Raw genomic sequence first — 121,896 nt, forward strand, 5'->3', positions numbered from 1 at the left:
GAGCCCGCGTGCCGCAACTACTGAAGCCCACGCGCCTAGAGCCTGTGCTCCACAACGAGAGAAGCCACCGCAATGAGAAACCTGCGCACTGCAACGAAGAGTAGCCCCCGCTCGCCGCAACTAGAGAAAGCCCGTGCGCAGCAACAAAGACCCAACAGAGCCAAAAATAAATACATAAAATAAATAATTTTTTAAAATGTGTTATTAATATATCATGTATGGAATGTATTAATATAGCGTTATAGCTAATTAATATGTAGTAATGTAATAATATATGTATATATAACTATATATTAAGACATTACATGTATAATACACGCACATTACATATACATATATAGGTGCAGTTAGAAAGCGAGTGACTGAGTTCTAAGTGCTAAAGGGTAAAGTAAAGCAAGAAAGGGAATAAGTGCGGGGCGTGGGTTGCAGCCTCAGCTGAGTGGCCAGGGAAAATGACCCTGAAGGCCAGGGTCAAGTCCTGCAGTTCTCTTATGAGAAGAGCATTCCAGGTGGAGAGCACAGCAAGAATGAGTGACCTACAACTTGGTTGGTTGCAGGATCACCCAGAGCAGGTGAGGAGGGCATGCGTAGAGCAGCAGGAGGTGGGGGGCTTGGCTTTGCCCAGTGAGATGGAGCTGCAGGAGGAGATGTGAGCATGGGGGTGACATATTCTGGCTGCTGCAGGAGGAAGGACAGGAGCCGAAGAGCCAGTCAGAGGCACTTTAATGACCAAGAGGAGAGATGCAGTGGGCCTGGAGCAGGGAGGCAGCTATGGAGGCAGAGGCAGGGAGAAGCCCTTGGGAATCGCTGCTGGGAATCACTGCTGGAATGGGAGGGGGATGCAAATCTCGGAAGTGATTTTATTTCTATGTCCTTTCACATTTCTGTGCCTTCTTTTTCTCCATCTTGAAATTGGGCATAACGTCACCTTGCCTGCTTCCCTGGGATGTTTCGTTAGATTCGGTGACTCAGAAAGGAACCAACACTCATGACACTGATGGGAGGATAACTTACCTTCCCGGTTGTGCTGTCATAAATGTAACACCCTCGAACTCGCCAAGCTAGAGTCCATCCTCCGTCAAGATAGGAGTGGTGGAGAAAAGCACACCCCACACACAGAGAGCCAGTCTCCCCAAAAGCCCATCCCCACTGAGATCTTCTTTTATTACTCTCAGAAAAATGGTGCAAAAATTTGATTAGGCAAGATATCAAAGTTCTGGTGTGTGACAGAGAGGGCTCTCACTTGCTGATGACGTGCAGACACGGCAAGTCAGAAGTACTTTTTTATTGCTCTGGGGCCGCTCAGTATCAGAGTTCCAAAGCAGCGGGCTGAGTGAGCTCGTTCCCAGCCACTCAACCTTCCAGAACATCATCTCTGCAAATCTGCAGTGCAAAGCTGATTTCTGAGATCATCCTCTGGGGAGGTTGGGCGGGATGGGCCACTGTCTCCACAACAAGCAGCAATGATAGCAGATGGCAGATGCCCAGCCTTTCCCAGGTTGGGGGTGGGGTGGTCACTGTCCTAGGAACACAGGTGTTCCAAATGTAACATCTGTGAAGGATTCTCCTCTCTGTTCAGTCCCACCACAAGAATCTCATTAACAGATGCTACTGTGTTTAAAACGTTAAAGTCTCTCCTTCGGAATATGCAATGTCTGGATCTTGCTTCTTTAGTACAGAGGCGTTGGGGGCGGGGGTGGAGAGTGTATGAGGGGTGTAGAAGATTGGCCATGAGCTGGGAATTGTTGAATGGCATCATGGGTACACAGCATGCATTAAACTACTCTCTCTACTTTTAATATATTTGAAATTTTCTGTAATAAATTTTTAACCACCTTAGAGCAATTTGGCAATATCTAATAAAATTACATTCCCTTTCACACAGCAATTCCACCTCTTGAAATTCTTCAGATATACTAGCAAAAGTGCCAAATAAAGTGTTATTCCTTGCAGTACCAGTTCTAAGAGCAAGAGGCTGGAAACAAGCTAAGTGTTCATCAAGAGGGGATTGGTTAAATAAATTATAGCACATCAAACAATGGAATAGATCTGTGCAGCCGATAAAAGGAAAAGAACGCTCTATGCCCTAACATGGAACAAACTCTAAAATAAAATATAATGGGCAGAATAATGACCCCAAAAGAGTCTATGTTTTATCCCTGAAACCTGAGAATATGTCTCCTCACATGGCAAAAGGGACTTTACAGGTAGGATTAAGTTAAGGATTTTGCAATCAGGAGATTATTCTGGATTATCCAGGTGAGTCCAGTGCAATCACAATAATTATAATAGGGAGGAAGGAGGGTCAGAGTCAGAGAGGGATTTGAAGATGTTACGCTGCTGGCTTTGAAGATGGAGGGAGGAAGGGGCCATGAGCCAAGGACTACAGGCAGCTCTTAGACGCTAGACAAGGCAAGGTAGCAAACTTGGTTTTAGCCCAGAGAGACCCATTTGGGATTTCTGACCTCCAGATTGTACAAAAATTAATTAGTGCTGTTTTAAATACTAAGTTTGTGGTAATTTGTTATAGCAGCAAATAGGGAACCAATATATCATTTAAATGGAAAAAATAAGATGTAAAATAGTGTTTATAATAAGCTATCATTTATAGGAGATGGGTAGGTATAGGTATAGATATAGTTACAGATATAAGTATACTTTCTGGAAGGAGACAAGAAACTGGTAACACTGATTGCCTGTGGGGAGAACTGGAGGCAGAGGAAAGGGATGGAAGGGTGACGTTTCAATGTGTATCCCTGTCTTAGTCCATTCGGGCTGCTACAAGAATATCATAGACTGGGTGGCTTGCAAACAACAGAAATTTCTTCCTCACAGTTCTGGAGGCTAGAAAGTCCATGATCAAGGTGTCAGCAGATTTGCTGTCTCCTGGTGTCTTCTTGCTGTGTCCTCACATGGCATAAGGGGTGAGGGAGCTCTCTGGGGTCTCTTTCATAACAGCACTAATCCCATTCATGAGGGCTCCACACCCATGACCTAAACACCTCTCAAAGGCCCTACCTCCTAATACCATCACATTGGGGGGTAGGATTTCTTATGAATTATGAATTTGATGGGGTCGCGGTTGGGGGGTGGGGGACACAGACATTCAGTCTGTAGGAGGCTTTTGTACCTTTTGAGTTTTGTACCATTTGAATAGTTTGTCTAGAAAAAACAATAAAATTTCAATTAAAATAAACCTCCCTCCATTACCATGATGTACAGATTTTCAAGGTTCAGATTATTTTAAACGTGTAAACTCAAAAGCACGGAAACAGAGTGATCACTACCCAGTGGCTGGGGCTCCTGGGTATCTGGGAAGCAGAGACAAAAATGGGAGGAAAATCTTACCAGATTTCATTGCCTACATGGCACTCATCAACTCAGAGGGAGTTGGGCAGTGGGCCCTTTCAGGACTGACTTGGGAAGTTTCTCCCAAATAATAAATAAGCCGATACTATAGACCTTCTCCAGTCTCCGCTGGGTTCTTCTCCCTCCCTGAACACACCCCAAAATGGCAAAAGGAACACAGCCAATGCCACCTTTCCTGGAGCCTGGTCTGTCCTTCCATGCTCCACATGGGCCACAGCTAGGCCCTTCACACCCCTTGCTCCACCTAAAAAAATTCTCAATTCCCCTGATTTTATATATCACCTAGGGAACCAGTGGCAGACTGTAATAGCTCCAGGCAAAAATGCTTCCAGACCTAAAATGATTAGCTTTATGGGAGCTATTATGCAAATGTATGGCCATTTCAAAGCTATTCAGCCTTGCAAAGACCTAGAAGAGAATGGGGAGTCGAGAGGAATTCAAAAGTTTTTGATTATCCAAGTTCACTCAAATTCTAATTTGAATATTAAAACTCACTACAATTATTATGTGACACACACACACACACACACACACACACACACACTCGTATCATCAGATTTGCTAAGCCTTACTTCTATCATGCTCAAAATCAGGGTGGTGGAGAACTGACCCAAGAACAAAGGTTGGTCTAGTGTTATCAGTCCCGGGGTTGGGGGGGGTTTCTCTCCCCTCACCTTTGTACCTGGACCACAGCATCAGCCTGATCTCTTGGACAACCGAGAGGAGGCAGCTGCAGGCACGCCCAGGCTCAAAGACTATGAGCCAGGTCCAGACTGAGATTCCTGACAACCCAGAAAGAGACAGGAGAACATTTACTCAGCACTTGCTACCAGCCAGACACACTTCAGAATATATCACTTGTATTAACTCATTTACTCCTCTCAGCAACCCTATGAAATCGGTATTGTTACTACCAACCACTCTGTCAAATGGGGAAACCGAGGCACTGATGATGCATGGCAGAGCTGGGCTTCCATCTAGCGATTCAACCACTCTGCCCCACCATCTCCTGGATCCATGTATGTTTCCCCTCTGAAGCATATAAAACTAGTAGTTTGGGGTTTCTTAAGTATGACATGGGTGGACAAGGATCTGGAAAGGACGGTATAGGACCCTGAAAACAGCCTGAGTTCAACCTTAGCCCTGACAATACTCCTTGTGTCATCATGGTTGAGAGTCTTTTATCAGTGTTGTTGTTCTTATTATTATTAAAATTAAGATATGACTTTTACTGTAATAATCACCCTCGTTTTTTATAAGTAGTTTTCTTTTTCTTAATTTTTATTTTACATTGGAGTATAGTTGACACTGGAGTGTAGTTGATTAACAATGATGTGTTAGTTACAGCAAAGTGATTCAGTTATGCCCATGCAAGTATCCATTCTTTTTCAAATTCTTTTCCCATTTAGGCAATTACAGAATATTGAGCTGAGTTCCCTGTGCTATACAGTAGGTCCTTGTTAGTTATCTATTTTAAATATAGTAGTGAAAATTCACCCTCTTAAAGTGTACACTTCAGTAGTTTTTAGTATATTCAGAAAGTTATGCAACCGTCGCCCCTATCTAATTCCAGAACATTTTCTTAACCTCAAAAGAAACCCCATACCTATTAGCAGTCACTCCCCATGCCCCTCTCCCTGCACGCCCTGAAGCCACTAATCTAGATTCTGAGGGACCAGACTCTCTTCCTCTCCATCTGCACAGAAGGGTTGGTAACAGCACCCGCCTATTGGTCTGTGATGAGAATGAGATGAGATGGTGTGTAGTAACACACTGTGTAGTGAATAGCATACAACATATGCTGAGATCTAAATCCAGGCACTGGGCTGATAAACACCTCTCCTCTCTACCCGCCATCATCAAGGCTGTGTCAAGAAAGACCCCCAGCTCCAAGGCCTAACTCAGAAATGCAGGATATTGGTCAGCACGTTCTCTCCTTTCCCAAATGAATGACCCTCCTGAGAAGACTTTCATGGATGAGTGCAAACCCTGCCTGATGAGTCCTGGACCCCACACCCAGCAAAGGGCTTGGATGCGACAGTCTCAGACTGTCTGATCACACCATTCCCTTTCTTACGAACCTTCAGTGTCTCCCCATTCTCCAAAGATAAAAAATGCATGCCTGACTCTCCACAATCTGGCCTCCACCTACCTCCTCCAATGATCGCTGAATGTTGGAGAGATTCCAGTTACTCTGGAAAAGCTCCTTTGAACTCAGGTTCCTCCTATTGCTCATTTGTGACCTTAAAAAAATCACTTTACCTAAAGAAGATGTGGTACTTATATACAATGAAATATTACTCAGCCATAAAAAGGAATGAAATAATGCCATTTGCAGCAACATGGATGGACCTAGAGATTATCATACTAAGTGAAGTCAGACAGAGAAAGACAAATACCATATGATATCACTTATATGTGGAATCTTAAAAAAATTATACAAAAGAATTTACTTACAAAACAGAAATAGAGTCACAGATGTTATGTAGAAAACAAACTCATGGTTACCGGGGGGAAAAGGGAGGGGAGGGATAAATTGGGAGATTGGGATTGACATATACACACTACTATATATAAAATAGATAACCAATAAGGACCTACTGTATAGCATAGGGAGCTCTACTCAATACTCTCTAATGACCTATATGGGAAAAGAATCTTAAAAAGAGTGGATATATATATATGTATAACTGAATCACTTTGCTGTACAGCAGAAATTAACACAACATTGTAAATCAACTATACTTCAATGAAAACATTTTTTTAAAAATCACTTTACCTCTCTGAGCCAAAGGATCCTCGTCTTTAAGATGAGGGAGCAACAATGGCTCCCTTGCAGAGCTGCTGTGGTTATTAAACAGGGATATAATTGAAGCGAAACTGTATGGCTCCTGACATACACTAGGCCAGAGCTCATGTATTTTTTTTTTGTAAAGGACCAAATAGTAAATATTTTACGTTTTGTGGGCCACACAACCTATCACAATTACTCAAGGCTGCACTTGTAGCACAAAAGCAACCAAATACCATATGTAAAGGAATGGATGTGACTGTGTTCCAATAAAACTATATTTACAAAAGCAAGTTGTCAGCCTGTTTGGACTGTAGTTTGCCAGTCGATAAATCTCTCTCATTCTCCTACAACACTTTATTCCTGAGCCACACCGGACTCCTCACAGCTCCCTGCCCACAACGCTGCACCCCTACTCCATGCCTCCATTCCAGCCAGTCCACAATCCCAGAATGTCCAGCATGAGCATCCTACCTCTCTTGTGGATACTTGCCTGGCTTCCCTGTGCTCTGCAGGCTCTCCTAGCCTGTACCCCCAATCAGCGAGCATCCATACCATGTCATGGTAAGTGGTTTACAATTCTAATTCTCTCTTCCAAACTGGACAAGGAAGCCCTATGGTCCACCTATCCTCAGGGCCCAACACAGCACCCAGCACATTGTAGGTGATTAGTAAATGTTTATGGAAAGAATCAGCAGTAATCTCCACATACAGCAGGACGAGCAATCTCTCAGACATGACGTTGAGTGAAAGAAGCCAGACACAGAAGAGTTACTACTGGATGATTTCAGTTATACAAAGTTTAAGAATAGGCAAAACAGATCAATGACCATAGAAATCAGAATAGATGGTTACCTCAGTGGAGTAGGAGGTGATGATCTGGGCAGGAGCCCAAGAGAAATGTTTCGGTGCTGAAAAGATACTGTATCTGCATCTCCCTGGTGGTTACAAGGGATATCAGTTTGCTAAGCTACCACAACAAAGTACCCCAAAGCGGGCAGCTAAAGACAACAGATATTTGTGGTCTCAGAGTTCTGGAGGCCAGAAGTCTGAGATAAAGATGTCAGCAGGGCCGTGCTCTCTCTCCAGCGGCCCTAGGGGAGAAATCTTTCCATGCCTCCCTTCAAGCTTCTGGTGGTTGCCAGCAATCTTGACTTCTTAGTTCATAGAGGCATCATCTCAATCTGTGCTTTCATCTTCACATAGCCTTCTCCCTTGTGTGTGTGTGTGTGTGTGTGTGTGTGTGTGTGTGTGTGTGTATCTGTGTGTGTGTGTGTGCCCAAATTTCTCTCTTCTTACAGGGACAGCAGTCATATTGGACTAAGGGCCCACCCCAATCCACTATGACCTCACCCTAACTAATTATATCTGCAACAACCCTGCTACCAAATCAGGTCACATGCTGAGGTCCTGTGGGTTAGGATTTCAACATAGCTTTTGTGGGGACACAATTCAACCCACAACAATGGTGCACACATGTGTAAAAAACAATCATCAAATTGCACATTTAAGATGAGTGCACTTTACTGTGTAAATATTATGTCTCGATAAAACAAAATGGAAGGAAAAAAATAAATAAGCAATAACCAAAAAGCCCCACTTCTCTGTCAGCATCTGAGAGACAGAGCCAGTAATAATACCCCGTACTTATGGTGAAGGTATAATGTGTTTTTAAAAATTATTTTTCCCCTCATGGGATCAGACATGTACATCCTCCCCATAAATTCTGCTGGGTTTCTGGGATCTGCCTCTTCCAGAGGTCAGGGAGAGAATGATGGTGAAGCAGAAATCATTTTCGGAGTGAAGCCGCCTCAAAATTAGCAAGGACCAGCCAGCTGTTCACTTTCCACCCTATGTGCTGCCCTTGGCAGACAAGAAGGAATTTTTAAAGACTGATTACACATTCTTTTTTATTGGTGCCATGTTTGTAGTATTTGCTGTCCCCAGCTGGTGCCACAGTAGGTGATATAAAAAGATGTATGAATAATGTATACAACAGCTCCAGAGTCATCAGAGAACCTAGCTGCCAAAACAGGGAAGGCACGGCGGGCAGAGATAATGGATTTGAGAGGGAAGCAAGGGACATGCATATTCCTGATCAGCTTTCCCTGAAAACCGTGGGCTACTGTCAGCTTGAAGATGAGCAAGTGGGATCTGCATCCGGCCCTAGAGAAAGCTCCCATCAAGAATGCACAGGGGGGGCTTCCCTGGTGGCGCAGTGGTTGGGAGTCCGCCTGCTGATGCAGGGGGCGCAGGTTCGTGCCCCGGTCCGGGAGGATCCCACGTGCCGCGGAGCGGCTGAGCCCGTGAGCCATGGCCACTGGGCCTACGGGTCCACAGCCTGTGCTCCGTGGCGGAAGAGGCCACAACAGTGAGAGGCCCGCGTACCGAAAAAAAAAAAAAAAAAAAAGAATGCACAGGGTATGAGACTTCCCTGGTGACGCAGTGGTTAAGAATCAGCCTGGATCCTCCGCACAAATTGCAAACTGTGCGAAACAGGAGGTTAAAGGCGCTGACTCTCCAAGTGGGGAGATTGTTAGCAAAGTGGCTGGAATGGCGAACCCAAGCACCAGGAAATGAAAAACGAGAGTGGGCCCCAACAATGGTCCCCCTGCCCAGTGTCACTGGAGTCAATAGATCGAGACTGAGTTTGGTTCAGAAGCAAAGGAAAATTTCTATTTTGATCAAAGAATGGAGAGGAGTTGCCAGGCTGCCACCTGCTAAAGAAGACGATGTGTCACCCATACCTGCAGCTGGAATTTCTCCCCGGGCAGAGAAGAGGGGATTTAAGAGCGCTGCTTAAAGGAGCTCCAGAGACGGGCGCGAGCCGCGGCTAACAGCGCAGACCCCAGAGACAGGCATGGGACGCTAGGGCTGCTGCTGCCGCCACCAAGAAGCTTGTGTGTGAGCACAGGTCACTATCCACACCTCCCTTCCAGGGAGCCTGTGCAGCCCGCCACTGCCAGGTCCCGGGATCCAGGGACAACTTCCCCGGGAGAACACACGGCGCACCTCAGGCTGGTGCAACGTCATGCCGGCCTTTGCCGCCGCAGGCTCGCCCCGCATCCGCACCCCTCCCTCCCCCCGGCCTGAGTGAGCCAGAGCCCCCGACTCAGCTGCTGCTTTAACCCCGTCCTGTCTGAGCGAAGAACAGACGCCCTCCGCTAACCGACACACAGAGGAGGGGCCAAACCCAAAGCTGAGCCCTGGAGCTGTGCAAACAAAGAAGAGAAAGGGAAATCTCTCCCAGCAGCCTCAGAAGCAGCGGTTTAAAGCTCCACAATCAACTTGATGCACCCTGCATCTGTGGAATACATGAATAGACAACGAATCATCCCAAATTGAGGAGGTGGACTTTGAGAGCAAGATTTATTATTTTTTCCCCTTTTCCTCTTTTTGTGACTATGTGTATGCTTCTGTGTGATATTTTGTCTGTACAGCTTTGCTTTCACCATTTGTCCTAAGGTTCTATCCGTCTGTTGTTTTTTTTTCTTTTTTAAAAAAATTTTTTCTTAATAATAATTTTTTATTTTAATAACGTTATTTTATTTTATCTTACTTTTTTATTTGCGGTACGCGGGCCTCTCACTATTGTGGCCTCTCTCGTTGCAGAGCACAGGCTCCGGACGTGCAAGCTCAGCGGCCATGGCTCACGGGCCTAGCCGCTCAGCGGCATGTGGGATCTTCCCGGACTGGAGCACGAACCCGTGTCCCCTGCATCGGCAGGCGGCCTCTCAACCACTGCGCCACCAGGGAAGCCCATCTTACTTTACTATATTTTATTTTATCCTTTCTTTCTTTCTTTCTTCCTTTCTTTCTACTTTTTCTCCCTTTTATTCTGAGCCGTGTGGATGAAAGGCTCTTGGTGCTGCAGCCAGGTATCAGTGCTGTGCCTCTGAGGTGGGAGAGCCAACTTCAGGACACTGGTCCACAAGAGACCTCCCAACTCCACATAATATCAAACGGCGAAAATCTCCCACAGATCTCCATCTCAACACCAGCACCCAGCTTCACTCAACGACCAGCAAGCTACAGTGCTGGACACCCTATGCCAAACAACTAGCAAAACAGGAACACAACCCCACCCATTAGCAGAGAGGCTGCCTAAAATCATAATAAGTCCACAGACACCCCAAAACACACCACCAGACGTGGACCTGCCCACCAGAAAGACAAGATCCAGCCCCATCCACCAGAACACAGGCACTAGTCCCCTCCACCAGGAAGCCTACACAACGCACTGAACCAACTTTAGCCACTGGGGACAGACACCAAAAACAACGGGAACTACGAACCTGCAGCCTGCAAAAAGGAGACCCCAAACACAGTAAGATAAGCTAAATGAGAAGACAGAAAAACACACAGCAGATGAAGGAGCAAGATAAAAACCCACCAGACCTAACAAATGCAGAGGAAATACGCAGTCTACCTGAAAAAGAATTCAGAATGATAGTAAAGATGATCCAAAATCTTGGAAATAGAATACTGAAAATGCAAGAAACATTTAACAAGGACCTAGAAGAACTAAAGAAGAAACAAGCAACGATGAACAACACAATAAATGAAATTAAAAATACTCTAGAAGGGATCAATAGCAGAATAACTGAGGCAGAAGAACGGATAAGTGACCTGGAACATAAAATAGTGGAAATAACTACTGCAAAGCAGAATAAAGAAAAAAGAATGAAAAGAACTGAGGACAGTCTCAGAGACCTCTGGGACAACATTAAACACACAAACATTCGAATTATAGGGTTTCCAGAAGAAGAAGAGAAAAAGAAAGTGACGGAGAAAATATTTGAAGAGATTATAGTTGAAAACTTCCCTAATATGGGAAAGGAAATAGTTAATCAAGTCCAGGAAGCACAGAGAGTCCCATACAGGATAAATCCAAGGAGAAACACGCCAAGACACATATTAATCAAACTGTCAAAAATTAAATGCAAAGAAAACATATTAAAAGCAGCAAGGGAAAAACAACAAATAACACATAAGGGAATCCCCATAAGGTTAACAGCTTATCTTTCAGCAGAAACTCTGCAAGCCAGAAGGGACAGGCAAGACATATTTAAAGTGATGAAGGAGAAACATCTACAACCCAGATTACTCTACCCAGCAAGGATCTCATTCAGATTTGATGGAGAAATTAAAACCTTTACAGACAAGCAAAAGCTGAGAGAGTTCAGCACCACCAAACCAGCTTTACAACAAATGCTAAAGGAACTTCTCTAGGCAGAAAACACAAGAGAAGGAAAAGACCTATAATAACGAACCCAAAACAATTAACAAAATGGGAATAGGAACATACATATTGATAATTACCTTAAATGTAAATGGATTAAATGCTCCCACCAAAAGACATAGACTGGCTGAATGGATACAAAAACAAGACCCATATATATGCTATCTACAAGAGATCCACTTCAGACCTAGAGACACATACAGACTGAAAGTGAGGGGATGGAAAAAGATATTCCATGCAAATGGAAACCGAAAGAAAGCTGGAGTAGCAATTCTCATATCAGAAAAATAGACTTTAAAATAAAGACTATGAGACAAAGAAGGACACTACACAATGATCAAGGGATCGATCCAAGAAGAAGATAAAACAATTGTAAATATTTATGCACCCAACATAGGAGCACCTCAATACATAAGGCAAATACTAACAGCCACAAAAGGGGAAATCGACAGTAACACATTCATAGTAGGGGACTTTAACACCTCACTTTCACCAAAGAACAGATCCAAAATGAAAATAAATAAGGAAACACAAGCTTTAAATGATACATTAAACGAGATGGACTTAACTGATATTTATAGGACACTCCATCCAAAAACAACAGAATACACATTTTCCTCAAGTGCTCATGGAACATTCTCCAGGATAGATCATATCTTAGGTCACAAATCAAGCCTTGGTAAATTTAAGAAAATTGAAATTGTATCAAGTATCTTTTCCGACCACAACGCTATGAGACTAGATATCAATTACAGGAAAAGATCTGTAAAAAATACAAACACATGGAGGCTAAACAATACACTACTTAATAACCAAGTGATCACTGAAGAAATCAAAGAGGAAATTAAAAAATACCTAGAAACAAATGACAATGGAGACACGACGACCCAAAACCTATGGGATGCAACAAAAGCAGTTCTAAAAGGGAAGTTTATAGCAATACAAGCCCAACTTAATAAACAGGAAACATCTCGAATAAACAACCTAACCTTGCACCTAAACCAATTAGAGAAAGAAGAACAAAAAACCCCCAAAGTTAGCAGAAGGAAAGAAATCATAAAAATCAGATCAGAAATAAATGAAAAAGAAATGAAGGAAACGATAGCAAAGATCAATAAAACTAAAAGCTGGTTCCTTGAGAAGATAAACAAAATAGATAAACCATTAGCCAGACTCATCAAGAAAAAAAGGGAGAAGACACAAATCAATAGAATTAAAAATGAAAAAGGAGAAGTAACAACTGACACTGCAGAAATACAAAAGATCATGAGAGATTACTACAAGCAACTCTATGCCAATAAAATGGACAACCTGGAAGAAATGGACAAATTCTTAGAAATGCACAACCTGCCAAGACTGAATCACGAAGAAATAGAAAACATGAACAGACCAATCACAAGCACTGAAATTGAAACTGTGATTAAAACTCTTCCAACAAACAACAGCCCAGGACCAGATGGCTTCACAGGCGAATTCTATCAAACATTTAGAGAAGAGCTAACACATCCTTCTCAAACTCGTCCAAAGTATAGCAGAGGGAGGAACACTCCCAAACTCATTGTACGAGGCCACCATCACCCTGATACCAAAACCAGACAAGGACGTCACAAAGAAAGAAAACTACAGGCCAATATCACTGATGAACATAGATGCAAAAGTCCTCAACAAAATACTAGTAAACAGAATCAAACAGCACATTAAAAGGATCATACACCATGATCAGGTGGGGTTTATTCCAGGAATGCAAGGATTCTGCAATATACGCAAATCAATCAACGTGATACACCATATTAACAAACTGAAGGAGAAAAACCATATTGTCATCTTAATAAATGAAGAGAAAGCTTTCGACAAAATTCAACACCCATTTATGATAAAAACCTTGCAAAAAGTAGGCATAGAGGGAACTTTCCTGAACATGATAAAGGCCATATATGACAAACCCACAGCCAACATCGTCCTCAATGGTGAAAAACTGAAACCATTTCCACTAAGATCAGGAACAAGACAAGGTTGCCCACTCTCACCACTATTAATCAACATAGTTTTGGAAGTTTTAGCCACAGCAATCAGAGAAGAAAAAGAAATAAAAGGAATCCAGATCAGAAAAGAAGAAGTAAAGCTGTCACTGTTTGCAGATGATACGATACTTTACATAGAGAATCCTAAAGATGCTACCAGAAAACTACTAGAGCTAATCCATGAATTTGGTAAAGTGGCAGGATACAAAATTAATGCACAGAAATCTCTGGCAATCCTATACACTAATGATGAAAAATCTGAAAGTGAAATCAAGAAAACACTCCCATTTACCATTGCAACAAAAAGAATAAAATATCTAGGAATAAACCTACCTAAGGAGACAAAAGACCTGTATTCAGAAAATTATAAGACACTGATGAAAGAAATCAAAGACAATACAAATAGATGGAGAGATATACCATGTTCTTGGATTGGAAGAATCAACATTGTGAAAATGACTCTACTACCCAAAGCAATCTACAGATCCAACGCAATCCCTATCAAACTACCACTGGCATTTTTCACAGAACTAGAACAAAAAATTTCACAATTTGTATGGAAACATAAAAGACCCTGAATAGCCAAAGCAATCTTGAGATGGAAAAACGGAGCTGGAGGAATCAGGCTCCCTGACTTCAGACTATACTAAAAAGCTACAGTAATCAAGACAGTATGGTACTGGCACAAAAACAGAAATATAGATCAATGGAACAGGATAGAAAGCCCAGAGATAAACCCACGCACATATGGTCACCTTATCTTTGATAACGGAGGCAGGAATGTACAGTGGAGAAAGGACAGCCTCTTCAATAAGTGGTGCTGGGAAAACTATAGACAGGTACATGTAAAAGTATGAGATTAGAACACTCCCTAACACCATACACAAAAATAAGCTCAAAATGGATTAAAAACCTAAATGTAAGGCCAGAAACTATCAAACTCTTAGAGAAAAACATAGGCAGAACACTCTATGACATAAATCACAGCAAGATCCTTTTTGACCCACCTCCTAGAGAAATGGAAGTGGGGGCAAAAATGAACAAACAGTACCTAATGAAACTTCAAAGCTTTTGCACAGCAAAGGAAACCATAAACAAGACCAAAAGACAACCCTCAGAATGGGAGAAAATATTTGCCACTGAAGCAACTGACAAAGGATTAATCTCCAGAATATACAAGTAGCTCATGCAGCTTAATATCAAAAAAACAAACAACCCAATCCTAAAATGGGAAGAAGACCTAAACAGACATTTCTCCAAAGAAGATATACAGGTTGTCAACAAATTCGTAAAAGGATGCTCAATATCACTAATCATTAGAGAAATGCAAATCAAAACTACAATGAGATATCATCTCACACCAGTCAGAATGGCCATCACCAAAACATCTACAAACCATAAATGCTGGAGAGGGTGCGGAGAAAAGGGAACACTCTTGCACTCCTGGTGGGAATGTGAATTGGTTCAGCCACTATGGAGAACAGTATGGAGGTTCCTTAAAAACTACAAATAGGGCTTCCCTGATGGCGCAGTGGTTGAGAGTCCGCCTGCCGATGCAGGGGATATGGGTTCATGACCCAGTCCAGGAAGATCCCTCATGCCGCGGTGCGGCTAGGCCCGTGAGCCATGGTTGCTGGGCCTGCGCGTCCGGAGCCTGTGCTCCGCAACGGCAGAGGCCACAACAGTGAGAGGCCCGCGTACGGCAAAAAAAAAAAAAAAAACTACAAATAAAACTACCATATGACCCAGCAATCCCACTACTGGGCATATACCCTGAGAAAATCATAATTCAAAAAGAGTCATGTACCAAAATGTTCATTGGCACTCTATTTACAATAGCCAGGAGATGGAAACAACCAAAGTGTACATCATCGGATGAACAGATAAAGAAGATGTGGCACATATATACAATGGAATATTACTCAGCCATAAAAAGAAACGAAATTGAGTTATTTGTAGTGAGGTGGATGGACCTAGAGTCTGTCATACAGAGCGAAATAAGTCAGAAAGAGAAAGACAAATACCGTATGCTAACACATATATATGGAATCTTAAAAAAAAAAATGTCATGAAGAACCTAGGGGTAAGACGGGAATAAAGACACAAACCTACTAGAGAATGGACTTGAGGATATGGGGAGGGGGAAGGGTAAGCTGTTACAAAGTGAGAGAGTGGCATGGACATATATACACTACCAAACGTAAAATAGATAGCTAGTGGGAAGCAGCCTCATAGCACAGGGAGATAAGCTCGGTGTTTTGTGACCACCTGGATGGATGGGATAGGGAGGGTGGGAGGGAGGGAGACGCAAGAGGGAGGAGATATGGGAACATATGTATAACTGATTCACTTTGTTATAAAGCAGAAACTAACACACCATTGTAAAGCAATTATACTCCAATAAAGATGTAAAAAAAAAAAAAAAAGAATCCGCCTGCCAATGCAGGGGACAGGCGTTCGAGCCCTGGTCCAGGAAGATCCCACATGCCGCGGAGCAACTAAGCCTGTGTGTCACAACTACTGAGCCTGCACTCTACAGCCCACAAGCCACAACTACTAAGCCCTCATGCCACAACTACTGCAGCCCGTGTGCCTAGAGCCTGTGTTCCACAGCAAAGAGAAGCCACCATAATGAGAAGCCTGCACACCACAACAAAGAGTAGCCCCCACTCACCGCAACTAGAGAAAGCCCGTACACAGCAAGGAAGACCCAACGCAGCCAAAAATAAATAAATAAATTTATTTTTTTAAAAAAAGAATGCACAACGTATGTATTCCAACATAGTAATCCCACATCCGGAAATGCAACCCACCAAAATACAATCATGAATGTACAAATATTTATGGACAAGGATGTTCATTTCAGCACAGTCTGAATTGTGGGGGGAAAGAAACTAAAGCTACTGATATAATAGGGTTTCTCCTGAAAGTCCCCGTCTTGGGGCAGGAGCCCTCCAAACAGAAGCTGCCTCGTAATGAGACAATCCCTGACATGTGTTGATGCATGTAGATCTTTTATTTTTTAATATCTTTATTGCAGTATAATAGCTTTACAATGTTGAATTAGTTTCTGCTGTACAACAAAGTGAATCAGCTATATGTATACATATATCCCCATATCCCCTACCTCTTGAGCCTCCCTCCACTCTCCGTATCCCACCCCTCTAGGTCATCACAAAGCATCGAGCTGATCTCCCTGTGCTATGCAGCAGCTTCCCACTAGCCATACATTTTACTTTTGGTAGTGTACATATGTCAAGGCAACTCTCTCACTTTGTCCCAGCTTCCCCTTCCTACTCTGTGTCCTCAAGTCTGTTCTCTACGTCTGCATCTTTATTCCTGCCCTGCCACTAGGTTCATCAGAACCTTTTTTTTAGATTCCATATATGTGCATTAGCAAACAGCATTTGTTTTTATCTTTCTGACTTACTTCACTCGGTATGACAGTCTCTAGGTCCATCCACCTCATTACAAATAACTCAATTTCGTTCCTTTTTATGGCTGAGTAATATTCCATTGTGTATATATACCACATCTTCTTTATCCATTCATCTGTCGATGGACATTTAGGTTGCTTCCATCTCCTGGCTATTGTAAAGAGTGCAGCAATGAACATTGTGGTACATGACTCTTTTTGAATTATGGTTTTCTCAGGGTATATGCCCAGTAGTGGGATTGCTGGGTCGTATGGTAGCTCAATTTTTAGCTTTTTAAGGAACTGCCATACTGTTCCCCATAGTGGCTGTATCAATTTACACTCCCACCAACAGTGCAGGAGGGTTCCCTTTTCTCCGCACCCTCTCCAGCATTTATTGTTTGTAGATTATTTGATGATGGCCATCCTGAATGGTGTGAGGTGATACCTCATTGTGTTTTGATTTGCATTTCTCTAATGATTAGTGACGTTGAGCAACTTTTCATGTGTTTGCTGCAATCTGTATGTCTACTTTGGAGAAATGTCTATTTAGGTCTTCTGCCCTTTTTTGGATTGGGTTGTTGGGGTTTTTTTTTTTTTTTTGATATTGAGCTGCATGAACTACTTGTATATTTTGGAGATTAATCCTTTGTCAGTTGCTTCATTTGCAAATATTTTCTCCCATTCTGAGGGTTGTCTTTTCATTCTGCTTATGGTTTCTTTTGCTGTGCGAAACTTTTAAGTTTCATTAGTTTTCGTTGTTTCATTTGTTTATTTTTGTTTTTATTTCCATTTCTCTAGGAGGTGGGTCAAAAAAGAACTTGCTGTGATTTATGTCATAGAGTGTTCTGCCTATGTTTTCCTCCAAGAGTTTGCTAGTGTCTCGCCTTACATTTAGGTCTTTAATCCATTTTGAGTTTATTTTTGTGTATGGTGTTAGGAAGTATTCTAATTTCATTCTTTTACATGGAGCTGTCCAGTTTTCCCAGCACAGCTTATTGAAGAGGCTGTCTTTTCTCCATTGTATATTCCTGCCTCCTTTGTCGAAGATAAGGTGACCATGTGCGCATGGGTTTATCTCTGGGCTTTCTATCCTGTTCCATTGATCTATATTTCTGTTTTTGTGCCAGTACCATACTGTCTTGATTACTGTAGCTTTGTAGTATAATCTGAAGTCAGGGAACCTGATTCCTCCAGCTCCATTTTTCGTTCTCAAGATTGCTTTGGCTATTCAGGGTCTTTTGTGTTTCCACAAAAACTGTGAAATTTTCTGTTCTAGTTCTGTGAAAAAATGCCATTGGTAATTTGATAGGGGTTGAACTGAATCTGTAGATTGCTTTGGGTAGTAGAGTCATTTTCACAAAGTTGATTCTTCCAATCCAAGAACATAGTATATCTTTCCATCTGTTTGTATCATCTTCGATTTCTTTCATCAGTGTCTTATAGTTTTCTGCGTACAGATCTTTTGTCTCCTTAGGTAGGTTTATTCCTACATATTTTATTCTTTTTGTTGCAGTGGTAATTGGGAGTGTTTCCTTAATTTCTCTTTCAGATTTTTCATCATTAGTGTATTGGAATGCAAGAGATTTCTGTGCATTAATTTTGTATCCTGCTACTCTACCAAATTCATTGATTAGCTCTAGTAGTTTTCTGGTGGCATCTTTAGGATTTTCTATGTATAGTATCATGTCATATGCAAACAGTGACAATTTTACTTCTTCTTTTCCGATTTGGATTCCTTTTATTTATTTTTCTTCTCTGATTGCTGTGGCTAAAACTTCCAAAACTATGTTGAATAATAGTGGTGAGAGTGGACACCCTTGTCTTGCTCTTGATCTTAGAGGAAATGCTTTCAGTTTTTCACCATTGGGAATGACGTTGGCTGTGGGTTTGTCATATATGGTTTTTAATATGTTGAGATAGGTTCCCTCTATGCCCACTTTCTGGAGAGTTTTTATCATAAATGGGTGTTGAATTTTCTCAAAAGCTTTTTCTTCATTTATTGAGATTATCATATGTTTTTTATCCTTCAATTTGTTAATATGGTGTATCACAGCGATTGATTTCATGAACATAGATCTTGAGAGATAACAAGATGATAGGACTTTCTTGCAGTGAGGAGACTGAATGTAGTGAAATAGAAGAGCACAATGCATCAGTTGGAAATTTATTTGGAAGAGTTGGGGGGGGGTTGTCCATCCATGGGTAGAGGTCCCTCCTCTGCTCTTTCTTTCTCTCTTAGCTCCATTTACAGAGGTTGAACAAAAGAGATGCTTGCTTTCCCAGCCTCCCTTGCAGCTAGGGGCAGCCACGTGACCCAGTCTTGACCAATGGGATGCAAAGGGATGTCTCCTGGGAAGATGTCTACTCCTTCATAGAAAGACTAATCTCATTTCTTCTTCTTCTCTCCTCCTTCCCCTCCTCCTCCTCTTTCCCCTCCTCCTCCTCCTTCCCTCCCTTCCTCCCTCCCTCTCTCTCTCTCCAGACCTTTGCATGGAGCTCTATAAAGATTTCCTGCTTGAGCCACAGCAGCCATCTTATAAACATGGGGAAAAAGCCAAGATAGTGGCAGAATCCCCATCCCAGAGCCCTGACATCATGAAGTTTCTGAACCATCCCCAGAAACACCAACCTCTAGGCTTCTTGTGGATCTTCCCAATCACATGCCAAGAGGTGGGTTCTTGGTTGCTTGCAGGTGAATGCGCCCTAACTGCTCTGTGGCCTTGCCTGTAGCACCCATTCAGCCTCAGAAAAGTCTTGGCCTTTTGCCTGGGCACTTGGAAATACCAGGACAATTCCTGTAGTAGGTTGAAGAGTATCCCCCCAAAATAATCACATTTACCCCCAATCTCAGAATATGACCTTATTTGGAAATAGGGTCTTTGCAGATATAATTAAGGTAAGAATTGAGATGAGATTATTAGGGTGGGCCCTAAGTCCAATGACAGTGTCCTTAAAAGAAAAGGACATAGAGATATGTAGGGAAGAAGGCCATATGAAGACAGAGGCAGGAATTGAGGTGATGCAACCACAAGCCACGGATTGCCAGCAGCCATCAGAATCTGGAAGAGGCAAGAAAGGATTCCCCCCAGAGACTTCCACGGGAGCATGACCATGCCAACACCTTAATTCCATACTTCTGAACTTCAGAACTGTGAGAGAATAGATTTCTGTTGTTTTAAGCCACCCAGTTATGGTGATTTGTTGCAGCAGCCCCAGGAATCTACAACACTCAAGTCTATTCCATGGCCCTAACACTTGCTGGGACCCACTGGCGAAACTGCTGTGCTTCCCTGACCAGGCTGTGGGGATGACCACCTCACCCCAACACCATGGCCAGCACACCTCCTCCCTTCCTTCCTGGCTCAGAGACCTGTTCCTTCCTCTACACTGGACCTGGAATAGCAAGATGCAACAACGAAGTGAACTGTCGTTTTACAAGTCTAGACAGTCTGCATCCTCGATGTAAGGTCCCCTTCAGAGGAGAAAAAAATACTTTCATTTAATTCACTTTGCAACTAGAAAATGTGTCTTTATCTAGATTAAACACAGATGAAATGCCCATCGATAGGAGACAGGATAAATAAGTTATGGTATGTTTATCAGTGAATATTAAATAATAGTTAAAAAGGAATAAGGTATACTGAGATATTTATAAATTCAGTGATACAACGTTTGGGATTTTCTTTAAAATAATATGGGAAGTGGGGAAACGGATGGAGGGGGCATCTAGATGAAACATGTTTGGTCAAGAGTTGATCATTGTTGAGTTGGGTAAAGGGGGATTCATCTTACTATTCTACTTTTGTTTATGTTTGAAAGTTTCTGTCACAAGTTTTTTTTAATGAGGCAGTCTTTCTGCACTGTCTTGGAAAGATGTTCATGATATATTCTACATTAAAAGAAGCAGCAAATTGAAGAATAATATATACAGTATAATCCCACTTATTTGTATGTGTGCTTTATATTACTAAGCATGGAGAATCATCTATACTTATTATTATGCATAATAATTACAAGATCTATAATGATTTAATTATGAAATCTATAAATTCTGTAATAATCTATACAACAAATCCAGTAATGGTGATAAAATTTGGCCTACTCTTATTCTCTCTCTAATCACCATTTTTCCACAATAGCACTTCTCGCCAATGTGATTATACATTCACAGGCCCGCAAATATTAATACTCCATAGATATTTGCCCAGTGATTGTATGACTTCACTGCCTCATACCTCTGGTTCCCGAGAACTTGCTGAATTCACCAAATGAGCAAGTGAGAGACTGGACCCCAGGAGACTCTGGAAGTTTATTACCATTCCAAAGAGGTTTATTATTTACTTCTTTTAAAATAGAAATTCTGCTCTTGGCAGAATAGCCTGTGGGCTCAAGTGCAATATTATAACATGAAGGCAGACCTTGGGAACCACCCAGGCAGCCACAAACAAGATCACAGACTTGAAATCGATCAACACAAAAACCCTGCAAGCCTTCCAACCAGGAAAAGTCGGTTTTGACAGAAGGATTTTGCTGGGACCCAAAGGTCTGCTCACAGGGGTTGGGGGTTGGCAGCAGTGGTTAGGCCAAGGGCAGTGGGGAGCGGGGGGCTCCACCAGAAAGAGTCTATCTTGCCTGGGGTTCGCTCTGCCAAGTTCAGTCCACATAGTTATCAAAAGGCTTGGACACAAGTAAGCCAGGCCCAAGGTAGGCACACTGGCTCAACACGGGGCGTGGTGCCTGATGTCAGGATTCTTGCCTTCTCTACCCACACTGTAAATTTAAAGAGGTGCACCATGAATGCCCTCTCGGCTCGGAGGGGGGCGGGTGCGGCAAGAGAAGATCAGAACTCGCCCAACCCAACACACGCCACATACCACCCACCACTTACCTAAAAACACCGTACAAAGTACAGGCTGAGAGTTTGGGCACTGGTGCCAACAGACCTGGGTTCCAGTCCTGGCTTGGCCAAGTGGCTTCAATTCACTAAGCCCCCATTTCTTCATCTATAAAGTGGGGCATGATGGTTCCTACTGGGCAAGGTTGATGTGAAGATTAAATGAGATGATATGCTTAAGGCAGTTTAAGCAGTCGATGTCCCAGAAGCAGACCCCTTGAGATAAGGGTTTGGGTACAAGTAGTTGATCTGGGAGGTGATCCTAAGAAGCACGACTAGGGAGTAGGGATGTGAGACAGTGAGGCAGCCAATACAGGAGGTGTGATGAGCAGGTCCCTACTATGGGCAACTGGGGCTCAGTCACACTGGGAAACTCAGGGAAACGACCTGGAGCGAGTCTCAGAACCTTGTCTCCTGAAGTGGAAGGAAGATGGGTTCTGGAAGGAAGCTGCCTGTGGTTGGCTGAGGATGTTTCCGGTGTGGTAACTTCCTGGTACATCTGGTCTACCCCCCGTACAGCTAAGCAACCAGGTGGTCATGGGTGCAAGAAGAAGCTCTGTGTACAAAGGAGTGTCTGCAAGAGCCACATGCTATAGTGGACAAGAGAGCAGACTTCGAAGCCAGGCTGCCGGAGGTGGAATCCTGACTCCACCACCTACAAGCTGTGGGGTCTTGAGGGAGTACCCAGCTGATAACCAGGGCTTTCGACAGAACATGAGGACATGAATGTGAGCAGCAAAGGTCACTCCACTGGGCCACAGTGTTCATTTATAACGTCAACCCAGTGATCCGGGAGAAACACAAGTGCTTTGTAATATACAACACAAGTATAATCAAGACAACCACCCAAAGGTAGGTGGGATGGCCCAGCAGACATGCAGAAAGAACCCTGTGAGTCTCACCTATAGCAGTGATTCTCCAGATTCTGTACATCAGAGTCACCAGGGAGTGTTGGAAAATGCAGATTCCTGGGTTCCAGCACCAGAGATTCTAATATAGCAGGTCCCTCGTGGTGCCCAGGAATCTGCACCTTAGCACACTCTCCAGGTGATTTGATGCAGGTGGACAAAGGACCCTGTTTTGAGAAACACAATGCTAATAGAACCCAAGGCATTAGTTTTCATATCTCCTGGCAACACCAGGTGGGTAAGAGACGCCTCCAGGGAGAGGTCACTAGTCAGCTTTTAAAACAAATGTGTACATATGACCTCACATGATACACATACATGCACACATCAACAACACCAACAAACAGGTCTTGGAACACCAGCTGTGTTGACTCAACAAAATTAATGACCCTGCTCCCAACATACTCCAGAAATTATCAAAGAATAATTCATAAGTTCCACCACCACCACAACTACCACCAACTCTCCCCCCGATAAAAAAAAAACCCTCTTGAGAACGAGCCAAGGTTAATGAGGCTGGTGATTATCTGCTGAGTAAGTGCTGGTCACGCAAGTTAAACTGCCCCAAGGTGGATTCAGTCTGTGGGTCCAATTTTTCCAGGAATGCAAAGAAAAATGTTTGCACGAGAAGAGAGGCCAGACGCCACAGGCCTGGGTGAGAAAGAGAGACAGCAGTGTTCCACCAGGATGAACTCAAAATTTGGTCCAGCGAGGGCAGCTGGTTCCCCAGATGCCTTTGCTTCCTCTCTATCAGACTCACTCTTTTCCCGCTCCATCTCCTGAGCCAAAGGCAGCAAGAACCTCTCCCAAACCTTTCTGTCACCTTGAGTGACTCTCCCTACCCCCTGCATCTGAAAGTGAAGGTAGTTCCCACCTTTTCTGCTTATCCCCCCATCTGTCTCCAGACAGTAGGCAGACAGGCTACATTCAATGCATGCCAGAGCTGAGGAATTTCTCCTCTGATGTGCACAGTGCCTTGAAAACTTTATTGCTCAAAGCGAGGTCCTCTGGCCAGCAGCATCGTCATCAGCACCTACTCAGGATCTCGTCAGAAATGCAGAACCTCAGCCCCCTCCCCCATCCTCGCAGACCCACTGTATTGGAATCTGCATTTTAGTAAGATCCTTATGCGATTTGTATGTACACATTAAAGTCTGAGGTCCCACTGTCCTCAGAATAGGGCCTGAAATTCTCTTCATATGGAGGGACGCTGCCTCAGAAAGTTTGGGGGTGGGGGGATAATAGACCTCTGCTGTCTCTGTGAGGCTCATTTCAGGTCTCCCTGGAGATAGCACCCAGATCTTCTCCAGTATATGTTTTTTCCCATATTAATGGGAAATTGGTCAATTTTATACTGTCCCGAAACAAACAGAATTGTGTTTGGCAACTTACATAGATAATTTCACTTATTAAACTTCTCTCATGAGGTCTCAGATGGTTAGACCACAGTCCAAATCAGAGCTGCACACCTGTTTGGTTTTGCCTGCACAGTTTTTACATTTTTGTTAATTAGCTGCCAATATTTTTAAATGAGGATTTCCACGTATTTTTAAAAATCTGATTTCTAACTTCTACTAAAAAATCATACCATACGGCACAGTCAACCGAAGCAGAGGGGTGGCTGTACCTCCTGGTGGGGCCTCTGTTTGCCCCCAGCCCCATCCAGCCCTGTGGGCAATGGTGTCGGCAACTCCCGATATCACATTTCTGGTGTTTACACGGCTTTCCTCCTCGTAGAAACTGGAGGAACAGGTATGTTCCCCACACACGTTCCACCCCTCTGTTGGTTTCCTGTGGCTGCTATAGAAAACAAGTTGGCTTAAGACAACAGAAATTAATTCTATCACAGTTCTGGATGCAGAAGTCCAAAATCAAGGTGCCAACAGGGCTGTGCTCCCTCTGAAGACTCTAGGAAAGACTCCTTCCTCCCTCTTCCAGCTGCTGGTGGCTCCTGGCGAGCCTTGACATCCTTGGCTTGTAGCTCCATCACTCCAGTCTCTGCCTTTATCGCACATTCCCTTCTCCCTGTATCTTTGTGTCTCTAGATCTACATCTCCCTCTTCTTTGTCTTGTGAAGACTCTAGTCATTGGATTAGAACTCCCTGCTCCCAATCCAGTATGATCTCACCTTAACTTGATTGCATCTGCAAAGACCCCATTTCCAAATAAGGCCACATTCAGGGGTGCCGGGTGTTAGGACTCGGACATATCTTTTCAGGGGACACAATTTAACCCACTGTGTACACCACTAACCACACTTCCCTCTGCCTCATTTCTTACCCTTCTCCCTGCCCATCCCAGATGCCCACCAAAACCTTGGGAAGCTGTCCCCTGACCCTTTGCAGGGATGCTTTTCAGCATTCCTCCTCCAGGCCCCCATCTCAGTCTCAGCCCAGCCATCACTTCCCCTGGGAAGCCTTCTCACCCCAAGTCCCCCATTAAGGGGTCCTTGTCTTTTCCCAAGCTATATGCCATGCCGTGAAGTTGCCTTTTAGAGTATCTCTCCTACCACTGTCCATAAACTCCCAGAGGGAGTTTGTCCACTATTTTAACTCTAGTATGTAGCACTATGTGTATATGTGGATATGTATGTAGGAACTCAGATATTTGTTAAATGAATGAGCAACAGAATGAATGGAAGGCAGAGAGCAGGGAAGAAGAGGGGGAGACAATAACATGTATCACAGCAAAGGTTTACAAGGATTGTATGCTGTGGCAAGGGACACTTTAAACAAAATGTCAGGAACTGCTCGGCACTTTTTATTTCTTTTCTTAATCAATACTGCCCCATCTCAGTACTTGCTCCTGTCTCATTAACATTTATCAACAAGCTCGATGATACGTGGGCTTTTGCAATTGTTTCCCCACTCTGAATATTAGTTCATCACACAGGCAGCCCATTTAGCATCGGGTGAGAACAAAGGCTTCTTCTAATCTGTATCCCATGGGTGACACCGGATTTATCAATGTCATTCCCAACCCAGGCCGGCTGGGGCCCTCCCTCCTCCTTTGGAGCTGCATCAATTCTAAGAATACTTCATAATCCAAAATGACCTTCCACCTTACTCTATCATGCCACCCTTTTTGTTGAGAGAGGAGGGTCCTTCCCCATCCTGCCTGGCAGTGATGTACAAGCAAGTAATTTTCGTCCCTTCCGTGGGGCAGCTATTGACAAGTACTGAGTGTGTTTCAAAGCCCAGAAGGAGCTGCATTTGCAGAGTGAGGGAAGGGGGCTCTGGGGCTGATCAAGACGTCACCAGGTATTTCCTTCCCTGCAGTTCCATTAGGAGAGCTGTGGGCATCTGTCACAGGCCAGCCCAAAGCGGTCTCGAAGTGACCCTCTCAGCTTGCTCCCTGGCAATGACCTCGTTACACTCAAGCTTTGGCTGAGAAGAACCTAGAGACCTCAGGGTTAGTGGCTTTTTATGTCTAGCCGACCTTGACTACTATATCACTTGTTATCAAGTGTACCCTACGGCCCCGTGAGCACGAAGAGACTGTTTTTCTGCACAGGTGGTTGGTAATTTGGTTCTCAGAAACTCACACCGCTTCTCTGGGCCTCCTTCCGCGGAACTGAGACAGCATTTGTGTTGTTTCAAAGAGCCTCTGACATCTGGTAGATTCCAAAAAAAATCACCACTTAAAATTCGTCTTCTCTCTGGATTTTATTTCATCCGAGACTTGTTTTCCTTTGCTGGCAGTCTGCGGAACCATTGGGAAGAAGCATCAAGGGTGTTGCTCTGTTCCTGTGGTCCCACCTGTTGCTCACCTGCATCTCTGATCATGGCACCTCATGATTCCAGCTCATGGCTCGTGGGTCTTAGGTTGGGAGGGGGAGGGCTAGGGGACTGCAGACACTGCCTCGGGAAGAAGAGAGAAAAGGAATCTAAACAACCGGGTCTTACCTTGGTTGTGGCTGGTTAGGAAAGCACGGCCCCAACAAAGCACAAATTGGACAAAGTTTTTCACACTTACCTCTCAGCCTCCTCCATCCTAGGCCAACACCAGGCTCTCTCAGCCTCTGGGACGTGCTCATCTGTGAAAACCCCTCCTCCCCCACCAACATCTGCTCATCTGGAAGGAAGGAAGTTTCAGTAGGCAGAATCCTAAGATGGCCCCCAAGATTCCCACCCTCTGTTGTCCATGTCCTGCATAATCTCTCCTTGAGTGTGGTCAGAATCTGTGATTAGGTTACGTGGCAAAGGGGAAGGGATTTTCTGATGTAATTAAAGTCCCTAATCAGTCTACCAGGAGTTAAAGGACAGATCACCTGGGGTGGGCCTGACCTAATCAGGGGAGTCCTTTAAAGAAAGTGAAGTTTCAGAGAGATTCACCCCTTGGCCTCCAAGGAGAAACAGAGGGTGATGCTGTGAGCTGCCTGTGGAGAGGGGCAGCCTCTAGGAGTTGAGAGCCTCAGCCCCACAACCACAGAAACTGAATTTGGCCAACAAACTGAATAAGCTTGGAGGAATACCCCAAGCCTCATATGAGACCCCAGCCCTGACTGACACCTTGATTACAGCCTGTGAGACCCAGCTAAGCTCTGCCCAGACTCTTGACCCATGGAAACAGTGAGATAATAAACGGGTGCTATTTTAAGCAGCTAAGTTTGTGGTAATTTGTTACCCAGTAATAGAAATTTAATATGGAAGTAAACTAACACTTTTGATCATCGATGGAAGTTACTTCCATTCCCTCTGACTTAATCATCTTTATTTCCACTCTGAAAAATGGATGCTCTTAACTCCATTTGTTATAGATGAGGCTGAAGCCCAGGAAAGCAATGGAATTTAGCAAAGGCTGCCTCACTATCTGGCACTTGAGATAGAACTCAGCCCCAAGTCTGTACAAATAAAATCCACAATCTTTAAAACACCAACTAAGTTTTGCCCCTCTCCCTAATCCTTACTCTTCAGAAACCTGTTCCTTTGATAAATCCCAACCAAACGTTCAAAGTTGCTGAACTCCTAATTTTGACAAAATTTAGTAACTAACCCCCCAAACCAATAATAATAATAAATAGTACTTTGAGCCCATATGTTTCAATCACTGGGATATCCCCATAGGGATAGATGATAGTATTATTGTTGTTGTTGTTATCTCCATTTTACTGATGAAGCATAAAAAGGTAAAGATCACACAACCAACAAGCAGTAGAAATTGCACTTGAACCCAAGCAAACTAACATCAGAGCCCTGCTTTTAACCATTACACCATACTGTCCTCCAAGAACAGTCTTAAGTCTGACATTCTGAAACAAAACAGTGCCCAATAAGAGCTTGGAAATGAACATATCTTCTGAAGGCTAACGGATTAGAATTCACTTCAGAACTTGGGAGGAATCACAAATAAGTAACTGTATTTAAGTGAGTTCTTCTGTGTAACTGATGGGAGCAGCCAATGAGGCTGTTCACAAATATTTTGGCTCTCCTTCCAGGCACATGGAAGTTAGGCATGACCATGTGATCTATTTTGTCCAATGAAACATGAGCAGAGGTAACTCATGTCATTTCCAGGTAGAACACTTAAGAGACTGTAGGATTCCCCTGTGCTGGTTATCAAGGAGACACATGCAGATGGAACTTTCAAAAGCCTGGACTCCTGAGTGACTAACAATGGACACACTACCCCCAAAATGCCCAGATATACACTAGACACATAACATGACCAAGAATAAACCTTGCTGTATTGAGCCACTATGATTTGGGGATTGTTGTTACAACAGCATAACCCAAACCATCCTGATTAATACACTGTCCTAACTAGGGCTTCTTACCCAAAGCAAAGGCATTTTTAAAGTTAATGACATTGTAAATAATAGAGCAAATACCAACACAATCTGCCACTTTGTTAGGCTAACGAGCCCAAACAAAGCCAACAGACATAAGTTAAAAGAAACAAATCAGGGCTTCCCTGGTGGCGCAGTGGTTGGGAGTCCGCCTGCCGATGCAGGGGACACGGGTTCGTGCCCCGGTCCGGGAAGATCCCACATGCCGCGGAGCGGCTGGGCCTGTGAGCCATGGCCGCTGAGCCTGCGCGTCCGGAGCCTGTGCTCCACGACAGCAGAGGCCACAGCAGTGAGAGGCCCGTGTACCACAAAAAAAAAAAAAAAAAAGAAACAAATCATTATATTGAAAGCAGAACTGTCAAAAGAGGCACAACTGACTAATTTAGCGATTGGTGATGAACATTAGGCAAGACACAGATGTTGTCGTCATCATCATTTACTGTATGCCTAATTGCACATAATTTCTGACTAAGGAAAACACAAGGTGTTTAATCTCATCATCTATAGTTCAGAGAAGTAACTCTCCATTTTTTTACCCCTTCACTCTGGACTTATTTATCCAGAAATGTGTCAGGCACTGGGCTGGGTGCTGGTGACACAACAATGAACAAGGTAGGTGTGCCTTGGCCCTTGAGGAGCTTATTGCTATTGGGAGAGAAAAAGAAAAAATAATAAAGTCTATGATGAGAGTAGCAAGAGGCTGAAGTGGAGAATAACAAAGAGTCCTCTTCATAAAAGGGGTCAGGAAAGACCTCTCTATGGAGTGGACATTTAAGCTAACACTTAAAGGATGAGCAGAGGCTAGTTTGGGGAGGAGCAGAGGAAAATCATTCCAGGCTAGAATAACAGGTTCTGGGGTAGGAAAAAGATTGCTGAGTCCAAAGACCCAAAAGGAGGCCAGGGTGACTGAAGCAGAGTAGGCAAAGAAGAGGAAGCAGGAAGGAGGTGGAGAGGTGGGCAGGAGCCTGAAGGAGACCCAAGGTCTGGCTTTTTTTTTCTCTATGCAGTGGGAAGCCAAAGCAGGGACCTTAAGATCCCTTTAGCTTCCAGGCGGGAAATGGGTTGCTAAGGGTTGAGAGCAGAAGCAGGAAAACCAGTTAGGAGACCACTGCCGTAGCCCGGCTGAGATATGATGTCCTGTCCTGGCAGCAAAGATAGAGAAAACAGACAAGTTGAGATAAAGTTCAGAATCACAGGACTTGCTGATGGAAGAGGGGAAAAGAGGACAATGCCTGGTTTACTGCCTTGAACAGCTGGGTAGCCAGTGCGCTATTTAAGGAATGGGGAAGGCATGGCTGGGGCACAGAGAGGGAGGAGGACGAAAAGAAAGAGTTTGCCTTTGCTGGCTTTGGACGTGTTAAGCATGAGATGTTGACTTTGCTGACAAGTGGAAAAAAGAAAGAAAAACACTGGATGTGTAAGCTGGTATTCAAAGGAGACAGCGATGGACCTTTGAGGGTCATCAGCCAAGGAGCAGCAGCTAAAGCTATGGAAATGGAAGGGCCAACCTAGGAGCAAGTCCAGAGAGAGCAGAGGACAGTGTCTGGACTAGGCTGTGAGAACAGCCAACGTTTAAGAGGTGATTGTGTTGGACAAGTAAAGACCTGACTGAATGCCATCCCACTCCCTCCCAACCCTGCATCATGCCAAGAGGGGGCTCAGCCTCTGGGGACTTCCAATGAGCTCCCACGTGTCTCTCCTTCTTCTGAGACCTTTTCCAAAATCCTCCTTCCATACTTACTGAAACAGGATTCTCAACATATGTGCCTTTTCCTCCCCCACCCAGTCCAAACAAAAACTTTTGATTATGAGAGGAATAAAGAAGCCTTCAGTGTCTGTCCTGCACTGCTAATTAAATCAGATTTCTTGTTATTCACACCTGGCAGTCTAATTTCTTCTTTCTCCTCTCCCAGCACAGTCGTAGCCTTAATTATTGACCTTTTCACTCTTCTAACACCACTGTTTCCCCTCATCTTTGTTCTCAGGAAGTTCTGCTCACACGATTATCTGCTGGTTCCTCACCTGGGGATAGAAATTATTTTCTGTGGACAAGACCTCCCCTTCTAATCTCAATCAGAAAGCCAGAGATCTCTGTACATCAAATATTAAATTCACGCTCGACAGATCATGCTTCTGGTTTCTTTCCTGCCAGCCTGTGGATGAATAGGTTTACATCCTTCACAGAGATGTCCCACCAAATTTTCACGAAGTTGGAGTTTCCAAGTGTGATAGTGATAGTCACTCCTGCTCTCTTTCTCCTGCTCAAAATGCAGCAGGAGAAAGTGTTACATCATCACATTTGCAGAGTATGCATCTTGTTCTCAGGGCCACATTTAAGGGAGATAGACAAACTAACAGGCATTCAGAAAATGGTTGCCACAATGGAGAAGAAAATCAAAGCCACACAAATAAGCAATGGTCAAAAGAGATAGAGATATTCAGTCTAGAGAGAATATGCCAGTGCAAGGGGTCAGGAAAAACGAGACCTGCAGTGTGTTTTTGCAAATAAAGTTTTATTGGAACTCAGCCAAGTCCATTTGTTTACATATTGTCTATGGCTGCTTATCATGCTACAGTGGCAGAGCTGAGTAGTTGTGACAGAGACAGTCAGGGACACAAGGTCTATCTGGCTCATCAGAGAAAAGGTCTGCCAACCCCCGCTCTGGAAAGAAAAGGGAATGAGGGAGGGAGGAAGGGAGGGAAAGAGGGGAAGAGAGGAAATATGGCTGTATTCCAAATATCTATTGTAAGAAAGAGGAATTCGATTTGTTTAGCATGGCCCAAGATATCAAACAAGGAGAACAGATTTGAAGTTACAAGACAAGAGTTCAGCTGAAGATAGGATGAGCTCTCCAGCAGGCATGGAATCCGCACCAGAAGGGCTGCCTGGAGCAGTGAAGATGATGTCGTTGGATGTCCATATGTGTCAAGTGGACTAAGGTCCCCCAGAGACATGCAGGTTTGCTAAAGATTTTGCCAAAGGAAGCATGCAAGTTGAAGAGGTTTTGAAAGGCACGGTGTGGTTGGAGAAAGGGCTGTGGCTAAAGAGAGCAGAGAGGAGAGATTATGGGGAGGAAGGACAGAATGACGTGGCCATATAGTGAGGAACTTTACAAAAGATGGAGGTTTAACCATGTGATGTGTGACATTACCTCTTCTATGTTCTCCTGAAATCTTCAGTTAAAGCAATATTCTGTCAATGTTTCTGGGGTTGTATTTGTGGAGAATTCTAGGAGGGGATGTGACGTGGCATTTGCCTTAAGGAAACAGCATATTAGCCCAAAGAGACCTGCGTCCATTCCAGCTGAATCCAACCCTTATAGGTATGTCAGAGATGCCGGGAGGCCATTCTAATCCTGCCAACCCTGAGGCCATAGCAGTCTTGGAAAACATTATCTGGCTTATTAACACGAGCACTTAGCTGAACACTCAACATGAACCTTGCCAAAGTGAAGCCACAGGAATACATTTTTTAAATTTTTCATTCATTTCAGATCCTTCTTAAGAATTGCTAAGGCTCAACCACATGTGGAAGATTCCAGGAGGCAAAATAATTTCTGAGCTTTGGGATTTCCCTGAGGATGGTCCAAATCTGTGAAAATTTCATAGGAATTCTCCAAACCCATACAACGTACAACACTAAGAGTGAGCTGTAAAACTATGGACTTCGGGTGACTATGATATGCCAGTGTTAGGTCCATCAATTGTAACAAATGTCCCACTCTGGTGAGGATGTTGATAATGGGGGAGGCTGTGCATGTGCAGGGCAGAGGATATATGGGAAATCTCTGTACCTTCTTTTGATTTTGCTGTGAACCTAAAACTGCTCTAAAAATATTGTCTTTAAAGAAAATTTTCATAAAAGTTTCAAACAAGAAGGACATTGAGGACATAAGTTGGCTCTGGGTTGGATCCTAGGAACTCATGGATCTTCAGCAGATGGGAATTGTGTACCCCACATGCTCACACCCTCGTGGGCTATTTCTATTACACTCAAAACTTAGTAGCGGGCTTCCCTGGTGGCGCATTGGTTGAGAGTCCGCCTGCCGATGCAGGGGACACGGGTTCGTGCCCCAGTCTGGGAGGATCCCACATGCCGGCGGAGCAGCTGGGCCCGTGAGCCGTGGCCACTGAGCCGGCGCGTCCAGAGCCTGTGCTCCGCAACGGGAGAGGCCACAACAGCGAGAGGCCCGCATACCGCAAAAAAAAAAAACTTAGTAGCTTTGAACCACAATAATTTGTTATTTCTCATGATTCTGTGCAATGGCTGGGCATTTCCTCTGCTGGTCTCACGTGGGCTCACTTGTGTGTCTACATGCAGCTGGAGCCTCAGCTGGGCTGGAAGGTCAACATGGCCTCAAACACATGCTTGGCAGATGGTGCTGCTGGTGGCTGGGAGCTTGGTTTTTCTTCATGTGCCCTCTCATCCTCCAGAGCCCTTCTCCACATGGCCCCTTCAGCAGAAGATCCAGGGCTTACTTGGTGCTGGCTTCCAAGAGAGCAAAAATAAGAAGCTACAAGGGCTCTAAAGGCCTAGGACCAAACATCAGACACCCTCACTTCAGCCGCATTCTATTGGTCCAAGCAAGTCATAGGCCAGCCCAGGTTCAAGAGGAGGGAAATAAACTCCACCTCTTAATGAAGAGTTTGCAATCACACTGCAAAAGGGCATTTGTGGGATGCTGCTCTCATCTTTGGAAAATACCTAACAAACATACACATAAACACACACACAATCCTTTATATGCAACCATCCCTCCAGGTGCATCCACTGCCAGCCAGAACCTAAACTTGACAGTACTCAATGGAAGAAAGAAATTAGTGTCCTACATGCCAGTTCTCCTCTTGCTTGATATCAGCCCCATCATAAGCAGACCCTATCAGAGTTTACATCCCTTGAGAAGCATTGTAATTGATCTTTGGATCAATCAATAAGTATTTGAATCCACAGCAACAGCCTGCCCATAGGAAATGTTCAGCTCATGCTAGGATTTTACCTTTCTGCTAAATCATGCTGAAAGAACCACAGTGAAACTTTATATTCAAAAAAATGTTCAAAGCCCCAATCAGTAACAGGTTTAACAGGATGCATCTCCTAATCCTTTCCTTTCATCACAGACATCTCTTTTTTTTTTTTTAGCCTACAGGCCCCTCCCTTCTGTTGAGACTTGCACCTTTTCCTACCCCAGTCACATGGCTCTGGTGGGGGCTGCCATGTTCTTACATGACTCCGCCCCCCTGTCCACAGTTGATTGGTTCAGGGATGGGCATCTAACCCAAACAGGCCAATCAGAGTTCTTCCCTCAGGTTTGTTTTTCCTAGCTGGAACTGGGAAAATACAGACATGCTCTGTGATGACAGGAACTCTGGAGTGAGACAAAGAGGAGCATTTGTGGCCACACTCCTCACCTTATGGAGAAAGCCAGTCCCCACTGAGAGAAAATTGAGGTGATATGCAGACAAAGGCAGACACAGAGATGGAGAGAGAGATCTGGTAATGTGTGAGTCCCTGGTTCCTACAGCCCAGCTGCATCCCTGTCTTTCTGCAGAATGACTTCAGTGACATGGGAAATCATGCCTCAAAAGGCCTCTTGCAGATGCCATGCCCATAGCCCATTGGTACTCACCATTCTAGTACTGCATTCACCCCAGACTAAAACTCACCATGTTGGCCTTCTTCCCTTCCTTGAATCACTTCCCCACTCCCTTATGGGTGCTCCCTGGAGTAACCTCTCAAATAAACCACTTGCACTCCCATCCTTGTTTCAGGGTCTGCTTTTTTAATATATATAAATTTATTTGTTTTATTTATTTATTTTTGGCTGTGTTGGATCATCATTGCTGCACGCGGGCTTTCTCTAGCCGTGGTGAGCAGGGACTACTCTTCGTTGCAGTGTGCGGGCTTCTCATTGCAGTGGCTTCTCTTGTTGCAGAGCACGGGCTCTAGGCATGCAGGCTTCAGTAGTTGTGGCTCGCGGGCTCTAGAGTACAGGCTCAGTAGTTGTGGCGCAAGGGCTTAGTTGCTCCATGGCATGTGGGATCTTCCCAGACCAGGCATCGAACCTGTGTTCCCTGCATTGGCAGGTGGATTCTTAACCACTGTGCCACCAGGGAAGTCCCTCAGGTCTTTGAGGGCAAACCAGACTAAAGCATAGTCCCTTTTCTTACCTACACTAGTAAGACGTGGGTTTCTGTCACTTGCAACCAAGAGTTCTGACTATTACCTTCTGTTGGGATGATTCCTATAATGTGTTTGGAAATTTCTCCATCTCCACTCTAGTAACTATGTCATAAACATGTAGAGTTCTTAACAAAGTTTAATGGGATTCTTGATCAACCGTAAGTTTCACAAAATGCACTGCACTTCTGTAACAATTCCCAGTAACTGATATAACTGCCATGCAAAAGAAAGTAAGAGTCAGAGACGGCTCTACTGGGCTGGCAAAGAAGAATCTAGTCCAGAATGGCATGGGTGGGAGATGCCTCTGGAACTGTGGTACCCTCAAGCCTGCATGACCCACTGCTGAGTACTAGGACAGCTTGAAAACATAATGGCCAGGAAGAGACTTACTCTCTCCTCCATATTTCATCTTCCACCCCATCCAAAGTGCTCAATAAATATTTGCTAAAACAGATGATGGATTTATACCTTCCAAACCAGAGCTCACCAAAGAGAAACCAAGATACACTGCAATGCTGTGACCATAAGCATTATAGTGACTACAATTAGAATTCTCTCTAGCCAGCCACCTCCACTAAGCTCTGTTGATTACACAAAATGTTGCACTTTGGGGAAGTTTCAGTGGCCATGGTGGATTGCTGCATGACTGCTGGCTGTTTTTTATGTATTTTATGTGTTTTTATGTTTTTCCAGAATATTGAGATATATATGTGTTGTCCCTAAAAGGGCCTAAGTGATTAATATACAATTCCCAAAGAGCCAAACTACTTAGTACCAGTTATTCACATTCCCTTGGAGAATCTACATACCAGGGAATCAGAGTTCTCTCCTGACCAAAGAACGCCTGGCCTCGGACAGTCCTGATCCTGGTAACAACAGCTCCCTTCCAGGCCTGGCTTCCCCAGAGTAGCATACGTTGTTCTTTGCCACCAAGGGTATCCAGGGATGCAAACTAAAGATAATGATGTTTTATTGGCCCTCAATCATCTGTCTTTTCCACGTGTCGGAAGGAGTGCCAAGTCCAATTTGTCCAAGCACAAAATAGCATATTGGCATCATTAGATCAGATAAAGAAACTATCAGTAGCAATTTATTATTGTACTGAAAGTAACTAACATTTGTTGAGCACTTACCAGTACTAAGGACCCATGTAAGTGCTTACCTGCTGCATTAGCCAGGATAGACTAGGTTATGCCACAACAACAAATTAACCCCAAAATCTCAGTGGCTTGGCAACAGAGGCTGACTTCTCACATTCCATGTCCACCACGGGTTAGCTGGGGACTATGCTCTATTTGGTCACTCAGAGACCCAGGATGATGGAGACTCTACCATCTCAATGCAAGGCTACCACACTTACTGTGGCAGGGGATGAGAGGGTGAGATGGTTATGCACCAGCCCTTGAAAGCTTCAGGCTGGAAGTCATAGATGTGGCTTCCACTCAAAACACATGGCCCACGATTACAAGGGGACTGGGAAGTGAGGGGGTGCATGTGGATATCCCATGAGCAGTAAGCATTCCTGTCAACATGCATCATCTCATTGGAGCCTCACAACCTCAGGAAATATATCATTATTCCTTTTTACAGAGAAAGAAACAGAGGCACAGAGAGGTTATGAGATTTGCCCCAAGTGTAAAATGTAAGCCCAGAGAAGAGATGTGAGCCCAGACCTGCAAGCTGCAAAATACCCTCAACTGCTTCGCTGCATACTCATCACAAAATTCTACAAAATTCCCTTTTATAGCAAAACACCATGCTAATTAATAAGAGAGGCCAAGTTATGCAAACACAAAATGGAGCACCCCTGACACACCACGTCCTCACCCCAAAAATTCAACCTAAGCAAATAACTTGGAACAGAATTATCAGGCAATTTCAGGAAGAGGGAAATGGGTCATCTCCTCTGAGTCTGATATCCAGCCCACAGTCCACCCACATCAAGATAAAAACCTTCTGAAAACTTCACCTGAAAACCTAGGCAGACTGTCACCTCCTGTCACTAGAAAACCCACTGGTGACATCTTTATACAATTCACAGATCTCTCCAAAGCTGCAAAGGTAAATGTCATCCATGTACCTGTAGAAAGCAGCCACAGGCATATCTGTTAGGAGACTGCTGTCATATCTGGATGAGCGGCTGAGTGAAGATGCTTCCAATAGGCTAATTCTTCCCAGCCTGCAAAACTCAATTCTAGCACCACCTCCTCCAGGGAGCCCTCCTCCTCCTGGCTTCTCCAAGTTAGGACCCTCTCCCTGTTCTCCTGTGTCACCTCCCATTCACACCTCTGGCAGGACCCCCTTATTTGTCTGCCTGTCCCCTGGACTCTGAGCCACCCACAGGCAAACTTGACATCTATACTTCTGTGCCTCTGGCACCTGACACATAGTATGTGCTCAATAAATGTGGGGTGGATGGGTGGATGCTTAAGCCTGTTCCCTTGGGGAATTTAAACCCCTGTGTGCAGCAAATGTGTAGCCAAGTATTAAAATTACAGTCCCAGCCTCACTTCTGCTGTGTGGCCTTGGAGAGGTTCTACAGCCTCTCTGAGCTGTTTATTCAGCTACAAAGTAAAAACCATCTCATAAATATGTTGAAAAACGTAAGTGGAAAGCAGAGAGTATTGAAACAAAAGCTCATACACAAATGTTCACAGCCAGATTATTCACAATAGCCAAAAGGTGGAAACAACCCAAATGTCCATCAGCCGGTGAATGGATATATAAAAATACTATTCAGCCATGAAATGGAATGAAGTGCTGACACATGCTACAACATGAATGAACCTTGAAAACATGGTGCTCATTATAAGAAGCCAGACACAAAAGGCCAAATATTATGTTATTCCATTTATATGAAATGTCCAGAATAGGTAAATCCAAACAGACAGAAAGGAGATAAGTGGTTGCTAGGGGCTGGGGGAGGGAGGAATGAGGAGTGACTGTTAATGGGTATGAAGTTTCCTTTTGGGTGATGAAAATAGTCTGAAACTAGATAGTGGTAATGGCTGCACAGCACTGTGAATGTACTAAATGTCACTAAATTTGTCCACTTGCAAATGATTAAAATGTTTTTTTTTTTAATCTCAAAGAGAGATCTGAACTCCCATGTTTATTGCAGCATTATTCACAACAGCTAAGGTATGGAAACAACCTAAGGGCCTGTCAATGGATGAACAGATAAAGAAAATGTGATACTCTCTCTTTCTCTCTCTCTCTCTCTCTCTCTCTCTCTCACACACACACACACACACACACACACACACACAGACCACTGAAATATGATTCAGCCTTAAAAAAGAAGGAAATCTTGTCACTTGCAACAACATAAATGAACATGGAGGGCATTATGCTAAATGAAATAAACCAGAGAAAGACAAATACTGCATGATACCAGTTATATGTGGAACCTGAAAAAAGAAATGGCAAGTTGAACTCATACAAACAAGAGTAGAATGGTCTTTTGCCTCCCCATATAAACTTTAGAATCAGTTTGTTAATAGCCATGAAATAATGTTGCAATTTTGATTGGGACTGCATTGAATCTATAGATGAAGTTGGGAAGAACTGACATTCTGATGATACTAAGCCTACCCATCCATGAACATGAAACATCTCTCCATTTACTTAGTTCTTTGATTTCATTCAACAGAGTTTTCTAGTTTTCCTCATATAGATCTCATACATATTTTGTTAGATTTACGTTAAGTATTTCTCTACTTACATATATACACATACATATGATATATACATAATTAAATACCTTGTTATTACTAGTGTGAACAAACTATTACCTGTCAGATCAACTAAACAGAAGGAAAACAAAAGTTTTAATTTTACATTTACCTTTACTTATTCCTTCTTTGATGTTCTTCCTTTCTTTATACAGAACCAAGTTTCTGACCTATAAAAAATGGTAAATTTTATTGTTATTGGACCACAATGATTTTTTGTAATTCTTATAGGGAATTTTCAACTAATAATCTTTCTAGGGTTTCAAAAAAATTAAATGGGATAGAATAGATGATGTATATACAGTTCCCAGCCCTCTGGGCACTCAATCCACAGTGGTTGTTTCCATAGTCATAATGAACAGTAATTTGTTCTCCCTATAAAAACAGGCTATATTGAGTAAAGGAAAGCTCCAATCTAATTTGTTCTCCAAATGTTCACAATAGTGGAATTCGTGTAAGAGTCCAAAATATTTCACACTGTTTGTCTTTTTTTATCGTGGTAAAATACACATAATATTTAGCATTTTCTACCTTTTTAAAGTGCACAGTGCAGCGGCATTAAGTGCATTCACAGTGCTGTGCAGCCGCCACCACCATCCACCTCCAGAACTTTTCCATCACGTCGAACGTGCCAACTCATTACGCTCCAGGTGTTCTAATCCACAGCAGAGCTGGAGCAGAATTATCAATGTGGACTTTGATCAACTGCAGATAAAAAAAAAAGGGAGAAAGTGGGAGCAGGCCGTGAACTTAGCGATGTGAGCGTGTGAGGCACTGGGGACATGACGGGGCCCAGGGCCTTAGCATTGCTGCTGCCCGTCCTGTTGGGCTGGGCCGGCTGCCACCCCATCCCAGGAGGAAGAGCTTCCACAAGCTGCTGCTGATCTCCTTTCATGGGTTCCGCTAGGACTACGACCAGGACGTGGACACCCCCAACATGGACCACCTGGCCGGGAGGGCGTGAAGGCCAAGTACCTCACACCGCCCTTCATGACAATGACCTCCCCGTCTCACTTCACCACCACCTCAGGTAAGCTCCGCCCTGCAGCCAGGCCATGATGTGGGCGGAAACCCCGCATCCGTAGTTCCTGAAACAGAGCTGATTCTCAGTCATCTCTGGGGAGACCGAGGCAGCCAATGCCACTTGGGGTCACCCCCTGGAAGAAGCACTAGCTTAGAATACTAAGGGATGCACAGGGCTGTTTCTAGAACCCATGGCCTGCAGGCAGAATGGGGACCACGGCTGCAGCCTCCTAAGGGATCTCCCCAAAGCCCGGGCCCAGCCTACCCTCCACCCTACCCTCCTCCCTACCCTCCATCCCGCCTTTCACATCGTGGCCGGTGATCTTTTTAAAAAGTAAATCATTAAAAGAATTTTATAAAAATAATAAAACATTAAAGTTTAAAGTAATCAGTTAGATCAGGTTACTCCCCTGCTTAATACTGGTGCATTGGAGGGACACGTATGATCTTTGAAGAGAATTCAAATTTTGTCTTTCAGTGATCCAGAAGGTCCCCATGGCCTGGCCCCCGACCTGCTCTCTCCTGACCTCTCTCATCTCTCTTCCCCTCACAAGCTTCCCTCCAGATCACAAAGGTCCCCTGCCTGGGCCTCCAACCAGCTCCCACCTCCATTATCACCAGTATGATACTGCAAAGCAAGCACTGTCCCCGGCCACAGGTGAGAAAACGATGACTCAGCAAAGCTGAGTAACTGACCAGTCACTCGGTCAGAAAGTGGGAAAGGAGAAGCCAGTCTAGGAACAAGGGTGTCCCTGGCCACACAAAACTGGTTCTGCCCAGTTCTGAGCTGGGACTCTGCAGACCCCTCTCGCAGGGCAAGGAGGGGTGCTGGTAGCATGAACCTTACCCCCACCCAGAGAGCCACTCACTGGGGTCCGAGGGCAGCTCTAGGAACCTCTGACATGATGGCCAAACTGCCGGTGCCTTTTTGCTGGAAGGGGTTTTCATCACTTCCACCTGACTCTCAAAGGTGCGTTTGAATCAGAAACTCAAAAAATAAAGCTGAGCAACCACTCAGAGAGAGATTGCTGAGAGAGATTTTCCTACATGTAAACTCTTTGAGAGGCAAGTCATTCGGGAACTATTAGCACCAGGAAGTAGGAACTAAAGAGCCCGTTTCTGGAGAAAGCGAACGCCACTTTCCAGGGGCATTAACTTCATAACACTTAAAAGATCTCCCATGGGCAGACTCTGGGTCCCTGAATGCTGAAAATACAATGGGCACAAAATATTGTAAGGTAAGGCACACTCACCTTTTATTTATTCCCAGAAGGCTTCTGATGAGAAGATACAAACAGTGAGAGCAAATTTTTTAAATTACAAAATCCCCCCAACACCTCTCCTACATTCACTGCCAGCAGGGAATGGAAACAGGTACAGCTTCAGTGGAGCGTAATTTGACAACATCCCATACAATTACAAATGCACAAAACTTTCTTATTTGGCAATTCCACTTGTAGGACTCTATCCTACCATTACATACTTGCTTGGTGGAAAATGATGTACATACAAAGATATTCATTACATTAGTGTTTGTAAGAGCAAAAGAAAATAGAAACAATGTGACTATCCATCCAGAGGGGAGTGGTTAAGTAAAATACTGGACATGCATAGAATGGCATACTCTGTCACCTTTAAAAGGAAAACTGAGGAAGCTTTTTGTGTCCAGTAAGAAGTTATCTCCAAGATGGATTAAGTGACAAAAGCAAGATGCAAAGAATATGTGTAGCATGCATATGTGTGTGTGTATAACATGTGTGTATATATGTGCATACAATTGCTTATAGATGCACAGAGGACCTCTAAAAAGAAGAAATTGGTAACACTGATTCCTCCAGGAAGAGGATGAGGTAGAAGGGAGACTTTGGATTGTACATCCTGTGTACCTTTTAGATCTTGGACCATGTGGATGTATTGCCTATAAATAACAAAATTTATAAATATAAGGTACTCTTTTTAATTCACCCCTTATAGAAAAAACATGTTCCTCTGTCCCCCTTATTTATAACCGACCTGCCATTTATTGAGTTGGTGGAGAGTCACTGCTTTAAAACGGGTTTTGCAGCCTCAGCACTACTGACATTTGGGACCAGATGGTTCTCTGTGGTGGGGGCCATCCTGTGCACTGTGGGATGTTGGACAGCATCCCTGGTCTCTATCCTCTAGGTGCCAGGAGTGCCCCCTCCTCCCAAGAATGTCCCCAGACACTGCCCAAAGCTGCCTGGGAGACAAATTGGCCCCCAGCTGAAAACCCATCTTTTGTTAATATATATATAAATTTATTTTATTTATTTATTTATTGGCTGCATTGGGTCTTCGTTGCTGTGCTCAGGCTTTCTCTAGTTGAGGCAAGCAGGGGTTACTCTTCATTGCAATGAGCGTGCTTCTCATTGCAGTGGCTTCTCTTGTTGCAGAGCACGGGCTCTAGGAGCGTGGGCTTCAGTAGTTGTAGCACGAGGGCTCAGTAGTTGTGGCTCGTGGGCTCTTGAGCACAGAGTCAGTAGTTGTGGTGCACAAGCTTAGTTGCTCTGCAGCATGTGGGATCTTCCCAGACCAGGGCTTGAACCTGTGTCTCCTGCATTGGCAGGCAGATTCTTAACCACTGCACCATCAGGGAAGTCCTGAAAACCCCTGTCTTGAGTGGTTGAACCACTACTTGGCTTACAAAAATGCTCAGCAAGTACCACGATCATCATATCCTTCGATTCTTGTAACAGTGATAAGAAGTCAGAACAACTGAGATATCCAGGGTCCATGAATGTACAAATCTCTCCTGAGGTCCCACAGCAGCTGAGGGGCAGAAGCAGGATTTGAACTCAGCCCTGGACGGTTCCAGACACTGGTCCTCAATCCTTGCCTCTAGCAGGCCTACAGCCCTCTGGTGTCCTTCCTTCTAATTAAGTAGTCCAAAGGTATTCCAAATACCTTTAAATGTTGCACATCCTCAGAGCTCCCAGGCAGTGGGTAGACATCCTGAATATGCTGTATTAATGACACAGATGCCACCCTAGAACCAGCAAAAGCACCAGCACTTGTCTTCATGAGCTGGGCTCAAGCCGACCTCTGTCTGACTCCAGTCCACTGGAAAAGCATCATCCGTAACAGAAAAAATAATGGGTAAAAATTGGTGCTGCCAGCACCCAAAGACCTCTTCAGATTCCAGGGGTAGGCCTGACACAAAGTATGATAAAAGGGGCTCTCTGGGCCCAACGACTAATTAAATGGAGTTCTTACGAACACCTTGGGGCAAGTTAACTCAGAGGAGAGGTGAGGAAATGATGCTGCTTCCCTGATTCTCAGCTCAGCTGCACAAGGAGGCAGCTCCCATAAGGGCTCAGGTCTGAGAAGCCACGTAACCACCCCTCCAAGCTTCCTAGACAGAGTCCAAGGGGCTAGGGACCAGGTGGTCCCAGGCAGGGAGCACAGCAGGGAGAGGCCTTGCCCTGGGCATAAGGCTTAGCTGACTTGGCTCGTTGGGTCAGAACTCTGGGCCCCCTGGGTCCACATCTGGGCAGCAGGGCTTCTCCATGCCTGGGGGCTGTCAGGTGTGGTGAATAGCTGAGCCCTCACCCCAGAGCTAGAATCACATGGACCCTCATCGGCTTTCCTGATGCTGGTGAAGAAAGTCTTCCCGGAGAATTTGTAGAGGGCTTACAATGTATTCATCCTTTCAGTTGACGAATACTGTTTGAGCATCTCTTGTTGGGCCAAGCAGCTACACACTTACATGTCTCCAGGGTCTGGCCGTCTTTCTAGGGCTTGACGCACAGCTCGGGCTCCCACCCTTTCTGCTCCCAAATCCCACAGATCTTTTGTGGGGAGTGTTTCCTTCTCTCTGGAGTTCCACCAGAGTAAAGGACAAACAGCCCCTTTCTTGGGGATCCTTCCACCTCTTTCCTTCCTCTCTCAGGGAATCAGACAGGAGAGATTTGCTCTTACTCCCCTGGGTCCCCCCCAAACCTTCCTCTACACCCGAACTCCTCCATGGCTCCCACAATGGGCTGAGCGTGTGACACCCCAAAGCCAGAAGGAGTCTCTGCTTTCTTCACTTTCTCCCATGGCATCCTTTCCTCGGAGCATGAAAAACAAAAATCCTGACTGTTTGAATGAAGGAAAGAATACAGGAGAGAGGATTTTAAAAATAAAGCTGACTATTAATTCAAAATATCCTACCTCATCATCTCTTCACGTGAGAAAATCTTTGCATCTTTATAAAGGGTATGTTTTTCCTCCAAGTATTTGGCCCCCAGCACCACCTGCAAGACAGTGGAAGTGGGGCCTCTGTCTAGGGTGGAGGCTCCCAAGACCTGACACTGGGGGCGATGTTCTCCCTCCAGCTCCCAGGGCTGGGCACTGGGCAGGTCTGCATGTTGCTCAAACTGCTCTTCTCTCTCATAAGAAGGGCAATTACTTCCTCCAAGGTAGTTTTCTCCTTCCCACCTGGCTCCATCCCCCACCCTTCATCATCCCCCACCTCCATGTACACACACACACACACACACAGAGAAACACACACACACAGGGGTCTTGGCCACAGCACCTGGTAGTTCCTTAAAATGGAATGCCATATTCATTTTCTATGGCTGCATAAAAATTAACCACAAACTTTGCAACTTAGAACAACACCCATTTATTATCTCTCTGTCGTCAGGAGTCCGAGCATAGCTGAATTTAGTCCTCTGCTCAGGGTCTTACAAGGCTGCAATCAAGGTGCCGGCTGAGGTGGTGTCTCATCTGAGGCTCGGGGTCCTCTCCCAAGCTTACGCAATTGTTGGAAGACTTCATTTCCTTGCAGCTGTAGAACCCATGGCAGCCTGGGTCCAGATCCTCTGCTAAGAGCACACCTGAGGAGGTCAGGCCCACCTGGGATAATCTCCGTTTGGATTAACTCACAGTGAACTGGTTAGGGCCCTTAGTTACATCTGCAAAATCCCTTCAACTTTTCCATGTCCACTGGTTAGAAGCCAGCCACAGGTCCACCCATGTGCAAGGGGAGGGAATTATACAAGGTGTATATAACTGAGGCAGGAATCTTGGGGCCATCTTAATTCTGCCTACCATGAATAGGTCTTGGATGGGGCCCAGACAACCAGGGGGTGAGCATCAGTCTTTGTGTAAAGGCAACAGGTAACAGGATGATGCCCCAGCATGGAGCTCCAGAAAGCCCCAGAATTATGGTCTAACCCTGGAGGCCTAGGGGCTGATGCAAGAGGGGCACTGACTGACCATGGAGGCTGGACACCCCACATCACAGTCTCCACATCCATAGGAGACCCTCTCTATTGCTTAGACAAAGGCGATGATAATGATGATGATTTTGAAGAAGGAGGAGGAAGAGGAAGATTATTAATTTGAAAGTACTTATACTAATCTCCTAGGGCTGCCATAACAAAGCACCACAAACTACGTGGCTTAAAACAACAGAAATTTATTGTCTCACAGTCTAGAGGCCAGAAGTTTGAAGTCAAGGTGTTGATAGAGCAATACTCCCTCTGAAAGCTGTAGGGAATCCTTTGTCTCTTCCTAGCTTCTTGTGGTTCGCTGGTGATCTTTGGCATTCCTTGGCTTGTAGATGCATCCCTCCAACCCTCCATCCAAACCATGGAGTTCTTCCTGTGTCTCCGTCTTCACATGACCATATTATTATAAGAACACCAGTCACTCAGATTAGGGGCCCACCCTACTCTAGTAGGACCTCACCTCTACAATGACCCTGTTTCGAAATAAGGTCACATTCTGAGGCTCTGGGGTTTAGGACTCCAACATATCTTTTTTGAGGAGCACAGTTCAAACCATAACACATAATTAATTGATAGTTACAGGCATGGCTACATCCAGATCCTCAAATTATATCATCAGAACGATCAAGCTCTCTCTTTACTTCTCCCTCTCCTCCTCTCTATTTCTCTTTCCTAAGAGTGACCACAAAATTCCCAAGATTGACTCTCATTGGACCAATTTGCTTCTCAGAACCAATCTCTGTGGGGGGATGGAATGATGCTGACCACCCAAGCTGGGACCACATGCCCACCCCCAGGTCAGGGTGGGGAATGGCAAGTCCCACACAAACCACATCACCCATTGTGGGGGGATGGTAGTGGGTCCCAAGTGGAAAGTCAGGGACTGTTATCAGAGGGAGGAACAATGGAAGAAGGACTGGCAGAAAGCTCAGTGATCTACCACCCAGCCTGAGCCCAACAGCGTGGGGATGGGGCGAGTTGCAGTCGATGACCCAGAGTACTATTGAGTCCCAAGAAACCCCAACTCCATCCATGGGGCTGCCCACAGGGCACAGGCTCCCAGTGGATTCAGTGACCACACCTCCCAGCACTGTCCCTCTGTGTCACTGAACTCTGTCATAATTTCCCTCAGACCTTGCCAAAATGAAAAGCCATTCTCTGGGGGTGAGCAACTCATTCTGCTAGTTTAAGTCACGCAATTCCCTCTCCCTCTCCAGAAGCCTGTACTTACTGCTCCATCATTGGTAATGACAATGAACATTTTTGCAATCACAGTTTTTATTGCAAAGTGATTGAAGACCAGCAAGAATAAGTTATGCTGCTGAAACTATGGCAATCCTGCCAAGCAAATAGTGGGTGGATAGGAAGTCTTATGGCAGCAGCTTGTATTTCCTCCCCCAAGGAACTGACTGAAAATAAGAAGCCATCACCACCATGTTTCAAACAAAAGCCATGATATTATAATCTGACAATTTTAGATCTAGTCAAATGGATATGGCCCAGGGGTGAAAAGGAGACGTTCCACAACGAGACAATGGTCTAGAATAATGCAAGTGAGGTCCTCAAAGTTCCACATTTCCTCTTTTCTTGAAAGGACACTCTCTGGCGTGCTCAGGGCTCATGGTGGCCAGAAATAAAGTCTCTCCCAGTTCCAGAACCCCCAGGGCAACCCCAAAATTGGAGCAACCACTTATAGCTGTGTAGACCATGTGCTTCACAATTCTGAAAGGGTTGTTTTCATGAATACTATGTGGATGGTGTCCCCTGAAGGTGTGCAGGGCACAACTTGCACAAATGAGCAGTCACTTATATTCTATCTCAAAATCAACTTATAAGAAGTAAAAATTCCTCAGAGATGTTGTAATCAGTCATGAGTCCACCTCTCCTTCATGGGACAGAGCAAAAAAAGTGTGGCGAAATGCGCTTGGATGATCTTTAAGACTAGATCAGGGTTTCTCAACGTCCCGCTATTGATATTTGGGGCCAGATCCTTCTTTGCCTTGGGGGGACTGTCCTGTGTGTTGTGGAGTGTTTAGCAGCATCCCTGGCCTCTACTCACTAGATTCCAGCAGCATCCCTCTCCTAGTTGTGCCTATCAAAAATGTCTCCAGACACTGCCCCATGTTCCTTGGGAGGTAAAAATCACCCCCTAATTGAGAACCTCTGGACTAGATGTGTAATATGCAAATCACATGTAAATCAGAGAGCCAAAGGTCACATACATGATACTCTAGCCAGTGAACAAAAAATCTGAAAGAAGTAAGAGAGGTAGGGAAAGAGAAAGGAAATTGAATTCCTGCTGCCGGTAACAACACAAGCCCAGCAGATGTTGTTGGAAACCCAGTTAGAAGATGCCATAAACCTTAATCAGCTCCCATCCTGCTCCCCCAGAAACAATTTTCTGCTGAAAGAAGTCCTGAAAGCCAGCAAAACCACAAACATGAACAAACAGAGCAAAGAAAACCACAGACTGAGATAGAAAAGATGTCCCTCCAACACCAGCCATTTCCATGAAGGGATAAAAATGGATTCATGGAAAAAAACTGAAAATAAGGAAGGCTGGGAAACTAGGATATTCCCTAACTTTTCACTAGGGAAATTTCCACCTTGCAGAAAAAAGCAGAGAAAATTGCACAATGAAGCCCCGTGTACCTAGCACTGAGCTGCAAAAATGTGTCCACATTTTGCCAGTCTTGTTCCACTGTCCTCACCCAAGGCCCTGTCTTTCCTCCTTCCTTTCCTTCCTTCCTTCCTTCCTTCTTTCCTTCCTTGAATCTTTTATAGCAAATTTCAGACATCATGTCATATTATGCATGACACATCAGCATGCAGTTCTAACCTAAGAGTTTGGTCTGTTTTTACAAAACCTCCATGTCATATTTAACAGATATGACATGAAGAAACTAGGATACTTGGAGAAAAGATCTGATTGACACCTTAGAGTTTCTCCTACCAGTGCTTCTCAATTTTGAACATGTATATGAATCACCTGGAGATCTGGTTAAAATGCAGACTCCGGTTCAGTGGGTCTGGGGTGGGGCCTGAGAGTCTGCATTTCCAACAAGCTCCCAGGTGATACCAGTGCTGCAGGTCCATGCGTCACACAGAGGAAGGGTTGGCCCAAAACACCAGAGCAGTGGAGCAAAAAATCATGACTGCTCAGGATTCCAAGGCCTTGAATGAGAGGAGAAACTGGAACCACCGGAGACTGAGGGCTCAGGTGTATTCGTTTCTTGTGGCTGCTGTAACAAAGTACCATAAACTGGGTGGCTTAAAGCAACAGAAAGTCTGGAGGCCAGTAGTCCAAAATCAAGGTGTCAGTGGGCTGTGTTCCCTCTGAAGGCTCCAGGGAAGAAGCCTTCCTTGCCTCTTCCAATTCTGATGGCTGCCAGCATTCCTGGGCTTGTGGCCACATAACTCCAATCTCTGCTTCTGTGGTCACATTGCCTTCTCTGTCTGTGCCTTCTCCTCTTCTGCCTCTTGTAAGGACACTTATCTTTGCACTTAGAGCCCACACAGATAATCTAGGATAATCTCCTCATCTCAAAATCCTTAACTGAATTACAACTGCAAAGACCCTGTTTCCAAATAAGGCAACACTCACAGGTTCTGAGAATAAGAATATGGACATATCCTTGAGGAGGCGTGGGGGGCACCATTCAGCCCACTACACCAGTAAGAGGGGGAAATGAAGTCAGAAAAAAATGCAGAAGAGAGGGGAGATCCTGTTTCTGTGACAGTGGCTGGTAAGGCAGGCCAAGGGTAGAACTGTGTATTAACAGACTTCCCAGATGGAACGCAAGTGCAGTCGTCTGCTTCCGTCTGCTTCCAAGGCTTCTTGAAGAGAGAACGTTTCTGTTTCTGACAGCAGATTAAAGGAAGAGGTGAGGAGTGAGCAACCCATTCTCTGTTGGCCTAGTTCCTGAGGAATCGTGCCTCTGCCTTAGGGCCATTCTCAAGTCTTGTTCAAGGACAGAATGATTTATTGATGGCCATAATTAAAAAGCAATGCCAAAAAAGAAGCAGTCAGCACTTTACATCTGCACTTACATATGAGCAAGAGCGGTTTGGTAAAATGGGCACTAGGGTCTTATTTCCCCGTCCAGAAGAGGGCTCCCATCGTGGGGTGTCCTGTTGGGGTCAAGCCTCATGTCTGCAGCAGGAGTTGATAAGGTTTTAAATTTCAACTGGTGCACTGAGCCACCTGTTCTCATCCCCAGCACTTTTATTACAGGTCTAGTGAATCATCAGTGGGTGGGACTCTGAATGTGTAGACTTGGGTAAGTGTGGTTTTGAGCTCCAGTGGGGGCTGTTTTTCCACCAGTGTCTTGGCTGTGGGTCTGAATGAGCTTGTCTGCTTGAGATTGGAGCACTGGGCTGATTTAAGGTGGTTGGTTGACTTGATTTAGCAGCTATTCTTCCTCATTGATTTCATACTAGCTGGTTAATAAGACCTTTCTTCTTTGGTTTGGGGAATGTGAACTTAATGAAGCACTGGACCCCACAAATCAGGAGGAAAATGAAGACATGTTTACAGCTTAATATGGTAGGTTGGTTCAAAGGAACTACTGAATGAAACAAGTAGGTCCTTAAAATATTGTTAAACAACTGAATGCATGATAAAGTGTGTCTATGCCCAAATGGTCTATTGGCAAATAGTTACTGTTCCACCTGAAAATTAGTAGGTAGGAATTGAGCAAATGTTTGCGGGGGGGAAGGGAGATGCTCTTATTGAGTATATTAGGTTATGCATTTTATTTTAATTCCACTAAAGGTTTAATTTATAGGTTTATTTAATGATTTAACTATTATGTATAGGTTTATTTTCATCCCACTACAGTATTTTTTTCCCAAGTTGACTTTGGACTAAATCAAGGTCTGCTTCCTATTTCTTCAGTTTGTACCTGGCCACCTACATATGGGGCAGAGGATGGGATGGAATTTGTTCAATTAAATCCAACAAACATTTGTTGAATGCCTACTAAGGGCACAAGTCTCTGCTTTGTGCCAGGGAAACACCAAAATAAATAAGGCACAGCCCTACTCTCAGCCACGTCAGGGAGCAACAGTTGTAAGAAACAGAAGGCAAGGCTCTATCAGGCAAACTCATGAGCATGGGAACCAAATTAGAGGGAATCAGGGAATAGAAACTGCAATTATAGAAACCAAACTTCCTCCTCTGGCTCTCAGAAGCCCTGTGGTCTTTCTTATCAGCCCCATGGGCTTTCTTGTCTGCTTCCCTCGCTCGTGACCACCTTTCTCTTTTCGCTACTGGTTCCTCATGGGAGACAGCAGAGCCCACCACCAGCTGGTTAGTTACTGTGTCTCTTGGTTCAAGTATTGAGAAAGACAGAATTGGGTTTCCGGCCAACCAACTGAACACAGGGAAGAGACTTGGTACAAATACGGTGCCTAAACCTGCCTTTCAGCAGGGCCTATGAGTAGGGGAATTCCAAGAGAAAATACCTGTGAGTACTGCAGGCACCAACACACTCTATTTTTTAACTCTCTCCCGCCCCCTAGAGTGTAAATACCATGAGACAGTTTAAGACAGTACTTGGCTCAAAATATTTGAGAAAGGGAGAAAGTAAGGGGTTGGATCAAACTCTAGACTTCCTGGTTTCCTAAATTCACTGTGCAAGTATTTGGAAATAAATAAACATCAGTCCCTGAGAACCAGGAGAAGGAGTTGAATCTAGCTTGGTTCTTTCCCAGACCTGAAATGTTCGGCTGGGTGAAATACCTGTACCTTGCCATAACTGATACAGTGTGGGAGTATGCATTGTACCCTAATTAAAGCATAATTAGCAAGCAGCAGGAATCCCATTCACTAGGAGAGCTCATCCTACTTCCTGTTTCACTTGCACAATTACCCACGTCACCAGACACTGAAATGACAGTAATGACAGACTCTCAGAATGATACAGCCAGAAAGGCCCTTGGAAACCATTAACCACACTCATTCTATATACAGGGAAACTGAGGCCCAGAGAGAGAGCAAGGGCTTACAAGAGCCAAGGCCAGGTGTCCTGCCTCCAAGCCCAGCCTCACTTGTGCAGCATCACGTGACCCAAGTGAAACCAGCTCCTTTGCAGTCTCTGGAACTCCAGGCACAGCCAACACTATCGCCTTCACGTAGTTTTTCCAGCCAGGTCTCCCCCATGGTCTCCAGAATAGAAAATGCAATTCAAGTAAAACCATGATAGCTGCTCCCTGCAGCTGCTTGTTTCTTAGCTTCCCCTCTCCTCTGTCTTGTTTTGCCCACGTTCCATAACTGGCCCTTGACCGGGATAAAGAGGCCTGAGAAGCAGGAAGGAGGAACCAACATGGCAGTGGAAACTGCTGGGTCTCATGAGTGGTCCCCAGTCACCGGCTGGATTTAGAACATGCCTTTAAGTGTCAAGGGTGGAAATAACCCAAACACCACGGAGACAATTCCCTTTGTACAACTACTGGGACGAGCCATGCCACAGAATGAAAGGGTCATGCTCCCTGAGCTCATTTTAGGTTAGTTGTTTGAAACTTGTGTAATATCGCTTTGAGGGGGAAATGGATGCTATGATTGGTTTCCAGGCTAGCCTACTTAACTGATGCTATAATTGACCTCTGGGTCCCAGGGCATGGAAGCCAGAATCCATAGGTTGAGGGAAGAGGAAGTTTCTTTGCCCGTGGCTTCCTCCAATCCCTCCTGCCACATCCTCCCAGTGGCTCTGGACCCCCATATTTCCCCAGATACCACAGTGATCCAGGTTCTGATGGCTGCCTGCCCTCCCGCTGGTCCCTTAAGGAGGGGGGCAGTGGGCTACTGTCAACCCAGATTTTGGAGCAAGGGGCAGTCTGCTGGAACTAATCCACATGCAAGTGTGAATGACAAACAGCCCCTGAACCAGTGGTTCTGACATGTCAGCAGGCACTAAAACCACCTGGAGAGGTTGTTAAAATGCAGACTCCTGGACCCCACCCCATGACTGTAAATTCAGCAAGGGCTACAGTGGGGACCTGGGAATGTGTGTTTTTAACAAGGTACTCAATTGATTCTAATGTTGATGGTAGAAAATACCATGGAGAAACACTAGAACAGGTGAAATGGCAGGTGTTCATAATTCCGGAGGGATTTTTTTTTTCTCTTTACTCGGTGGAGAGTCACATAGACCGGGATTCAGGATACTACAGATTTAAAAAAAAAAAAAAAAAAAAAGGCAAAGGAGCACTCCCTGGGTGAATTACCTCTGTGCTTCCATGTTGTCTGCTGCGATGGCATGGCTCAGCCATCAGGAAGCTGTAACAACAGGAGGGTTTCTTGTAGATTTCAAGAGCCTTCCATTATTCATTTGTGAGGCTCCAAAGATTCCTGCCCATTTGGCTTCTACCTACCCCTAACAGAGTACTCTCACTCATGGTATTCACAGGGTGCAATGCTCAACATCATCAGGCATTCGGGAAATGCAACTAAAAACCACAATGAGATACTGATACCTGCTAAGTTGCCCATAATCAAAAAAAGGAAAATAGCAAGTGCTGGCAAGGATGTGGGGAAACTGGAACCCTTGAACATTGGTAGTGGGAATGTAAAACGATGCAGCCACTGTGGAAAATAGTTTGGTAGTTCCTCAAAAAGTTAAACATAGAGTTACCATATTACCCAGGAATTCTACTCCTAGGTTTAGACCTAAAAGAATTGAAAGCAGGGACTGAAACAGTTACTTGCACATGAATGTTCATAGCAGCATTATCCATAGCAGCCAAGAAATGGAAACAACCCAAATGTCTATCAATTGATGGATGGATAAACAAATTCTGGTCTATCCAGACAATGGAATATTATGCAGCCATAAAAAGGAATGAAGTATAGATTCATGCTATGATGGGGATGAAGCTGGGAAACATGATTCTCAGTGAAAGAAGCCAGACACAAAAGGCCACATATTGTATGAGTCCATTTCTATGAAATGTCCAGAATAAGTAAATCCATAGAGACAGCAGATTAGAGGCCGCCAGAGGCCGTGGGAACGGAAGGCTGTGGAGTGACTGCTAGCAGGTAGAGTCTCTTTTGGGGGTGATGAAAATGTACTAGAACTAGAAAGAGGTTGCACAACATTGTGAATGTACTAAATGTCACAGAATTGTTCACTTTAAAATGTTAATGGGGCTTCCCTGGTGGCACAGTGGTTAAGAATCCACCTGCCAATGCAGGGGACAAGGGTTCGAGCCCTAGTCTGGGAAGATCCCACGTGCTGCGAAGCAACTAAGTTTGTGCACCACAACTACTGAGTCTGCGCTCAAGAGCCCATGAGCCACAACTACTGAGACCACGTGCCACAACTACTGAGACCACGTGCCACAACTACTGAAGCCCGCACACCTAGAGTCCATGCTCTGCAACAAGAGAAGCCACCGCAATGAGAAGCCCGCACAGCGCAACGAAGAGTAGCTCCCACTTGACGCAATCAGAGAAAAGCCCACGCGCAGCAACAAGGACCCAACGCAGCCCAAAAACTAAATAAATAAAAATTTTTTAAAATAAAATGTTAATGGTTGGGACTTCCCTGGAGGCCCAGTGGTTAAGACTCCTTACTTCCACTGTAGGGGGTGCAGGTTCAATCCCTGGTTGGGGACTAAGATCCCACATGCCGCGCTGTGCAGCCCAAAAAAAAAAAGGTAATGGTTAATTTTATGTTAATTTTACCTGGGGTAGGGAGGAGCAGGGGCTGTAATCAAATTTCCCAGGTTCCACACCGAACTCTGCCTTACGACCTTGAGTAAACTCTGTGCCTCTGTTTCCTGCAAAGAGGGAAAGCTCTAAGGGGGCTATAATAGTTCCCACCTTACAGGGCTATTGGGAGCTTTAGATGAGTTAATGTTCCCGAAGTAACTCAGAAAAAGGCGTTGGCGTATGGCATGATGGTAAATGTGTGCCATGATTCCATCACACAGATCTACCCCCCATTACACATGCAAACCAAGGCTTGTTCAAGTTCACACAACAAGTTCAGAAGCCAGGTCAGGGTTGGCACCCAGCTCTCATGGACTCTAAGTCCATGCTCTTCCCCTGTCAACAGTCTGACTTGATCCCTGACCAAATCTTGACACCTCGAGGTCCCAATCCCTGGCAGCAGCACAACTTCTTTCTGGTGACCCCACTCGTGGTTGGTTGTCAGGCCTGCCAGCAAGGCAGAAACAATAAAAACACAACTGTGTTTGCTTCTTCCCCATTGAAAGCTTTGGCCACCCTAGGGGGACTTTACCCACCAGCAGTCTGGCAGCGACTCTGACCAAGTGGAGAGCTTTTCCCTTCTCTGTGCCCATGACCATCAAGTTCTAGTCACAGAATGTCCCTCTTACCATGGACATTGGAGACATCATCACTATCTTATTACAGTCAGTAGGGTCACCCAGAGGCTCCATCTCCCAGGAGGCAAGGGAGTGGACACTCAGCTCTCTCCTTGGATCTTTCAACTCCCTCTTTAGACTGGCCTCCACGTGCAGTCCCCTTTTCACTGGTGCAATGTAAGATCACAGGGGTTTTTTCCATATCTGGTTCAATTGCTATGTTCTCAAGAACAATCTAGCTTACATTCCCCCAGTATCTGTCTTCTTTCCCTAAGCAGAAAGAAATAAGTCTGCACCCATCTACGTCTAGAAATCCTTCCTGGGACTTCCCTGGTGGTCCAGTGGTTAAGACTCCTCACTTCCAATGTGAGGCGGGGGCTGGGGGGGGCCGGTTTGATCCCTTGTCAGGGAATGAGGATCCCACATGCCACGTGGCAAAAAAAAAGAAAGAAAGAAAGAAAGAAAGAATGAAATCCCTCCTGATTCCCTTGGTTGCTTCAAACAGTGCAGCCCATGGGAATCCTAGGAGAAACCCTGGGATGTTTGCCGAGAATCAGGCCCACTGGATGTTCCATACAGAATCATATCGTCACAAGCAAATGAGGAAACTCATCCCACAGGAAGTGTCCAAATCCCAGGTTCTCAGCTTCTGGACACAGAATAACCCGAGGAACTTGGCCTCCCCACCCCCTGCCTTCCCCGCTCCCTCATCAGCTTCCACCAACTTCTCCCAGGGCTGTGAGGTCTGTTCCAGGGAGCAGATCCAATCTGACAGGTGTGAGATGTGATGACCCTTCCTTTGTGGCTGCCAATGTTTGCATCCCAGAGAAACAAGTCTGAAGCCCAGAGGGACAGCCCCAGGATTAAGTAGGCCAACCAGAAGGATGCTGGGGGAGGTGGTCTTAAGAACACATGGACACCCCTGGCAGCATCCGTTCATAGAACTTAACAGTACCTTCTCTCCTTTATTCCCAAGGTTGCTGGATCGAAGATCACAGAGTCATTCACAACATGATGTTTAACACAGAGACACTCTGGAAGTATTCCATCAAGACCACACAGAACAAGACTGAGTGGTAGGACAATGGCATTCTCCCCCTCTGGATCACAGCCCAGAGACAGGTACCACCAGAAACCCTGCGCTGACTTCCTGGGACATCGTCTCTCATTCCTAGGCATGTGGGTGGCGGGTTAGACGTTGTGTGGCCTTGGGCAAATGACTTAACCTCTCTAAGCATCTGTTTCCCTAAATGTGGTATAGGGATCATGATGATGCTCTTATTTAATAGAGTTCATGTAAGGATTAAATAAGATGTGCACTTAAGGCATATCTCAGTAAGTTTTAGCTCTTATGGATGGATGAGGCTCCATGAGGGCAGAGTTGGCTTAATCATGATTGTACCTCCAGGGCTCATCATAGGGTCTGGACCCAGCAGCTCTTTAATAAATATCTCTTCATACACTTGCCTCTGACTTAGGCATAAAATCCCTTAGGAACAAAGTTGACCACTCAAGGCATGAAAAGCTCTGATGAGAACATTTGCTTGAAAGTATCCCAGCAGCCACTCATTATTGCTTTGAAAAGGCAGAAATGAAATTAGTGCGTTGAACTCCCAGCCCCAAACCTGTTACCAGCTTTTGCATTTTCTCAATGAGCTTCCAGAGTCATCACTTCAGAACAGATCCTCCTCCTCTTCCCCCAAGACACCAGCCTTGGCTCCAAAGCTTCCTCGGGTCCTGACACTTCATCTCTGTGCTCCCAGCCCATGCCGTGCACATTACATTGCAAGGGGGTATAATTGCAGCAGCTCAGAACCGTCTGTGGACTTACACTCCCAGAGCAGGGTCCAACCAGCTCCACCCTTCTCCAGCTCTGTGACCTTCAGCAATGACCTCCACTCTGTGCTTGATTTGCCCCACCCATAGAATGAGGATGGCCAGAATCCCTGCTTCATAGGCTTGTTGGAAGGATTAACTGTGATAACGCATGTAAGTTGTTTGGCACTAACTGCTTGAAATGATCATTCTTATGAATGGAAGCTGAACCATTTTAGCAGGACTTCAGCTACAGGTCACTACAGCTGTAGGCCAGAACTATCCAATGGAACATTCTGTGATAATGGACATGTTCTATTCTGCATGGTCCAATGTGGAATCCACAAGCCACAGGTGGTAATTGAGCCCTTGAAATGTGACTGGTAAGACTGAGAAACTGAATGTTTAATTGTATTTCATTTTAATTAATTTCAATTTAAATCTAAATACTACACAGGCGAGGGGCTACCATATTGGACAACACAGCTCTAGAAGAATCACAGGGGGCTGTCAATGACCCTACTCTACCTCAGGTTCATTAAGTGTTGGGCTCTAGAGTCCTTCCTCTTCTGTCACATTTTTTTTTTTTTTTTTTTTTTTTTTTTTTGCGGTACATAGGCTTCTCACTGTTGTGGCCTCTCCCGTTGCGGAGCACAGGTTCCGGATGCGCAGGCTCAGTGGCCATGGCTCACGGGCCCAGCCGCTCTGCGGCATGTGGGGTCCTCCCAGACCAGGGCACGAACCCGTGTCCCCTGCATCGGCAGACGGACTCTCAACCACTGCGCCACCAGGGAAGCCCCAACATTTTTAAACTTTGAGGCATAGACCATGCAAATAAACTGTCCGTACAAGAAAAATAACAATCATAACACTCACTATGCACCAGGCCCTGATTTAAGTGCTTTACGTATATTAATTTATCACAACCCTGAGGTGGGTGCTAAGGTTATGCCCCTTTAACAAATGAGTAAACTGAGGCACCAGGTGATACCACAACTTCTCACAGTCACAAAGTTAGTGAGAGGCAGAGCTAGGATGTGAACTCACTCTGGGTTCAGCAACTCTTAACTCTTAACCATGACATAATATTTCTTCAGTGGCCAAAGCATTTAGTCATGGATTTCGGAGTGAATCTTGTATCTGCCTAGCTGCTAAGAAGGTCTGGATAGTCTTCCTTAATTCACTATTCAAAACCCAGGGCCTCTCTTGCTAAGGAATTTGTTCACTGGCATGAGGCTTCTGGTGGCATTCTCCCTTCCTGGTGTTTTCTTATACATGGTTCTTGTCTCCTTGTCATTTATTTGCAGGGCTTTGTTTCCTCCTGCTCAATTCATAATCAGAGTGCTTTTCTTCTTTGCTGAATTCATAAGCAGTTGTGCAAAAAGAGGGTCTGGTGCAGGGCCAGGCGACTGACAACACACCACTTGTTTGGCAAGCGAATGTCAAGTTGGTTCATCGCGTTCTGCCGTTAGCAGCTCCTGCCCAGGACAGGGCCATCAGCCAGCTCCCTGAGGAGGTGGTGCAAAAGCTCCTGTAATCAGAGCAAACCTGCGGCCCCAGGTCAACCCCTCCCACCCCAGAAACAGGGGCACAAATGCCAAATGCCATTCGGGGACACATCTGCATTGTCGGGCAGGGCTGCAGGAGGGTGGCCTGCCCTGTACCCATCATTGGAAAATTCCTTCCTTCTTCTGAGTCTCTTCCAGGCAGGCTTTGTGGAGACTGATGCGTTAACCTTTAATAGGACTAAAATGTTTTCCGTCAGTGCCATTAATACTGCCAGAGTCCATCATGATTCATGAGAATCGGTGTCCCTTGGCAGATGATGCCTAGGAGATGGGATTCCCAACCACTTTTGTCTCCACCATCCATGGTCCACGAGTGTATCCACTCCATCAGGACTTCCCCAATGGTCAGGCTATGAACAGAGAGGCTCCAATGAGAGCAGGCTGGGATTTTAAATGAGCTCCTGGGATAACTGAACCTGATCAATGGCTGAGGTGTTTCACCAAGTTCAGTAAGCCCTAATTCTCAGAGAAAGGCAGACAGCCATGACTGTGAGACCCAGGAAAACCATAAAAACCTAGGAGCATGTTTCTCCTCTCTATGGAAGAGCCACAGATCATATTAAGATGTGACATGGCAGAGGGATGATATGGGTGAGATTCTCATGTCTTCCAAGACCGGACCATGGTAGGCTACCACCAGGAGGGGATTTGGAGAGAGGGTGGGGAGGGCAGCTACGGTTCTCGGTGTCAGCCAGGTCTCCAGACAATAGCTTCCAAACTTGGAAGAGGTGTGAGAAAGAGGGTGCCGTCAGCTTCTGCTTAGAAAAGTATTAATAGAAACATAATGCATCCCAGTATTGGCTCAATCCGTGTCTATCACACATCATAAAGATTCTGAGAATAATAATCCGACCTCCGAAAATGTGTGGGAGGGGGAGAAAACACAGAATCTTGGCCATCTAGCTTCCTTCTGTTCAGTGACGCCTCCAGAATACAGAAAAGCAATGAAAACACTCAGAACCAACCTCAACTTCTGAATTTCAAAAACATGGAGTCCATCTCTTTCCTCTCAGCCATTCCCTAGAACAAGTAACTAACTCCTTTCCCTAAACCACTAAATATACTCTCCACCAAAGCACAACTGTGATGAACACTTCACAGGCCTTCCTAAAACCCGTGCGCTTTTTGACATTAATTCAGTCCCCTAAAAAAGGAAACAAGACAGAAAAAAACAAACTAAAACTCTTTCCTTAACGATTGGTTCTGAAGAGTTTTGGTAGATTCTGTACAAAACCCAACAGTCAGGCTTTGCCATAAGAAGTACCAACTCTGTTTTAAAGAAGCAACTTAAGAGTAATAGCCACACTGATGCAACACTACACTAAGGAAGGATAATGCACCCAGTAAAACTAGCGATTTTCCAACTGCTATTGCTACTGGAAACACTGATTATGCTAATTAAAGGGTAGAATAGTAAATACCCACTCTTTTGCATCCAATTAAGTGCTGAGATTGTTTCTCAGAAGTAGAAACAATCTGTAGAAAATAGCACTTTTGCTTATCATAGGTCCCAAATAAACAGAGTCAATTGTGTGTGTATGTGTGTCTGTGTCTGTGTGTACACATGCTCACACACACATTTCTCTCTGAAGCTCATTTCACAGAGCAGCATAAATCCTCAAATTCCTATGGGACCAAGTGAGAAAAATCACAGTTTCCTAAGACTACAGCTTGGGATACCTTTAAAGAAAGAGTATGTTTTGAGGGACTTCCCTGGTGGCGCAGTGGTTAAGAATCCACCTGCTAATGCAGGGCACACTGGTTCAGTCCCTGGTCCAGGAGGATCCCACATGCCACGGAACAACTGGGTCCGTGCGCCACAACTACTGAGCCTGTGCTCTAGAGCCCGCGAGCCACAACTACTGAGCGCACATGCCACAACTACTGAAGCCCACGTGCCTAGAGCCCATGCCCCGCAACAAGAGAAGCCACCACAATGAGAAGCCCGCACACCTCAGCGAAGAGTAGCCCCCGCTCGCTGCAACTAGAGAAAGCCCACGTGCAGCAGCGGAGACCCAACGCAGCCAAATAAATAAATTAAAAAAGAGGGCTTCCCTGGTGGCGCAAGTGGTTGAGAGTCCGCCTGCCGATGCAGGGTACACGGGTTTGTGCCCCGGTCAGGGAAGATCCCACATGCCACGGAGCAGCTGGGCCCGTGAGCCATGGCCGCTGAGCCTGCGCGTCCGGAGCCTGTGCTCCACAACGGGAGAGGCCACAACAGTGAGAGGCCCGCGTACCACAAAAAAAAAAAAAGAAAGAAAGAAACAATATGTGTTGAGAACACAGCACAAGAAAACAATTTCAAGTTGGGAACATCTGAGATTTAACATGCTGGATATGCAGGGCTGTCTAAGACCCTCACAATGTCAATGTCAGCTTATTCTAAATAATAAAATAGTCAAACTATGTTCTACAAAACGTTAGAAGCTTCATCCTTCCAGCCAATTCCATACTTGACAGCAAAGTCAGTTTCCACGGATGTTAAAGTACCGTCGCTAAAAACTGAGAATTATGTCTAATGCCAATCAGAAATGCAATAAATATTAGAGGATTTGCAAGTTAAAGCAACCATAGAAATTCTACTATCAGAAAGGAAAATGTGTTACCTGTAGAGGTTACAAATAAGATGCTAGAACCCAAAAGCAAAAGCATTTCTGTAACTATTTCCATAAGTTAATCAAGAGTGAGAATAGGATGGGTTTTCCACCCCTAAAAGGAGACATGATTCATGCATTCATTCAACCCACATTTAATCAGCAGTCAGCACTTACTCTGAGCCAGGCCTGTTCTAGGTCCCAGGAAAAGTACGTTCAACAAGATCAGCACAGCCCCTGATTTCCCAGAGCTCACATTCTAGAGGAGAGAACTAGATAGTAAAAAAGTAAGCAAATTAAGGTAATTTCAGGTTGGGGAAAGTGCTTTAGAGAAAATAAAACTGGATCTCAAAATAGGAAATGAATGCTGGAGGGCAGAGGGGACAATATTTCACCTACAGCTATGGATAGCAGAGCTTCTGGAACCTCGCAAAGTACTTAGTATTAAGACTTCTGTCTTAAGTCAAGCTTCCTAAAAGCAGAGCCTGAGGCAGGGATGTGGTGCTCATAATGTATTGAGGGAGAGTTCTCAGGAGATGGGAGTGAGGAAAACTGACAGGGCAGGAGGAGGACCTAAGTGAGACGTGGCCTCAGCTGGAGACCAGCTTCAGCCTGATCTCACGGGGAGCACTGGAACATGAATTGCACCCCCAAGTCATCCCACCCTGAAGCCAGGGAGCTGGCTTTATGTCCTGAAGTCAATCACTGGCCATGAGCTGCTGGGGATAGAGGAGCAGTATAGGATACCTGCCCAGGTGAGGCAGGACTTGGCCACTTGGCAAGGGAATTTTCCAGAACATGGGGGAACTGAGAAACATTAGTAGCCACCCTCACAGAAATGTGTGTGGGTGCAGGCCCAGTAAGGGGATCTTGGTGGGGTACCAACAGCATCCCCTACAACTTCCAAATTTGTTTCCTGCTTCTCTCTCTCAAATGGTACATGGGAAGTTTTGGCATTATGCTTAGTTATACTTTTCTGCCCATTTGTAGACCAGATAGCCACAACCCAGGTGCCACTATCCCACAATTCTTCCCTGTAATTTGTTCTCCATACCAAATTGACACCGTCACACCAGCACCCTCTCTTCGTTCTTTTAAAGCCAATGAACTTTACAGTGTTTTTCATAACATCCAAATCTTGGGTGTCCCAGAAGTATCCCAGAACAGCCCTCAAGTTAATAGCCAAGATGAAGGAAAATACTTGCTCCCCAAATAAGCAGGTCAGTCTTTCATAGAACCAGAAATCTATCCAGCTTATACTATGTGCCCAGTCCTGGTTGAGGAGCTGCTTTACAACAGAAACTATTTAGTGAGATGGGTCCATCTTATTGTTAACTCATTGGTGTGTGTACATAAAATTATTTTCCTAACAATTTTACCAAGCTTTGTCAAAATCTAGCTTTCTGCTGGGGAGCAAATCATTTAATATTTTCATGACTTTGAAATCACTTGTGTTGTTAACACAGCCTCATTTTTGGCCTGAAGACTCAGTTTGGCTCAGAGTAAATCCTTCACCTTGTAACCAAGTCAAAGCTCTGCTCCCCCGCATGCTCCCTACCCTCACCGTAAACCCTCTGGTGGCCCCAGCAGCCTGGGGTGGAAGGAGTATGGTCTACTCCTCTCAGGCCCCCCACACCTCTTTCCCTGGTTTACCCACTGGTGACAAGGAGAGGGAAGAGATGGCAGCTCCTCCCATGATGGCTTGGTGGTAGGCCAGGGCCCTTTTCCTGTTGGCTATAATCTACTGCCCTGTGTAGTTGCCCATGGCCTGACATAGAAGGTGAAGGTCACTGGGCCCCAGTGACAAGGGCTTCAGGGTCAAGCAGCAACCCCAGGACCTGCCCAGGCCTTATAAGACTCAGCTGCATTTCATGGCTGACCCACCCCATTCCTCTGACGTAAGGAATCCCATGCCCCATGCTGCAGCCATTTCTGCCGTGACTGGAGGCTCCAATCTCATCTTCCTTCTGCAGATTCCAACCTTGGGGTCTACAGGCACATTTCAGATCCAGTTTCAGGACCCCTCAGGAGACAGAAACTGGAGGAGATAATCATTGCCCCCTCTTCATCTGACCATGCGGTCTGGCCCATTGCTCTTTGTTCCTCTCCGGGAAACTAAAAGCTGAGCTCATTGAACACTAACTAACATGCTCCACATGCATTTAGTCCTCACAACCACCATACGAGGTAGCATTAACATCCCCGCTTTACAGATGAGGAAACAGAGGTGGAGAGCATCTGAGTGACATGCATCCAAGTGGGAGAGAAAAGATAAACCCAGGCAATCCAGCATCGAGCACACCTTTAACTGCCCTATTGTCTGCCTCTGGGTTGGGCGTCAAGCCCAGTGGCTGAACAGACATCTGCACAGGGAACAAGATGACAGTCTCCCCTTCACACAAACACCCCCAAATTTTATAAACATTATACATGGGAACCAGTTAGGCAGATTCTCCCCTCTCCAACAGCCCCAGAGGAAATCCACAGATCTTATCTCATTGGCTCTGACTGGGACCTGGGCCCAAGGCTGAACCAATTGCTATGGCCAGGGGATGCAGCGTCCTCTGACTGGCCAGGCCAGAGCCACATCCCACCTCTGGAGCCTGATGTGGACCCAACACATCTTGCGTGGAGCAAGAGTAGGGAGGAGAGCTACCAGGGGATGTCAGATGCTCCAAACCAGCAGACAGGGGAGGGGGTGCTGGGCAGGCAATCATAATAGCTGTCCACTGCACACACCGGGGAAGGCTTGTGGTGGCTTCTTAGGTCTAGAGGCAAAGAAAAGAGTGCCTACTATGGCCAAAACACAGTGCCCAATACTTTATCTTAAAGTTACCTGGATTAACCCTCACAAAAATCCCATCAATTTTTTGGCATTTTACAGGTAGGAACACTGAAGCACTAAGAGATTAAACTCACTCACCATTACCAACTTAGAAAGTGCCATTTTTCTTCCATTCTAAGGAACTGTTTTTTTCATTTTGCAGTCCCAAATTGGAACGCATATGCCAGTCACTGGAGTGTCGTGGTTTCATAGGCAGCATTTTTCTTCATAGGAGCACATAACATAACGGCAGTTCTCACAGTTAACGGTGTTTTAGATTCCACGAGATCCTGGTGATGCCAGGAACGAAGCCCAATCCTGTCCGACTCTGAAGCCACATGTTTTCCATACCTTTGGACTGGGGCAGGGATGCTGACACGTTGGACTTTGCACATTATGAGAAAGATAGGAGAAATGTCCCTGATGGACTTTTCTTCTTGCACTTGCAGGGGAGGAAAACAGCGTCATTCCACTATCCCGGGGGAGGCGCCAAGTACAAAGGGGAGGCCGTCCAGCGGTCCCTGGTGGAGCCGTACACTGACCCAGACAGCAATGAGACGGAGTGGAGGGAGAACACGGATACCGTCATGAACTGGTTCAGTAAGGAAGACTTTGACTTCGTGACTCTGTACTACGGAGAGCCAGATAATGTGGGACACCGCTTTGGGCCCGAGACAGAGAACAGGAGGGTGATGACTCAGCAAATAGACAGAACCATCGGGTACCTGTTGGAAGCCATTGAGAGGCACAGCTTGACTGAGCACCTCAACATCATCATCACATCTGACCACGGCATGACCACTGTGAAAAAGAAGCCCAAAGTCACTGAGATCCTCCTGACCAACTACATCAGCTTCAGGGACTTGGTCAAGTTTGATATTGTGGACTATGGCAGCTTTGGGATGCTCCTGCCCAAACCAGGGCAAGAGGAAGCCGTTTACCAAGCGCTGAAAAATGCACACCTTCACCTCAATGTCTACAAGAGGGAGGAATTTCCAGAACGCTTCCATTTTGCCAAACACGAGTGGGTCTTGCCAATCGTGATGTATGCTGACTCTGGTTATAACATCAATGGGGTGAGTAGATTCTAAAATGAATAAATTCCATCTTGAATTTGGAAGGCAGTCACTAGGGAAGGACCGTTCTGAAAAAAATTAAAACATAAGTGCATGCATGATGAGTTGCAACCCACTGTTTTCCAAGTGTTCCCCACCCCCCACCCCACATCCCAGACAACCCATCCTGTCCCACGTTACCATTATGCAATGATAATGACACACATCCCTGACCAAGGTTAAGTGTCCAGAGCTATGTTAAAAATTTAACATGAGTTATTTCATTTTTGTCTTCCCAACAACCCTAAAGATAGGTATTCTTATCTCCCCATTTTAACGAGGAAGAAACTAAAGCTAGAGAGAAGTGATTTGGAATTAGAATTGTAAGGCTGATGTCTGAACCCAAGCCTATGTGTTTGATCATTATGCACAAATCACCAAGAGATTGACCCAAAAAAACACCTTCTGGTTCCCATTTGCATATATCCAGAAATACGCAATCCTGTTCACTTAAAAATTTATACACAGATGCCCACAGCAGCATTATTCATAATAAACAATAGGTGGAAACAACCCAAATGCCCATCAACTAACGAATGTGTAAACAAATTAGGGTCTATCCATACAGTGGAATATTACATAACGATTAAAAGGAAACGAAGTACAATACATGTTATAATTTGAATGAACCTTGAGAACATTATGCTCAGTGAAAGAAGTCAGATGCAAAAGACCACATATTGTATGATTCCATTTAAATGAAATGTCCAGAATACACAAGTCTATAGACACAGGGCATAGACTGGTGTTTGTCTAGGGCCGGGGGAAGTTGGAGGGAATGGGGAGTAATGGCTGAAGGGTACAGGCTTTCTTTTTGGGGGGATGTAAGTGTTCTAAAATTGGTTGTGATGATAGTTTCACAACTGTGAATACACCAGACATCACTGAATTGTATACTTTAAATGGGTATATTGCATTGTTTATGAATTATATCTCAACAAATCCATTATGAAAAAAATAAGGAAGCCTGAAGAAGAAAGTACCAAAATCAATGCTAATTGTGAGACATAAGTGAGGTCTTTTTTTTTTTTTAACTACTAACCAATAATTCATGGCAGAACAAAGTTTAGGTGTTCAAAACATCACGTGACAGAAGACCATCCCAGGTACAGCTTGAAGAATCCTTGTCTAAGGCTATGAACAGGAGTCAAACATTATGTTTACAATCTGTATACTCAGCTTGCTACAAGTCCAGAGAATAACACATATGGGAAAACTCATAAGCTTATTGTTTATTGTTAGTGGAAACATTCACAGTAAAATGCAACACTTTATTGGTATTTTGTAATCCTTCAAGTGGCCTGGAGCTAATAAGGCCTTGCCAAGAACAGATTCCATAGTCACTGGCCTCTTTTTTTTTTTTTTTTTTTTTTTTTACTGGCCTCTTTTTAAACCTGGTTCATGATGTAACAGGTTGAGAGGGATGTTAAGACATTTAATCAAACAGTCATATTCCCAGAGTGACCAACTAGATAGTCTGAGAGACAGGATGCTGTGATCAGTTTAATCTTCCAGAAAACTGACCATTAGACAGAAAATCCTTTGGGCCTCAGTGCCCTCGTTGAATCCACTTCTCAGATTCCCACCCACCTGCCTGCCTTGATGGGCGTGACTCTTCTCACTTCAGGACTGAGGAGCTTGCAAAGCACATGAGGCCATCACTGGGGGGCACTTAACAGTTCTTAACAGGCTGCTCCATGGCCTCAAAGGCCGTTGGACCAGTTTCTTTAGACAGGTGAGGGAGCCTAAGCTGAACAGACAAGAGCTTTCTATACTGAACAAGCCAACTAGGAGACCAACTTTTCAATATACAGAGCATCACATGTCTTACATGCCAGAATATATGTTGGTCCTAAGAAAATATAAACAGTGCTGTGCTGTGACTGATGTTACCTAGTCATTTGAAAAGGAAGACAGACAAAAACCAACCCAGCATTCATTAAACAATTACCTACAGTCCTTACTCCCTCCTCTCTAATCGCCTCCCAGACTCCAAAATGATATAGATAGATAGATGCACTTCTGTGCCTTAAGAAACATACCTGGCTCTAGAACCAGTCTGGGTTCAGATACCTGCTCCAACACTGGCTACTACATGACTCAGGGCAGTTTCCTCAGCTGTAAAATGGGGATGATAATGATAGTGCCCTCACTTTAGAAAGCATTCAGAACAATTCACAGTACACAGTAAGCCCTCTATGTTTAAGCCTATTATAACTGTCAGTATTACTATCTTAATGCTGTTTCTAATGGGTATGTTTTTCTTTATTCTCTTCCTTAAAGATCTTCCATTCCTTCCTCTCTCTGCCACTGCAGACAGCAGTGTCCTTCCTTGTCATTTAAGTTTTCAAAGACTTCCTGGATCCAACAAGCATGACATTAACTAAAGGGCAGTTTTCTTTCAGGGGACTGGAATCTAAAATGGCTCTTTTGTTATTATTTTTTAGCAAATTATATTTCAACAAAGGAGATCATGGCTTTGATAATGTCTACATGGACATGAAGATCATATTCAGAGCTTTTGGGCCAGATCTCAAGAAGAATCACCTGGCTGAGCCTTTTGACAGCATCCACATCTACCCCCTCATGTGGAAGCTCCTGGGGGTTACCCCTGTGCCCCACAGTGGCTCCCTGGCAGTCACCCAGGAAATGCTTATAGACGCTTATGACCAGCAGCCAGGTGTGATAAAAAAGCCACCACTAAGAGATTGGTAGTGTGTCCTGAGACAGAAAAGATTCAAAAGGGGGTTTCCTGAATGCGGGAAAAGTCAAGCAGAATAATCCTGTTTCCTGGCAGCTTCAGTGCCCCCAGCACAAGATTATCATCAGCAGCTCTGAACAGGTAGCAGAAGAAGTAGGAAATCCCTCGCTGTGTTGGTGACATTTTATATAGTGCCTGTGGGGCAAGAAGGAAGGCTCTCCATAGAGGAAGTCAGGCGATAATCCTTCTGAGCCTCAGCAAGCATGCATAGTCTGCGCCCAGATACCCCTTGTGGATTCTGAATAGCCGCCTTCCTTCAGCAACTCTGTGCATGCGGGTGCCTGGAGGAAAGAAAGCTGCTCACAGGGGAAGAACGAAGCCTTAGCACTCTACTCATGGCTAAAAAGAGGGGCAGGGGTTCCTGTAAATGAGGTTGTGAATTCTGAAGACTTCAAAATCCTAAATCTGGGTGATATAAAGGAAGAAAGGAAGCATCTCTGGGAATTCATTTGTTTACAAACACTGGCCAGCTTTTCTTTTGCGGGGAGAGACTTAGAACACTGCCGGATGATTTATCAGATGCTTAGAGCAACCACACTTAATTGAAATGGAGTACAAAGAACAGCTTCCTGCACCCTTTTCCTTTCTTCCAAGCCACTGCCCACAATCTTCTTGTGAATTTACTGGAAGCAGGCTGTTTTGCAGAAAACTAAGTGAATGGATGGCAATTCTCTAAGTTATTGAGAATTTTTTTTTTAAGTTTTAGAGTTTTGCTACAACTCTTTGGCCCCTACCGCCTGTCCCATAGTCCTGGGAGCCTGAGGTAAGGTGTGTTTGACCACCAGTTACTGATAAGCAGGACATCCCACCAACTGATTTTCAGCGAATTGGCTTTTGGCAAAGTGGTCACTAGGCAAATGGGTCATTTGGCGAATAGGTTGTTTAGTAAATCGTCTTTCAACGACTTGCCCTAAGAGATTTCTCTACAGTGAGCACTTCCTTGGGTTAAATGTACATTTTGTTTCCATAATTAATATTCACTAGCACCTCAATGGGAAACTTTCCAGGGACCCAGGAGCAGCCTCTTAATCAGATCATTTAAAACCATCTGATTTTTTATTAACAGGAGCGGACATGCAGAGGGCATCTGCTCTCCAAAATACAGCTATCGGTCTCGGGATTGTCGCAGGAGTTCTTGTGGTTCTCTTTGTTGTTGGTGTGACATTCACGGCCTTTGGTTGGGAAAAAAGTGAATAGTCTCTGCGGGTTTTCTGTGGTTGATCAGTGCACATAGTAATAATCCATTTCAACCACTTACTGAGTGCCTAGGGGTCCAGCACTTTGACAACCCAGTAACCAGGGATATCCTCGTGGGCTTGCATCCTGGACAGTCATACAGGGCCCAGGACTCAGAACAGCCCCCAGCTTGGTCTGATCTCAAAAATCTTGATTTTTTTTAACAAGGGCCCCATTTTCATTTTGCACTGGGCCCCAAAAATTATGTTCCGGTCGCATGCGCTTCCCAGGGCTGCTGTAACAAAATACCACACACTGGGTGGCTTATAACAACAGAAATTTGTTGTTTCACAGAACTGGAGGCTAGAAGTCTGAGATCAAGGTATCCACATGATCCCTCTGAAATCTGTAGCAGAGAATCCTTCCTTGCTTCTCCTAGCTTCTGCTGGTTGCCAGCGATCCTCAGCATTCCTTGGCTTGTAGACACAATCTCTGCCTCCACCGTCACACGGCCAACTTCTCCCTGTGTCTCTGTCTTCACATGGTGTTCTGTCCTCTTATAAGGACACCAGTCATGGGATTTACGGCCCCCTGTATTCCAGTATGACCTCCTCCCATCTTAATAATACCTGCAGAGACCTATTTCCAAATAAGGTCACACTCCTATGTACCCGGGGTCAGGACTTCCAACATATCCTTTTGGGGGAACACAATTCAACCCATAACACTGGTCCTGCCACCAACCAAAGCATTCTGTGGACCTGTTGCACCTCTTTCTACATTTCCAAAGTTATATAAGGAGATTGAGCCTCCCGCAACCCTTATTACACCCAATCCTGACCGTTTCTCTACGTTCAAAGAGCCCCTGACTCAACAGTAAGGGGGCCTCCTGAATACTGTAAACAGCCTAAGGAAAGTCAGAACTTTACTTAACCTTAACTCCATTACAAAGCCCACATTTAACATAATTTATATTTGAACTATAAAATTTTCCTATAAGTTGAAACATGACCTATAAAGGTCTCTACACCCTGAAGCAACATTTTAGAAAGAAATCAGTTGGTCCTTTTCTACAGAAACCATTAGCCATAGGAGGGATAAAGGAAAAACCTCAAGGTACTCATTGAATGGCCAGTCCCACAGCATAATTTCTAAAAGGCAACCATTCCATACAGTTAAAATGCATTAGCTTTTTATCATCATCATTAAAAAAAGCCTCAAATCCAGACGCTGAATCTTTACTATAACATGTGCACGTACACATCTCCTCTGCCACTGACAGGACTAATTGGATATACCCTAATGCTTCTTGAAACATCAACACCACCTGGAATTTTCACTTTTTATGTTAAACAGCAGTCCTAATCTTCACTTACACCTGAACACACCACACCTGTGAGGTCCATGGGACATTACAAATCCCTTCAGTGCCTTGATCCTTCCAAGTTCAGATCTGAGATGTATTACCTTATGATCTTTGTCCCCACACCAAAGCCCGCACACAAAGATAAAGGTATCTTCTGTGTGCAGGTCAGTGGTGTGGCCCACTCAGGGTTCTTCCCCAATCTGCTAGCTATCTATGGCATCAGGAAGGCTGGACCAGCCTAGATTTATTAATATCTTAGTATAACATCATGCAGTATCACTTACTCTGGTGTTAACTGTGCATGTCCTTTTGCTCCTCAGAGGAAAGGCAATTAATAGCTATTATGTGTGTTAATAGAAAGTGTGGTATTTATGAGTTTAACTGACCCATTCCTCTTGGTGTTCACTGTCTCCTGCAGGCAGAAAGCTGATCAAAACAGCACAGGTGAACCAGTATGCCTGACCAAGCTCTGACATCGTTCCTTCAGGACAAGATGCAACCATATCATATGTCAGGTGTTTCTACCCCAGGACGCTGTGACTCAAAGGATTTATGCAATATCTCAGACCCAGAAACCTTTAATTCCGCGTAAAAACACAGCAATAACCACAGTCAGTCCTCTTTATAAATCAAGTGTTGACGGAATAAGACAATTTTTGTGTCAGATGCTGTGCTCACGTGGTTCTGGTGGAAGAAGAACAGATATAAGAGAATAAATGCATTCAATTAGAATTAATTCTCCTCTCTCGTTCTCATAGCTGAGCAGGGCTCAAGTGTTTCTCATCTGAAAGGGGTAATAAGATTTCATCTGTCCTTCTCATCTACCTTGTGCAAACACATTTAACAAATTAGCTCCCAAGACACTTCCAAATGGAGTTTTATGAGAGATTTGTGAAGGTAAATGTATTAGACTTTGAACACAGTTCAAACTCCAGAGGCAGCACCAGTGCCTTTCACTGTTCTGCTTTTCACTCAAGACATAATAAGGTCAAATGAAAGTAAATTTTTTCTTTTCTTCCCATCCCCACCTCTGTACCACTCTTACTCTTCTTCCGGATTCCTTTCCCTGCAAAGTCAAAGCTACTACTCTAAGCCCTCATAGTTCCATGTGCTCACCGGCGCGGTACATATTGCCATTGTACTTCTTTATTTGTTTGTGTGATAATTAGTTCAATACCTACTTCCCTCACGAGACCCTGAACCCCTGGAGAGCAGCAACCACTCGGGTTCTTCTCACTGTTGCATCCTCAGTGCCTGATAGTGCCAGGCACATAGTTGGCGCTTAATAAGTATTTGGTGAACGAAAGACTCTATGGGTTAGAAACAGACCCTAACTGGGGTCTGTTTCTAACCCCAGTCTGGGGCTGGGGGATCAGGGGCTCCTACCTTGTGTTGGAGGACGTCATTGAGAGGTCAATGAAATCGAGGGTGATCATTGTTAAATCCATCACACCTGTAGCCTGCCTTTATCGCTCAAGCTCGCTTTAGTTTTTGCTATAAAAGACTGGCAAGTCCTCTAAGCCTAAACAATAAGACGTAGCCTAAACAATAAGATATAGCCTAAACAGTAAGATGTTTGCCCAACTTGTTTTCCAGAAACTTGGAATCAGCTGTCTCTAGTTCAAGCTGGTTAAGACTGGTTAGGACCACCGACCCTCCAACTGGGCATGCGCGAGTGTCCGTTCGTTGACCTTCTGACGTCAGAGGGCCAAAAACCCCACCCTCAGAACCTGCTAACCATTTTCTGGACAAGCGTCCCATGAAGATGCCTGTAGCTCATTTGCACCTGCGTGAAACGACCATTACCTCACATTTTTCCTATTTACAATCGCCTTACCCCACGCCCTCCACGTCCCAGACTACCCGGCTTCTGTAGCCCATAAATACGCCAGCCCCTCACCCACAGGGAAGCAGGTTTGAGATTTGTTTTCTCGTCTCCTCACGCGGCTACCTTGTGAATAAACCCTTTCTCTGCTGCAAACGTCGGCGCCTCAGAGTTTGGCTTGCTGCGCCTCTGGCAAACGAACCTGTTGGGTAACAAGGTGACCGCCGGTTGACCCTCTGAGCCGGTCCCAGTCAACCAGGGTCTCCTCACCCCACCACGCCCTCAGAAGTACATTCTGCCCCGTTCCCACAACAGAAGCTGTTTCAAGGATGCAGCCTAGGGAATTCCCTGGCAGTCCAGTGGTTAGGGCTTGGCTCTTTCACTGCTGGGCCCTGGGTTCAATCCCTGGTGGGGGAACTAAGATCCTGCATGCCGCACAGCTCGGCCAAAAAGAAAGAAAAAAAATGCAGGCTTGAGAGAGCAATGTTCTGTGGAGATACTGGACTGTGTACTGACTGGACTCCGTTAAGGCTTCGCTATAAACTGTTAAGATTCTGGCAGGAGTGTGTGGAGAGGCAGGACGTCATTGAGAGGTCAATGAAATCGAGGGTGATCATTGTTAAATCCATCACACCTGTAGCCTGCCTTCACCGCTCAAGCTCGCTTTAGTTTTTGCTATAAAAGACTGGCAAGTCCTCTAAGCCCAAACAATAAGACGTAGCCTAAACAATAAGATGTAGCCTAAACAATAAGATGTTTGCCCAAGTTGTTTTCCAGGAACTTGGAATCAGCTGTCTCTAGTTCAAGCTGGTTAAGACTGGTTAGGACCACCAACCCACCGATCTATTCTCCTTGAGGTGCCCACGACATGCCTCGTAAGTTCCCTCACTTATTAAAACTGCCACCTACCAACCTGGAGGGGCCTGCTGCTTTCTTCGGTCTCTCCTTGCCCCCGTGTACGCGGCAGTTTGCCAACCAACACCTTTGCGTCGGTGCCTTTTACCAAGGCGAGAAAAGTCTGCTGAAGTCTGAGCCCACCGGCCCACAGACCTGAGGAGACGCCCGCACCCGAGGCTGAGCTTGAGGGCGCAGTCCCAGAGGGGTTGGGGGAGGGCTAGGATTAAGCCCAAGGGACGACGCGTCTGCCCAGAGGGCTCCTGCCAAAAAAGACCCTCGAGAAGGCTCTGGAAGAGCGAGAATGGTTACCTGGCCCTTGGCCTGACTGGGAGCTCTCGCCGCCCCGCCCAGCGGAACCTGGCGCCAAACCCTGACTCCGCCCCCACCGAAACCCTGGCCACGCCCCTTCCGACCCTGGTCCCGCCTCCCAGGCACCAAATCTGCCCCAGAGCCCGCCTTCAGGGCCCGCCTCCAATTTTCCCAAGTCCCGCCTCCCAGGACCCCTGCAACGCCTCGACCCACCCCCACCCCACCTCCGCAGGCACCTCCGGCTGGCACCGCCTGCTGAACCCCGGCTCCCTACCTAAGCCCCGCCTCCCAGGACCCAAGCGGCGCCTGGCCCCGCCCCAAGCCCCACCCCGGCTCCGCGCGTTGCCTCGGGCCGCCTCCCGGCGCAGCCCCGCTCTCCGCTTCTCTCGGGCAACGCCGGGGCCCGTCCCCCCCGCCGCCATGGCGCCTGAGGATAGCGCTGAGGCTGCGCCCCTGCTGCGAAGTTTCGAGCGCCGCTTCTTGGCGGCGCGCGCCCTGAGCTCTTTCCCCTGGCAGGTGGGCGGTGGGGAGCGCGGAAGGCGGGTGGGGGGCGCCGGGGTCGCGGTGGAGCGGGGCTCCGGGCTCACCCCTGCTCGCCCCGCCACGCGGCGGCCTCTGCTCCCTCGCGGGCCCCGGCATCACGTCCGGTTCCCCGGGCATCGCTGGGGCCAGCGCGGGCTGGCGGCGGGGAGCAGGAGGTCCACCTCAGCACCCTTGGGCCCACCCTGCGCTCAGCCCCCAGCTCCGTCCTCCCCTGGGCCCTTCCCGCCCTCCGCTGTCTCTGCAGACCGAGTCCCACGAATTGAAGGAATGCGGGGTTTCCTCCCAACTCCTTTTTTCGCTGGGTTTTTAAGGTCATGGACAGTTTGTGCCTTTTTTTAGCCAGTTATTATCCTGGCCATTGGGTAACAGCTGCTGCTGCTCATTTAAACAGCCCACGTCCTCAGGGCAGCGGGAGACCACGCTGCGTTGAACTCAGCGACCAGGTCACAGACCCCTCAGGCCTGGGTGTTCTCATCTGTGTCAGCAGCATTGGACAAAGCCCTCTCAGAGGCAGCTGATGGAAGAGACAGGGAGGTACAAAACAGTCCAGGAAAGAGACGAAAGCTCACTTCCCTGCCCTGGGGACCTGCCATTCACACAGAGGCGCATGGCCGAGGCAGCAGCTTCTTTCTGCCAAGTCCAGGGCTCTAATGACGCTGCGTCCTTTATAATCCATAATTCAAGTGCGGTGAACCCACTGGGATGACTCAGTTTGAACATATATTCCTCCCCAGGTCTGCCCCATCTTAAGAGTGGAGGTTAGTCATTTGTGTTTCATTGACATAAACCATTTAGCATTCTGGGAGATCATTTCCCGTCAGAAAGGAATGTGTACATTTTTTAACCCCAAATTTAAACTTTCATGACAGCATCCATTGGGCCCAATTCATATCGACTATAATTGTTCATGAGTGAGTGCTTACTCTGCACCAGTCCCATGCTAAGTGCTCACTTAGGCTCACCCACAGCACCCATGTGGTGAGAACTGTTCTTACCATTGGTTTGACTAGAAAAGAAGTTGACAGCAGCATTGGAGCACTCAGACCTGGGAGACAGACAACCTGCTTTGAATTCTGGCCCTGCCCCACCCCACACAAGCTGTGTGACCTTGGGCAAGTGACTTCGTCTCTCTGTGCCTTTATATTCTTATTAGTAAAATGGGGGTATAATGATGCTTAACCTCATAGGGCTGTTGTCAGGATTACATGAATATGTGTTAGCTAGTACTTTTTATTCTGTCAACGAATGTTTACAGAATGCCTTCCACAAGCCAGGCACCAGTATCAGCAGAATACAGACAAAGCCCTGATTAGATGGGAGAGCCAGAGAATAAACAAGTAAATGAATAAGCAAGAAAACACGGGGAGATGATGGTGGCTGGAAAGTCAATAAAACAGGGAAATGCATCAATTTAGGAGAGTCGGGAAGGCCTTCCAAGGAGGTGACAGGAGCCGGGACCTGAACAGTGAAGCAGCCATCCTGCCGTGGAAAGGTTTCAGGTTGCCCACCAGGTGTTAATGCTGTGGCTCCCCCTGTAATTCTAGTTCAGCCACAGAGCTGGTCTGTGACCCAGGCAAGGCTAAGCTGCCAGGGCTAATGCAAACCAAGAGTCTGTCTTCTGATGTTCTTTCTCTGACTCATCCAGGTGTAACCCGGAACTTCTCAAGGTCAGGCTTTCAGCTGCCTGTGCCTTCCACATCATTTGGCCCCAGGTCCCTGGGGAGAGATCACTTAGCACTTTGCCAACATGTCCCATTGCATGTTTAATGTTCCTGTGATAATGCCCTTGAGATTTCTTTCTCTTCCCCCTCTCTCTTTGAATAGAGCCTAGAAGAGAAATTAAGGGACTCATCAGGTTCTGAGCTGCTGCTGGATATTTTGCAGAAGGTAAGAATCACAGAATCACTGGAACGCATCAGTGGCCTGATTTGCCCATGAAGACGTAACAGGTGCACACGTATCCTTTAAAAAGAAAGACGCTGCATCTGGGTGTGAGTACCTCAGACAGCTCCGGCTCTTTTGTTTTCTTAGATAAAGACATCAGAATATACAACAAGCTGCATGAGAGGAGGGAACCTGGGGGATGTTTTTTTAAACCGTCCACAGAGAAAGTGGAGATGACAGCTGTAGGAACATCTTCTAGCATTTGCTAGCTGCTCAGAGACTTTTTTTTTTTTAACGTTTAAGGGGAAAAGAAGCAGGCAAGTCTTGCCCACCAGTGTGTCTTTTCTAGTTGTGGATGGGCCCCTGCTTTTTGTAGGTGGGGTTTGGACTCTAAGGTGCATCTGGGTGTGGGTAGAGGAGGGACCACCACTCTGCCCGGCCTGTCCCACTCTGCCTGCCCCTGGCCATGTGGGTCAGGTGTACATCACAGTGCATCCGGGCTCTCTACCCTCTTACGGGTCATGAATCCTTCTGAAAACCCAAAGGTGTGGACACTACCCCAAGGAAAAAATGCTCCAGAAGAGTACATTTTGTGTACAAATGCATGGGAATCATACACACCCCTCCAACCACTGGTCCTGTCCAAAGAGCCCAGGGTCAGAATTCCTGTCTGGAGGGTGAACCAAGAGTATCCATCTGACCACCGTGTCGAGAAGATGCACAAGCTAGGGAAGATTCCCAGGAGATCCAGCAGTTCAGGACTGTGAGCTCAGACCTCTCTGAGGCCATTGTCATGCAGTCTGCTCTGATTTTTCACCCCAAGGTTAAAACCTAACACCCGCCAAGCCCCTGAAGAGTTGTGTGGACATTTTGTGGCCCTTGAGTAAAATCACATCCCTCCGGCCAGCAGGTCCCATGTGACACAGGCCCTACTCTCACTGTTCCCGTCCCCTGCCCTCCCTCCCAAAATGCCAGGTGGGGGCCTGCACAAGCTACCCAGCTGCCTGGAACTCATTCCCCTGCTCTCTGCTTCTCTCAGCTTCAGCCGAAGTGTTGCCCTCAGAGCCCCCATCCCTCTCCACTACATCCCAGGCAGAGTCCCCACCTTCCTCTGTCCTGGTCAGCGCAGCACCCCACCCGGGGGTGTGATCTCCAAGAGGGCAGGTGCTGAATCTGCCTTGTCATACCATTTGGAGCTCTCACCCCTTCCATGGAGCCAGACAGTCCCACATTTGTCCTCACTACAAACTCTAGTTCCTGCTGGCTGCTCTGGGAAGGGAGATGTCTTAGTCCTGCTATAACAGAACCCCACAGACTGGGTGGCTTGTGAACAACAGGAATTTATTTCTCACAGTTCTGGAGGCTGTGAAGTCCAAGATCAAGGTACCAGGAGATTCAGTGTGTTGTGTGGTCCCACTTCCTGGTCCAAAGACGCTGTCTTCTTGGCTATGTCCTCAGATGACAGAAGGGGCAAGGGAGCTCTCTGGGGTCTCTTTTATAAGGACACTAATCCCATTCATGGGGGCTTTACCCTCATAACCTAATCACGCCCCAAAGGCCCCACCTCCTGATATCATCTCAGTGGGTGTTAGAGTCAACATGTGAATGTAGAGTGGACACAAATATTCAGCCTACAGCAGGGTGTTAGCCTGAGTCTGTATGCCCTATGTTCCTGCCCAGAAAGGGCATTAGAAACACTGCCATGGTCTGTGCCACTGTAGTGGAGAAATATTTTTAGGAAAGGGCTTATATGTTAAACTCTTTCAGATGCATAAGGGTCACCCAGGGCCAGAATTCCAGGAATCGGATAACTGGGGTTTGCCCTGTATTCACTTGAAGCTCATGGGAGACTTAAGGCGGAGTCTCTCCAGCAACCCACACTGTGTTCCTCGTCACAGACCGTGAAGCATCCTCTGTGCATGAAGCATCCACCCTCAGTGAAGTATGCCTGGAGTTTTCTCTCAGAGCTCATCAGAAAGGTCAGTGATGGGCACTGGCCATCTGGTAACCAGGCAGCATCTAGGACTTGGCTGGCTCTCCAAACGTGGGCTTTGCCTGTTGGAGCCCAGATCCATCCCATACTCTTTGCCTGCTCTACAGATCCCCGTGTAGCAGGGGGCTCCCTGGGCAACTGCTCCCAGCTGAGTTCCACCAATGAGAAGCCATGGAGGGAGGGAGGAAAGGAGGGGCCAGGGTACTTCCTCTGTGCTTTGAGGGGTCTCCAGCAGTGGCTGCATCTCTGTGGTCCTGGTCCCCCATGGAACCTTCCCACTCCTACCAGGAACCCCTGAATGTGGGAAATGCCACCTTCTCCTTCTGTCCTGCCAGCTCTCACATATCCCATTTCTCCTGCCCTACACTACACCTCACCCTCACCCTCTCTACACCTCTCTTTGAGGTCCCCCAGGTCCCCCCACCAAGTGATCTGTATTAAGTCAATCACATCCCAAGTCTCCCCTCCAAATTTGGTGAAAATCCTCCAGCCATTTTTACAAGTCATAGTAAAAGCAAACAGGTGGGGGCTTCCCTGGTGGTGCAGTGGTTGAGAGTCTGCCTGCCGATGCAGGGAACATGGGTTCGTGCCCCGGTCCGGGAAGATCCCACATGCCGCGGAGCAGCTGGGCCTGTGGGCCATGGCCGCTGAGCCTGCGCGTCCAGAGCCTGTGCTCCACAACGGGAGAGGCCACAGCAGTGAGAGGCCCGCGTACCACAAAAAAAAAAAAAGCAAGCAGGTGGAACCTTGGTTTGATTCACGAGGGTCAACTTAATCCTTTTGCTGAAGCTCTCGCCCTGCCCGCCCCCAGCACGAGGCTATCCACACGGAGCCTTTGGACGAGCTGTACGAGGCGTTGGCGGAGGTCCTGATGGCTGAGGAGCCCACCCAGTGCCACCGGAGCTACCTGCTGGTAGGAGACATGCGCCCTCCTCCACACACACACAGTTGATTCAGGCTCCAGTCAGCCTCATGTGGCTTCAATCCTGACTCCTCAGCTCTGTAGTCTTAGACGAGGTCAGTTAACCTTCCTGAGCCTCGGTTTCCCCACCTGTAAACCAAGCACTTCAACAAATAACACCTGTCTTACGGGGTGACTGGCGTTAAATTAGGTAACACACATGAATTGCACAGCAGCGATCTGGCGCTCAGACCTCAATAAATATTTGATGGATGGATGTTACAGGACAGCTGTCTCTCCCCACTGTCCACTGCCACCATCACCAGGCTGACCTGGTGCTTGGCCTTCTCACTGGTCACCTGGCTTCTTACCCCACAGAAGTCCATTCTACACACAACAGTTTTTGTTTTCTTTCTTCTTTAACCTTTTATTTTAAAACAAAGACACAGAAAACCATGCAAAAGAATTAGATTATCGAATTGTTGCAAGGCGGCCACCACGGTAACTGCCAATCTAGCCAAGGACTTGGGCAGCCAGCCCACAAAGCCCTCATTTGACCCATCCCAGCCCTCCCGCTCTTTCAGAGTAATCACTGAGGTCGTACCACTGCCATGTGCACCTCTGGGCATAGTCTTGCCCATTAACTAGGTCTGGCTCAAAATTTCCCTTCATCCGCAGGTCCCCCCAGCTCTTCCTGGCAATTTGGCCTGGACAGCTTTCCACAAGCTGGCTTTTTGTCGCACACACATGGTGCTGTTCAGCTTGTTCCTCTGTCCTCTGTCCCCCAAAAATTGGCGGCTGGATTCACAGGCCCACTCGGACTCTTGTCTGTTTGACCCCTTTGGCAAGAAAACAGCCTGGGTCCTAGAAGTCACGTCATCTCTTTTTTATCCTCTTCATGGTAGCACTTGTGGGTGCTTAAAGCTTAGACTCATTAATTCATTGAAGGATGCAAAAAGGTGATTTTTTTATTTATTTATTTGTTTATTTATGGCTGTGTTGGGTCTTCGTTGCTGCTCACGGGCTTTTCTCTAGTTGCAGTGAGCAGGGGCTACTCTTCGTTGCGGTGCGCGGTCTTCTCATTGCGGTGGCTTCTCTTGTTGCGGAGCACAGGCTCTAGGCACACGGGCTTCAGTAGTTGTGGCACGTGGGCTCAGTAGTTGTGGCACAAAGTCTCAGTTGCTCCATGGCATGTGGGATCTTCCTGGACCAGGGCTTGAACCCGTGTCCCCTGCATTGGCAGGCAGATTCCTAACCACTGCACAACCAGGGAAGTCCCAGTGATTTTTCTATCATCTTGTTTTCATTCATTAGCTGGAGAAATTTTATAAGGAAGTGCCTCCTTTCATCCGTATTTGGTTACCTACTGGTACAGCTAGTAGAGGAAAGGCAGAATACAGACTTCTTTCCTTTTCAAGATAGTGAATTGGTTTCCTGTCATTCCCAGTAGGGGTTCAAACCATTGCAAATCGCATCGTTACTGAAGCTCAAAATATGCTATTTTGAGTCACTTCAAATAGGCTTCTTTTTTTTTTTTTAAGTAATTTTATTTTATTTATTTTTGGCTGCATTGGGTCTTCACTGCTACGCATGGGCTTTCTGTAGTTGTGGCGAGCGGGGGCTACTCTTCATTGCGGTGCGCAGGCTTCTCATTGCAGTGGCTTCTCTTGTTGTGGAGCACGGGCTCTAGGCGCACAGGCTTCAGTAGTTGTGGCACGCGGGCTCAGTAGCTGTGGCCTGCGGGCTCTAGAGCACAGGCTCAGTAGTTGTGGTGCATGCACTTAGTTGCTCCACGGCATGTGGGGTCTTCCCGGACAATGGCTCAAACCCGTATCCCCTGCACTGGCAGGCAGATTCTTAACCATTGCGCCACCAGGGAAGTCCCCTCAAATAGGCTTCTGGGTCCTTTGACATCACCTCATAGTTTTCTTACTTTAGTTTATGTCAAGCTTTTCCAGACTCATCTTGTATGTTTCCTGCCCCAGACCTGGAATCAGCCATGTCTTCAAGAAGCCCTAGTTTCTTTTAGTGGGAAATGATATTTAGAGACCACAGTCTGGGCATTAGGGATGATCATTGCTGCTGTCTAGGCCTTTCCGTGGACAGAGCTAGGATATGGGTGGAGATACATATCCATACTTTTTAAGAGAAAATACCTCATGAGTCCATATCAATGTTTCTGATTCAGGATCAGAAGGGTTTTCACTCAGCCTCTTCGGCATTGGATCCCTATCTCCTTTCTTCTGCTCTGGAAATTTTGGTTCTCAAGAGCATAGGGATGATGTTAGGATATCCCCCAACTGCCTTTGGCTTATCCCGTATTATTCGTGCGTGCAGCGATCTCAGAACAACAGCACTAATCCCTCACACCAACTGTGGTTACTGAAAACAGCATAAATTTTTATATGTGCCACCCTCATTCTCCCTACATAGACATCATAGAGCCGTTACATAGTATTACCACAAACTAAGCAGCTCAAAGCAACATAAATGTGCTATCTTCCAGTTCTGTAGGTCAGAAGTCTGCTGGGCTCAGCTGCTTACTCTTCTTTGAGTCTCACAGAGCTAAAATCAGGGTATCTGTAGGACTGGGCCCCCGGGGGAGGACCATTACAGGCCCTTCAGGTCATTGGCACAATTGCGTTTTCTGCAGCTGCAGGAATGTGATTCCATTTCCTTCCTGGCTCTTGGCCCAGGATTGTTCTCAGCTTCTAGGAGCCGCCCTGTCCCCCTGACTCATGGCCCCTTGATTCCAAAGCCAGCAACCACCTCAAATCCCTCCTGCCTCTTTTTCTTCTGCATCTCCCAAACATCAGCCCTGATGATTAAATCGGGCCCACTTGGATAATCCAGGATCATTTCCCCATGTCACGTTCTGTAACCTTAAATGAATCTTCAGAGTCCCTTTGCCAAGAAGCACAACACAATCACAGGGTCCAGGGATACGGGTGGAAACATTACCGACCTCAGGCACATACCGTAGTCTGTTACTTTTCAGTCTCTGTATTGGTCCGTATATTGATGTCTCTGTAGCCATTTTGGTTGTCTCAAGTTCATTTTCTAGGAGGTTCTTTAAGAAGGGCTCGTCGGATGGACCTTCCCGGACTTCTTGCATGTTGATAACAGATTGAGCCATTTTTACTTGAATCTTGACTCACATCTTCTCTGCCTGAGTCTCTTAAATATATTCCTCCACTTTCTTTGGCATAAAGCATCATTGTGCAAAAGCCTGATGATAATTTAATTTTCTTTCCCTTTTATGTCACATGCCCTTTTCTCTTAGATAGCCAAAGCATTTTTTTCTTTAAAGTCCAGTAATTCTATTAGACTACGTCTCGAGGTTGTGATCGTTCTGAGTCAGTGACCTCAGGTGCAGTGTATACTCTTTCAATATTCATTTCAAATCTGTTTGTTTTCTCAGGAATGCTTTCTTGAATTATAATTTTTAGTATTTGTTCTTTGCTTTTGTTTCATTAAAGGTACCTAAAAATTTGTGGCTTAAACAACAGAAATTTATCATCTCACAGTTCTGGAAGCTATAAGTACAAAATCAAGGTGTCGACAGAGTTGTTTCTTTCTGAGGCTGCGAGGAAATGATGTGCTCCAGGCCTCTCCTCAGCCTGCAGATGGCCATCTTCTCCCCGCGTGTGTGTCCTAATGTCCTATTCGTATAAGGACACAGTCAGATTGGATTAGGGTCCCCTTATGTCTGTATTTTAACTTGATTCCCTCTATAAAGACCCCATCCTCAGGAATTCCCTGGTGGTCCAATGGTTAGGACTCCGTGCTTTCACTGCCAAAGGCAGGGGTTCAATCCCTGGTCGGGGGAACTAAGATCCCGCAAGCAGCACGGTGCAGCCAAAAAAGGAGGAAAAAAAGACCTCATCTCCAAAAAGGTCACATTTTGAGTTGCTGGGGCTTAGGACTTCAGCATATGAATGTTGGGGGGAAACGACTGAACCCATGACAATCTCTTAATTTCTTTTTGATTTTTAAAATTTTGCTCCTTTTCACTTCCTGTTTCTCTTTAAGGTTTATCTGTTTTTATGTTTTGGTTTGTTGTTATGCTCATGCTTTTTTGAGTAGCCTTTATTTCTGAAATGATGTTTTCTGTTATTGTCACACATTTCTAAGTGTTTCGAGTAGCCATTCAGGCCTTGCCTCGGGGCCCTCACACCCCCACTACCGGAGCAGGCAGGTTCCCTCCTAGGTGGGCTCTGGGGTCACTGTCCTCGGGTCTACCACGTGCCCTGTTGCTTCCCTCTTCTGTCCCCACTGACACGTTGACCTCACGAGGGTTGTGTCACCTGCTCAGAACCCGCCAGTGGCTCCCCATCACATTTAGACTCAAATCCTAATTCCTTATGTGATCCACACCTGCCCTGGTTGCTGGATTAATTCTCTCTCCCTGTTTCTTCCTAGCCCTCCGGGGACTCTATCACACTCTGCGAGAGCACGGCCATCATTTCCCACGGCACCACGGGCCTGGTCACGTGGAATGCCGCGCTTTACCTGGCAGAGTGGGCCATGGAGAACCCAGCGGGCTTTGCTCACAGGTGACCCGGGGGTGCAGGGCTGGGCACCAAGGAGGTTTGCCACAGGGGGATCACAGACACAGCCGCTTCTCCCTGTCATGCAGGACTGTCTTAGAGCTTGGCAGTGGAGCCGGCCTCACGGGCCTGGCCATTTGCAAGATGTGCCGGCCCAGAGCATACGTCTTCAGCGACTATCACAGCCATGTCCTCGAGCAGCTCCAAGGGAACGTCCTTCTCAACGGCCTCTCATTGGAGCCAAATGTCGCCGCCCTGGCCCAGCACCCAGAACACGACACCGCCGATGCAGAGAGCCCCAGGGTGATGGTGGCCCGGGTGGACTGGGATGTTGTGACGGTCCCTCAGCTTGCTGCCTTCCAGCCGGACATCGTCATTGCCGCAGGTACCGCCCAGCTTAGGCCACTGGAGTGTGGCCTCCCTGAAGCTCCACCTGGCTTTCAGTGCTGGGAAGGGGACCACCTTCCAGCCAGTGAGTGAGCCACCTTCAGTGAGCCACCTCCCACCAGTGAGTGCTGCCTGGTGGGAGGAATGATGGGATTTGGGTCGTGTGGGCCTCCAGGGTGACATCAAAGCACAGAGCGTGCCTCTTGGGTGCCCTAAAGCCACAGCCCTCCCATTTGAGACAGTGGCCATGCCTACTGCCACGCTAATGGTCCATCCTATAAAGGAACCAGCTCTTCCCAGCAAGGCCTGCGATGAACAGAACAGGCCCCAGGGCACCAGACTAGGGTGACCAGTCTTAGCCAGGCCACAACCCAGCGGACAGACTTCACGTCCCTCTCCAGCAGCCTGAGGGAGGCCTCTCAGTTGCCATCCAGAACCTAAATGAATAGGCCAGAGCAGCCCCACAAAGCAAGGGAGCCGAGCTGGCCCCACCTACACCCCCTGTCTTCAGATGGGGGTGGAAGTGGCCACAGCAGCCTTGTCCTTTCAGGACCACAAAGAACGGCATGATCCTGATTCCTCTGCATGCCCTGGGCCAGGCCGAGGGTCGGGGAAGGAGGTCTGGGTGGCCCCACCTCTGTCAGCACCTGCTTCCTTCTCCGTGCACGCTTGTGTGTCCCTGAGGCCAAAGGCGCTCTGCCTGTGTATCTCTGTCCTAGGTCCTCAAAACGAGTCCCACAAGGAGGGACCACCCACTCTGGTGCAAGGATGGGACCCCTGAGGGAAGGGGCATATGGTGTGGGCACCAACGGGACCGTTGCCCTCCACGGCGCTCACCCAGCCCCATCTGGCCGATGGTACTGTGCTCTGGCCTGGCCATGGCCCTGAGACCCAGGCCCAGAGCGGCTGGAGCACAGAGGCTAAGCAGCTCACCCCTGCAGGCCCAGCTGGTGGGCGGGAGGGGGCTTGCCCCCCACAGGAAGGAAACAAGAAGTCTGAGGCAGTCAGGGTTTGCTTCATTAAGCATCTTCTAAACAGGCCATAGGCAGAGAATTGATTTTTTCTTTTAAAGGAACACCAGTGAGTCCTGGATATTTTTCATGTGTTGCAGTGTCTTTCAGCAGCTTTCTCTGCTAAGGGTTTTTCTTTTTACCCCCGTAATTTTCTTACCGTCCAACAGCACGAACCTAATAGAACTGCTGCTTTCCAGGCCTTCACACTGCAGCCCATGTCGGCACAACCCAGAGGCCTCTATCCTGGGGTCCTGGAGGAGCTCCTTCCAGTAACCTGGGGTTTTTATCGCAGATGTGCTATATTGCCCAGAAACTGTCCTCTCCCTGGTCGGGGTCCTGCAGAAGCTCTCTGCCTGCCAGAAGGACCAGCGGGTTCCTGACGCCTACGTTGCCTTCACCATCCGCAACCCGGAGACATGTCAGCTGTTCACCACGGAGCTGGGTGAGCCCCGGGCCCCTGGCTGGGCTGCTGGCTCTGAGGGGCTGCCACCCAGGCCTGCAGGGCCACTGCACTGGCCACACACAGGACTCCAGGGAGGCAGAAATCAGGAAAGTAAAAGAATGGGGCCCTGGAGACAAGCCAGGAAGCCCCAGACCACAATGTGCTGGGCCAACGACCCCCCACCCTCCGCCCAGGAGGTCAGCAGAGGAGCCAGGGCCAGGGAGTTGGTGCTCTGGGGAGGAGATGGCTGACGCAGTGATCTCAGAAGTCTGAGACCAGCAGTCCTACTGTGTGTTTAGGGCAGGTTTTCAGAGACTTCAGGCCTCAGTTTTCTTGCCTGTAAAATGGAAAGGATGGTGGATGCCAGCTGGTGTCAGGGTAGATGAGTTCTGGCCACACAGCAGTCAGGTGCAGGCTCTGGAGGTGGGTCCCAGGTGGAGCTGGGCCACCCCTCTCCAGGTCTTCATTCATTGTACAGCAGAAACATCCACCTCAGAGGTGGAACAGGGCTGGCACGAAGGGTGTGCTCGGGAAAACGGCAGCTGCTGTTACTAGATCAAGCACATAGTAAATGGAAGAGTGAGGGATGCTTTAGAGAAGGGGGTGGGGTCTGCCTGAGTTGCCACTGCTGCAGGCGGGCACTGTTCTCAGACCTGACCTGCGTCAGCCCCTCTAGCACCTGTGGGGGGGGCTGCTGCCATCCTCTGTCCCACCCGTGAAAACACCAGGGTGCAGGGCAGCTGAGTAATCACCCAGGCACCCATGGACTGAAGCCAGGCAGCTGGCCCCCACTCTCCACCCCTCACCCCATGACCCCCACTCTGCAGTCCTCAGCACGAGCCAGGCCTGATCAGGGTTTCCCACACATGACTGGGCAGCAGTGCAGAGCCCTGTGCTTGCCCCAATCCCCCACCCCCCAAACAAATCTCTCCCACAGCTGCCTCTGCTGACAGAGAGGACCAGCGCCCACCCCTGTACAGCGTGTCCCACTGACAGCGGGTGTTCAGCCTCGAGAAATAACGAAGTCCTTCAGATGCTTATGTGAAAAAATATCCACGCTGTATTTTAAGAAAGCTGAGTGCTAAACAGCATATACAGTATAAACTCATTTTTTAAGCTCATTTTTATTTTAAAAAAATAACTGTCATGTTAATACACATATGGGGAAACTCCATACACACCAATTAACATTATTATTAACATGTTATACCCGGACGGTAGTATCATGACACTTATACACTGTATGTCTAGTATTTTATTCTTATAAATACTAATTTTTCATTCCTAAAAAACTGATGACAAAACAATTCTTGCCAGGGGCTCGTCAGACATCTGTGCTTACACAGAGGACGTGAGCCCCTCTGATACAGGTCCAGCCTCTGAAGGCACCAGGCTGAGCTGTCAGGCAGACGTGGGTTCAAACTTCAGCTCCTACTGAGCTGTGCCCGGTAACAGGATGGAGGACCCAGACGGGGCCATGACTTTCCAGGGATGCACACGGCCCAGTGGGCAGACGCAGCAAACCTGGCTGCTGTGAGCTGCTTACAAATGGGATTCCTGGTCCCACCCCTGGAGGCTGATTCCAGGTGTCTGGATGGGGCCTGGAAATCTGTAGTCTGTACCCCCCCACACCCCCAGGCCTATCCCAAAGCCCCACACTGATAGGGTGGTGTCCCATCCCCAAACCCCACATCCTGAGACGCATACGTTCTGTCTCCAGGCCGGGCTGGAATCCCGTGGGAAGAAGTGCCTCGTCACGACCAGAAACTGTTTCCCTACGAAGAGCACTCGGAGATGGCAATTCTGAAACTAATGCTGTAGATTTATAAATGGTTTTGAAGAATAATGTGAAAATTAAATCACTGTTCTGGAAAGAATGTGATAAAACTTGCACTGGACTTGAATGTTTGAAGAATGTTAAATTCTGAATCGGGAACCACAAACTGTTCGAATAAAATATAAACTGTTCAAGCATGTAGACCCCTCTCTGCCAGCTGGCTTAGTCCTTAAGAAAATCACCATAAATCAGAAATGAAATTTTTGGCTCAGAGATAAGCATTTCATTCGCGCAAATAAAAAAACAAACCAAGTATGTTCCCCCCAACCTGGACGCAAATCCCTCACGGAGCCAAGCCCGCTGCACACGTGGCACATCTGACTGCCCTTGCAGGGCGGTGGGCTGCAAAGTCTGTTTTCAAGGCAGGAATCAAAATATTAGGGACACAACCAAGCAATTCTGGGAAAGGCAGACACCAGGAGACAAAACAAGGATGCAGAGATGTTCAAGACGACACAACAGAAAAGTCATAAACTGGGGGAAAGAAAGACTCATAAGACAGGAAGAGAAAAGAGAGAAGGGATTCAGCGCCTCCAAAGATGAAAGCAGGCTAAGCCAGCTTCCTGGTCAACAAAAACTCCTGATTATTAAAAGTTAACTTCATTCCCCAGGCAGTGCCCACTGCCAGCCTTTCAGCTTCCATCCACCAGGAGGCGCTGATCTACAGAGTCTGCCCAGGGACTGGCCAGCAGTGGCGGCTGTGAGGAGGGGAGTGTGGGCCAGCTCCTGGGGAGGAAGATGAAAGGTAAGGAGGGGTGTCAGCTTGAGGGTCTCTCTATGATGTCCAGCACAGGACACCTCCGGAGTTTCAGTCGTTGGCCCGAGGGGTCACGTGTCCGTAATCAAAGGGAGCACTGTCCGCTTCCAGCTCTCATCCCATCGAAGCTGCTCTGACTCCCGGAGGTTCTTGCAGAACTGGTTCAGTTTGCCAGCAGGATCAGGAAACTTTGAGAAAAGCATCTAGAAGACCAGAACTACCTCATCACTGCTTCCTGCCCCCACCCCAGGTTCCACCCCAAGCTGCCCCTCCTCCTTCCCACCAGCCCAGGCTCCTGCTGCACCCCAAGCCCAGCTGCCAGGACAGTCATTCTGCCAAAACCCTCCCTCCTTCACCGCACTTCCAGAACCACCACCAGCGTCCTGGGGTCTCCAACGGGACTCCCGCTCTGGCCCAGCTTCCACATCAGGCCTGGCTAACTAACCCTTCTCAACAGCTCTGACCCCAATGTCCCTGACCCAGCAAGCCCCCCTCCCTCACCAGGCACAGGGGAGCCTTCATGGCCCAGCTACACTCTATCTCCTGCTCTGCTCCGACCTGACGGCACAGCCAAGCTGCAGTGTTCACCATCCACACCCCATGCTCTGCCGGCAGCCCCCCGCCTCTGCCTCTGCAATGCTCTGCTGTTCCTTCCACCAAGAGCTGGCCTCTACCCAGCACTGTCCTGCCCACGTACTGAGAACTAGGTGATGCCTGCATTCTTTCCAGCTCTGCTAAACTAAGGTGTCTGCAGACGCCAGCCTGTGGGCTGCATGCAGCCCTCCGCCTGTCTTTGTAAATAAAGTTTTATTGGAACATAGCCACACCCCTTCATCCACAGATTTTGGATGCTTTCACGTTACAACAGGGTTGAGTAGTTCTGACAGAGACTATGGCAAAGTCTAAAATGTTTTTTTCTGAGCCCTTCCAAAGTCTGTTGCCCTTGGTCTCAATGATCAAGAATGATGACGTGTTACTTTTTGTAATTTGTAGTAAGAAAGAAGTATCCTTTGAAGATGCCCACCCATCTCATAAGGCCAGTCCAGGAAGCTCCCTCGCTCCTCACTCTCCCTTCTCAGATCCAATCACCCCCTAAATGGCACAGTCCACCTGGCTCTAGCATCATTGTGTGGTGTGAGCTCCATAAACCCAGACGGCAGGTGGGGCGAGCCCTGATCCCTCCGGGGCCCAATGGGGCCCAGCCAATGAGACCGCTGCCCGCTCACCCATACACAGCCCAGGGCCACCCACCCAGCTGCAGGAACAAGGAATCTCCAAAACCCTGCAAGCCGCAGTGTGGGAGCAGACACGCTACCTGCAGCTGAGCTGCCAGCTCCTCTGAGTCCTCGAAGACCAGGCCATTTTCCTCGTGTTTCACAAGCTCGTGTAAGCTGCAGAGAGAATCAGGGGAGGTCTGAGAGCTGCCTGGAGGAGATACAGAACCCAAGGTGCCCACCTGCTCCCCCCCAATTCCACCCCACCCGCAGGCTAAGCTGGAGGCAGGAACAGTCTGGTTTCAGGAAGCCTGTTCTTAGATTTGGCATCTGAATAGAAAAAAGACCTGGCAGGATACACATTAAAAATCCAAACCAATTTGGGGAAGGAGGGACAGTAAAGGGGTATGTGGACTTTTTGTGCTACATGCTCTCTTCAGTGAGAACGTTCTTAGTAAGTTCTGCCTTTTTTTTCTTAATTCCACAGCAGAGAAACCAGGTAAAAGGCAGCCCTGTTGGAGGCAGGCTCAGAGGTGATCAGGGGGTTGATCCCAACACTATCTGAACCCGGGCTCCAACATCCTGGATTTCCCATTCAGGAGCTGGCTCCTCAGCTCATGGTGGGGCCACTGTTTCTAGAACCTTTTCTAACACTACCGTCTCCAAATGCCCTCTCCTGCCCATCTTTGCCAGGAACAGCGGAGACAGAAATACACTCATTCAACTGATTCGAACACAACTACATGAGCTCAGACTAAAGGGACAGAGAGAGAAATAAGTCCATGTGGGCTGTGCGGGCAATTCCAGCCACCATTGCACCCTGTGAGCACAAGCCCCCAAGTAGAGTACTTAAGACTCCAATTTTTATTCAACACGAGCTCTAACTGGAAGCCACCCTGTCTGGTGGGGCCCAGCCCGCCCACAGGGACCAGAGGGCTCCTGCTCCCTCTGGGTGGCAGAGCTGCACAGATGGGGAGGTGGAGCCCTCCAGGAAGCTTTCCCGGGCAATTCTGCTGGTTCCCCCCAAGCTGCTGATTTGATAACCTAACCCTGGGAGGACTGGGTTTCCGCTCCTACCACTGGAAGTTCACGGCACACACAGGCAGGCAGCACCCGAACATGTCCACCACCTTCATGGGCAGGTCCAGGCCACTGGAGGACCGGTGTAGGCAGACGCCCAGGTCTGCAGACCCTGCAGGGCGAGGATGAGGGGGCCATCAGCTCTGGCTGTGCGCCCGGTGACCACACATCCTGCAGGACTGTGGACCGAGGCCTGCGGGGAGGAGTGGGAAGGGGGTGATAAAGTCCCCAACCCCACGTACGACTGCCTGGGGTTGGCCAAGCAGCCTGGCAGGAGGCTGGGACACGGAGGTGCTTCCCACCTGCCGCTCCTGGCCTCTCGGCCCTTTCTGAAAATGACCTGCCCGTCACCAATGTTTTTCTTTAAACTGACCCCCTTTTTCTCCTTAACCACGCTGTATTTTAAAAGAAGCCGCAGCAATGATTGCTTAATGGGTTCTGAGTTTCTGCTTGGGGTGATGAAAATGTTTTGGCAAGAGACAGTGGCGGTGACTGCAAAACACTGTGAGTGTAATTAATGCCACTCAATTGCATACACTTAAAAATGGAAAAATGGTTAAAATGGCAAATTTTGTTATGTGTATTTTATCACAATAATTAGAAAAAGAACCCAAAGCAGACCCAACAGAAAACCAGCTGTCGCTGTGAATATAAAGCCAAGGAAGCAACCGTACATCACTCAGTGCCGCTGGAGCTCCTGCCTACAAAGGCTCCCCGCCTCCCACTCCGCAGACAGCTTAGTGGCTGCTGAGACCTATAGGCACCCAGCCAATAAGCCCTCCCCGAGGGATCAACAATGCAAGAGAAGGGAGGGCTGCCCCTTCACACTTGGAGAGTCCACACTGTTTACCTCGTGGTCTCTGTACCTCCCAGACTTGGGAATTGACCCCAACCCAAGCCCCGCCCAGCCCTTCTGCCCAAGGGAAGAGCAGGGTGAGTGGAGGCCTTGGAGGCCAAGAGCACTCTGACGTAACCTTGGCAAACAGGCAGGGAGGTGGCACACCAGGAAACAGCCTCGTTCTCCCAGAATCCAGCCAGGGCCCATCCCAGCCTGAGACCTACATGTGTAGGGCCCCTGAGTAGACAATGGCTTGAAATCATTAAAGGGTTAAAAAAACAAAGAATATGCAAAAGAACCTGGTAAAACATTCATTATCTGGCCCTCTTCAGAAAAACTCTGTCCCCTGCCCTCAGGTACTCCCTTATAAACCCCAGCCCTCCCCCTGCAGGCCTCTTACCTAGAAGCAAGGGGTAGTCCTCGGCCTCCAGCCATGGGGTACAGACCTGGATGTGCTGGAAATGCTTCTGGCAGATGAGGCGGCTGTAATACTCCTTCAGAGGCCCTTTGCCTTACAGAGAAAACCGGAGTCACTGCACTGGGCCCACGTCTGGCCCTGTCCCCCAGCCCCAGGCCTGAGAAGCCCCTGCAAGGGTGTGAGCAGAAGGCCCACAGGCAGCAGCTCCAATCAGGCCCCTATCCAGACCCCTTCCAGAAACGACCCCCAAGGGGTGTGCACCTCGACTGCTGAGGCCATGGCCGTTCCCCCAGCAGGCCTTGGGCTGGGAACACAGCCAGGATAAACTCTGGCCAGGCACCAGAGTGCCCACCAATACAGCTTCTCACACAGACTGCCCCTGTGCCCCGCCCAGATCCCCAGGTGGCACAGCATGAGCAGTGGGCTCCTGCCGCCCCTGGGCGTCCAAGGGCCTGGAGGAGAGGAGTGTCCAAGGTGGGGCAGCTGGCTGAGGACCCTCCTCCTCCAACCAAATCTCCTCTGCCTCTCTCTCTTCACCCGGCTCCTTTGGAAACAGTTTGACATTGGAGAGCAGACTCTCATTTTTAAAAAAAAAAAGATACGTGGAAACCACTATGAAGTAGAAAGCTCAGAATCTCTGAGGTCACGCTATCTGAGATTGAAATCTAGACTCCATGCTCTGCCATGAAGCCCTTCTGAGCCTCAGCCTCCCCGTCAAGCTGGTGTAGAAAACCATACATCACAGAGTTGGGGTGAGAATTAACGAGACAACAAACATCACAGGCCTGACATGCCTCCACTGCCCCGTTTGATACAGGAACAGGGATGGTCCCAGGTGGGTACCTGTTATAACACAGACCAGAGGAGGGAGGCTTTCTCCATCGTCGATCAGCTGTTCGAACTCTGTGTTTAGGAAAATAAATATATGATAACCAAGATCATGTAGTCGGGTGAGTGAGGGGCTGATGCGAGGGGATGGGGGAAGGGAGAGGAGGAGGGAGCACTGCTCCCAACCATGCAATCCCTTCTCCTGGAGGTGGCAATTCAGAGCTAGGCTGGTCACTCACTGACCCAAAAGGGGACTCACGCCTGCCACCTCCACCCAGTGGCCCTGGCCCTGGGGTCAGGAACACTCTGCCAAGGACATCACGCAAGGCCAGGTGAGCACCCTGCAGCTCAGCAGCCCCCGACAGGCCCAGCTCCTGGTCACAGCCATACACCTACTTTCTAATGCTGCCAACAGGATGGAGAAGTCTTCATCCTCTATGGGAAAAGAGAACCGAGTGTCACGGGCCAGTTTCTAGATGCCTCCCCACCCAGCTCAATGTGCTCCCCTTTCTCATCGAGGCCCCAAATACATGTGGGGTGCACGCCTAGCAGCGGCGAGAACACAGGCTCATCCAGGTGCTCATACAAGCCCCAAGCGCCCGGGCGGGTCCTGAGACCTGTCCAGCTCGTGCTGCTGACCAAAAGGGCCGGCCGCCCAGGAAGGCAGGTCACTGTTCCACTCTGGGCATCCCGCTCCGTGAAGGCCGACCTCTCCATGCCCGAGTCCGAGGGTTCTGAACTGAAGGAGCAGAGAGAGCCCATGAGCTGCCACAGAGCAGGCCCTTGGGCCCGAGAACGGCCATTCTCCCACCAGAGTGAGGCCCGCAGGCTCCCAGTTGTTGGGGTGCAGCCACGTCAGAGCCACCAGGTGGCCCTACCACCCAAGGCCTTGGGCACAGACCTGCACCTTGCTTTCTCTCTTATCTGTATTTATGTGTTGCTAGGTGCTGAGGTCGCAACGGCAGACAAGGCCGACTCAGCCCCTGCCTTCACAGGGCTTACTGTTCTAATCATCCCCTAGACTTAAGACGAGGACGCTGTGACCCCTCCAACTGCCCCCACGTTACTGAGAAGAACAAAGACCAGCTGTATGGAGAGCCGCTCAGAAGGGCTCTCCTTACCCCTGGGAGATGCCCAGAGAACACATAGATGCACAGACCCCGCCATGCGGTCAGGAACCACTGGCAGGAGGGTAAGGACACCCACAGCCTAGTACAGGGCAAACACTTCCTTAAAGGGCCAAAGAGTAAACACTGTAGGCTTTGGGGAGCCATACGGTGTCCATTGCAAAGCCCAGCTCTGCTCTTGTAGTGTGGAACCAGCCAAGGACAACATGTAAATGAATGAACGTGCTGTGTTCCAATAAAACTTTATTTACAGAAACAGGCAGCAGGCCTGCAGCCATAGTTTGCCATCCCCTGGATTAGATCTCCAGGTCAGCAGCGAGCATAAAACAAGGCAGCTGAAAGCTGAAGACAGCAGACTTACCAGGCCCTGAATGCAGAGTAGGTGCGGCTCAGCTTCATAAAGAGCTGGTGTTGCAGGTCCAAAGGCGTCTCTTTAAAGAAAGATGCTGGCTTGTCGTAGACAGTCACAGCTCTGCAAAGAGATCATTGGGGGGCTCTAGGGAGGGGCGAAGAAAGGCCTAAGGAACATAAGACCCAGAAGTATCCAGAAGAAGAAGGGTGCTTAGGTATCCAAGTCTCAACAATAAGCTTTAGAATTACTTGGAGAAGCACAGAGAGAATTTCTAACATGAACACTTCCTGGACCATCTGGCTGGCTGGGAAAGAAACTCTAGCTTCCTCCTCCCTCAGCCTCCCCAAACCAGTAACCACCTCCCGGAACCCTGGGAGCTCCCAATGCCTTGCAACATGACACAGCAGCTGGGAGTCAACGGCGCTGGGAGGGACCCCTCGTTTCCCAACGCCCCTACTTGATGCCCCAGTTCTCTGCCAGGTCTTCCCGCATCGCATTGGTCACACACAGGTTCAGGTGGGACAGGCGTCCACAGAGCGTCTCATACCTGAAAAGACATATCAGTGGTCAGCCCAGAGCTCTCTGGGCCAGGAACCACCACCCCAGCCCCATGGGACTCAACACCTTATGATACAGAAGAGGCCGCAGAGCTGGGATCTCCCAAATCAGGTCACTGGCGAGGCACCTTCCCCATGTTTTCACAGAGTTCTACCACCTGTACTATTACCTCCCGCACACCTTTCTTTAAATCAGATTGCTTTTCAGCTTAAATACAATTACTTTCAAGAGAAACCATATATCACTACAGAATGGAAAATCCAGTCTCTCTTGCCATAAAATGAAGGAGAAATACAATAAAATCTTGTTATTAAATCTCAGCCACACTGCACTATTCCCTGCAAAGGCTGTGGGGCTGAGGCTCACTCCCAATGGGTTACAAAGGGAGTTTAGCAAATGCTAGAAAGGCGTTATCAACAGATTAGCTCCAAACAGAGACTTGAGCCCTGGTGACAGGGCAGGACTGAAAAAGAACTGGAAATGAACAGGGTTATTTCGCGTGTGTAGGTACCACGGCCTGTTCCTCACTCAGGATGCAGAGAAAGCTCTGGAGCTGGACTGCCTGGGATGGAATTTTGGAGCTCACATGTATTAGCTGTGTGGCAAGTGACACGAGGGCTCTCGGTTTCCTGGTTTGTAAAAAGACAGCGATCACAGGACACCCTTGCTGGGCAGCACTGGAGTCTGAATGGGATAAAGGCTTGGCCTGAGGCCTGGCATGCAGCAAGCGCTCACTGACTGCTGCTGAGACCACCACCCACGAATGACCCATCAGGGGAAACGCCACAGCCGGCCAACGGCTTGAGGCTGCAAGTCCACACCGAGGCAGATGGTATAACTCGGACTCAGAACACAACATTGCTTCCTCCTCCAGGTCCAACCTGCTCCCAAGGCCCTTCTTCCCTCTCCCTGTCTCATCAGCTGCAGCAGACGGTGACCCACGTCCCCATCTGCCAGCAGCAGTCCCCAGTTTCAATTTGGGTATCTGGTACGGGTTCATCTGGGACCCCAGCTCTCCAGTGGAGCACTTGTCCCAAGCCTGAGACAACGGGGTACTGAAGCCCCCCAGGCTCAGAGGGCGTCAGAGGACGCCAGGTGAGCAGGAGCCAACCACAGGCCTGCTCTCTCCACTGAGCCTGGTGGGGTGGGGATGAGAGCGAGGGGCTTCCAGAGCCTGAGAAATACCTCTAGGAGGAAGTGTGGAGAGACATGAGAGGGGTCCTGATGACACCTTTTTTGAGCTCAAAGTCAGCCATTTCTCAGGACTTTTCAGTTTCATGGGCCAACAAATGCCCTCCTTTGCTCAGGCCTGTTTCTATCACTTGTCACCAGCGTCAGTCCAACTCCCCAGCCTTGCCCTCACCCCCACAGGGCACACAGGAATCAGCTTCCCTGGGTCTCCGCACCGGCCCTTCTTCCCACCACAGTTTGGGGACAATGTCGGCACCCTCATCCCAGACTCTCACCACTTGGCCAGCAGAACAAGGGGGTGGCCGGGGCCGTGCACCAGACCCATAATGGAGTAGCCGTAGTTGTGCCAGTCAATGACGAGCTTGCTCCCACAAAGGCAGCCTGCAAACCAGCACACGGCAATGGCGGGCAGGCCCGGAGGGTTCTGGGAAAGAGAGACTTGAAGGAAGAGAAGGAAACCAGACCACGGTCAAGAATAAACCAAGTAAAAATAACGTACGTGGCAAAGAGTCAATTATCTTTACAGAGCTCTTGATAATCGATAAGCAGAAGAAAGATCCTCTTCCTCACCAAGAGGTATAAACAGTCATAAAAGAAAATTGACCAACCTGATAAGTCCAAGATCACTGATATTCAAGGAAACAAAAAATGGAACAAGGAGGTACCATTTTTCACCTATCAGAATGCAAACTCTAAAACACCTAATGATACCTGGTGGTGGTGAGGATGGGGGGAAGAGGCTTCCCTGTTAGGTGGGGGATAAATTGACCCAACCTTACTCTAGGACTATCCAGTAACACATCACAACATTTTTAAAGTGCATGGACTCTGACCAATCACTTCCCGTCCTAGGAATTTATCCCAAGGAAGAAACAGAACCCATGCAAAAGACATATGTTCACTGATACTCTTCACCATACAATTTTAAAAGTAAAGGGCTTCCCTGGTGGTGCAGTGGTTGAGAATCCACCTGCCAATGCAGGGGAGACAGGTTCGAGCCCTGGTCCGGGAAAATTCCACATGCCACGGAGCAACTAAGCCCGTGCGCCACAACTACTGAGCCTGCGCTCTAGAGCCCATAGAGCCCATGCTCCACAACAAGAGAAGCCACTGCGATGAGAGGCCCACACACTGCAACAAAGAGTAGCCCCCGCTTACCGCAACTAGAGAAAGCCTCTGAGCAGCAATGAAGACCCAATGCAGCCAAAAAAAATAAATAAATATAAATAAATAATTTTTTTTTTTAATTTTTAGGTTAAAAAAATCAGGAAGGGGGCTTCCCTGGTGGCGCAGTTGTTGAGAGTCCGCCTGCCGATGCAGGGGACGTGGGTTCGTGCCCCGGTCCGGGAAGATCCCACATGCCGCGGAGCGGCTGGGCCCGCGAGCCGTGGCCGCTGAGTCTGCACGTCCGGAGCCTGTGCTCCGCAATGGGAGAGGCCACAACAGTGAGAGGCCCGCGTACGGCAAAAAAAATCAGGAAGGGCTTCCCTGGTGGCGCAGTGGTTGAGAGTCCGCCTGCCAATGCAGGGGACACGGGTTCATGCCCCAGTCCGGGAAGATCCCACATGCCGTGGAGCGGCTGGGCCCATGAGCTATGGCCGCTGAGCCTGCGCATCCGGAGCCTGTGCTCCGCAACGGGAGAGGCCACAACAGTGAGAGGCCCGCGTACCGCAAAAAAAAAAAAAAATCAGGAGGAATCTGAGTGCTCATTAAGATGAGACTAAATGAATACACTAGGATACATCTCATATCAGGATACAATACAGTCAATTAAAAGAAGGAGGGCTTCCCTGGTGGCGCAGTGGTTGAGAGTCTGCCTGCCGATGCACGGGACACGGGTTCGTGCCCCGGTCCGGGAAGATCTCACATGCCGCGGAGCGGCTAGGCCCGTGAGCCATGGCTGCTGAGCCTGTGCGTCCGGAGCCTGTGCTCTGCAACAGGAGAGGCCACAACAGTGAGAGACCCGCGTACCGCAGAAAAAAAAAAGGAGCTTCTCTACGTTAAAAAGCAGTCAAGGTAAGAGGTTAAGAGTGGAACTCCAGAACTAGAGTGACAACCTGGTTCAAATCCTGACTCCAGCACTTCCTAGCTGTGTGACAATGGGTTACTTACAGAGCCTCTCTGGGTCTAGGTTCCCTCATCTCTAAGTGTAGGTAACACAAGAACCTACTTCTCAGGATTGTTGTGAAGAATTAAATGAGATAATGCATGTAAAACACTTAGATATGTAACAAGTACAAAATAAGACTATCTGTAAAACACTGAAAAACAGAAGGGATGAGTACCATAAATAGAATGGACACATACCATAGGCTCCTACTCATGTTTTTAAAAGTTTATACACACACATGTGAATATGCATTTACCAATCTGTACATTTTTTAAAACTGGAAAGTAAAGAAAACTGTTAAAACAGTGGTTCTCACAGCGGGAGGTGGAGCTGACATGTACCTGGAGAAAGATGTAAGCTGCTGGCTTCCTGCACATCAACTTCCACAGCAAGTGCACTGCCTGAAACACAACTTTGACTCCATACTGGAGAATATGGGGCCCAACTGCAAGTCAGAATACAGCCATCACTAGTAAAGGAGTTCTTGGCAATTTGCAGATCCTCCCCCCACACACACACAGATTCAGAGATATCGGGAGTTGACTGCTTCCTACCTGCAAGTCTCTGAAGTTCTGTCAGACTCACAATCTGAATTCTGTCGCTCTGCAAGAGCTCATCGTGGGGTTTGGAGGCTGAAAAGAATGTCCCTTTTAATGTGCTGGAGAAGATGATCTAATTTAAAGTCAGATGATCCCCGCCCCACAGGGTGTATAGGGGAGAGTGTTTTGGAACCTCTCTGTTCCTCAGTAGCCAGAACAGAGAATGAGGCCAGTTCTTGTCCAGATTCCACTAGACCACCCACAGAGGGAGGGCTGGAATCTTATCCATTTTTACTTAGCACAATGCCTGGCACATAGTAGGCACTCAAGCTGACCTAGATTCCCTGGATGGTGGAATTATCACACCATAGGGAGACCCCTAGGAAGTCTCACTCCAGCCCCTCACCCTGGGGTAGCAGACTCTAAACAGGGACCAGAGGCAACCAGTGCTATTCCTTTTTTCCCCTGATATGGGATAGAGCTACCTTCTAAAGATGTCACAGTGGGGGAAGATGGAGGAGCAGACACCCCTGCCCCTGCACACTGAGAGAAAAACGCTGGACATCCTGCGAAAACGAAATACCTCCTGCCTGCAGAGTTCTGCGCTGAGGGTGAGGAACGGAGAGGAGACAAGTTGCCTGTCTTCTCAGACACTGCCTGACAAAAGAAGCCTCAGAGATGTGCTTACCAGCACTTGCCCTGGGATCACATCCACCCGGGTTCCAGTCCATCTTTCCACTTACTAGGAATAAGTGAGACTATGCACTGAGTTCATTTAGCTTAGCACAGTCCTGGCATATGGCAGGAGCTCGATTAATGCTGACTGTTCCCAGGGACCCACCCAGCAGAGGCTGGGCAGAAACCTGGCAACCGCTGTCCAGGCCACAACCCGGCTCGTCCAACCTCGGAGAGCTGCCCGACGGAGGAGAGGGTAAAGGGGCGTCCCCGCCTCGGCCCCCGTGGGGCGGTCAAAGCCGAGGGTCAAAGGCTGAGAGAGCAGCCTCCCTCCCAGGCCCCCGGGGCACTCACTGCAGAACCCCAAGAAGGTCACGGAGAAGCCGCACTTGGCCAACGACAGTGCGTGATACTGCATGCGGGGACTGCGGCCCACGTCGCCCAGCACCACGACAATCACGTGGCGGGCCGCGCGCCCCCACCGCCAGCGCTTCCACGCCACCAGCAGCAGCAGCATCAGGGCCAGCGCCAGCAGGACCACGCAGGAAGCCGCCATCTTGGCGGGCCGGCAACCGTCACGTGACCGCGCTCCCGCCGTCTGTGCCGGCTGTCCGCAGCCGCAGACCGAGCCTCCTAGGTGGGTGGAGAGAAGGGAGGCGGGGACGTGGTTCCCTGTTCCCTAAGCCGGGGCCCGCGAACCTCCAACCTGGGAGCGGAGGTTTAGTGGTATTAAGGTAAAGCTGTTACTATGTAGGGATCTAGGAACATTTTTTTCTTCAAAGTTCTAAAATAATTTAAAATATAGTGAGATAACAATTTGAATGAAACGCATAAGCATAATGTTGAGAAAAGAGACCAGCCAGAGTGCATACTGGCTGATTCCATTATGTAAATCAAAACTACTCTTTACTGTTAGAAGTTAGAGGGGTGACCTGCCTTGGAGGGTCGGGGAGTGAGTGGGAGGGGGCAGTGGAGAGCTGGTGGGGGTGTCATGGTCTGTTTCTTGATCTGGGTGCTGGTAAGGTGGGTGTGGTCCATTTGGGAAAATTCATCAAAAAGCAAACTTATTCATTTTTCAGGATGTATGTTGTACTTGAATAAAACATTTAAAATATAAAGAGAAAGAGGGAGTTCCCTGGAAGTCCAGTGGTTAGGACTCTGCACTTTCACTGCCGAGAGCCGGAGTTCAATCCTTGGCAGGGGAATGAAGATCCCACAAGCAGCGTGGCACACCCAAAAAAAAAAAAAGGAAAAAATAGAGACAGAGAGAGAGAAGGACAATGAAGGAACTAAAAACCAGAACGATTTTAAGTATTCATAGTAAGAAAGGAAAATTTCCCCACTGACCCTCCTGTCTCACCTCCCAAAGTAACCACACTAAAGAGTTCTGTGTGGATCTATGTGACAGCGCTTTGACTTTGAAATGGGTCCCCTTGAAGCCACCCCCTCTGCCCTTGCCTTGGGAGCTGCCCCAGAACCTGCACGTCAGGCACAGCGACCACCTGCCCTCAGCCCCACCTCACCCACCCACATATTAGACAAATGACACAGCGCCTCCTCCCTTGATGAGAGCCTGGATGGGGCAACACCAGGGACCCTAGAACCCAGCTCAGGACTTGGCATGTATCTCCTTTGCTTCTCCCAATAGCCCTGTGACTCCCCTTCTTACAGGTGAGGTCATTGAAGGTCACAACATTAGTGAGTGTGTGGCAGAGGCAGGGCTTGAAACCTGAGGGTAGAAGAGGGTAAGGAAGGACGAGTACATACATACGGATGGAGGGATGGGCAGACAGACACCATGCGCAGCCTCGTTAATGCCCCAGTTCCCAGGGAGGCCACTGCCTTCCGTTACATTGCCAAGGGTGTGAAGCTGGAACGCATGCCCTGCCCACTCCGGGCACCCTCTGAGGTGGGACGGGGCTGGGATCCAGAGACCTTGGCCTCAGGGTGCCTTGAACTTGAGCAAGTCACTCTCTATCAGTTGGCTTTCCTGACCTGTAAATTAAGGGATGGGGACTTCACATCTCAGAGAGCCCCTCTTGTTCTCATGATCTAAGAGGATAAGGACCAGGTGCCATGGTTGTGACAAACCAGAGGTAAACGCCTCATCCTGGAATATGAAAGCCTGATTGAGGAAGGCGTTGGGATCGTTTCTCTAGGGAGATAGAGAAGCAGGATGCATCACAAGCCAGTCCTGCTTGTACTGCTTGCCCACTTGGCCAACATCACACATGAAATTCAGTCCTCCCAGAGGTCAAGAGGGTACTGTTTCCCTTTCCAGAGACAGGAGGCTGAACCTTGGCAGAATTTCCACGATTAAGAAGTGGGCTCGGGGGACTTCCCTGGTGGCGCAGTGGTTAAGAATCCACCTGCCAATGCAGGGGACACAGGTTTGAGACCTGGTCTGGGAAGATCCCACATGCCACGGAGCATCTAAGCCCGTGCACCATAACTACTGAGCCTGTGCTCTAGAGCCCGCGTGCCACAACTACTGAGCCTGCATGCCACAACCACTGAGTCTGTGAGCCACAACTACTGAAGTCCACGTGCCTAGAGCCTGTGCTCCACAACAAGAGAAGCCACCGCAATGAGAAGCCCGCACAGGGCAACGAAGAGTAGCCCCCACTCGCCGCAACTAGAGAAAGCCCTGCGCACAGCAACGAAGACCCAACGCAGCCAAAAATAAATTTTAAAATAATAATAATAAATAAAAATTTAAAAAGAAGAAAAAAAAAGGATGTGGACTCAGGTGTTGGAATCCCTGAACCACCTCATCCTAGCTGTGAGACAGGGGGTCAAAATAAGTCACTTTCCCCCCAGAACCTCAGATTTTAAGGTACAAAAGGGGATAAGAATAGTACCCACTTGAGGGGTTGTTGTAGGGGTTAACAAGTGATGATGGTGACAGGCTTCACCTGGAACAGTCGTTCTCAGTGACACACCCAAGCCAGAAAAAAACGGTTCTTGAGGAGTAAAGAAAAACATATTCATTTATGTATAAAGTGCAGATATAGATACGGCACACAAATAAATATGCAATATATCTGCAGTATTAAAATTTCACCTGGGGATTTCCCTGGTGGTCCAGTGGTAAAGAATCCACCTTACAGTGCAGGGGATGCGGGTTCAATCCCTGGTCAGGGAACTAAGATCCACTAGGCCCTTGTGCCACAACGACTGAGCTCACGCGCCTCAACTAGAGCCTGCATGCCACAAACTACAGAGCCCACATGCCCTGGAGCCTGCACACCACAACTGGAGAAGAGAAAACCTGCACACCACAACTAGAGAGAAGCCTAAGCACCACCACGAAGAGCCCACATGCAGCAACTAAGACCTGATGCAGCCAAAAATAAATTAAATAAATAAATCTTAAAAAAAATTTTTCAACAGGGACTTCCCTGGTGGTCCAGTGGTTAAGACTCTGTGCTCCCAATGCAGGAGTCATGGGTTCAGTCCCTGGTTGGGGAACTAAGATCCCACATGCTGCACAGTGCAGCCAAACAAAAATTTCACAGGAGTTCTGAACAAAAACTTGTGCAGGAGGAACCCTCCCACATCACTGGTGGCTGTGGAAAATGGTGCAGCTGCTGTGGAAAGTCGTCTGGCAGTTCTTCAGTAAGTTAAACGTAAGCGTACAGTTACCATGTGACCCAGCAATTGCACTCCTAGGCGTATACCCTAGAGAACTGAAGACAGGTTTTCAAACAAAAACCCGTTAATGAATGTTTATATCACCATCATTTACAGTAGCAGAAAGATGGAAACAACTCAAGTGCCCATCAACTGATGAATGGATAACGTGATCTATCCATACAATGGAATATTTTTCAGGCATAAAAAAGGAATGAAGCACTGATTCATGCTACAAGATACATGAACTTTGAAAACGTTATGCTCAGTGAAAGAAGTCAGACACAAAAGGTCATATATTGAATGAGTATTTGTGTGAAATGTCAAGAGTAGGCAAATCCATGGAACCAGAAAACAGAGTAGTGGTTGCCAGGGGCTGAGGTTGGGGGGATGGGGAGTGATTGCTGATGGATGTGGGGTTTCTTTTTTGGGGGATGAAAATATTTCAGAATTAGACAGTGGTGGTGTTTGCACAACTTTGTGAATATACTTTTAAGAGACACTGCCAAAGTGTATACTTTAAAAGGGCATGTGAATTTGTAACAGGGAAGAGCTAAATTGGACTCCATGTTCAATCTGTTTCTTTGACTTTAACCTTTGCTTTTCGTTGCTTTTGTTATTATAATCATACATAATGGCCTGCCTCAGGGAACCCTGCCCCTTTGCCTGAAAGTTAAACTAAAGTGCCTCTGTTCAGCTCACAGGGAGATAATCTGAACCCCCCCCCAACCTGTGGATGGCTTCAAGAAAGAAGAAATTAACACATCCCCTCACCAGGGGATTTTCGCAATTATGGCCTTTTTACTTTACTTCCTCATCTCCTCCCCTTCTCTGTACTATAAAAGAAACTGGCATCCAAACTCCATAAGATGGTTTACCAGAGACACTAGTCTGCCATCTTCTCGGTCTGCCAGCTTTCCGAATAAAGTCGTATTCCTTCCCTCAACACTTCGTCTCCCCACTCATTGGCCTGTCGTGCAGCGAGCAGAGCGAGCTTGGACTCGGTAACAAATTATATCTCAAAAAAGCTATTATTTTTAAATGTTCACGGGGAAATGTCTTAAAAGGCTGGAGAAGGGCAAGAATGAAAAATAGATTGAGAAACCCTGACCTGGAGCCTGCCCACAAGGAACATCAGATGCCCATTTTGGTGGTGGTATTTTTATTATTCTTACAGATCTATAATCTCTTAACTGAAACCCTGGGGACCAGATATGTTTCTGAATTCAGAATTTTTTAGAAAGGGCATATGGCATGCATACACGTAGTAGTCCCAGTGAAGTTCGGGACAGCACCCAGTACTCCAACAGTGACAAAGCAGGGAAACAGATGTACTTTCACAGTGAGTGAACTGCATGAGGGCGCTAAGTCCTCACTGTCCCAATACGAGAAGCACACGTGGCTGTGGGGCTCTTGAAATGTACCCAGCCTGAGCTGAAATGTGCCACGAGTGTAATACTCCCCAGATTTCAAACTTAGTAGTAGAAAAATGATATTAAAAAAAGAATGCAAATAATTAATTTTTATTGATTTTTCATGTTGACAGCAAGTTGAAAAGATAATATTTTGGATATTGGGATCTATTTGTTCAAATAAAATAGATTGTTAAAATTCATTTCACCTGCTTCTCTTTGTTTTTTTTTAATGTGGCCACTAGACGATTTTGAAGCACCCACGAAGCTCGCCCTTTGCAGCTCATATTCTGTCCCTACTGGACAGGCTCCACTCTAAGAAATCCTCTGTTCAGTTCAGGGGGCAGATGTGCCCTCAAACGATCTTATTCCAAACTTATTTTTTAAAAAGGAACTTCCCTGGTGGTCCAGTGGTAAAGAATCTGCCTTGCAATGCAGGGGATGCAGGTTCGATCCCTGTTCAAGGACTAAGATCCCACATGCCGCGGGGCAACTAAGCCTGCGTGCCACAACTACTGAGCTCGCGCGCCTCAACTAGAGAGAGAAAACCCTCACGCCACAACTAGAGAGAAGCCCAAGTGCCACAATGAAGAGTCCGCATCCCGCATCGAAAGATCCCACATGCTGCAACTAAGACCCTATGCAGCCAAAAAAAATAAATAAAATTAAAAGAAAAAAAACAGGGGTTTCCCTGGTGGCACAGTGGTTGAGAATCTGCCTGCTAATGCAGGGGACATGGGTTCGAGCCCTGGTCTGGGAGGATTCCACATGCCGCGGAGCATCTAGGCCCGTGAGCCACAACTACTGAGCCTGCGTGTCTGGAGCCTGTGCTCCGCAACACGAGAGGCCGCGATAGTGAGAGGCCCGCGCACTGCGATGAAGAGTGGCCCCCGCTTGCCACAACTAGAGAAAGCCCTCGCACAGAAACGAAGACCCAACACAGCCATAAATAAATATATAAATAAACCAGCTCCTTGTATGGTCCAGCCCTGCCTCCCAGGCTCCCAGCTCCCAGGTCCGTGGGGGTGAGTGGGGAGATAACTGGCCAGACATCATGACCAGACCCCAGCCCTCCCGAGCTTCGGCCTGTCCCTCTGCAGTCGGCGTCCCCCACCCTCTCCCAGGCCTGGTCCTTAAGACCATCCTAGCCCGTGTCATCGTGAAGTCTGTTCCATAAGAGCTCCACATTCTAATGGAACAAAAGGTGTCAACTAACCCTACTTATATGTCTCAAGCTTCCATGGGATGTGATAGATTTAGTCAGAGCCCATCCCAACACTGTTCCTAGTGATTTTTAAAAAATTTTTTAGAGAAAGAGCTTCCTTTGTGTTTCAAATGCAGTGTCCAACCCTCAGGCAAGGCTTGGAGCCCTGAAGGCACCCGAGTGTGCTCAGGGCTGCCAGGGGAGGGACAGCCAGTTCGTGGGCTCAAAACCACAGGAACCTGGGGGGCGGTTAAGCTCAGCATGGCCCACTGCTCCTGGGTCTCCCTGCAACCCTCTCCTCTCTGCCAGAGTTCCAGCCAGCGGTTGAGCCTGGTTTTGGAAACTCCCGCACATCTGGACCCGCACCAGGGCCTCCATGGTCTACTCCACGTTTGAGCAGCAGGACTCCTTCTCAGAGGAGCACAGTGACCTGTGCCTGGTGCAGCTGCTGGGAACCGGGTGGCCCCCTGGATGGGCCCCGCTTCCTGAAAATCCCAAAGTGCTTGCCCTCCGCCAGTCCTCCCATCCCACTCACTCTCCAAATTCCCAGGGGTTTGGGCAAAACCAGGCGCAAGCTCCCCTGAGAGCTGTTCCTTCTCCCACCCATCACTGTGAGTCAGCCCCCCTCTCTCCACCCGAGGCTTCCAGCCCTCTCCAAACACCTACCTCCACGCCCTGCACTCCCCAACTGGCTGGTCTCCCCACACCAGAGGGATCCTTCCAAAAAGCACATCTGAACACCCCACCCCAGTGCGAAGCTTCCTTGTTCTCAGGAAAAGCCCCAACTCCTCTGCCCTTCCAGGTCCCCGGGCCACTCCGGTCCAAGCCCTGGGGCCTCTTTTCAGACTCTCAAAGGCACTGGCTCCCTCCCACTTTAAGCGTTTGCCTGTGCCTGGCAGTCGCCTCTGTGGGGCCTCCTCCCACCCTGCCCCGTCCCAGGCCATGTGCCTAAGTAACTCTGCTCACACTTCAGGGCCAGCTCCAGCATCCTTCCTCCAGAACCTTCCCTGACCCCACCGCAGGGGGCTGACCTCCCATGGTGGACCGGTTCTCTTAGCCAGATGCAGTTCACATTTGTTTTATGGTTCTGTAGAACAAATGTGAACTGCATCTGGCAAGGAGAACCAGTCCCAGAAGGCAGGACAGCGCTGTAGGCCCCAGAAAGAAGGACCCAGCCTAGTTTAGCTCACCTGCTGTGCAGTGGGCTTGGAGCAAACCCCCAAGGGGCAGCCCTAGGTGCAGGGACCCATGAAACCCATGAGCAGAAGGGGCAGCAGGTGCCCGAGCTCCCACCTTCTCAGCATCCTTCAGAGAGGTGTTTGGGCCAGGACACAGCTGGGCTTGCAGACGGGCTATGCTCCAGTGAGGGACCTGCCCTGTCCCTTCCATGGGGCAGGCTTGGCACAGGGGGGTGGGCATGCCAGGCCCGGGGATCTGCTGTTCTGGGTCCAGGGATCTGCTGTTTAGGGCAATTCTGGGAAACATGGTACTTGGGGGTCCCACGGAGAAATGGGAAGTCGCAGCTCCTGGTGGCTCCCCTAACTCAGGATAGCTCCAGCATCGCCTCCCCTGGGCCGGGGGGAACAATTTAGCCAATCCAGACACAGGACACCTGTGTTTATCTGGCATGGCTGTGTGCCTGGACCCTACTGGGGGGTCTAATAACTAGAGGGGGCATCAGGACCAGGAAAGGCTCCGTGCCCTCGGGCTTCATTCAGGACACTTTTAACAGCTTGGAACCACTTCTCCCACAGGACAAGCAGCAGCCAGCCCTGCAGGCTCTCCGGTTTCTGCAAGACCCTCATGACCAGGCCCGGCTGCTCTGGCTACTGTCTGTCTCACCAGCTGCTCTTCTTCCTCTCGGCCAGAATGGTGAGTGCCTGGCGTGGGCTCAACCACAGCCCAAGGAAGAGGAAGAATGACTGAAAGGGGCTCGTGACAGTGTGGTTTCGTATGTTCACACCTGGAAAATAAGCAGGTTTTAAACCCCTGCTTCAGACCTCAGGAGGCGGAAGTGAGTAGCCTGTCATTGTTCAGCCATGAAATCCAACCACAGTGGTGTGGTGGGGCGGTGGGGGGGGGGGATGAGGTTCTGTTGCACTTTGCATGCTGAACTGGATCACAGGGTATTAGAAGAAGAGAGAGTGAAGCAGCAGAAAGAACTCAGTAAACAACAGATGGAAAAAGGTCTTAGAACAAAGTCAGTAGCTAGCTGCTTCCAGAAAACCAAACCAAGACCAAAAGAGCCCCACCATCACTTCTCCTGTGCCCAAACACTCTTCCAAGCACAAGATTTGCTAGATACACATTTTATTTTATTTTATTTTGGCCTCACCATGGGGCTTGTGGGATCTCAGTTCTCTGACCAGGGAATGAACCCGGGCCATGGCAGTGAAAGCACCGAATCCTAACCACTAGACCATCAGGGAACTCCCGCTAAATACTCATTTTAAACATATATTTATTTATATACAAAGTAGGGCTTGCTATCTCTATTCAAAAATGTTACTCAATGTCCATAAATTCTTAGCCAAGAAAGAACTTGCTGATTTTGTTTAACAGATTTTTTTATTATTATTTATTTGTAAGCTGTCACAGCCCAGTGTTTTTGTAAATACAATAAAAGCCAAGTTACAAGGAAAGTTATTGTGATTACTAGATTCAGCAGATAGAAAGTTGCTCTGACATATTGCTATAGAAGTTTCCAAAGCCTGTTCTCATCCCCTGTCCTTGTCTCCGTGCAACCGCTCCGCGGCCCAGGCTTTGAGCTGCACTGTAGCTGCCTGCTTGCGGGGTTAGGCTGAAGTCAGAATGCGGTGACAGAGCGCTTTAGAGCGCCCCCTAGTGTCGGGCGTCGTGTCAGGCACTTCCAGGTTATGGTACCGGTCCCCCCCCCCAACACACACACACAAGCGCCCCTCGGGTGCAGCTCCCATCGGCATCGCCCTTTCCCCATGAAGACCCTTGAGGCTCACAAAGGTTAATTTAGGGGGTGGAAGTCGCACAGCTCCTAAGCTGCAGAGCCGGGGCTCGAACTCAGCTCTCTCTGTCCCCCGGTGACTAAGCCCCACCAGGCTGGGAGTGTGGATAGGGAAGAAATTTTGGGAAAAGGGAAAGGACTTGCCCCAAAGGCAGCCACTTAAAAAACCGTTTCAGAACAGCAGGTCTTTTCCTGTAACAGCGTGCATGAATCGCTCAGACCACCAACTTCCTTGTCTCTTGGTGTTTGCTCCCCCAGACGGAATGCACGAAGGGGCTGTTCCGCCAGAGCCAGCGCTACATGAACCTCTTCTGTGCCAACATGATGGACCTGAACTGGAGAGCTGAGGCCATCGGATACGCCTACCCCACCCGGGACCTCTTCATAGAAAACAATGGGCCCCCCGCATTCTGCTCTAGGAACAAAGCAGCAGGGTGTCCCTGATTCCGGCCACACACACAAACACACACATACACTAGGGCTGCCAGGTTTAGCAAATGAAACTATAAGAGGCCCAGGCAAATTTGAACTTCAGATAAACAACGAATACATTTTTAGTATAAGTGTACCCCAAACATTGCATGGGCTATACTTAACAATTTTTTTCTTTTTTTAAATTTTTTTGCCACACCGTGTGGCATGCTGGATCTTAGTTCCCCAATCAGGGATCGAAACTGCGTCCCCTGCAGTGGAAGAGTGGAAGCACTTAGTCTTAACCACTGGACCACCAGGGAAGTCCTACTTAACAATTTTTTATTCATCATTTATTGGAAATAAATTTAAGTGGGCATCCTGTATTTTATCTGCCACTGTTTTGACTGCTTGCTGCCCCCAAAATCTGACCCAGTGACGGAGCTCTGGAAAGACTGAACAAGGCAGGACCCAGGTTTGGGGGCCCCTGCTTACTAAGGCAGACCCTCAGGGCTGCCTCCTTGCAGCCACTGTGCTGAGTGCTCACCTGCTGGTGCCACCCCTCTCTAGCAGGTGGCACCATGGTGGCCTTGGGGAGGGGGAAGAGGTGGGCCTGGGGGATAGGCCTGAAGAGGGTCCCCTGTCTTTGCTTCCAGTCACGTTCTGTGGAATCAGTGGCTTCTCCAAATTCTATAAACTCCGGTGGCTGGAGGCCATTCTCAGCTGGCAGAAGCCACAGAAAGGATGCTTTGGGAAGCCAGGTGAGCTGTACTTCCTCCCTGGCTGGGAGCAGGGGTGGGGGTGGGGGCACTGGGCTTCTATGCCAGTTGGGGAAAGGATGTACTGGTGTTGGGGGGGTGCAGAGAGAGGTGTGCAACATGCATGTCCATGCATACACATGCACACACACACATACACACACACACACACACACACGTGGAAATAGGCTCAGAGTTTTGGAAGCCAAAACTTTGCAGGATGAGGGGCGGTCTTGTTGGAAGGTATCGGACCCCTGCACCTGTGTTAACAAATTCATTTCTTCATCAAGTATTCCCTGAGCACCTACTATATGCCAGACACAGTTCTAGGCTCTGGAGAAACTAGGCAGGGAAAAGAGAAACGAGGAAAAGAGACAGAAACCACCTACACAAACCAGTAAGTGAAATGCGAGTTCTGATAATGATTGTGAAGGATACATCAGGCTGAGAGAGAAAAGAACATTGGAGAAGCTTCTTCAGGCAGAGTAGTCAGGGGAGATGTCTGAGAGGTGGTGACACAGAAGCAGGGGTGGAGGGAACTATATTCAATATCCTATGATAAACCATAACGGAAAAGAATATGAAAAAGAATATGTATATGTATAACTGAGTCACTTTGCTGTACAGCAGAAATTAAACACAACATTGTAAACTGTACTTCAACAAAATTTTTTTAAAAAGAAGAAGCTGGGACTTCCCCACCGGTCCAGTGGTTAAGACTGCATGCTTCCACTGCAGGGGGCGTGGGTTCAGGGTTTGATCCCTGGTCGGGAAACTAAGATTCCCACATGCCGCGAGTCATGGCCAAAAATTTAAAAAAATAAAGAATAAAAAGCAGAAATAGAGAAAAAGAAGAAGAAGAAGAAGCAGAGGGTGGAAAGGCAGAGGATGCAGCCCCTTTCCAGCCATGTGACACCAGACAGCTGGTCCTCTTTGGAGTATATCACTTCACCTCTCTGAGCCTCAATTTTCCTGTCTATAAATAAATGAGCAAAATAATCTCCACCTTCCTGAGCTACGAGGAGTAGACATAATACATATGAAACCACCTAGCTTTTGCCAGGTACAGACAAGGCTCCCAGTAAATGCTGGCTTCCCAAATGAGAAGCTTAGGATGCTCAAAGACCAAAGCTTTTGAAATAAGGTAGTCTGTTTTAAGACAGAGGCGTTTATAAAATGAAGATTCTCAGGCCTCCAGACCTATAGATTCAGCAGGTGGAGGGGCTGCGGACCCCCATTTTCAGTGAGCTCCTCTGGCCATTCTGATATGGGTGATTGGGGGACCACAATTTGGGAAACATCAGTAGACGCATATTGAGGTGGTGTGGAAGTATCTCTACCCAGGGGCACGAGGAAACTTCCAGAAGTGCCTCCAGATTCAAGAGAAGACTTGAGTTGCTTGAGGTGTTGTGAAGAGTAGGGGGCTTAGCCAGTAATATTTAAAAATCCATCTTGAGAAGTTCACCTTTCATTCTTCTCTCAGCTGCTGAAGATGAAGAATTACCCAAAGCCATTCAGTACCAACTCTTTTGAGAAGAGTGAAGAGGCGAGAAAAACAATTTACAGGTAATGAAAATACCCAAGACATGAAACCAAAACCTAGAAAGGATACACACGGCTTGCATTCAAGGAAAACAGGCTCCCAGCATCACCCAGGAGCCAGGGTGGGGGGCCTTTGTGTTTGGGAGCTAGAGGGAAGGGTAGGAGTCTCTGATGCCCTCCTCTTTGAAAGTGGGGAGTCCAGAGATGCTGTCTCCAGTGAAGGGAACATAAAAGAGAAGTTTCGGGGCTTCCGTGGTGGCGCAGTGGTTGAGAGTCCGCCTGCCGATGCAGGGGACACGGGTTTGTGCCCTGGTCTGGGAAGATCCCACATGCTGCGAAGCGGCTGGGCCCGTGAGCCATGGCCGCTGAGCCTGCGCGTCCGGAGCCTGTGCTCCACAACGGGAGAGGCTACAACAGTGAGAGGCCCGCGTACCGCAAAAAAAAAAAAAAAAAAAAAAAAAAAAAAAGAGAGAGAAGTTTCAGTGTATTACACACTGAAAGTCACAGAGATAACTGCTCTTGGTCAAAGTCTAGTCAGGAAAACAGAACCTGCATCAGGAACTTCAGCAGAGGGAATTGAATATAGGGAACTCAGAGGTGCTGCAAGAGCTGAAAACAGAAAAGGTGAGAAAACACAGACATTAACCACTGCAGGAAGCCCCCGTCCTCCCTGGAGGCAGAGCTGGAGGGACCGTGAGAGGAGATGGGGTGAGCGGAGGCTGCAGAGGCTGGACACAGAGGAGACAGAGAGGGGCAAGGGGAGAAATACCCTGGCTTCTCCCCTCATCCCACCTGTGCCTGCCTGTGGTGGGCAGGGCAGTCTGGGAAATGTAGTTTGGAGGGGTTGGTGCACTGGGGTTTGGAGCAAAGAAGGGCAGAGAGGGGATCTTTGAGCCAGGGGACAAGTGATGAACACAGTTCTGGTGGCCGCACGTCCCCAGGCTGGCCGAGGGAACATCTGAAAAGTACTCCCAATGGAACGGTGGCCACCCCCCAGCACTCACAGCAGGGCCTGTGCCTCCCCAGATGGCTGCTCTTCCCACAACACGGCCATGGCTGTCGCAGCCCTGGGCGGCTTCATCTACGTCCTGGCGGAACTCCCGCCAGCAGACGGAGAGCTGCGGCCGCCCACACCACCACCACCCAGCAGCCACTGACAAGGATGGTTCCATGCCTGCCACCTGCCAGGAAGGTGAAACGCACGCCTTTCGTCCTTCCTTCCTTAGTCCTGGGGCCTGGGTCACACCCTGAGAAGGAGGCAGCCCAAGCAAAGCAATCCAGTGTCATCCCCTCAGGGAGCAGGGCTGGGGATGTGGGGCTGGGATGGACCCAGGCTTGGAGCAGATGAATAAATTTAGAGTGCAGTTGAGTGGGGAGTTGAGTTGTTCCTCAGCCTTTCAGACAACTTCACTTGGGATAATTATAGCACCTATCTCTATATTACCTCCACAGCTGTGACAGTTATGTCTGTAGAGTACTGAGAACAGTACCTGTAATGTAGTAGGTGCCAGGTAAATGTTACCTGCTCCTGCACAGTGAGGATGTCGCATTCCCTGGGAGCTTGTCCCGAGGCAGTTGGCGGGGCCGGGGGGTGCGGTGGGGGTGGGGGGCTGGCTCATCAACGTTTCTCTCATTCCCAGCTTGCTTCTCTTCCCTCCTGTTCTGCTTCAGTGTGAGCATAACTAAATGTGTCAGGTGGAGCCCCGACACTAATCTCATGTCTGGGAAAAGACCTGGAAACTTATTATAGGTCCAGGTGTGTCTGTGGTGCTGATTTCAGGCTACGTGCACATGGGCATTAAAAAAAAAAAAGCTAGGGGGATTCCCTGGTGGCGCAGTGGTTGAGCGTCCGCCTGCCGATGCAGGGGACACGGGTTCGTGCCCCAGTCCGGGATAGATCCCACATGCCACGGAGCGGCTGGGCCCGTGAGCCATGGCCGCTAAGCCTGCGCGTCCGAAGCCTGTGCTCCACAACGAGGGGCCACAACAGTGAGAGGCCCACGTACCAAAAAAAAAAGTCTATGAATAAAGCGCAAACGTTAACAATTGGTAAAGATAAGTAAAAAGTGTAAGAGAATTCTTTATACTACCTTTTTTTAACTTTCCATAGACTTCAAATTACATCAACGTGAAAACTTCCCGCCGCCCCAGCGCCCGCCCCTTCTAAAATAACACAGTAAATTACAGGAAGAGATTTTGGGATATCCGGAAAAGTATAAGCAATTCAGAGCTAAAAGCTGCCACCAGAAGTCCTAAGTCATGTGGGGTGAGCCCACGTGACCGGAGGCCCGAGTCCAACATGGCGGCCTCCATGGGTCGCTGCCTTCTCTTCTTCATTTCACTGCGCGGCTTCCTCGGTGAGGCGTCCGGCGACCTCGGCTCGGGGTGAGTACAGCTGCCTGGGTCAAGCCTCGTTGGGGGGGTCCCCCAGACCCGGGCACAGCACTCCGAGCTCAGGTCTGCCCCATCCCAGCAGGGCCTCCCGCGACGATGACTTGCTGCTGCCTTACTCCCGCACGCGGGCGCGCTCTGCCCGGGACTGCACAAGGGTGCGCGCCGGCAGCCGCGAGCACGAGAGGTGGCCGCCGTCCCCCTCAAACGCCGGTGCCCGCGGCCCCAACGTACGCATCTTCGTCTCGCACTTCGCAGACCGGGCGGTGGCCGGCCACCTGACGCGGGCCGCCGAGCCCCTGCGCACCTTCTCGGTGCTGGAGCCCGGCGGGCCCGGCGGCTGCGCTTCAAGGCGCCGCGCCACCGTGGAGGAGACGGCGCGGGCGGCCGGCTGCAGCGTCGCCCAGAATGGCGGCTTCTTCCGCATGGATACGGGCGAGTGCCTGGGGAACGTTGTGAGCGACGGACGGCGGGTGAGCAGCGCCGGGGGGCTGCAGAACGCGCAGTTCGGGATCCGCCGCGACGGGACCCTGGTCACCGGGTGAGGAGGCAGGGAGTCCCGTGACTGTCTAGGCCCTAGATTCTAGAGCAGAGGGCCTGAGAGTTGAGGTGTAGCCGTGCCGCCGTGTTCAAGTCCCCTAACCAAACTGAGCCTCCGTTTTCTCATCTTCAGGATGGGGAAAGTAATACCTTCCTTGTAGAGTTTATTCATTTTACAGTATCGTGTAGCGCTTGCTTTGGGTCGGTAAATGTGCTGCGTACTGAGGATATAGCTGTGAACAAGCACAGCCTTTGCCTTCAAAAAAGGACACTACCCCCCCACCCCATTACTAGGAAAAATAAACAAAACCCAGGGAGATAATTAAGTTAATTCAAATGGTATATGTGCAGTGAAGCGTTGAACAGATTGTAAATAGAGTGTTGAGTTTCGGGAAGGTGATAAGGAAGGACTTGTCTGAGGAGGTGACCTTTGAGTTGAGACATGAAAATTAATCACAAGTCAGCCAGAGTCAGAACTGGAGGAGGAGCATTGCAGTCAGAAGGAACAGCAAGCACTAAGGCTCAGAGGTGCAGAGGGGCTTGGTGTGTGTGAGGGACCGAAGGAAGGAGCAAAATATCAGAGGAGGATAGGACCGACTTTGGTCATTTATTTATTTATTTTGACTTGGGTCATTTTAAAGCTTGCTCTGACCCTGCTGGATACTAGGCTGGTTGGGCCGTAGTAGGAGCAAGGAGGCCAATTAAGAGGCTGTTGCAGGCATCAGATGGTAGTTTGGCTGGGGTGACGGCCTGAGAGATCAAGGGCCATAGGTGGACTTGTGATCTGTTGGGGATGGTTGTTTCTGTTAAATGAAGTGTAGATTGGGATGCGTAGACTGTTTGCAAAGATTGCTTCCAGGACCAGGCAGGTTCCTGGGCATGAGGAGGAATCAAGTAGCCAGGTGGTGGGGCGGGCGGGGGTAGTGTGTGTGAGGGGGAGGGCACTACCTGCAGCTGCCACTGCTGTTGACTGAATCTCATGCCTTCCCTGTGTCCAGGTACCTGTCTGAAGAGGAGGTGCTGGACACTGAGAATCCGTTTGTGCAGCTGCTGAGCGGGGTCGTGTGGCTGATTCGCAACGGAAGCATCTACATTAACGAGAGTCAGGCGGCTGAGTGCGATGAAACACAGGAGACAGGTGGGGGAAGGGCAATGAGTATGATGAGATGTGGGTGATGAGTGGGGGTGTTGGCAACAAGCCTCTTGAAAACCAGGACCAGTGGGGTGGTGGGGGAAGTCTTTCAACAAGTACTATTCTAGGTATTGGGGATCAGTGGGGATTAAAGCAGATAAGATCCCTGCATTGTGGACTATATAAGAAATGAAATAGATATTAAGTATACTGGAAAGAAGTGGTAAGTGCTAAGAAAGAAAAAGTTGGAGGAAAGGAGCTATGGACAAGAGAATAAAGAAGTGTTCCTAAAATGTTTGTGGACCGGCAGCATCAGCATCACCGAGGAGCCTGTTATAAATGCAGAATTTCAGCCCCTACCCCTGTGCCTCAGTGCTACAGAATCAGAATCCCTGGGGCTGAGGCCCAAGAGTGTGTGTTCTAAGGAGCCCCCTGTGTGATTCTGATTGACATTCAATTTTGAGAACCACTGGGATATGGAATACTGGGACAGGGAAGGTTCCCCATGGCCCTGATGTGGAAATGGGCTGTTTTAGACTGTGCAGTCAGGGAAGGCCTCATGGAGGAGGTGACTTAGATCAGAAGGCGCAAGCCATGGGAAGAGCTGGGGAGAAGTGCAGTCCAGCCAGAAGTAGAAAGTGGCTGCAGGGTGTTCAGAGGCATGGGCCCCCAGGAGATGAGGTAGAAGAAGCAGGCTAAGGAGGTCATCCCAGGCCTTGGTAAGGCATTTGGATTTTGTTCTAAGGACAGTGGAGGCCGTTGGAGCATTTTCACCTGGACTTTGATCTTGATTTACATTGAAGAACAGCCCTTTGGCTACTCTGCGGAGACTGACTGGGGCGGGGCACGGGAAGAGAGATGTTGCATGCATAGACCTGGAGGTGGAGAGTGATGTCTCTGTGGAGAGTGACTGGCAGGAAGTGGCAGGCAGAGCTTAGTAGGCCTCCCGAAGGGCCAGGTGATCAGCCAGGCTGCCTCTCCTTCAGGTTCCTTCAGCAAATTTGTGAACGTGATGTCAGCCAGGACAGCCGTGGGCCACGACCGGGAGGGGCAGCTGGTGCTCTTCCACGTGGACGGGCAGACGGAGCAGCGGGGGTGAGTGCCGTGAGCCAGGGCCTCTAGGCCTGGGCTGAGTCCTGCTCTGAGGAACTCCAGCCCACCAACAGCTGCCCTTCTGACCTCCAGCTGTTCCCTGGGGATGTTCACAGCCATCTGTTCCCTGTCTTCCCACAGGCAGAGGGTCCCTAGATCTGTCCCACTTCCAAGAGCTCATCATCTTCCACACACTTGCTCTCAGTCTCGCCAACTTAGGGCCTCATCTCTCCTGAGCGCTGATTGGGGTGAAAGGAAATTATCACAAAGTTAGCTGGGAGTAGACCTCGGTTCCAATCCTAGTTTGGCCATCTGCTGGCTCTGTGGCCATAGACAAGTCATTTGACCTCTCTGAGCTGCTGTTTCCTCCTCTGTAAAGTGAGTGTGCTAGTCTGCTGTTGCTGTGTAACAAATTAGCACAGGCAGCACTGATTTGTTAGATCAAAGCTCTGTAGGTCAGGAGTCAGTGGGTGGGGGGGCCCAACTGAGTTCTCTGTTCAGGATGTCCCACAGACAAAACCCAGCTGTTGGCCAGGCGGGGTGCTTATCTGGAGCTTCTGGGGAAGAATCCTCTTCCCAGCTTCTTCAGGTTGTTGGCAGAATACAGTTCCTTGGAGTTGTAGGACTGAGGTCTTTGTGTCATTGCTGGCTGGGGGCCTCTCCACTCATGAGGCCGCCCACGTTCCCCCTTACGTATATACCCTCCTCTTGTAGATCTTCAAGCTGCAAAGGTGTGTCAAATCCGTCTAATCCCCTTGTATTTCCAATCTCTCTCACTTCCTCTTCTGCCTCAGCCATAGAAAGCTCTCTGCTTTTAAGGGCTCCTGTGATTCCATCGGGGCCACCCAGATAATCCAGGACAGTGTGCCCATTTGCAGACAGCTGTGCCATGTATCATAACAGGATCAGGAGAGTGATCTCTTGTTATAGTCACAGCTTCCCGGGATTGGGACAGGACACCTTTCGGGGGGCACTTAGAAATTTGCCTGCCATAGTGGGTGTGTGATACTGTCCACTGTGGAAAGTAAGATGCATTAACCCAGAAACGGCTGTGGCAAGGTCAGCAGCACTGGTCTTGTGCCACAGCATTAACCTGTGGGAAATGGCGGAGTTCCTGCTGAAACAGAACGTGGTAAATGCCATCAACCTGGACGGAGGGGGCTCTGCCACCTTCGTGCTCAACGGGACCTTGGCCAGTTACCCATCCGATCACTGGTAAGCATACCAGAGCCCCCTTGTTGAGGTCCAAGGCCAAGCTTGTCCCCGACTGTCTCATTCAACAAATATTGAGTACCTACTCTGTGCCCGTCTCTGGGGATTCAGCAGAGAGCAGGAGGAGCCAAGACCCCTGCTTCTCGCTGCTTACAGGAAGTGTATGTAGCATACCAGCACCGCCCAGGCCGATGGAAGGGGGTGATTGGTCAGGAAAGACCTGAGGATAGTGAAGCATGAGCTGAGATCTGGAGGATGAGGGGCTAGGTGGGCATGGGAGAGCCTTCTGGGCATAGAAGAGCATGTGCAAAGGCCCTGGGGTGGAAGGGATTGTTGGGGGTGAGAAGAACCTGTAAAAGGCTGGAGAAGGGACAATGAAGAGAGGCAGGGAAAGGCAGCCCTCAGGGGCTGCAGTGGGGGGGTTTGAGGGTTTGCTGGGGTGGCCAGCACTTCAGCCTCTCTTCACACTCCTGTTTCTTCTGCAGCCAGGACAACATGTGGCGCTGTCCTCGCCATGTGTCCACCGTGGTGTGTGTGCACGAGCCCCGCTGCCAGCCGTCTGACTGCAACGGCCACGGGACTTGTGTGGAGGGGCGCTGCCAGTGTACGGGGCGCTTCTGGCGGGGCGCCGCCTGCAGCGAGCTGGACTGTGGCCCCGCCAACTGCAGCCAGCATGGGCTCTGCACGGAGAGTGAGTGGGACTCTTTGGGAGGCAGCTCCATCCCGGGCTCCCCGCTCTCACTGCCCCAGCCCTGCCTGGGCCCTCACCTGACCTTCTTGGTCTTGTCTTGGCAGCCGGCTGCCGCTGCGAAGCTGGATGGACAGGGTCCAACTGCAGTGAAGGTAAAAGCCACCAGGCCAGCCTCCTCCCCAGCCCCCTGGGCACACGGGAGAGGGTGAGCCTGGCAGCTGCGAGCCTCAGCTGCCTTTATCCCTGCCTCCTGGTCTGCAAGTCGCTTGCCTCTTGTCTCATGCTTTTGCCTCACGTGTAAATCACTGTATTAGTGTCCTGGGGCTGCTGCAACAGATTCCACCAACTCAGGCTTAAAACATTACTTTATTCTCTCACAGTTCTGGAGGCTAGAACTCCATAATCAAGGGGTCAGTAGGGCTGCACTGGCTCTGAAAGGTCTGGGGGAGGGTCCTTCCTGCCTCTTCCAGCTTCTGGGGGGTCCCATGCATTCCTGGGCTGGTGGCTGCATCACCCCATCTCTGCCTCTGACTTCACAGGCACAGCCTTCTCCCCTGTCTGTCTCCAGTCTCCCGCTCTGTCCTCTTACAAGGACCCCAGGCCACTGGACTTGGGTCCACCTTAAGTGCAGGATGTTTTCATTTCAAGATCCTTAACTTAATTGCATCTGCAAAGACCCTATTTCCAAATAAGTTCACATTCACAGGTTCTGGGGATTAGAACATATCTTTGGGAGGACACAGCTCAACGCACTCATAACCCTCCATAGCTTAAATCCTTAGTGGCTTTCTTTGGCTCTGAGTGAAAAACTTGAACTCCTCAGCATGCCCTGCCAGGCCCTGGGGGCTCCAGCCACGCCCTGCTCTCCAAGCCTCAATGTCAGGTCCTCAGAGGCCTCCCCACCCCACCTCCTCAGTGCTTTGCTGCTGCCACAATCGGTCCCGTCCCTCCAGCGTGTGTCCTCCCTTGTCCTTTGACACCTGCTTTCTGGCTTGCTGGCTGCCTGCCCTCAACGAGATCACAGCCTCAGGGCCTGCCGCGTACCGACTTCTCCAGAACTATCTGTTGGGAGAACATGTGAACCTACAGGGCCACTTGGGGCGAGAGAGTTGCGTTTGCAATCCTGTTGGCCCCAGCCTGGGGTGGGGTTGCGGGGCAGGACCAGATTTTGCAAAGGCCCTGCTTCCCTCATCCCAGCGTGCACCAGCGGCTCCTTTGGGGAGGACTGTGCCAAGAAGTGTCAGTGTCATAATGGAGCCACCTGTGACCCAGTTCGGGGGACCTGCACCTGTCCCCCTGGCTTCACTGGCGACATCTGTATGCAGGGTAAGCTGGAAGGGCCCCTGACTCAGCCAAGAGGGAGCCCCGCCCAGGGGATGCTTCTGCATCCGCTCAGCTCAGCACACCACTGGGCCCATCCCGGCAGTGCAGAGAGAGGCCCTGCCACTGATGCCTCCACCTCTGTCCTCCTGGCTCCTCCCTGCAGAGTGTCCCCTCGGCTGGTACGGGCCAGACTGCCAGAGCCCTTGCAAGTGTGAGCACCAGTGTCCCTGCGACCCCCAGACCGGCAACTGCAGCCTCGCCTGGTCACGCACCTTGAATAGCATCCTCTCCCGAGGTACGGGCCCTCCCAGGCTCCCCGGGGACAGCAGGGGGCAGACCCCTCCTCTCCCAACCTTCAGCCTCTCCCTGGCATCTTGCAGTGAAGCAGTGTCTCCCGCTACCCGAGGACACCCTGCGGGCAGGAGAACTCTCCCTTTTCACCAGGTAGGTACTTTGCTGGGAGCTGGGACAGGGGTGGGAGGAATCCCCCCTCCCTCTGCCTTTGAGGCGTGGCCTCCGCTCAGGGTCTGGGCAGGGCTAGGAAGTGGCAGCTGGGCACCAGATGACAATTCTCTGACATAAGCACAGGGAGAGTCCTAGGTGATGCTCGCAGCCACCTGTGCTGTCCAGGGAGATGCTGAGAAGGACCCTGGCCACCACCCCAGTGGAATCTAGGGGCCAGGGTGTGGGCTTTTTTTCTCAGCTTCCGGTGCAAGAAGCATGAAGCCCTGAGCAGTTCACGTCATTTCTCTGACACCTGGGGGTGTTCACCCCTCGTGTTGGGCCTTTATTTTCTAGTGCAGGGGGTCTTCAACTTGACCTGCAGAGGAGTGTGTTAAAAGAGAGAGCTGGGTTCAAGAACCAATGCTGTTGGTCTGGGAGCCCCACTTGGAGAACCTCTCTTCTCATGGTTCTCATGTCCCATAGCCCCCCCTGGGTGCCCGGCCCAGCCCCGTCCCCTCAAAGTGGGAAGCAGGCGTAGGTGTGAACGAAAAGCCCCTTGGCCTTGTCCTGGAGGCAGCACCTGGGAGCTCATCACAAACGCAGATCCCAGATCCCTCCTGGAGGTCCTGACCCTGAGTCGGGTGGGGCCTGGAGGAAAATCCTGGAAGTGTGCTGGGAATTGCAGCGGAGCAGGGACAGTGGTTCCCGGGAGCCCTGCACCCCAAGCTCAGCCTCCTCGGGTGTGAGACCTGCAGTGAGGGAAGGGGTGCCATGGGGTGCTGAGGGGCACAGCTGCAGGCCCTGCCGCCCGACCAGTCTGCTTTTGCATTGAGGGCTTCAGACAAAGACTCACGTGAAGGAAAAAAGATCATTGAAGGACCCCACCCATCCCCGCCAGCTCCCTGCCTTGGAGGAAGGGGTGTGGGTCCTCCCTGCTCTGTGTGCTTTGAGGACCCTGGAGAGAACCCAGCCTCTGTTGTCAACATCCCCGGAAGCACAGAATGCAAACTGCTGCTTCCCGGGGCAGATTAGGTCCCCAGCTGTATTACATGTGGCCTGTACCCATTGAAATTTACACTTATTAGCAACATCTGAAACTCAGTAACGTTCATGTAAAAATCTTTTTTTTTTTCCACGGCTGCTCTTGAAATATCAGGAGATGTGGCCGCACCGGCCACATAACAACTGTCCCTGCTGCTCCCGAACATGCGTGGAGTGTGCCCTCCACCCCACCAGGCCCATTTGTTCCTCGACAGTGTGCGGTCCCTGGAGGCCTCCGACCCTGTGCCCCTGTTCTGGGAGGAGGAGCCAAGTGAGGGGAGGGAGGGAGCCCCTCCAGCACACCCCCAGCCCGAAGTGCCCAACAGTGTCCCCGTTCGGGGTTTCTCTCCTGCCCCCAGGACCACCTGGCTGGCCATCACCTTGGCCCTAGTTTTCCTTCTGCTGATCAGCACGGTGGCAAACGTGTCCTTGTTCCTCGGGTCAAGGGCAGCGAGGAGCCGGCACCTGGATGGGGCCTACGTCTACCACCCACTGCAGGAGATGAACGGGGAGCTCCTGGCTGCTGAGAAGGAGCAACCGGGTGACACCTGTAACCCTTTCAAGGACTGAAGCCTCTAGCTGCCCATCATGACCTGTTCTGGAGGCTCGTTGCCATGAGCTCTGGCTTCTGCAGGGGAAATTCCAAGGCCACTGACCATCTGGGTGGTCTCGACCCACGTGCCAAGCCAGGCTTCTGACAGCACCTGTGCCTCAGCCCCTCACCTGGCCGCCTGCCGTGGCACGTGCAACCCTAGCGATACAGCGCGCCCTGGAGAGACGCTGCCTCCTTCCCCGCCTGCCTGTGCCTGCCGCTCACGAGGCCTGTCCCCCAAGGGCCTGTCCTGCTGCTGCCAAAGAGCCTCCAGCCTCCTGGGGCAGGGGCGCTGCCAGTGGAACTCATGATGACCGAACTGTGGCCAAGTGGCAGGGTCCAGCCAGCCCCCTCGGATGGGGTGAAGAGACTATGGCCACATCGAGGGACCCTTTTTTACAGACCTCATCACCGAACTTGCCAACTAGAATTCTATTTCCCGTCATGGGAAGCTCCTTAAAGGGAAGAGGGGTGAAATCATGTTTACAGGCTCTCTATTTTGTCCTGCCGCCAGAAGGGTTTTTCTACCACTTGAATAAATTGATATAATAAAAGGACCCCTGGAGCGGCATCTGAATGCGGAATCGTGGAATTGAGGGACCCCTAGATTTTGACAGGTGGGGCTGCTTAACCTGAGTCAGGGGCATGTCCAGCTCCCTTATCTATTTTGTTTAATCCACGGGTTCTCACTTTAAAGTGTACTCGAATTACCTGGAAGAGCTTGCTAAAAATGCAGATTCTGGCCTGGGCTGGAGCCTCGGAGTCTGCAGGTCTCACTGAGCTCCCAGGTGATGGCTGCAGGTGTCTGGACCACACTTTGAAAGAGGAAAGTTTAGTCCGCACCATGTTTTAGTAGAATTTAAATTAGTTACCAACGCTTAAAAGTCAAGAGGTTAACTCCAGTTTTCTGGTTTCTGTCTTTTTTTATATATATATAAATTTATTTATTTTTGGCAGCATTGGGTCTTCGTTGCTGCGCACAGGCTTTCTCTTGTTGTGGCAAGCGGGGGCTACGCTTTGTTGTGGTGCACGGGCTTCTCACTGCAGTGGCTTCTCTTGTGGAGCACGGGCTCTAGGCACATGGGCTTCAGTAGTTGTGGCTCGCGGGCTCTAGAGCGCAGGCTCAGTAGTTACGGCGCATGGGCTTATTTGCTCTGCGGCATGTGGGATCTGCCCAGACCAGGGCTCAAACCCATGTCCCCTGCATTGGCAGGCGGATTCTTAACCCCTGCACCACGAGGGAAGTCCTCTGGTTTCTCTTTAAAAGAAAGAACTCGAAGCCCCAGCTGATGCCCTCCTGCCGCAGCAAGGAGGCAATGACTTGTCCGAGCTGAGATTGGCTGGTGCCGTCTGGATCTGTCCTCTCCAGCTCATAACAGCCCCAGCAGCTGGCTTCCCTCACCTGTGACCTGCATCCCGGCGAGTATTAGAGTTTGTAACTTGTGGCCTCGAAGGGTCTTTAGGAAGTGCCTGGCGACACCCTGCCCCATGAATATAATATCACACTGTGTGCTTAGCAGCTTTTGGGGGAGGGGAGGTGGGGGAGGTGCTGCTGTTTCCAGCAGATCCTCAAATAGATCCAGGCACGTGATGGACTGAATGTTTGCGTCCCCCCAAGGTTTGTATGTTGAAGCCCTAACTCCCAATGTGATGGTATTTGGAGGTGGGGCCTTTGGTTTAATTAAATTAGGCTTAGATGAGGTCATGAGGGTGGTGCCCTTATAAGAAGTGGAGGAGACAGGAGAGCACCATCTCCACGTGCACACAAAAGGACAAGGCTGTGAGAACACGGTGAGAGGATGACCGTCTACAAGCCAGGAAGCAGACCCTCACCAAGCATGGAATCTGCCAACACCTTGATCTTGGACTGTAACTGTAGCGGTTACCTAGTGCTGTGCAGAAAACAAGCCCAAAACTGGTGGCTTTAAACAACCAGTCATTGCTTCTCATGAAAAATAATTGTTTCTTGTGCTTCTAAGGTCAGCTGGGTGATTCTGTTGATCTGGGCTAGGATCAGTGAGTCCAGCTGGGCTCACTTATGTGCCTGCCATCAGCTAATGGGCCAGCTGGGG

At 48.2% G+C, this 121,896-nt stretch overlaps 4 protein-coding genes and 1 pseudogene across 12 annotated transcripts; 4 read left to right on the forward strand and 1 right to left on the reverse strand.

Moving 5' to 3' along the window:
* Positions 1 to 33,908: 33,908 nt before the first annotated feature.
* Positions 33,909 to 72,467, forward strand: LOC137206547 (ectonucleotide pyrophosphatase/phosphodiesterase family member 7-like; annotated as a pseudogene).
* An 83-nt stretch (positions 72,468 to 72,550) lies between these two features.
* EEF2KMT (eukaryotic elongation factor 2 lysine methyltransferase) lies at positions 72,551 to 85,873 on the forward strand. 3 transcript variants are annotated; one of them, XM_067706725.1, is made up of 9 exons: positions 72,567 to 72,705; positions 73,743 to 73,844; positions 74,557 to 74,619; positions 76,515 to 76,595; positions 77,421 to 77,522; positions 81,933 to 82,066; positions 82,150 to 82,445; positions 83,753 to 83,902; positions 85,623 to 85,873. In XM_067706725.1, the coding sequence occupies exons 4-9, from the start codon at positions 76,536 to 76,538 to the stop codon at positions 85,721 to 85,723; spliced, it is 843 nt and encodes a 280-aa protein (XP_067562826.1). In that variant the 5' UTR covers positions 72,567 to 72,705; positions 73,743 to 73,844; positions 74,557 to 74,619; positions 76,515 to 76,535; the 3' UTR covers positions 85,724 to 85,873. The 3 variants fall into 3 exon arrangements, with proteins under 3 accessions (XP_067562824.1, XP_067562825.1, XP_067562826.1); XM_067706723.1 differs by lacking the exon at positions 73,743 to 73,844 and having other exon boundaries at positions 72,551 to 72,705; XM_067706724.1 differs by lacking the exons at positions 73,743 to 73,844; positions 77,421 to 77,522 and having other exon boundaries at positions 72,551 to 72,705.
* ALG1 (ALG1 chitobiosyldiphosphodolichol beta-mannosyltransferase) lies at positions 85,008 to 98,013 on the reverse strand. 5 transcript variants are annotated; one of them, XM_067706718.1, is made up of 13 exons: positions 97,781 to 98,013; positions 96,767 to 96,844; positions 96,554 to 96,657; positions 94,378 to 94,526; positions 92,811 to 92,900; positions 92,363 to 92,473; positions 91,492 to 91,613; positions 91,271 to 91,309; positions 90,890 to 90,949; positions 90,029 to 90,139; positions 88,788 to 88,902; positions 87,812 to 87,887; positions 85,008 to 86,699 (listed from the first exon to the last, which is right to left on the reverse strand). In XM_067706718.1, the coding sequence occupies exons 1-13, from the start codon at positions 97,980 to 97,982 to the stop codon at positions 86,568 to 86,570; spliced, it is 1,389 nt and encodes a 462-aa protein (XP_067562819.1). In that variant the 5' UTR covers positions 97,983 to 98,013; the 3' UTR covers positions 85,008 to 86,567. The 5 variants fall into 5 exon arrangements, with proteins under 5 accessions (XP_067562819.1, XP_067562820.1, XP_067562821.1 ...); XM_067706719.1 differs by lacking the exon at positions 97,781 to 98,013 and adding an exon at positions 97,335 to 97,754; XM_067706720.1 differs by lacking the exon at positions 90,890 to 90,949.
* A 4,300-nt stretch (positions 98,014 to 102,313) lies between these two features.
* On the forward strand, positions 102,314 to 110,523 carry C15H16orf89 (chromosome 15 C16orf89 homolog). The gene is given in 8 exon segments (XM_067705238.1): positions 102,314 to 102,401; positions 104,005 to 104,134; positions 105,430 to 105,547; positions 106,914 to 107,049; positions 107,723 to 107,827; positions 109,308 to 109,346; positions 109,349 to 109,390; positions 110,393 to 110,523. Coding segments are annotated over 8 exon segments (789 nt in total).
* A 1,093-nt stretch (positions 110,524 to 111,616) lies between these two features.
* NAGPA (N-acetylglucosamine-1-phosphodiester alpha-N-acetylglucosaminidase) lies at positions 111,617 to 120,381 on the forward strand. 3 transcript variants are annotated; one of them, XM_067706726.1, is made up of 11 exons: positions 111,617 to 111,751; positions 111,840 to 112,298; positions 113,296 to 113,435; positions 114,416 to 114,524; positions 115,608 to 115,736; positions 116,219 to 116,424; positions 116,529 to 116,576; positions 117,622 to 117,750; positions 117,911 to 118,042; positions 118,128 to 118,191; positions 119,592 to 120,381. In XM_067706726.1, the coding sequence occupies exons 1-11, from the start codon at positions 111,666 to 111,668 to the stop codon at positions 119,800 to 119,802; spliced, it is 1,713 nt and encodes a 570-aa protein (XP_067562827.1). In that variant the 5' UTR covers positions 111,617 to 111,665; the 3' UTR covers positions 119,803 to 120,381. The 3 variants fall into 3 exon arrangements, with proteins under 3 accessions (XP_067562827.1, XP_067562829.1, XP_067562828.1); XM_067706728.1 differs by having other exon boundaries at positions 119,679 to 120,381; XM_067706727.1 differs by having other exon boundaries at positions 111,619 to 111,751; positions 111,843 to 112,298.
* The last annotated feature ends 1,515 nt before the right edge of the window (positions 120,382 to 121,896 follow it).

This window comes from Pseudorca crassidens, chromosome 15 (assembly GCF_039906515.1).
Source record: "Pseudorca crassidens isolate mPseCra1 chromosome 15, mPseCra1.hap1, whole genome shotgun sequence".
In the NCBI taxonomy this organism is placed as follows: Eukaryota; Metazoa; Chordata; class Mammalia; order Artiodactyla; family Delphinidae; genus Pseudorca; species Pseudorca crassidens.

Bases quoted from the DNA above. Each gene is read 5' to 3' on its own strand.
- EEF2KMT (XM_067706723.1), top strand. From the start codon at position 72,610: ATGGCGCCTGAGGATAGCGCTGAGGCTGCGCCCCTGCTGCGAAGTTTC. The intron at 82,446-83,752 runs GTACCGCCCAGC...TTTTTATCGCAG, and splicing joins GGACATCGTCATTGCCGCAG to ATGTGCTATATTGCCCAGAA. The intron at 83,903-85,622 runs GTGAGCCCCGGG...TTCTGTCTCCAG, and splicing joins GCTGTTCACCACGGAGCTGG to GCCGGGCTGGAATCCCGTGG.
- ALG1 (XM_067706718.1), bottom strand. From the start codon at position 97,982: ATGGCGGCTTCCTGCGTGGTCCTGCTGGCGCTGGCCCTGATGCTGCTG. The intron at 88,903-90,028 runs GTAAGAGGCCTG...CTCGCCCTGCAG, and splicing joins GGACTACCCCTTGCTTCTAG to GGTCTGCAGACCTGGGCGTC. The intron at 87,888-88,787 runs GTAGGAGCGGAA...TTCTCTCTGCAG, and splicing joins TGTGCCGTGAACTTCCAGTG to CTTACACGAGCTTGTGAAAC.
- NAGPA (XM_067706726.1), top strand. From the start codon at position 111,666: ATGGCGGCCTCCATGGGTCGCTGCCTTCTCTTCTTCATTTCACTGCGC. The intron at 117,751-117,910 runs GTAAGCTGGAAG...TCCTCCCTGCAG, and splicing joins TGGCGACATCTGTATGCAGG to AGTGTCCCCTCGGCTGGTAC. The intron at 118,192-119,591 runs GTAGGTACTTTG...TCCTGCCCCCAG, and splicing joins GAACTCTCCCTTTTCACCAG to GACCACCTGGCTGGCCATCA.